Genomic DNA, 144,179 nt, shown 5'->3' on the forward strand with positions numbered 1-144,179 from the left:
TTCTCAAACTCTGCAATGAAATTGGAAGAGAACGTTCACTACCAGACACATTCTATGAAGCCAGTACAACCCTTATTCCAAAACCAGGCAGGGCCTCATCACGGAAAGAGAACTATAGACTAATTTCCCTGATGAACATTGATGCAAAAATTCTCAACAAAATTCTGGCCATTTGTCTTCAACAGGTCATCAAAAAAATAATACACCACTATCAAACTGGATTCATCCCAGGGATGCAAAGTTGGTTCAATATACGCAAGTCAATTAATGTAATCCACCACATCAAGCAGAGCAAGGTAAAGAACCACATGGTTATATCACTGAATACAAAAGAAGCATTCAATAAAATTCAGCACCCATTTATGCTAAAAGCCCTGGAAAAACTGGGATTCCAGGGAACATTCCTGAATATAATCAAGGCAGTTTATGACAAACAAACAGCAAGCATAACTTTAAATAGTGAAAAACTAAAGCCATTCCCTTTAAAATCAGGAGCAAGAAAGGGATGCCCACTCTCTCCCCTTCTCTTCAACACAGTACTAGTATTCCTAGCCTTAGCAATTAGGAGAGAAGAAAACATAAAGTGGATCCAAATAGGAAAAGATGAAGTTAAACTTTCACTCTTTGCAGATGACATGATCGTACACCTAAAGAACCCCATAGACTCTACCCCCAAGCTACTAGAGTGGATCCAAAACTTTGGCAAAGTTGCAGGATCTAAAATAAACCCTCAAAAATCAATGGCATTTCTATATGCTAATGACCCAAACGCTGAGGCTGAAATCAGGAAAGCAACTCCATTTGCAATAGCCTCAAAAACATAAAATACCTAGGAATAACCTTAACCAAAGAAATGAAAGACCTCTGTGATGAGAACTTTAAAACCATAAAAAATCAAATTAAGGCAGAACTAAGGAAATGGAAAAATCTCCCATGCTCCTAGATTGGGAGGATTAATATAATGAAATTGGCAATATTGCCAAGGGTTGTCTACAAATTCAATGCAATCCCCATTAACATCTCAACACCATTTTTTAATGAAATAGAGGAAGCAATCCAGAAATTCATATGGAACAATAAAAGACCTAGAATAGAAAACAAAACAAAACAAAACAAAAAAAATCATAAAAACATCCTAAGCAGAAAGAACAGTGCTGGAGGAATTATAATACCCAACTTCAAGCTGTATTATAAAGCTATAGTAATAAAAACAGCTTGGTATTGGCACCGGAACAGGCCTGAAGACCAATGGAACAGAATTGAAGACCCAGAAATGAACAAACAGAACGACGCCTACTTAATCTTTGATGAAGGAGCTAAAACAATAGTCTGGAAGAAAGATAGCCTCTTTAACAAATGGTGCTGGCAAAACTGGCTCAGCACATGCAACAAACTAAAACTAGATCCTTATATATCACCCTGCACCAAAATCAATTCCTAATGGATCAAAGACCTCGAAATCAAAACAGATACCCTGAAAACACTAAAGGAAGGAGTAGGAGAACCACTTGGGCTCCTTGGCACAGGACAGAACTTCCTTAACAAAGACCCTGAAAGGCTACAAATCAAAGAAAGGTTGGACAAATGGGACTGCATCAAACTGCGGAGCTTCTGCACTGCAAAGGACATAGCTCCCAAGATAAACAGAAAGCCCACAGATTGGGAGAAGATCTTTACTGGCCATAGAACGGACAAAGGCCTCATATCCAGAATATATGCAGAACTAAAAAAATTACCTTCCTCCAAAACAAAACCGCAAAGAACCAATAGCCCCCTCATCAAGTGGGCTAAAGACTTAAAAGAGACTTCTCTGAGGAGGAAATGAGAATGGCCAAGAGACATATGAAAAAGTGCTCTACATCACTGGCTATAAAACAAATGCAAATCAAAACAACATTGAGATTCCATCTCACCCCAGTAAGAATGTCATATATCAAGAAAAGCGGGCTGGGGATATGGCTTAGTGGCAAGAGTGCCTGCCTCATATACACGAGGCCCTGGGTTCAATTCCCCAGCACCACATATACAGAAAATGGCCAGAAGTGGCGCCGTGGCTCAAGTGGCCGAGTGCTAGCCTTGAGCAAAAAGAAGCCAGGGATGGTGCTCAGGCCCAGAGTCCAAGCCCCAGGACTGGCCAAAAAAAAAAAAAAAAAAAAAAAAGAAAAGCAATAATAACAACTATTGGAGGGGATGGGGCCAAAAGGGAACCCTACTTCATTGTTGGTGGGAATGTAAACTGGTTCAGCTACTCTGGCAAGCGGTTTGGAGATTCCTCAGAAGGCTAAACATAGAGCTCCCCTATGACCCAGCAGCCCCACTATTGGGTATCTATCCAAAAGACTGATAAGCCAGTTATTTCCATAACTTGAAAATCATTTTGCTTAGTATCATCTTTTGTGTTCATATGGACATAGCAATTGAAATACACCAGCACAATTTAGCATCACTAAAATATGGAACCAACTCAAATGCCCCTCAGTAAATGAATGGACAAGAAAATGTGGCATATATACACAATGTAATTCTGTGCTTCTATCAGAATGAATGGCATTGCCTCATTGCTAAGGAAATGGAAAACTTGGCAAGCAACATACTAAATGAAGGGAGACAGACTCCAATAAACAAAGACTCTATGGTTTCCCTCATTGGTAATAATTAGTATATGTCTAGGATATTCCTAGAAGAAGATCCCAATAACTCAAGAGACATTTCTTTTAATAATATAGTCAGTCGTTTATTATTTATTTCAATACAGCCTCCAATTTGTTGGGGGCAAGGAGAGGGAAAAACTGTGGGAAAATGATGAAAGGGTGACACTATTCAAAGAGAAACATGTTTATTCCAAGACATAACTGTAACCCTTCTGTATATCACCTTTACAATAACAATAAAATTAAATATGAAACACTAATTAAATAGCTAGCTACCTTCAAAACGTCCATATGATGTAAATTTATACCAACACTTGGCATTTCCAGAGCAATATAAGCCTGCGAGATTTAGGTTTCATGTGAAGTAATTATTACATGGTGGATTACTCACTAACACTACATTTATTTTAGGGCTTAAGCTTCCCAGTAATGGTATGAAATGGATGTCTCGATTACTGTCACTTTACTGCTTACAAGACTGCACACTCTGCTTCAATAATGGCAAGTATCACATTCTACATTAGAGAAGTATGTGTGCTGCATTGAATTTTACCTTGAAGAATTCTGTAGTCTGGCAACTGACCCCTACTCTTCACCATTGCTCTGACTGCCACCACACAATGCAGAGGAGAGCATCACTAAGTACCATAGGTGAGAAACTCTTGTTCTACACAAACATATGGAACCAGGAAATGTGTACCTGCATTAAAATGGAAGGAAACTCTTCTAAATGTGTATAGCAGTCATGGTGAGGGAATTTCAAGTTTTGCCCATATCTAGTCTAGTCAGCGGATTCATTTGTAGAAAAAACTTTTATTCATTTTAGTAGGAACATATGAGCATAAGATTATATATACATACATAAATGATATATCATATTATGTTTTCATCCATATTTAATATAAAAAATTTAACTGGGATTAAATATATTTATCTCAAATACTTATCAATTTGATATTATTTATTGTTCTCTGACATTACTGGGTTTTGAACACAGAGCATAGCATTTTAATTCAATTTCTTTGTAAATGTGAGGTACCAAGTGGTTACAGTTGCATAAATCAGATAATGAGTACATTTATATTTGAACAGAGTCACCCCTCCCTAATTTTCTCCCACTTTTCCCCTCCTAACACCCCTCCCCCCAAGTTGTAAAGTTCATTTCCATCACTGTGTCTAGTGAGTATCACTGCTGAATTGGTTCACCCTTTGTCTCACTATTTCTTTTTTTTTTTTTTTTTTTTTTTTTTTTTTTTTTTTGGCCAGTCCTGGGCCTTGGACTCAGGGCCTGAGCACTGTCCCTGGCTTCTTCCCGCTCAAGGCTAGCACTCTGCCACTTGAGCCACAGCGCCGCTTCTGGCCGTTTTCTGTATATGTGGTGCTGGGGAATCGAACCTAGGGCCTCGTGTATCCGAGGCAGGCACTCTTGCCACTAGGCTATATCCCCAGCCCCTCACTATTTCTTGATTCCCCTTCTCTTCCCTAAATCAGATAGACTTATATGCAAGACTAAGGGTACACAAAACAAAACACAACAAGACAAAAAACCCCAGTGACAATAAGGAATAAACCAAAGGAGAGAAAAGAAAGAAAAAGAAATACCTGCAAACAATACAATAGAAACACTTCTTATTTCCATTTCTTGGCATCAATTACAATAATCATAATTTTATATGCTCATATACACATAGCTATTGAGCCGTTGTGATCCTCTCCTAAGAATATCCTCTTTGTTCTCAGTGTGTATATACTTGAAAAACAATTATATTAAGTGAAGTAACCAGACCCAAAGAAACGTAAGTTGCATGTTCTCCTTCACTTGTAATAACAAGAATATGTATATGAATCTACAAGTTAACCCATGGAGAGTAAAACACAATTAATTACACTTGGATGTCATTAACTAATCAGGACTCTAAGCATTCACATACTGAAAACAATGGAACTTTCCACTTTCAATTCATTTGGTAACGCAACACTTGAGCTCTACCACTTGAACCACACCTCTACTTCCTCTCATTGCTTCATAGTACAAGTGTTCAAATCATTTCAATCTTCTTGTGAATACATTGCCCATTACTCCAATCTATAGTCACTCTACTCGAATAGCACACTCAACATTCTTGTTTCTATCTAACTCTATCTCCATACCCCTGATCAAGTGTTCTCTGTTTTCCCCCTACACCTACTTTACCAAGGCTCTATTAAACACTGTTGTATTTTCAACTTTTATAGCATTATGTAAGGAAAAATTCCTTTATTGTTATAAATAAAGAAATTATAGGTCTAATTTACTTGGAGGGAAATTAAAAACACCAGGAAAACATTGACCAATTTTCTAGAGAACAAGGTCTTCACAATAGCATAGCACATATAAGTTAGTCACAAAAATAATTTGTTTTCTTCTGCTGCTTTTCTCAAATATGTGCATTCATTTTTAAAATTGAAACTTTATTATTATAAATGTGATGTACAGAGGAGTTACAGTTACATAAGCCAGATAATGAAAACAGTCCTTTTTGTATAATGTCACCCCTTACCTCACTGACTTTTAGGTTTTCTCTTAAGTCATGTTGTGCCTCTTAAAATGTTTAAGGACAGGGCTGGGAATATGGCTTAGTGCAAAGTGTGCTTGCCTCACATACATGAAGCCCTGGCTCAATTCCCCAGCACCACATATATAGAAAACAGCCAGAAGTGGTGCTGTGGCTAAAGAAGCAGTGGGCTAGTCTTGAGCAAAAAGAAGCCAGGGACTGTGCTGAGGCCCTGAGTCCAACCCCAAGCTTTTCAAAAATAAATAAAAATAAAAATAATTATAAAAATAATACAATAAAATGTTCAAGGACCATAATCGCACCCAACTTGAATACCCTTTACAGCTATGGGGACCTAAGAATCTTAGGAAATCAGAAAAGCTCACTCTTGTTCTGTTTCTTCTGTTTTTATCAAGAGGAATGAAACACAGTTTACTTTGATTTCCAGTGAGACAAAAATATACTAAAAATTTTAGATGTCAACCATGACTCCCTCTTACAGAATCATATTCTTATATTTGCATTGTAAGCTCTATGAAACAATCTCATGTGAAATACAAAACACAAATACACAAATACAAGATCTAATGACACCTGTCAGAGCACACAGGAAAGCTGATGTTAGGAATGGATGAATATGATACAAATACCAGAAAATTACTGTAGTTAGTTATCAGACAAATCTATCTCCATCAATATGACCCTTTTAATAATTTGTGCCTCTCTGAGCCTTAATAGAGAATCATTATCAAACTATTGTCACTGGTTATCAAATTGATTCAAAATGTTCCACAAAGACCAATGGCCATGTCCAAGTTGGTGATAACATTTAATAACCTTCTAAGAGTACAGTTTCCTTACAGGAAAGAGACTAAGTTTGAAAGAGAACAGTAATCCTGCTGGCGACGGGTGGCTCATACCTGGAATCCTAGCAACTCAGGAAGCTGAGATCTCAGATCACCTTGCAATGTTATCGTGGGAAAGAAACTCCACAAGACTCTTATCTCTCCTTAACCATCATCAAACAGCCATGAGTAGAGCTTTGGCTCAAGTGGTAGAGCACCAGCTGAGAGATAGCAAGATAGCATCATGGCCCTGGGTTCCAATAACAGAATAGCAGTACCCTGTCTCTCTCTGTCTCCCTCTGTCTCTCTGTCTCTGTCTCTTTCTCTCTTTTTCTCTCTCCCTACCTCTCTGTCACTCTCTCTGTCTCTTTCTCTCTGTCTCTCTATCACTGTATCTCCTCTCTATCTCTCAACCACAGAGAGAAGGGGGAGGGTAAAGAGGGTAAGAGGGAGGAAGGGAGGGAGTAAGAGAGGTATGTGGATGTATGAGGAGAGTTGGGTACTAACACAGACATGAGACTCTATCTTAGAATGATGGACAGGGACCCATGCTACTGGGACACAGGTGGAAGCCATTTCTTTGGTCAGGGCATCCTTAGCCAGATCAGGAGGGACAAAACCACTCACCAAGTCAGACCTAATTTCATAGTGATGTTCGCTAAAATGAAGTCCAGGGCACCAGCCCGGGGAGACTCATTAAAATCCAGAATCAGGAGAAGTGTTTCATTGGGAGCCCATGTCACCAGGGAGGAGGAGACGGTGACAAGTCCCCCAGGACAAGGCCAGACTCCCTACTGCATCTGACAGTGTAAGGATAAACAATGAAATGTTCCTTCGAGTATCCTTGAGCATTCTCCTTCCCTAAAGTCCTACCAGGCACCTCTCTCTTTAGACTCCAGCTGGGAGGGTATATGAAGATCAGGGGACATGCACTCATCCTCATCAATAAACAGTGCAGAGCTGGGAACACAGATTGGATGAGGACATTCTGGGGGACTCAACTTCTGACTTCCCCAGCCACCTGCCTTGATCCTCAGATGACGATCTTCACCCATCCCTCAACTCAGAGAGGACTGGCCATGGTGGAGACCACAGGTGCCCTTGACCCCGGATCCCAGTGACAGCCATGCACACCCACACCCACACCCACACCCTCAGAAGAAGCACCTTCTCTTTCCTCAGCACCTGCAGCCTCTTCACCTCACAATGACTCCCAGAGCACAGGGTGTAATCTGAAGGCTGCATCTTTCCTCCTTAGAGGTAAGGTCACATCATTGTCTCTAGAAAGTGTGTGGAGCTGGTGAATCTTGGGTAACAAGACCAAGAGAAAAATAATAAAAAGTGTAGTTTCAAATTATAACTTCATTGTAAAGAGCAAGCATTTCCATGAAATATAACTATTGCTCTTCTAATAATCTCAACATCTGAGGACAGCTACCCATGGGAAGCTTACCCTTACTGAACTTCCTTACACCACCACTTTATAAGAACGAGCTTATCCTCTATATACACAATGTATGTTTACTGGCCTCTCTCAGATGATAGAAGCAGCAGATATGTGGGTATATGTATATACACATATGTGTATAACATGTATGTGTGTATGTGTATACATGTAGGTGTCTATATGCATGAACATATGAAAGAGTTAAACAATGTAGTGTATACTTGTCACTTTGCTTCCATAGTCCCTTTTAGGTACATTTACAAAGAGCAGGCTTAGTGGAAGATCTCATACACACAGGGCATGCACTATGTTGTTCCAATTCACACTCTTCAATCAGTATTATGGTTTGTACCCAGTGTTATCAGAACAGCATGCTTCCAGTATTACTAAGCTTTGTGAGAGAAAAGAATCTATAGTTTATGCTCAGGGTGTTGCTGTGAATCTTAGGTAGTGAGATGGCTTTTACTATTCCTACAACATTTGAATTGTGAACTTAACTACATACCCTTCACTATCAGAAACCACTACCAGGCCTTCAGAGAACCCATCATTTCTTGCATTTGCTTCCCCTGAGTAAATAGTTTACCACTATCATGAAAGTTTAAATAATTTTGTACTCCTTCTACCAATTTATTTCTTAAATGTATCTCACCCATACATTTTACTAGACCAGAATTACATTTGCTCCCTCAGACCAACAGTACTCCCATCAAGGAGAGGAGTGACTTTGAAGACTGCAAGAGACCAAGTGGCCAAGACCTAGAGATTCCTATGCGGACAAGCTAACAACAGAACAGGTATTGGATCAGGGGAGAACATGGCAAAGAGTTTTGCATGAACTAAATTTTATAAAATAAATTGTACTCTCAAGTAGATTATAACAATGGAAAACCCTAGATTTTATTCCAGTGCTAGGTTGTTTGCATGATTATGAATCCAGGGATGTTTTCTTTCTCTTTAGGTAGTGTGTCTGAGTATATTTCTATCTGAAGCATTATATATATTATATACTTCCTGGTTAGCAATAATCAATATGCCTATACTCTGTTTATGTGACTCATGATAGTTCACTAAAAACATTCACAAATCAGAAAGCAGGGGAAGAACATAGGAGATGAATACATATTCTGTGAGATTTCCGTAGGCTCCACTAGTGAGCCTGAGTCTATTCTCTATTGAAATATTGACTGAAATCCCTTAGAAAGACTTCTACTAGGTAGCTGATTCTAGGCAACACAGAATGGAGGTCTGGAACTCCACCTTGGGAAGTGGCTTCATCTTGGTGGGCATTTTGAAGGACAGCAAGTTTCCTGAGTTACTTTGTGTCACAATGATAGTCCTGTACACGCTGTCTCTGACCAGCAATGGGCTGCTGCTCCTGCTCATCACAATGGATGTGAAGCTCCACGTGCCCATGTATCTCCTGCTTAGGCAGCTCTCTCTCATTGACCTCCTCCTCACATCAGTTATAGCCCCTAAAGCCATCATGGACTTTCTGCGAGGAGACAACACCATCTCCTTTGGAGGCTGTGCCCTTCAGATGTTCCTTGAACTGGAGCTGGGTGGGGGCGAGGACATCCTTGTGGCTTTTATGGCCTATGACAGGTATGTGGCCATCTGTCACCCTCTAAACTACACAACCTTCATGACTCCAAGAGTCCTTTGTTTCATGGTGATGACAACCTGGATTGTGTCATCCCTGAACGCCCTCGTATACACCAGTTACACTATGCACTATCCCTTCTGCAAATCCCGGATGGTAAATCATCTGTTCTGTGAGATCCCAGCTCTGCTGAAGTTGGCCTGTGAAGACACCTCTACATATGAGCTCATGTTTTTTGTGATGGGTGTGATGTTACTTATTCCCCCACTGGCTGCTATTCTGGTCTCCTATGCAGTGATTCTCTTCACTGTGCTCCGCATGCCCTCTAAAGAGGGGAGGAAGAAAGCCCTTGTCACTTGCTCTTCCCACCTGACTGTGGTTGGGCTGTATTATGGCCCAGCCTCATTTATATACGTGCTTCCTATATCCTTCCATAGTCCCAAACAGGACAACATCCTCTCCTTTTTCTACACAATTTTCACCCCAGCCCTGAACCCCATCATCTACAGCCTCAGAAATAAGGAGGTCACGGGGGCCTTGAGGAGAGTCCTTGGGAAACACATCCTTTCCTTACACTCCAGCACTTAGAATCTCTGTTACTATTGCTTTTCCCATCAAATTGTCACATTTACCACTTCTGTAATAATAGACACTGTTAAAGATGTTGCATATACCTTTCAAATGGTTATTTCTTATTTTTTTCCTGTAGCTAATATATTCATAGTCATTACAATGTAGTGAACTGGAAGGGATGACTGTGGGTTTGGAATCCTCTCACTCAAAAAGAACTTGGGGAAGTCAAGGTGCGAAGCGAACTGTAAGGCTCACTCTGGTTGAATGGTTTGCATCATCTACACTACAAGGTAGCTAGAGAATCCATCATTCTATGATGAGTAGACAGTATGCCATAGAACTCAGAAGTCTGCAGAAGTCTTTTTACCCAATCTCTATGACTTACTGCAATTCATCTAGTAGCCTGTCAGACCTTACCAATATACGTAATGTACACCCAAATCTAAGCATGTTGCCATGCATCTTGTTTTATTTTCATTATAATTTATCTTGACAGAAAACTTTCCTTTTTATGACTTAATTACTTCATTCCTAACCAATTCTACTTCCAAAACCTCTCGCCAAGAATCAATGAATGTGCGTGTCTATTTGTACATGCATGTGCACATCAGTTTGTTCTTCATTAGCAAGCATATTTAGCTGATGTAAGCCTTGATTTTGATAATTCTTTTCAAAAGAACTTCCTAAGAAAAAGCATCAGTCATGTGCTCAATGGTTGCTACTTCTGTATAATATAAACAGATAAAGACACAAACACACAAAACATTAACTCCATAAATGACAAACTAGCTAGTCACATTCAAAATATACATATGATATAAATTTGTACTAACATTTAGCATATTCAGAACAATATAATATTTTTGGATGTAGGTTTCATATTAAGCAATTATGTGGCAGATGCCTAACATCACATTTATTTATTTATTTATTCATTCATTCATTCATGCCCGTCCTGGGGCCTGAACTTGGGGCCTGAGCACTGTCCCTGGCTTCTTTTTGCTGAAGGCTAGCACTCTACCACTTGACCCACAGCGTGCCACTTCTGGCTTTTTCTTTCATGGATGTGGTGCTGAGGAATTGAACTCAGGGCTTCATGTACTCATGGCAAGCCCTCTACAACTAAGCCATATTCCCAGCCCCACATCACATTGAAGGCCTTACACTTCCCAATTAGAATAGGAAATGGATCTCTATATTATTGTAACTTTATTGCTTACAAGACTAATTCCTCTGGTTTAATAAGGTTAAGTATCACAACCCACACTAGTGAAGTATGTGTGCTACATTACATTCTCTCTTGAGTTCTGTTTTCCAGCAACTGACCACAGACTTTTCACTATTACTCAATCTACCACCACATAATGCAGACGAAAGCATCACCGAGTACCCATAGTTGAGAAACACTTGTCCTACATGAATATATGGAAACAGTAAATATGTACCTGCATTAAAAATGAAAGGGTACTTGTCTCCATATATACAGTAGTTATCTCATGGAGAAGGGCTTTCACAAGTTTTGCCAATATCTAGTCTAGTCAGTGGATTCACTTGTAGAAAGAACCCTTATTCACTTTGGTAGCTGCATATAAGCATCAGATTATATATGCGATTTTAAATGGTACATTATATGTTTTCATGTATATACAATGTAAAGTATTTGACTGGGATTAAATATATGCATCTCAAATATTTACCAATGACCTTTCATTTTGATTATTGTTTTGCTACAGTACTAGGTTTTGAACACACAGTTGCCACTTGCAATTTGCCTGATAGTCCAACATTGGAGCTCTATTTCTTGAGCCACACCTCCACTTCCTATCATTGCATCATGGTACGAGTGTTCAGAATCCTTTCAATCTTCTTGTGAATTCTCTGCCCATTACTCCTATTTAAGATGGTTCTACTATGGAATAGCACACTGGATATTCTCATATCTATCTAACCCCATATCAATACTCCTGAACAAGAGTTCTCTATCCTCTACCCTCAATTTACCAAGACTCTGGAAACCATTGTTGTTTTTTCACCTTCAATAACATAACCTAAATAATAAACGTTTGTTATAAATGAAGTAGTTGTAGTACCAATTTACTTGGAAGAAAATTAAAAAGCACCAGGAAAACAATGACCAAAGTTCCCCAGAGAACAAGACCCTCTTCAGAACAGCACAGCATATTCAAGTATTAAATAAATTAAATGTTGTTTCACCCCTTTTCAAATTTAAAGTTATGCATAAATGATATATGAAATATACATTATAAGTGGTATCATGTTATATTTTGATAAATTTGTGCATTAAATTTTTTAACGTTTTTATTGTTATTATAAATGTGATGTACAGAGGGATTACAGTTACATAAGTCAGGTAATGACTATGTTTCTTTTTGGACAAAGTCACCCTTTCCTTACTCTCTCCCAGATTTTCCTATATGTTTGCATTTTATATGTTTAAATATAATCCCACACCAAGGAAGTACTCCCTTTGCAGTTGTAGCAACATAATAAATTCAGGGAAACAAAAAAGCAAATTTTTCTTCTGATTATTTGACTTATCAAGAAGAGTGAAACACTGATGTTTACTCCTATTTCCAGTGAGACAAAAATATGCTAATAACATGTTACTCACGGTTCCCTCTTATGGAATCATATTCTCATAGTATTTTAACTTTAAGCACTATGCAATTATCCCATGTGAAATATGAAACACAAATACACACAAAGCTAATGACATTTGTCAGGCACACCAGAAGGCTCAAGCTAGGCAAAGGGTGAACATGGCACAAATACCTGGAAACCATGACAGTAGCTTATTAAACAAAAGTATCTCAGTCAATATCACCCTTTTACAATTTGTTCAAATATCTGAGCCCTAGTAAGAGAATCTTTTTGAAACTATCATCATTGGTTCTTAAATTGATTCAATATGAACAGAAAGTTCAGCATCCAGGTCCAAGTGGGTGATAACATTTAAGAACCTGTCAAGCAACGAACTATCTGGCACGATAGGGACTACGTTTGAAAGAGAACAGAAATCCTACTCACACTGTTGGCTCACACCTATAATAATCCCAGCTGCTCAGGAAGCTGAGATGTGAGGTCATCATTCAATGCCAGCCCGTACAGGAAACTGTGAAACTCTTATCTACAGTTTACCACTAAACAGCCATTAGTGAAGCTGTGGCTCAAGGAGTATAGCACCAACTTTGAGCTGTAAAGCTGGTGAAGGACAGCATGCAGGGCCTGAGTTCCAACACCAGTATCATTATCATCATCACACACACACACACACACACACACACACACACACAGATAGATGATAGATACATAAAAATATTAAATGGTAAAATGTGTAGAGCCTAGAGGCTAGAGCACAAATGTGAGTGAGTAGCTATGAAGCCGGAGAAACTAGGCAGTCTGAGAGCAGAACAGGAAGTTTCGCCCTTGTTTCTCTAGATTCAAAACCTCCATATACTTTACAGGGATAAAAGACAAAGGCCTCACCTCCAAAGATAGTTAAAGCCTCCAGACCACACCACACCCAAAGTCCTGCGATTCATTTGGGCCTTGAAGTGGTTCAAGATGCTGAGAAAAGAGGAGGTAATTCTTCTAAGGATGGGGTGTAGATATGCGTGGCTGATTTTTGGGCCAAGAGTCAAAGGTTCCTCCTGTCACCACCATAGCAGTCTTCTGTGAGGAAAGAAAAGGATAAGTGTAGACAATCAGCTGAGAATGCAGGCAGCTGGCTGGGGTACTCAGGATGTGACTGCTCATAATGCCCCTATCCATTGCCTTTCACAGGTGAGCAGTGTGTATGCCTGGGTCTTCAGTTCCTGTACTCAGACCTGCCCTGCAAGGTGGAATCCATGATAAACATGAGCTTTGCAGGATTTGGGGCACGAAGAATGGGCAGGGTTGCTCAAAGGAGACCCACCATTTTTGCTCCTTGTTGTTTATCTGGGACAGTTGGGATTCTGGCCTTGTCCTGAGGAACTTATCATAATCATATCTTCCCTATTGACATGGATTCCCAAGTTAATACTTCTGGAAACTGGATTTTAACAAATTCTCTAGGGCTTGTCCCTGGCCTGCTAGTTCTGCATACATCACCCAACTAGGTTGACTCAGTCCTGAGGACTTTTTTGTCCCGTATATTCTTGGAACCTATCTCCCTGATTCACCAGATGGTGTGTATAACTGGATAGCTGACAATGCCCTTGCCCATCCTCTGTACAAAGGGACAAAGGGACTCGTGTCTGTGTCAGGGCTGCCGTTCTCCTCATACCTCCCTGGGTCTCCTGCTGGAGAGCTTAGCTGTGCTTTTGGTAACCTCAGTTCTTCCTTCACTGACTTAGAACAGGTAACAGGATGAAATGGATGGTGTTCAAGTTCTTTGTTTTTCACATCTACCCTCTGTGTGTGTACACATTGCCTATCCCTCTGTGTTCTGTGACCAGAGGATGGATCTGGACAGCGGAGATGAGGACATAGCTCTAGCTTTCAGCTGTCACTGCTTCATTTCATGCCTTTCTTTTCTCTCATCCAGCTCTTCCTTTCTCAGTCTCCAGTCTCTCTACAATCCTTCTCATCATCAGTCAGGGCTGGAAAATAGCTACTTGTGTTTTCTTATCCTTTTACCCTCGACACTCAAAAACTGAACAATACAGCTTTACATATTTATTATAAAATGTATGTACTCCCAAATATTACTGTGCAAACAGTACATGCTCTTAATTTTTTGTATTAAAGAAGTAAAGGCTAAATCTTTTGTGTTCTCTAATAATGGTGAGGGTCATGTTCTAACTTTTTCTCTAGCTTAGGTCACAAGGTCTCACTCACTGAGACCATCCTAATCTATACAGTAATTATCACCTCTGTAACAGAAGTGTCCTGAAATGAGGGGAGAAAGAAAACACTTATGACCTGTTGTCTCATCAGGCTATGGTTGGCATGTATTGTGGAGTTGCCACATTCATGTATATCCTTTTCCATTCATTCCACATTCCCCAAACAGACAATACTCTCCCCTTCTTCCCCTCTCAAATATTCCTCAGTACTGAATTCCTCACATACAACAAGAGGAATAAAGATGTTCTTGGTGGGTAGAGGACAGTCCTGGTAAAGCATGTTTCAGGCACATTCTACCCTTTAGGTAGATCCCAGCGGACTTTTAAAGTTAATTCCACTTCAAAGTCAAGGTCTGACTCAAATTTAATCATGGTACAAACACTACAGTGAAGAGTGAATCTTTTAATAGAGTAGTATGAGAATGTGACTGGATGTGTGAATTGCTCTCTTCAGTGGGTATGTTCTAGGCCAGAAATTTCACCATTTAATATTTCTACCTAGGTATCTATCATCTATCACTCTGTGTGTGTGTGTGTGTGTGTGAGTGTGTGTGTGTGTGTGTGTGTGTGTGATGATACTGGTTTTGGAACTCAAGCCCTGCATGTTGTCCTTCACCAGCTTTACAGCTCGAAGTTGGTGCTATACTCCTTGAGCCACAGCTCCACTAAAGGCGGTTTGGTGGTAAACTGGAGTCTCACAGAGTTTCTTGCACTGGCTGGCATTGAATGATGACCTCACATCTCAGCTTCCTAAACAGCTGGGATTATTATAGGTGTGAGCCAACAGTGTGAGTAGGATTTCTGTTCTCTTTCAAACGTAGTCCCTATCTTGCCAGATAGTTCGTTGCTTGACAGGTTCTTAAAGGTTATCACCCACTTGGACCTGGATGCTGAACTTTCTGTTCATATTGAATCAATTTAAGAACCAACGATGATAGTTTCATAAAGATTCTCTTATTAGGGCTCAGAGATTTGGACAAATTGTAAAAGGGTAATAATGAGTGAGATACTTTTGTTTAATAAGCTACTGTCATGGTTTCCAGGTATTTGTGCCATGTTCACCCTTTGCCTAGTTTGAGCCTTCTGGTGTGCCAGACAAATGTCATTAGCTTTGTGTGTATTTGTGTTTCATATTTCACATGGGATTATTGCATAGTGCTTAAAATTAAAATACTATGAGAATATGATTCCATAAGAGGGAGCCGTGGGTAACATGTTATTAGTATATTTTTGTCTCACTGGAAATAGAAGTAAACATCAGTGTTTCATTCTTCTTGATAAAAGTCATATAATCAGAATAAAAATTTCCTTTTTAGTTTCCTGAGCTTATTATGTTGCTACAACTGCAAAGGGAGTACTTCCTTGGTGTGGGATTGTATTTAAACATATAAAATGCAACCACATAGGAAAATCTGGGAGAGAGTAAGGAAAGGGTGACTTTGTCCAAAAAGAAACATAGTCATTACCTGACTTATGTAATGTAATCCCTCTGTATATCACATTTATAATAACAATGAAAATGTTAAAAATTTAATGCACAAATTTATCAAAATATAACATGATACCATGATACCATATACCATGTATATTTCATATATCATTTATATATAAATTTAAATTTGAAAAGGGGGGGTGAAACAACATTTAATTTATTTAATACTTCAATATGCTATGCTGTTCTGAAGAGGGTCTTGTTCTCTGGGGAACTTTGGACATTGTTTTCTTGGTGCTTTTTAATTTTCTTCCAAGTAAATTGGTACTACAACTACTTCATTTATAATAAATGTTTTTATTTAAGTAATGTTTTTGAAGTTGAAAAAACAACAGTGGTTTCCAGAGCCTTGGTAAATTGAGGGTAGAGGATAGAGAACTCTTGTTCAGGAGTATTGATATGGGGTTAGATAGAAACGAGAAGGTCTAATGTGCTATTCCATAGTAGAAACACCTTAGATAGGAGTAATGGGCAGAGAATTCACAAGAAGATTGAAAGGATTCTGAAGGCTTGTACCATGATGCAATGATAGGAAGTGGAGGTGTGGCTCAAGAAATAGAGCTCCAATGTTGGACTATCAGGTAAATTGCAAGTGGCAACTGTGTGTTCAAAACCTAGTACTGGAACAAGACAAGAATCATAATGAAAGGTCATTGGTAAATATTTGAGACGAACATATTTAATCCCAGTCAAATACTTTACATTGTATATACATGAAAACATATGATGTACCATTTAAAATCGCATATATAATCTGATGCTTATATGTAGCTACCAAAGTGAATAAGGGTTCTTTCTACAAGTGAATCCACTGACTAGACTAGATATTGGCAAAACTTGTGAAAGCCCCTTTCCATGAGATAACTTCTATATATATTTAGACTAGTACCCTTTCATTTTTAATGCAGTTACACATTTACTGTTTCCATATATTCATGTAGAACAAGTGTTTCTCAACTATGGGTACTCGGTGATGCTTTCCTCTGCATTATATGGTGGCAGACTGAGTAATAGTGAAAAGTCTGTGGTCAGTTGCTGGACCACAGAACTCAAGAGAGAATGTAATGTAGCACACATACTTCACTAGTGTGGGTTGTGATACTTAACCTTATTAAACCAGAGGCATTAGTCTTGTAAGCAATAAAGTTACAGTAATATAGAGATCCATTTCCTATCCTGATTGGGAAGTGTAAGGCCTTAAATGTGATGTGGGGCTGAGAATATGGCTTAGTTGTAGAGGGCTTGCCTTGTATACATGAAGCCCTGAGTTCAATTCCTCAGCACCACATCCATGAAAGAAAAAGCCAGAAGTGGCACGCTGTGGGTCAAGTGGTAGAGTGCTAGCTTTCAGCAAAAAGAAGCCAGGGACAGTGCTCAGGCCCCAAGTTCAGGCCCCAGGACGGGCATGCATGCATGCATAAATAAACAAACAAACAAACAAATAAATAAATAAATAAATGTGATGTTAGGCATCTGCCACATAATTGCTTAATATGAAACCTGAATCCTAAAATATTATATTGTTCTGATTATGCTAAATGTTAGTACAAATTTATGTCATATGAATAATTTGAATGTGACTAGGTAGTTTGTCAGTTATAGTTAATGTTTTATGTGTGTGTGTCTTTATCAGAAGCAGCAACCATTGAGCACATGATTGATGCTTTTTCTTAGGAAGTTCTTTTGAAAAGGATTTTCTAAATCAAGGCTTACATCAGTTGAATATGCTTGCTATTGAAGAACAGACTGATGTGCACATGCATGTACAAATAGACACACACATTCATTGATTCTTGGAGAGAGGTTTTGGAAGTAGAATTGGTTAGGAATGAAGTAATTAAGTCATAAAAAGGAAAGTTTTCTGTCAAGATAAATTATAATGAAAATAAAACAAGATGCATGGCAACATGCTTAGATTTGGGTGTATATTACATATATTGGTAAGGTCTGACAGGCTACTAGATGAATTGCAGTAAGTCATAGAGATTGGGTAAAAAGACTTCTGCAGACTTCTGAGTTCTATGCCATATTGTCTACTCATCATAGAATGATGGATTCTCTAGCTACCTTGTAGTGTAGATGATGCAAACCATTCAACCAGAGTGAGCCTTACAGATGGCTTCGCACCTTGACTTCCCCAAGTTCTTTTTGAGTGAGAGGATGCTAAACCCACAGTCATCCCTTCCAGTTCACTGCATTGTAGTGACTATGAATATATTAGCTACAGTAAAAAAAATAAGAAATAACCATTTGAAAGGTATATGTAACATCTTTAACAGTGTCTATTATTATAGAAGTGGTAAATGTGACAATCTGATGGAGAAAAGGAATAGTAACAGAGATTCTAAGTGCTGGAGTGTGAGGAAAGGATGTGTTTCCCGAGGACTCTCCTCAAGGCCCCCGTGACCTCCTTATTTCTGAGGCTGTAGATGATGGGGTTCAAGGCTGGGGTGAAAATTGTGTAGAAAAAGGAGAAGATGTTGTCCTGTTTGGGACTATGGAAGGACATAGGAAGCACATATATAAATGAGGCCGGGCCATAATACATCACAACCACAGTCAGGTGGGAAGAGCAGGTGACAAGGGCTTTCTTCCTCCCCTCTTTAGAGGGCATGCGGAGCACAGTGAAGAGAATCAGTGCATAGGAGACCAGAATAGCAACCAGTGTGGGAATAAGTAACATCACACCCATCAAGTAAACCATGAGCTCATATGTAGAGGTGTCTGCACAGACCAACTTCAGCAGGGGTGGGATCTCACAGAACAGATGATTTACCATACGGGATTTGCAGAAGGGATAGTGCATAGTGTAACTGGTATATACGAGGGCGCTCAGAGATGCCACAATCCAGGTTGTCATCACCATAAACAAAAGGACTTTTGGACTCATGAAGGTTGTGTAGTTTAGAGGGTGACAAATGGCCACATACCTGTCATAGGCCATAAAAGCCACAAGGATGTCCTCGCCCCCACCCAGCACCAGTTCAAGGAACATCTGAAGGGCACAGCCTCCAAAAGAGATGGTGTTGTCTCCTCGCAGAAAGTCCATGATGGCTTTGGGGGCTATAACTGATGTGAGGAGGAGGTCAATGAGAGAGAGCTGCCTAAGCAGGAGATACATGGGCACGTGGAGCTTCACATCCATTGTGATGAGCAGGAGCAGCAGCCCATTGCTGGTCAGGGCCAGCATATACAGGGCTATCATTGTAATACAGAGTAGCTCAGGAAACCTGCTGTCCTTCAAAATGCCCACCAAGATGAAGCCACTTCCCAAGGTGGAGTTCCAGAGCTCCATTCTGTGTTGCCTAGAATCAGCTATCCAGTGGAAGTCTTTCTAAGGGATTTCAGTTAATATTTGAATAGACTCAGGCTCACTAGTGGAGCCAACAGAAATCTCACAGGATATCTATTCATCCCCTATGTTCTTTACCTGCTTTCTGATTTCTGAATGTTTTCAGTGAATTATCATTCTTTAATAAAACAGAGTAGAGGCATATTGATTATTGCTAATCAGGAAGTATATAATATATATAATGCTTCAGATAGAAATATACTCAGACACACTACCTAAAGAGAAAGAAAACATCCCTGGATTCATAATTATGCAAACAATCTAGCACTGGATTAAAATTTAGGGGTTTCCATGGTTACAATCTACTTGGGACTATATTTGATTTTGAAAAATTTAATTCATGCAAAACTCTTTGCCATGTTCTCCCCTGATCCAATATCTGTTTTGTTGTTAGCTTGTCCGCATAGGAATCTCTAGGTCTTGGCCACTTGGTCTCTTGCCGTCTTCAAAGTCACTCCTCCCCTTGATGGGAATACTGTTGCTCTGATGAAGGAAATGTAATTCTGGGCTAGTAAAATGGATGGATGAGATACATTTAAGTAATAAATTGGTAGAAACAGTACAAAATTATTTAAAATTTCACAATAGTGGTAAAATATTTACTCAGTGGAAGCAAAGACAAGAAATGATGGGTTTTCTGGAGGTTTTGTAGTGGATTCTGGGAGTGAATGGTATGCAGTTAAGGTATCAGGTTCACAATTCAAATGTTGTAGAAATGGTAAAAGCCATCTCACTACCTAAGATTCACAGCAACACCCTGAGCATAAACTAGAGATTCTTTTCTCTCACAAATCTTACTACTACTGGAAGTATGCTGTTAAGATAACACTGGATACAAATCATAATACTGTTGGAAGAGTGTGAATTGGAACAACATAGTGCATGCCCTGTGTGTGTGAGATCTTCCACTAGGCCTGTTCTTTGTAAATGTACCTAAAATGGACTATGGAAGCAAAGTGACAAGTATACACTACATTGTTTATCTCTTTCATATGTTAATGCATATAGACACCTACATGTATACACATACACGTTATACACATATGTGTTTATACATATACACACATATCTGCTGCTTCTATCATCTGAGAGAGAGAGAGGCCAGTAAACATTCATTGTGTATACAGAGCATGAGCTCGTTCTTATAAAGTGGTGGTGTAAGGAAGTTCAGTAAGGGTGAGCTTCCCATGGGTAGCTGTCCTCAGATGTTGAGATTATTAGAAGAGCAATAGTTATATTTCATGGAAATGCTTGCTCTTTACAATAAAGTTATAATTTGAAACTATACTTTTTATTATTTTTCTGTTGGTCTTGTTACCCAAGATTCACCAGCTCCATACACTTTCTAGGGACAAAGATGTCACCTTACCTCTAAGGGGGAAAGATGCAGCCTTCAGATCACATCCTGTGCTCTGGGAGTCATTGTGAGGTGAGGCTGCAGGTGCTGAGGAAAGAGAAGGTGCTTCTTCTGAGGGTGTGGGTGTGGGTGTGGGTGTGCATGGCTGTCACTGGGATCCGGGGTCAAGGGCACCTGTGGTCTCCACCATGGCCAGTCCTCTCTGAGTTGAGGGATGGGTGAAGATCGTCATCTGAGGATCCAGGCAGGTGGCTGGGGAAGCCAGAAGTTGAGTCCCCCAGAATGTCCTCATCCAATCTGTGTTCCCAGCTCTGCACTGATTATGGATGAGTCCATGTCCCCTGATCTTCATATACCCTCCCAGCTGGAGTCTAAAGAGAGAAGTGCCTGGTAGGACTTTAGGGAAGGAGAATGCTCAGGGATACTGGAAGGAACATTTCTTTGTTTACCCTTACATTGTCAGAGGCAGTAGGGAGTCTGGCCTTGTCCTGGGGGACTTGTCACCGTCTCCACCTCCCTGGTGACATGGGCTCCCATTGAAACATTCTCCTGATTCTGGATTTTAATGAGTCTCCCTGGGCTGGTGCTGTGGACTTCATTTTAGCAAACATCACTATGAAATTAGGTCTGACTTGGTGAGTGGTTTTGTCCCTCCTGATCTGGGTAAGGATGCCCTGACCAAAGAAATGGCTTCCACTTGTGTCCCAGTAGCTTGGGTCCCTGTCCATCATTCTAAGATACATAGAGACTCATGTCTGTGTTAGTGTGCCACTCTTTGCTTACATCCATGTCTATTCTCTGTGATGTTACCTGCTTGAGGTGTTAATGGTGTGCTTTTGATAACTTCAGGTCTCCCTCTATTGACCTTTGGATAATGTAACTTGGATGTAAAGGGTGCTTCTCTATTTCTTGCCTTTTCCCTGTGAAACATGCAAAAATGTGCCTCTCCTTCTGTACCTGAGACAGGAGGATGGCGCTGTGCAGAGTTCAGGATGCAGACCCAGCTCCAGCCCTCAGGTGTCATCGCCCCACTCAGTTTGTCTCTTCTTACATCCAGCTCTTCACTTCTCCTCAGCCTGGCATTTCCATCAATGTCCTCACCAGTCAAGGATGACAAACCGAGTTTTTAGAAATGAGTTCTTTAAAAAAGAATCCCTTTCAGACATTGATTTCATCAGAGGATCTAATCTAGTGCTTCATGTAGAATATGAAAAGAGCCACAGACGATCTTTCCTTGCCCTCTTTGAATTTATCACACAAATGCATCTCTATTTCATCTTTTTTAAACCACTGTTGACCAGTACTAACATCCACTATTATATGGGTGCCCCAATCTCCCCGACCTTCCCAATTTTCTCCTCTTATAAAATATTTTCTCTCTGAAACACTATTTTTTCAATCCTGTACCATAAACCAAATAACCCATAATAAAGCTCTCTCCAAATGACACAAGTATATTTTCTTTGACCATTGTCACAGCTTTCTGCTTCTCTTTACAAGAAAAGAATTTTTAAAAAGTATTTTATGTCCACTTTCGGCTCTGTTAATCTTCTATTTAAATATAAAATTCAACCCAAACAGGTGCTCTTCTCTTTCTATAGATCATTGTTGATGTGCTAGATATATTGATTACTCTATCACCTCTTTTCTTAGCCCTTCATCAACATCAAAACAATCAACCATTCTCTGGAAACTTTTCTTGGCTTCTGAACACCACAGGCTCCTGGTTACTTCCCTTTTCCCTTCACCCCCTCTCACTGTTTTGGATCCCTTTCTCTTTATGGATCTGGAAGTTCTACAGGTAACTTGAATAGGCACCCTTTTCTTCTCAACTAAGACCCTCCTCCTGAGTAGTTTCATGGAGTTACTAGGTTAAATGCCATTTACATGTTATTAATGTCCAATAACCTGACCATTTGCATTTTTTCAGGGGGTTATATATTATTAGGGAAAATTATATATACTTTCCATGTACAATAGGAATTTCAAGCATAAGCAAAGCAATTTCTTTCCCATTTATTTCCTTGATATCTGTTCTCTTATTTTATTATTCTAAATCAGCCATAGCATATGTACAAGTGTGAAATGAAAACATAAATATAAATATTGTTTTCTCATCTTCATTGCTGCTTCAGGGTACAAACTTTGCTGTGAATATAATCCCATCTATGAAATAGATTCCCTATGAAGTACACTTTTCTTCTTCTCTGCATTTGTACTTCAGTCCCAGTCATCACAATCCCTTATCTGTTGCTTAGCAATACTTAAAAAAAAGGTCCTGGCTTTTCTGTCTTGTCCTGCTGTGTTCAGTTTGCTGGCCAGCATACACTTGACCTCCATAAAAATGAATCAGATCATGTCAATTAGCAACAAGGAGGCACATGATATAGTTTCAACCACACATTTGGCCCACATCTGAAACTTACCAGCTCCCAGTCTTGACCTCCTTGCTGTCAATCCTCAGCTCATAATCATCCTTGCTTAGTACCAGTTAGCTTTTCTTGTATATCTGCAGTGTTTCTTTGCCAAATCTTCATGGCTCACCACACCTCATCATTTAAACTTAGTTTAAATATTACCTTGCCAAAGAACTTGCTAGTCTCAGTAACATGCACCCAAACCCAAACAGGTTACCTTGTTTTATTTTCATCATATTAATCATGATAGAAAACTTTTCTTTCATGGCCTTAGTTTACTAAATTACTTTATTCTCTCATTCTACTGCAAAAAAAAAAATCCCTAAGAATCCTTTGAATGTAAATGTGAAAGTGTGTGTGTGTGTGTGTGTGTGTGTGTGTGTGTGTGTGTTTGTGTATACATATTGAGGAGCATGCCAATATCTTAGTTAAAAGAAGTTCAATATTTTCATGTAAAGACATTAAGGTTTTCCTTAATAACCTATTGTTTATAACTAGAGTCTCTAATATTGCTATGATATTTTCAAAACTCTATTATGAGCTGGCGGTTCATGCCTGTGTTCCTAACTACTCAGGAGGCTGAGATCTGAGGATCATAGTTCAAAACCAGACTAGGCAGGAGTGTCTGCAAGGTTATTATCTCCACTAAACCACCAAAAAAATCCCTCAAAGCTAGAAGTGGAGCTGTGGTTCAAGTGGTAGAGAGCTACCCTGAGCACACAAAAGCTCAGGGACAGAGCTCAGCTGAGTTCAAGCCTACAGTACCATCACAAAACAACAAAAACCCTGCAATAATGTAGTTTTCTACTAAAAACCAAATTACTACCCTAATTATGAATTCCCTTAGAGTATTTTCAAATTACTAAATAAATAATAATGACTAATACTTTCAAATGACTAAAAATAAAGCTGTGTGTCATGTTATCTACTCCAGATACATTATCTTCTTATATCTTATCCCCCTTAGCAAGTATGGGGACAAGGGACTGGGATTCAATGTGTTACTCCATGTGAGCCTGGGTAATTTGCACCCCTTCTAAATCACAAGACCTATCACTGAAGAACAATCTTGTCTTTACCTTTTGGTGAATGTTACCAAACTAGACATCTTTGAAATCCCCAAAAGAATAAATCTTTGCCAGTTTGGGTCCATACACCTGCCATTCCATCCCTCATCTAGCATTTCCATATGTGAAAAAATGTCTTTCACCTGTAAACTCAGAGATTAAGGATTCATTGCTTTGAATGGCAGGGATTGGAAAGCAGATACATCTAGAATGACAGAGGTGAGATTCACCACCTTACTGTTGTAGTGAAATTTTATTGAGGCATTCGTTTTTGTCCTAATAGTGATTGCTTTTATGCCATAACAGTGGAGTTGAGAAGTTTATCTTATGGACTTTAGCAGAAATATTTTGCTGAGATATACATATACATACACATATACATATGTCTGTATGTGTATACATATTTTTATATATACATGGGGAGAAAGAGGGAAGGAGAGAGAACAAGTAGTATTATCTTAATTCAAAGAAATGTAGAACATGGAAATAACATAAAACATCTTATTACATTAGATTACAGTCTAAACAAGATTCACATTTGAGCTAATTTTTACATACTTCATTTGTTACAATTTCTTCTTTGCCCCAAACAGCAGCAGATTTTTTTTTTATTGTGTTAGGAATCCTATGAGGCCTATTTTAAATAGAAATTCACAGATGATTTTCTATATTTCACACCATATTGAGAAATATTATTTTAAATTTGCAACTAAGGAGCCATTACAGTCTTGGTATGCAAACTCCTATATTATAAAGTTTAAATATCCTACCAAGGATATGACAGGTTCCCATGTTGCTCTCTTTTAACCTCATCCTTATTTTGTAGGGCTGTCACACAGTTATTCCCATCTTCAGTCTCTCTACCCTATTAACTGAAGCTTACATGCAGTACATAGTCATTATTAAATTAAAGGTATTTTTAAATCGAGATGCTTCACCCTTATTTTCAATATATTATTATACTATTTTCTGACTCACAAATGTATATGTCTCTTACTAGGGCACTGGCTAAGCATGTATAAGCTGTGGGTTTCTTGTCCAGCATGAACAAAATAATTCTATAAATATGCACATTTTCTACTTTCAGAAATGGTTAAACTTAGAACTGAAGGTCACGTTAAAATATACCACCATAATATCATGAAATGTTTCTGCTTTAGGTCTATATCCTTAGCTATCAAAAATGTGCCTGGGGGGGCTGGGGACATAGCCTAGTGGCAAGAGTGCCTGCCTCGGATACACGAGGCCCTAGGTTCGATTCCCCAGCACCACATATACAGAAAACGGCCAGAAGCGGTGCTGTGGCTCAAGTGGCAGAGTGCTAGCCTTGAGCGGGAAGAAGCCAGGGACAGTGCTCAGGCCCTGAGTCCAAGGCCCAGGACTGGCCAAAAAAAAAATGTGCCTGGGATATATTAACCATGCTCAAAGAACATTTACTAAAGTGAATTAATTTGCCCAAACACATTTTCCTAATTGTGATGTTTCTTTATATGGTAGTTGATTTTTCACTGGATGTCTGCAGTGTGTTTTGTGGTATATGTGTAAATGTATTCATTTCAATGTTAAAGTTTATGAAATTGAAAAAGAGTTACTGTTTAGGGCCTCATGCTGCCCTTACTTAGCTTTATTCATTCCTCTCTTGTTGCCTTTCCTTCCTATATCATGCTCTCTTAGTTATGTTTTTCTCTTCCTTCCTTCCTCCCTCTATTTCTCGTTTATTCTTTTATTGTCATTTAACTATTGACCCATGCTTTCCAAGATATATTGTTTTTGTTTTTCTAATATCGCTTTTAAAGCATATGTGGCATCTCCAACAGAGTCTTCTCTTAAAGAAGAATTAAATGTATCAGTTTGAGGAGGAGAAGAAATAGAGGCAGGCTCTAAACATTGGGATGTGAAGGCGCTACGTATTTCCCAAGGACTCTCTCTTCAAGGCCCCCATGACCTCCTTATTTCTCAGGCTGTAGATGAGAGGGTTTAAGGCTGGTGTGACAATTGTGTAGAAAAAGGAGAGTATGTTATCCTGTTTGGAAGTATGGAAAGAACTTGGCAGGACATACACAAATGTAGCAGGCCCATAATACATCCCAACTACAGCCAGATGAGAAGAGCAGGTAACAAGGGCTTTCTTCCTTCCCTCATTTGAGGGCATATGGAGTATAGTAAAAAGAATTAGTGTGTAGGAGACCAGAATGGCAGAAAGTGGGGGAATCAGAAATATCACGCCCATCACATAAACCATGAGCTCATATCTGGAGGTGTCTGCACAAGCCAACTTCAGCAGAGGTGGAATTTCACAGAACAGATGTTTAATCATTTGGCCTTTGCAGAAGGGATAATGCATAGTGTAACTGGTATATACGAGGGCACTCAGAGATGCCAGGATCCATGATGTCATCACCATGAACCAAAGGACTCTTGGTCTCATGAAGATCATATAATTTAGAGGATGACAAATGGCCACATACCTGTCATAGGCCATAAATGCTAGAAGCAGGTCTTCTGCCCCACCCAAAATCAGTTCCAGGAACATCTGAAGGGCACAGCCTCCGAAAGAGATGGTGTTATCTCCACGTAGAAAGTCCATGATGGCCTTGGGTGTGACAACTGATGTGAGAAGAAGGTCAATGAGAGAGAGCTGCCTAAGCAGGAGGTACATGGGCACGTGGAGCCTCGGGTCCATTGTGATGAGCAGGAGCAGCAGCCCATTGCTGGTCAGAGACAGCGTGTACAGAACTATCATTGTGGCACAGAGCAGTTCAGGAAATGTACTGTCATTGAGAATGCCCTCCAAGATGAAGCCGCTTCCCAAGGTGGAGTTCCAGAGCTCCATTCTGTGTGGTCTCTTTAGTTGCCTAGAATCAGATGTCTAGTAGAAACCTGTTTAAGGGATTTTAGTCAATAGTTGGGTATTTTCAGCCCAACTATGGGAGCCAACAGAAACCCTATGAAACACGTTTCAATTCCCTCTGTGCTTTCTGATTTGTCTCAATGTTTTTGGTGAGTTATAGTGATCTTTCAACTAATAAGTTACAGACATATTGATTGTTGCTAACCATCAAATATATCATAGATGTCTTTATAAATAGAATACACTCAGACATATCTTCAGAGAAATGAAAACATCTCTCACTTCATAATTGCATAGTAAATTTGGTGTTGGTTTAAACTTTAGCTGCTTTTATGTTTAACATCTACTTGGGTGTATGCTTTATGATTAAAGTTTATTCAAAGGGTCAATTGTCACCATTTTTTCCTTGATCTGATGTGTACCTTTTCTTTGTGGTCTCAAATTGTTGTTCACTTCTTCCACACAGGAATGACTGTGTCCTGACCAATTGGTCTCGAGTAGTCTTCAGATATCTCCTTCTCCTTGATAGTTATACTGTTGGTCTTTTGAAGAAAGAGTAATTCTGGGCTAAAATGAATGAATGCATGAAGTTGTTTTTATCTATAAGTTGGTAGAAATAGTTAAAAAATTAACTTTTTAAGATAGTGGTAAACATTTTTATTAAGTGGAAGCAAAGACAAGAAACTGGATGGGATCTCTGGAGGCCTGGTAGCAGGTTCTGTTAGAGAAGGGTATGTACTTAAGATGTTAGGTACATAATGCAGACATTTTAGGGAAGGCAAAAGCCCATCCCACTACTCGAGACTCACAGTAGCACCAAGCATGAAGTAGGTTTTCCCCCTCACAAATCACAGTAATGTGAGGAACAATGTGGTTCTGATGACACTGAATGTAAAAGTCCTGGTGGAAGGGATTGAAATGGAAAGAACATTGTGTATGTGGTGTATGTGAAAACATTCATTAACCATGAAACTTGCTTTTGATAAATGCGTTATCCTAGTGGTTTGGAAGACTTAAGAAGCACCATGGAAGAGAAATAAAAACATATTCACTAAACTATTTATCTCTGATATCTGTGGTACTATTCATTTGAAGTTCCCATCAGACTATTGGTATCCAGGAATGTCCAGTTGTACCAAAAGCAAGTATTGCAAGTTTTTAAAACCAGTACCCAGGCTTGAACTCAGGATATTTTATTGACTAATTTGCTTATGCTGGTTCTCAGCTTGTATCCACAGCTTCTATACTTTCTAGAGACAAAGATACAACTCTTACCTCCAAAAGAAAAGTCAACAGCTTTCAGATCATACCTATTATCCTTGGATTCACTTGGGACATGAAGAGGCTCAAGATTCTTAAGTATTTCTTCTGAGAGGGTGAGGTGTGGACAAGTACAGCGGTCACTAGGATCAGGAGTCAAATGCTCCTCTATTCACTCTCATAGCCAGCCCTACCTATGGAAGAGATGGGGTACAGATAATCACCTGAGAATCCAGGCAGGATGATGCGGAAGGAAGCCAGGCCCTGATTCCCTCAGAAAGTCTTCATTCAAACTCCTTGCCAGAAAGGCTCTCTTAGCTTCTGGCAGGATTCCTGACTGAGTCTTTCTTAAGTCCATGTAATCAACTTTCATCTCCTCTCCCAACAGGAGTCCATAAGAAAAGTTGAGCCTAGTAGAGACTCAAAGGCAGATGAGTGGGCAGTGCCACTCAAAGGAGACCCGCCACTGCTTATCCTCACTGTCTCTGGGGCAGTAGGGATCCTGGTCTTGTCTTTGGGGAATCTTCATAGTCTCACGCTCCCTGGTGAAATGGGCTCCTAAGAAAATGCTGCTCCTAGGAGCTGGGTTTTAATGAGTCCTTCCGGACTTGTCCCTGGGCCTACCATTTCTGCAAACATCACACACTAAATTAGCTCTGAGTCCCAAAGACTTGTTTCACCCCACATGTTCTGGCTACCAAAGTCCTTGACTAAATAGTTTCACCAATTCACCCAGAAGCAAAAGGCCTTGAAGCAGCCTCTAAGTTATCAAGGGACTCGTGTCTGGATGAGGGCCGCCACTTTCCTTCTACCTCCCCGTGTCTTCTGTCCAGGATGGTAACTGTGCTTTTGGTAACTTCAGGTCTTCCATCACTGACCTTTAGCACTGATGTAATAGATGCTTCAGGTTCTTTCTTTCTCTTTCATGAGTGTGCACACGTGTGCCTGTCCTTGTCCCGCTGTATTCTGGACCAGGGGATGAAGGTGGGCAGAGCTCAGGATGATACACAGCCCAGCCCCAGCTGTGGCTGCTCCAGCCTGGCCCTTCTCAGTCTCTCAGCCAGCTCTTCATTTCTCACTCTTCAGTCTCTCTTCAGTAAAGGCTGAAAAACAGCAGCTGGATTTTTTCCCACTTTTTTATGCCCTGAACTTTAGCAAATTAAAACTAAATGTTCATGAATTGATTGTAAAATGCACATATTTTCCAAAGATTTAAATTTTTTCATTGTTAAGTAGTTGTACACAGATGTTACAGCTCCATGTCAGGCTATGAGTACAATACATTTTGATCAATGCCATCGTATTTCTCCATTATTCTTCCCCCCATCCATCCCTTGCCCCAAGTTAGTTTACATGCACAATGCAAGTGATAGGTGTTTTTAAGTTATTTCCATTTTATTATGCATAACAGGATCAAAAGCAAACCTCGCACCCATAAACAGTAGAATGGATCTACTACAAGTAGTAAATATTTACTACTATATAGAAAGAAAAGGATCAAGATGGCTCTACATATTTTAATACATTTATTTCTGAAAATTGTTTTAAACTAAAATGATTTTGTGTTCCTATTACCTACTAAATGAAATGTTCACACACACTTCCATTGTAGAGTGGGAGACTGGTGCTACTTCATATTTGCACTATTTCACTTTTTTTGTGTGCAGTGAGAATGGTTACATCTACTCTGTAAGTGATTTTTATGAACAAAGCACGTGGTTATCAACTACAGCATGTCCTACAATAGTTTTTCTTGAACAGCTTCATAAATGAAATTTACCTTCTATGTCACACATGTCCTCTACTCTCTCTCCCCTCCTCCTGGCCTCTGGTAGCCACATGTGCTCTCTGCACATGTGAGCTCAATGTTTTATAGAAAATCTTGTCACTTTCTTATAAATCCAAATATTTTCTTAGTATACAACAGAGCAATTTATCTTTTATTAATTAATTAATTTATTGTCAAAGTGTCAGAGGGGTTACAATTTTATACATAAGACAGTAAATACATTCCTTATCTTGATACCTCCTCCCTCATTTCAGAGCAGTTTCTATAGAATCTTTACCTGCGCAAATAAACTACTTATGATCATGAATGCGTCTAATTCTTTTTTGCATAGTCAACAAAATTAGAACCAACACAAATGTCCACAGACTGGTGAATGGAGAGAGGAATAGGAATAGGTCCATACAACTGGACACTACTTGGCTACCAATGGGAAAGAACACCTAAAAGACACAAGAACACAAGTGAATTTCAAACATATTGTGCTAGGTGAATGAAACTAGACTTCATATGTATGGTATAATTTATATGACATTCTAGAAAGAGCAAAGTGATATTGGCAGTAAACAGATCAGGCACATAGATGGGGTTTGTTGAGGGGAAGGGATTATAATCAATGAGTACTAGAGAGTTTGGAGGGATGATAAAACGTTGACAACTAATACCTTGATTTTGGTGGTCATTATGTGACAGTTTATTTGATAACCTTGCAGAACTATTTGTTGTATGTTCCAAGTGCACCACAAAACAAAAACACATTGCAAAATAGAATACTAAAAATGACTAATATTGATGCATTTAAATTGTGTCTCATAAGAAATGTACTTGCTTTACATATGAAATTATATCCCCTCTGTACTTCACTTTGAAAATAAAGAAGAAAAAAACAAAAGATAAAAAAGAAAGAGTACGCAGAAACAAAAGGAAATAATGAAACGAGTATGAAGATTTCAATATTCTATTTCTATTGCCTTCATAGTATACATAGCAGTATCCCAACCCAGTGCTCTCAGTCTTGTGAATTAGAACTCCTTTAAGAGGGCTGGGAATATGGCCTAGTGGCAAGAGTGCTTGCCTCCTACACATGAAGCTCTCGGTTCAATTCACCAGCACCACATATATGGAAAACGGCCAGAAGGGGCACTGTGGCTCAGGTGGCAGAGTGCTAGCCTTGAGCGGGAAGAAGCCAGGGACGGTGCTCAGGCCCTGAGTCCAAGGCCCAGGACTGGCAAAAAAAGAACTCCTTTAAGAATATAAATGTGTATTTTTTTTCAAGAATTAAACCTCACAATTCACTCACTGATTCAGATTTTAATTTCAATATTCCTTCAGGAACTGCAAATATCCCCTGGCTTTCGATTTTCTTTCTGACTGAATTTTGAGTTTTGCCTTTGTTTTTTAATTTTGATTCCTTTATTAACTATAGTTTAGCTGTGTAAAGATAATTTAGGTGTGCAGTTACATTTAAGAGTCTCTGTAAGTATAATTGTTCCTTATCTTGTTATTTCCATTGAATGCCCATTGTTACATCCTCAGTACATTTACATAATGGGTAAGGTGTTGTTTTAATCTCTGCAAATATTGACAAAATTACAATTAATATTGATACTCTACAAATTTCAGTACTATGTGGATTTGTATTTTATAGTTGCTCAGTACTTGGAAAGGTGAACTCTTTCCTTAAGCATCACAGATGGCAGAACAGTAGCTCCAAGACATGTGCACACAAAAAGGCTCTACTGACTTCTGAAGGTCAGGAAAGGAAACAGTTCACATTTCTAGTCTGCACAACAGTAGCCATATGGAACTGGAAATAGTGCAGGCTATGAGGGCCACAAAGGAGGAAAACAGCATCTCACAGAAACTAGGAAACCCATCTTATGCCCTGGCTCTAAGTGCTGGCCACAAGTAGACTTGCTTTCTACTATCTGAAGTAGCAACTGAGAGATAGGTTTGTAAAGATCTTGTGTAGAGTTGACTGAGGCAGCCGTGTACACTGGCACATGCCTGAATGAAATCACTTGATGTCTGAGGTTAGATCACAGTACGAAGCTAGCCTGGGCTATAGAATGACTCTGTCCAAAAAAAAAAAAAAAAAAGAAAGAAAGAAAGAAAGAAATGAAAGAAGGACGTAAAGAAGAAAAGAAGGAGCAAATTAAGGAAGGGAAAGAGGGGAGGAAAAGGAATGGAGAAAAGAGGGAAGGAAGAAAGGAAAGAAAGCTAGGGCCTCCAGTTGCATTCAGTGAGAGAAGAAAGTCAGGTCAACAAACCAACCCAAGAGGATTCATTAACCTTCCATTTCCTGGGCCAGCATTTCCAGGGAGACCATTTCAGCGGAGAGCATAAAGCTCTTGTCACACTGGAGAGGTAAAGGACAAAGTAGAGAGAGGGGTCATGGCATCAGAAGATAGAGACACCTGTTCCAGTTCAAGGGCCTGGCTCTCTGCAAGTTCCAGAGAGGCTGATGTGGGGCATAGCAGAGACCTTTTTGCCTCGCTTCCATTATCTACTTCCTTCCAGAAGCTTTGAATGACTCCAGTGGCTTTCTGATGCCAGCAGGTATCAAGTAGCGTTTGCGCATCTGGACCCAAGAACTCAAAAACTGCCACAAAGCTAGAAAGGCTCTCAGGTCTTGGCAAACTGCATCACAGAAGCAGTTTCTGCAAATTCTTCTCAGCATTACAAAGGGGAAGTCCATCTTCTTGCTCTATAGGAAACAAGCCAAAGACTGTGATCACTGCCTGTCTGTGTCTACTGTACCTCCAGGGATCATCTGACTAACAGTGGAAGGAGCCTGACACCTGATATTGTGTGGAATCCTGAAACACAACCAACTTAGCATACTGAAGACTACTGAAGAAAACCACATCTTCCTCCCCCATTTCTCCTGGAACAGCTTCAGTCTTCAAATAACCCGAGAAAGTCGGAACAGTCAGGGCAGCGAGGTCTCCACCTGAGGTAAGACATTTTTCTGTCTTTGATGGGAATGTGTAGTCTCTCAACATTTTGGTCAAAAATTAGAGTTCAAAGTTAACCCTAATTAACATGAACTACTTTGCCCACCAACTTCCTTGTGCTTTGGTCTCCATTTGCTTAATCTCTCCATTATCGATTTCCTGATTATGAAGAGGGAACCCATCTGGACTGATAAAAGCCTGTAGTATGGGCGAAGCCAGAGTACCTGCTTCCTGGTAGCAATCTCAATATCTAATTTCAGATCCTGTCATCATGATTTTTTGTACTTATATGATGATGAACCCCACTCAAGGGCCACCTAAGAATTTCTGATATCACTGTTGCATGTTCTTATACCTTTTCACCACTAAGGTGAAGCCTTATTGGCTTCAAAAGAAGCCAATAAAAATCATGGAAACATTAGCATGTTTATGATATTGTATACCTAAATGAGTTTCAGGAAGTGGATTCAGCTTGAATCTTTTACTTCATGTCTGGGTTGGCTTCATCTGTCTGTTCATTGATGCACAGTACTATCTCCTATCAGTCTTAGGTCCCTACCTCTGTTGGCTTCTCCCAGGTATTGGTTGCCATGTAACACCAGGAGCTTTCTAGAAAGGGAGCACATCCCCAGTCCTGTGGACCATCTGTTACAAGTGCTCCGGATTGTGGCAGGGACAGAGGGAACATAGGAATCTTAGGCCTGATTACATATTAAAAAATGTTTTTTTTGCTTTCCATCATTGTCCCAACCCTAAATACCCTCATTTCCAATCTCACATTGCATAATAATAGCACATAAAAACTAAGAAGCAGACAAAACTGTTTGCATGGATTCTGCAAGTGTAGATAGAAAGGTGACATTATCTCAAATCCAACATCCTGTCGTTTGAAAGCTAATAGAGAATGTGATTGTGATTCTGGACAAAAGAAGTAACTAAAGGTGGATACATTTGTGCTGTTTTTAACCCAACTGGTATCTATAGCCTTTAATGCTACAGAAAATTGTGGCTTTAAGGAACACGGAAAAGGAGCTAGGCATAGTCGTTATTCTCAGGAGGTTAGACAAGATGGGATGATTGCAAGTTTTAAGGCAGCTTGCTTTAAAAAAGGATGTGTCCCCCCAAAAAAGTAGGGAGAGAAAAGGAGATCTTTTCTCAAATTGACATCCCTGAACCAGTTTAGAATTCAAACTAGCTATTTAAAGCATTGATCAAACATTACATTAAGCAAAACAAGAGCGAGGCACTGGTGGCTCACCCCTGTAAACCTAGCTACTCAGGAGTCTGAGATCTGAGAATCATATAATGAAGCTAGCCTGGGCACAAAAGTCCATGAGAATCTTATCTCCAATAAACTACTCAGAAACAGCTGGAAGCGGTGCTATGGCTCAAGTAATACAGTACTAGTGTTGAACACAAAGAGGCTCAGGGACAGCACCCAGGACCTGAGTGTAAGCCCCAGGACCAGCACATAAATAAGGAAGGAAGGAAAAAAGGTGCATCACATTTATAGTAACAGTAAAAATTAAATAAAACAAGAGTGTGTCAGAATATGTCTTAATCTAGAAGGAAAGATAATGTAATCTTTCATGATAGATACATGTTCAGCCTTAACATGCTGAATAATATTTTCATGCAGTGACCTCTCCATGTTTCTGTAATACTGCAGTTTGTACTCTCCATATGGACAGACATTCTATCAAGATATAATTAAAAATCAGTTGTTTTAAAATCAAGAGGCAAAATCATTCACAAGGGAGAAAGATAACATTTGTTGGAGTCATACTGTTTATCCAAATAGATAACAATGGTACTAAACTAAGATTTATATTAGCAAGACCTCACTAGGAATCCATCTGATTCTAGGCAACCAAAGAGACCACACAGAATGGAGCTCTGGAACTCCACCTTGGGAAGCAGCTTCATCTTGGAGGGCATTCTGAATGACAGTGGGTTTCCTGAGCTGCTCTGTGCCACAATCACAGTCTTGTACATGGTGGCCCTGACCAGCAATGGGCTGCTGCTCTTGCTTATCACAATGGATGTGAGGCTCCAGGTGCCCATGTACCTCCTGCTTAGGCAGCTCTCTCTCATGGACCTCCTTTTCACAACAGTTGTCACACCCAAGGCCATCATGGACTTTCTCCTTGGAGATAACTCCATCTCCTTTGGAGGCTGTGCCCTTCAGATGTTCCTGGCATTGACACTTGGTGGAGCAGAGGACCTGCTTCTAGCCTTCATGGCCTATGACAGGTACGTGGCCATTTGTCATCCTCTCAACTACACGATCTTTATGAGTCCAAGAGTCCTTTGGCTCATGGTGAGCACATCATGGATCCTGGCATCCTTGAGCGCCCTTGGATATACAATTTACACCATGCGGTATCCCTTCTGCAAAGCCCGGAACATTAGCCATCTTCTCTGTGAGATCCCCCCTCTGCTGAAGTTGGCCTGTGCAGACACCTCCACCTATGAACTCTTGGTGTATGTGATGGGTGTGACCTTCTTGATTCCCCCACTTGCTGCCATTCTGGTCTCCTACACGCTTATTCTCTTCACCGTGCTCCGCATGCCCTCCAATGAGGGCAGGAAGAAAGCCCTTCTCACCTGCTCTTCCCACCTGACTGTGGTTGGGATGTTTTACGGGGCTGCCACATTCATGTATGTCCTGCCCAGTTCCTTGCATAATCCCAGGCAAGACAACATCATTTCTGTGTTCTACACAATCGTCACACCGGCCCTGAACCCCCTCATCTACAGCCTCAGAAATAAGGAGGTCATGGGGGCCTTGAGGAGGGTTCTGGAAAAACACTTATTTCCAACACATCCCACTCGCTGAGTCTCATAGCTAGCTTCTAAATGTAATTCTCCTTAAATTCAGAAGATTCTGACTTGAATTGTGACAGTAAAATCCATATAGTGAAGATAACACCTGTTTTTTTGGTTTTGTTTTTTTGGTCCTAGTCCTGAGGCTTGACCTCAGGGCTTGGGCCCTCTCCTGAGCTCTTGTACTTCCAAGGCTAATGCTTTACCACTTGAGCCACAGCTCCACTTCTGGCTTTTTTTTTATGATTAAATGGAGATAAGAGCCTCACAGACTTTACCTGAATGGGCTGTCTTTGAACTGTGAACTTCAGATCTCAGCCTCCTGAGTAGCTAGGATTATAGGTATAAGCCACTAGTACCTAGCCTGATAGTATCCTTTATTTTCCATTCCTGGGATTGAACTCAGGGCCTGACAGCTGTTCCTGTCTTCTTTTTCCTCCAGGTTAGTGCTCTGCCATTTGAGCCACAGTGCCACTTAGGGCTTTAAAAATATATATATATATATATGGTACTGAGGAATTAAACACAGGGCTTCATGTATGTGAGGCAAGCACTCTACCACTAGGCCATATTCCCAGCCTGATAGTATCTTTTGATGAAGAAAAATAGCAAAGTAGTTGGGCTTGTCAAGTGCTCTTAACGTTTTCTCTTCATGAAGCATTTTATGTGGTAAGTCGTATTATATAGGCTTCCTTATATTTCACTCTCTCATAGTCTCTATTTTACCATGTGGCTAATTATTTAAAAGGGTCTAAAAGGTATGGCCAAATTGGATTTGGCCCCTGAGCCTTTTATTACCTACTAGACCCATTTAAGTATCAGGAACAGTAGTTTCAAGTCAGTGGCCTAAGAAAGGCACAGAAATCAATTGTAGAGAAGTCGAGATTTATAGCAATTATAGGCCAACTATCTTATTAAAAGCCTCATGACAGTCTTTGTCTAATGTCCTAATAAGTTTTCTTGTATTTGCATTATGTTCACCATTTTCCTCTTTCCAGCATCAGCCTAAACAGATATGAATGTTTTCATTCAATGTGTATGGTGTGTGTGTGTGTGTGTGTGTGTGTGTTTTATTTTATAATATTTAAATTCAAATATTAAATGAATAAAATAACATCATTTGCAAGAACCATCAAAAACATATCTTCCTTTTCTTCTTCCTTCTCTTCCTCATTTTATGGAGCTAAAGACTGAAGCAAGCATGTATGTTTCTGTCTTGTTAATAATAAAACCAAACAAGCAGGCCAAAGGAGAGATTTTCCATTTTTCTTAACTTATCTTTGATACGTTCCATAATTGCAAAGGGTCAGCATGAATGGTATTGGTGTTTGATTTAAGTATTACAAAATGTAAAAATGTATCAAAATATAACATACTATCCCATATAGACATGTAATTTTCTGCTTTTATGTGACACTAAAACCAATTTGTTTCAAGAAGAAAAGGAAGCAACAATATAATAGTCTTCTTGCTAACCTAATTATGATAAACTATTTTTCAGGATTATGTTCTATGTAAAAACAATAATTTTTTCCTATTTTTTTCTTCCTCAAATAAAATAGCACTGCAACAGCTCTTTTATAACATTAAGAGTTGCTCTTTTTAAGTTGATGTCATACAAGTTGAAAGTTTGGTTACTAGAAGCTGAGGATTGTTGGGGTATGGGAGTAACAGAGAAATATTGATCAAGGATATTGAAGCTGGGTGTTGGTGATTACACCTGTAATCCTAGCTATTCAGGAATCTGAGATCTGAGCCTTGTGGGTCAAAGCCAACCTGGGTAGGAAAGTTTGTGAGACTGTTAGCTCGAATTAATCACCAAAAACCTGGAAGTGGAGTTGTAATTCAAGTGGTAGAGTGCTAGCTTTTAGCACAAAAGCTCAGTGACAGTGACCTAGATGTAAATTCAAGCCCAAGAACTGGAACAAAAACAAACAAAAAAAAAAGAATACTGAGTTACAATTAGATAGAAGCAAGGAAATCCAGCTTGTTACTCCACAGTAGAGTGAATATAGGAAAGGGAAATGTACATTTAGAAGAGGTGGAATAAAGAACTATAAATATTTTTCATAAAAGGAAGTGATAGTTGAGGAGATATAATCTAAACATGATGCTCCACTAATTTGTACAGTTTTCATGCTCATATTATCTGTTAAGATAAAATCCTTTTAAAATTAATAGAATTTCCCATATTAGGTATAGAAAAACTCATCTGAAATCTTCTCACCCAGGGATAAAATCTACACACATTTTGATTCATCTCCCATTTTTTAATATAGGCATATGTTTATCTCTCACCTGTGGGTACTTACTGATGCTTTCCTTTGGACTGTATGGTGGCAAACTGAGCAATAGTGAAGATCTTTGGGTCCAGTGTCAGACTACAGAATTCTACAAAGTGGAATGCAATTCAGCCCACTTATCTGCATAACTTTGAATATGATACTTAGTCTTATTGAACTACAGGCAGCAACAAAGTGTTAGTAGTTTAAAAGACTTGTGTCGCAAAAAATTATACTAGGTGAGGTGATCCAGACCCAAAGAAACATGGACTCTATGGTTTCCCTCATAGGAATAATTAGCACAGGTTTAGGCTAGTCACAGCAGAGGATCACAAGAGCCCAATAGCTATGCCCTTATGAACACAGAAGATGTTGCTAAGTGAAATGAACTCCATGTTATGGAAACGAGTGTTATATCACTGTTGTAATTACTTTCAACATGCCATGTGAAACCGTAGCTTCTTTTCTTGATGATCCTCTTGTATCCCCTTCCTGTGGTTGTCCCCGAGCTATCACTGTATCTCATCTGAGTACCCTGGATACTGTATATACTGGTATTAGAACTAGGGAAGTGAAAGGGAATATCAAAATCGAGAGACAAAGGATAAAAAGACAAACGACTCCAAAAGCAATACTTGCAAAACCATTTGGTGTAAACCAACTGAACAACTCATAGGGGCAGAGGGAAAGGGGGAGGAGGGAACGAGGGAGGAGGTAACAAATAGCACAAGAAATGTACCCATGGCTTCACGTATGAAACTGTGACCCCTCTGTACATCACTTTGACAATAAATAATTATTATTTTAAAAAAGGCTTGTGTCATAGAATTATTGTGAGGGTTAAGTTTAAATATGTGGTATTTCATGAGGGATCTGGCATATGATTACTTCACATGAATCCTAACTCCTAGATGATTGAATTGCCCTGAAAATACTAAATGGTAGCATAAAATTAAACTGTATGGATGTTTTGTAATGAAACTATTTTACCACTTTTAAATAGTTAAATCATTTGTGTGTGTTTATGTGTTTTTTGTTATTAGGCAATAGTAATTCCTTGTGATTGATTGTGAGTGATTATTTTCCTTAAAAATGTTTTATGATTTGAGTTATGAAAAGGTTAAAAGCTGTTTAATATTCCAGATATTAAAAGACAAATTGATTTTTCTAAAAATGTCAACTTTTGCATTAAATTTTATGTATTGAAAATCCTTTACTAATTTATTAGGTATAACATTTAAATCTATTGTTTTTATTTGTGTGTTGTGTATTTTCCTTATGTAACTTCACAATTTCAAGATTGAGAACCTGGATAATTTCATTATTATGTATATGGTCATTTTATTTCTAATATGTAATTTGGCATTTTTGGTATCTCAATATGCATTTCAAACAATGATAGTAATATGTGTGTATGTATTATATATTTTAAAACTGATGACATGTATCAGTATTTATCCTCAACAATAAGTATGTGAAGTACATATTAGCCTGAATTAGCAGTTCAACAGTGTACATACCAACATATATTGTACACCATTGTACAATTTTATTGACTTTTTTCAACAAAAATAAATTAAAAAACATGTTAAAAATAAATTTAATTAATTAAATTATAAATAAATAAAAAATTAATTAATTAATAAAACATCTCTAGTATTTAAAAAAAACTCTATTATTCATCCATATGGGAGCCAATATATTTTAAGCACGGCTTCCCAGGTTTAGTCTAAATTCCCCACATATTGTAATGTATGCAATCTACTCAAAACCTCATGAGGCCAAGCTTCTCATTATTCCTTTATCAACTGAGCAATTTGGGGTACATAAAATGTAATTTAGTATTTGAAGATGCACAAATGACAGAGTAAAAGGATTCAAATTCAAGTGTTCTGGTAATTTTGAGTTCCATTAGTATTGTAAAATATTCCATCATAACAAAGAACAAGTATCTCCAAATTTTAAATGACAAAGGGGTTAAATTATTATTTACATGTGAAGTTAGTAATCTAACACATAAATATATAAAATATATATGTATGTACACACAATGAAAGGAAAATATTATAGATGATTTTTGTTGCTATTTTCTAAATCTCAGAATTTTCTCAACTATTGCTGTCAACAATAACAACATTGACATAAATCAAGGTGTTTTAAAGCTCCTTCATTCAGCAAATATGAGGTTTCAACTTTGGTTTTAAGTATGCCCACACCAAAATAATAATAATAATATAATAATAATATATTTAGAGCCAGAGCTAATGGCTCATGTTTGAAATCTTAGCTCTTCAGGAAGCTGAGATCCAAGGGTCTCAGTTCAAAGTGAGCCTGAGCAAACAATTCCATGACATTATTATTAAGCAACAAAAAATCAAGTGGAGCTATACTGATGTGGTAGAGCATGAGACTCGAAGTGAAAATAAAGTACAGTGTCCAAGCCATGAGTTCAAACCCCAGTACTAGCACACAAAAAGTATTTGGCCTAGTAGAAAATGCACACAGACATATACATACTCACCTCAAGAATATGCATCCTTGTAATTGCTTTGACGTTTAAAAGTATACTTGTATGCTACCATTTTTTAAAGTTTCAGAAATATGGGCAACATTGGTCTAGAAACATCATGTATAATATTTCATTTTTATTTTTATATGGATAAACACATATGTGTATGTATAATCAAATATAATACACACATGTATATAAAATTTTATGAATGAAAAACCCCTTCATGATTTATAATTTTCTTCCTTCTTATGATAAAATATTTTAGAATATTATTAGGATTGGATGTGAACAGAGACAGCACCCAGGCCCTAAGTTCAAGCCTCAGGACAGACAATGAAAAATATAGCTATTGATGATGTTGATGAGGAAGAATAATAGATATATGATCACATTTGTATTCTGTATCTGTGGAGAAATTCACATTTACATAAAAAGGACAAAAACCTGTAGTGAGTATAGCAAAGGGCTGAAAAAAAGAGACAGACATTTCACGTTGTGAACTTTCATAGTTTCTGAAAATGTACCATTTTACAATGTTTAAATATAAAATAAAAAATAAAAAATGAATGATTATTATTGAAATTACCTATACTTAAACAGAGGAGGAAAAACTTCTCATGGATTCTGGCCACTTGAGCCACAGCACCATATCCAGCTTTTTCTGTGATTTAATTGGAGATAAGAATCTTACAGACTTTCCTGCCTGGCTTTGAACCATGATCTTCAGATCTCAGCCTCCTGAGTAGTTAGGATTACAGGAGTGAGACACCAGTGCCCAGAACAACAGCTCTCTTTTAAATAAGTAAGAAGTCCAATACTATTTTTAAATTAAATTAAATTTATTGTAATGGTGATGTCAGAGGAGTTACAGTTAGGTAAATAAGGTTATGAGTACATTTTTTGTCATTGTTACCCCTCCCTTGTTATTTCTTACTTTCTCTTCAGATAAAATAAATCATTTGCCTTTTAACAGTACATCTTTGGTGGAACTTCCCCTTTATTAATATTTTGAGAATGCAATTGAAAGAATACAACTGAATACAATCTGAAGATCAATACTATTACTTTTATCTTAATCCAGAACAACTCCTATTTCTCCCTGATATATAACCTTGTGGGAATTTAATCCCCTGCCCTGTCTCCTTGATAATGTTTATGATCCATCGCGACATAGTGAACCTCAGACATCTATTCAAACATTTTCTTCTAGTCCTTTTTTTTAATGTGGGAATTCCAAAAACAGAGCAATATGCACCATGTAACTTCAGTGTCTTGTCTTTGTTCATACTAGCTACATAGTAGAAGATAAAGGGTTTAAATGTATATGTACCATCACAGAATCTATTACTAAAAAATGGATGAGCATAGCAATTTGATGAGTGAGAGACAGTTCCTAATCGCTGGAGTGTGAAGGAAGTATATATTTTCCAAGAACCCTCCTCAAGGCCCCCATGACCTCCTTATTTCTCAAACTGTAGATGAGGGGGTTCAGGGCTGGAGTGACGATTGTGTAGAACACAGAGATGATGTTGTCTTGTCTGGGATTATGTAAGGAACTGGGCAGGACATACATGAATGTGGCAGCCCCGTAAAACATCCCAACCACAGTCAGGTGGGAAAAGCAGGTGAGAAGGGCTTTCTTCTTTCCCTCATTGGAGGGCATACGGAGCACAGTGAAGAGAATGAGTGTGTAAGAGGTGACAATGGCAGAAAGGGGGAGCAAGAGGAAAGTCACCCCTGTCACATACACCAAGAGTTCATAGGTGGAGGTGTCTGCACAGGCCAACTTCAGCAGAGGGGGGATCTCACAGAGCAGGTGTCTGATTTCCAAGGCCATGCAGAAAGGAAAATGCATGGTGTATATGGTATGTCCTAGAGAACTCAGCGATGCCAAGATCCAAGATGTGGTCACCACGAGCCAGCAGATCTTTGGCCTCATGAAGATCATGTACTGGAGAGGATGACAAATGGCCACGTATCTGTCATAGGCCATGAAGGCTAGAAGCAGGTCCTCTGCACTACCCATTGTCAGTGCCAAGAACATCTGCAGAGCACAGCCTCCAAAGGAGATGCTGTTATCTCCAAGGAGAAAGTCCATGATGGCCTTGGGCGTGACAGCTGTTGTGAAAAGGAGGTCAATGAGAGAGAGCTGCCTAAGCAGGAGGTACATGGGCACCTGGAGCCTCACATCCATTGTGATGAGAAGGAGCAGCAGCCCATTGCTGGTCAAAGCCACCATGTACAGGACTGTGAGTGTGGCACAGAGAAGGTCAGGGGATCCACTATCTTTCAGAATGCCCTCCAAGACGAAGCTGCTTCCCAAGGTGGAGTTCCAGAGCTCCATTCTGTGTGATCTCTTTAGTTACCTAGAAACAGACAGTGTCTAGAACCTTTTCTAAAGAATCACAGCCTACTTTTGGATTGTCCTAGGACAAAATGGGATGGAGACTGGGATTGTAGATCTTAGGAAATATTCTTTTTCCTCCTCAGTTTCTTTTCTGTTTTTCTATTTTTTAATTTTTGAGGGTTTTCCTTGAATTTTAATGATCCATTAGCTATGTGGGTAACAAACACGTTAGGAATTACTATTAAGAATATCTTTTATATAAAGCATCAAAGACAGGAAAGATAGGCAGACAATTTCATTCATAAAGGAAAACATCTTATAATAAATAAATACATTGAGCACTGGTTTAAAATCTAGTTGTTATATGCTTAAAGCCAACTGGGGATTACACTTCATTTTAAATGTCTTACTCATTGAAAATTATTCTTTTCTATTTGTGTCTGAGGTGTTGGTTTACTTCCAGGTCTCAGTGTTGCTAGGTTTGACAACAGATGCTATTCTAGGGTCTTGAACTACTGGAACCCTAAAGTCTCCAAGTGTATTCCTCTCCTTGATTGCCACACTGCTTGTCTGCTGGGAAAGAAAAAGAATCCTGGGCTGAATTAAATGGATGAGTAAAATGCATGTTAAAGACACATTCATCACAACAATACAAATGTTATTTGCCTATTTGAAGCTAGTGGTAGCCTATTTACTGAGAATAAGACAAAAAGGATACAGGGGGGATTGAGAGAGGCTTGGTGTCTCTTTCTGTGAATATATATTACAAATATAAAGCAGACATTGTAGAAGTGGCTCAAAGCCACTATCTCAGATGCACTGTAATGTTCTGACTATGAGGGATGATTCATTTGCTACACAAATCTTAGCAATACAAGAAGAAAGCTGACTGACTTGCTGATTGTAGCACTGGGTGAAATTAGTTGAGGAGCAAAGAGCCTGGACCACAGATGTGTGACTGCATGCACTCAGACTATTCTCTATGATTGTCAATCATTCATAATTTGGTGGAAGACTTTAAAGAAACTGTGGAAGAGAAGAGGAAATATTGCCAGTAAATTATTCACCATTCATTTGTATATGTATACCTACTACTCTTTTCTTCTGTTGATGTCACCAGCCTGGTTATTCCAGAGTTGGGATCTTTAAGTAGTAAGTTCATAAAAACCTGACAGGAAAAGCCCATATATTAGCTCTGTCTCATTCACTTAATCAAAATTTTCTGGGCACCTACAATGTATCATACTATATTTAGCTTTAGAATAATTGCACATACATGAAAAATCCTCATACAAACCCCTTCATCAGTATTGAAGACTGATGTGTGAATAAAAAATAGACAGGGGTTGAGATCATATACATGTGATTTCCATAAAGGATTTACTCAGGAAGTGTCTACAAGATGAAAGTTGAAGGTTAATAGAGTTTGGCTTAAGTTAAAAGAGTTAAGGTATGAGAAAAATAGTAGATGGCATTGTGGAGTTCATGAAATATAGCACAAGGTTGTCTTGTATTTTTGCCCAAGGAGCTCTGTCCAAGAAGCCAGTCAAAGAAATATCTTTTAAAAGTCACATCTCTTTATTAGCTGGCATCTGAGATTTTCCCCACATTTCATGGAATCAAATCTGTAGGTCTAACCTGAGAAACATGGACTGGAAGCTGCTCTTTGCCTGTGACAAAAGACAAGTTCAAGACTAATCTGGCCATTGTTTCTAGTATATATGAAACTTGACATGCCCTTCTAGTGATGTAATAAGCTGGACAGATGAAAAGGGAAGGGAATTAGCTGAACACACACTCTATATTACATTTTTTTCTTTTTTGGTAGCAGTGGGTTTTATACTTGTTAGTCAGAAACTTTACTACTCAAGCCCCATTACTGCAGGTTTCTGTGCCATGATTTGAACAGTTTTCATGAGGAGAAAAGAAGATAGACGAGTGAAATGGTAGAGACAGATGCTAGGTCCTACTTACCTGCCGATTCCATCTCTAGATGCTTGCTTTCCCTTTGTCCCTATTACTGACATCCCCCTAATGTCCTTTAAGGTGAAGGGCAGAGTACCAACAGAGGAAGTACCCTCCCTAGATAACTGCAGGTTGTATGTGTGGGTGCTTGTGTGTGTGTTTTGTGGATTCCCCAACTTACAGATGTTAGCTGCAGTTAATGGGAGATAATTTTTATGTTGTTTTACTTCATGAAAATGATGAAGAACAACAAAATATTTGGGGAAAATGTTCTTTTTTTTTAGTTGTTTGCAGGTTTGGGGTTTGAACTCAGGGCCTAGGCACTGTCCCTGAGCTTCTACTCAAGTGTAGTGATCTCCCACTTGAGCCACCCCACCATTTCTGGCCTTTTCTGAGTAGCTTATTGAAGATGAGAGTCTCACAGTCTTTCCTGCCTGGGCTGGCTTCGAACCACAATCCTCACGAGCCTCCTGAGTAGCTAGGATTACAGATGTGAGCCACCAATTCCCAACTATAAATATATTCTTGTAAGTTTTATTCTCTGTATCATTGTCCCATATAGTAAAATACTTAATCAATTTCAATTAGCCTTTTTGAGGAAAGAAGAGTTGATAAAGTTCAAGGGTTAAGCACTTGAGGAACTTGATTAGATAGTCCACTTTTGAGGCACTATTTATTTATTTGGGGTTTCACATCAGATTATTAGAGTCCAGAACAAATATAATGCATTTTTCTTTTAAACTAGGAAACCAACATCAGGAATTGTAGGAACTTGTGTTTGGCCAGTGGCCCTGAATGCTTACTGGTGTCTCCACGTGCATGAGATGGGTATTTTCACCAGGTGTCTAGAGTGCAGATGGGCGTGAGTCAGATATGGAACTAAAGGAACTAGACACCTGAGCAGACCAGAAGTTCATGGTTCTGTTGCTCAAAACACTCAGTCTGGGAGAAACAGTCATTGTTGGGCAACAGAGAAAACAACATGGAAAACAAGACAAAACATGGCTTTCCTACCATTTGGGAATGGAGAAGTTCAAAATGCTGAGGAAAGGGAAGAGGATTCTTCTGGGGTGTAGGTATCACCCTGATCAGGGATCAAAGGTTCATCCAGTCACCGCGACGACCAGTCTTCATGAAGAAGGGAGGGATGAAGACAATCAGGTGAAAAACCAAGCAGGATGTTAGGGAAGCTGGAAGGCGACTGACTACCTCAAAAAATGTTCGCCCAAATCTCTTTGAAAGTCCTTTACGGCCCCCAAGTATTTCTGGCTGTCTGGAATCTCTATACTCAGACATGCGCTCTCTCAGCTGGAGTCCATGATAAAAGATGAGCCTGGTGGGGACTTGGGGAAAGAGGAACTGGCAGGGCTGCTCAAACAAGACCTATCATGGCCTAGACACACTGTCCCCGAGGACACAGGGAGCCCCAACATCATCCTGGGGGACTTTTAGCAGTCACATCCTCTCAGTCGACATGACTTCCCCTGAAATGGCTTCTTCTGGAAATAGCATTTTAATGAATCCTCCAGGGCTGGTCCCCTGGCCTGACATTTCTTCATTCATCACACACTAAATTGGCTCTTGGTCCTGAAGATTTGTTCTGATCCACATGATCTGGCTAAATCGGTGGTTTCATGGTTTCAGCAACTGAAGCAAGGAGAGGGGTGCCTTGTCCAGCCTCCTGTCTGAATTGCAAAAGGAATCATGATTTCTGTTTGGCCTGCCATTTCACAACTCCTTATTTTTTCTTCTTTCTAGACTATTGCTTGCTTGAGGTTTACCTTGAACTTCTGCGAATATCAGATCTTTCTTCTCACACCAGATCTTTCTTCTCTGCTTTTCAGTGAGCATCCAGCATTGATCTAATGGATCAGTGTTTTTGGTGTCCTGTCCCTAGCCTCCTTCATGCATGTTATTATAACTCTTTACCCTAACCTTTCAGAAAATGAAAAAAATAAGTGCTCATTTTTTGATTGTGAAAATGATACATTCCAGAAAATGTTATAAGCACAAGTGAAGAAATATAGCTCTTTATTTTTCATAACAAAAGCCACATATACAAAGTGGTATTCATTACCTTTCCATCACAGTAATGAAATACCTGAAAACAACTCTTGTAAACAGAACAGGTTTGTTTGGATGTTCCAGAGCAAGCCAGCTTTGGCCCTCAGGTGGAGATGCTGACTGAGAAAACAGCTCAAAACAAAACAAAATGCTCTTCAGGATCATGTGTCAAAGTGTCTTCCAGTCTAGCATCACTAGAAAGGAGAGAGAGAAAAAGAGAGAGGTACAGGGAGAGAGACAGAGAAGGGGGAAGGAGAAGGGAGGAAAGGGGAAAAAAAGGAGGGGAGAGAGAGGCAGACTAGAGTCCCACAGTCCTCTCATAGACACACATCCAAGGAATTGAGGACCTACCCCAAGACTCCAGCTGATGAAGGTTCTATTAGTTCTCTACAGTACCACATTAGGGAGCCAACCTTTAACACATGGTCCTTTTGGGGACGCTTAGCATAGAAACCATGACAGAAGGTGTTATATTTGTAAAATATAAGAGATTTATGATTCATTCATAAAATGAAAACTAGAAACAAACTTTTTGTCTAAGGGAAATATTAAGTCAAAGGGCTATTATGCAGAAATCAAACAAAAGACTTAGAAGTTCTAAATCCTTGCCGCATTTTGTCATTTCTTATTGCTTTAATTGAAACAAGAGGTTTGTTTTTTTTTTCATTTTTTTTTTTTACTGTTTGTCATTTTCTTTTTTCTCCTTTGGTTCATTACCTGCTGTCATTGATTTTTATTTCTGTATGCTTTGCCTTGTATATAAGTTGGTCTGACTTGGGGAAAGGAAGAGGAATCACAGAATCAGTGGGACAAAAGGTAAACCAACTCAACAGTGATACTCACTAGACACAATGTTGGAAATGAATTTTACAACTTGGGGGGTCGGGAGGTGGGGTGGAGTGGGAGAAAATGAGAGGGGGGTAACACTGTTCAAAAAGAAACGTACTCATTACCTTACTTATGTAACTGTAACCCCACTGTACATCACCATTACAATAAAATGTAAATTATTAAAAAGGAAAACAATGGGGTATACATTTATTGCGCACTGCCTACTGTGTTGATATGTATATATTCTTGAAGGCATACACAGGATTAACAGTCACATTGCCTCACATAGCATTTTGTGCAGTCAGATCATTCATCTCTACATTTCAGCAAGTTTTAACTCAGTTTCTCTCAGCATTCTGTGGTATAGATTTAGTCCTATGTAAATACTTCTCAATCTAGACCTTACTTTAATAGCCTAACAGCTGAAAATTTGTTTAACTTCACATACTCTTAGAAAAATTCTACCATTCACTATTTCTAAAATGTACTCTTTTCCATTTGCCGATGTTATAAAGTTTAAGATTAAACACCATGTTAGAAATAAAAAGCACTGTTTTTATATTACACAATATGAAAGTTGGGATATGCAATGTGTGGTAATAGGTATTTGTCGCTGGGAATATGGCCTAGTGGCAAGAGTGCTTGCCCTGGGTTCGATTCCTCAGCACCACATATATAGAAAATGGCCAGAAGTGGTGCTATGACTCAAGTGACAGAGTGCTAGCCTAGAGCAAAAAGAAGCCAGGGACAGTGCTCAGGCTCTGAGTCCAAGGCCCAGGACTGGCAAAAAAAAAAAAAAAGTTGGTCAAAAGGTATTTGTCAAAGAAATAAACCCACTATTATCGTGTATATGATATACAATAAATTCATGTGTCCACCATACTAAGATGGTTGTTTCTTATTGTTTATTGATTCTGTATTTTATCAGGTAGTTCTATGCCTCTTTAGTTACTATTAGGAGACAAGTGAGAAATGCTTGTTTTCCTTCTTTCCTTTCCTTCTTTCATGCCTCCCTCCCTCTCTTTCTTCTTTTTCCACTTCTTACTCCATTCGCTCTCTCTTTTCTCCTTGATTCTTGCTCCTTATTTCCTCACTATTTAACCTAATTTTTTGACTCTCCCAAGACACTCTTGTTTGGAAAACATATATACTAATCTGATATGAAAATTAGTACAGAAAAATAGAAGAAAGAAAAACGTGGATGAATGGAATGAACTGCAACACACTCTCTTCTTTCCATATTGTTAAAATGGACAAAAGAACCCAACATCACCCCACAATAAAAACTATTTTGCCATCACCCTCCTGAGAGCCCCCTTGACATCCTTGTTCCTCAGGCTATAAATGATGGGGTTCAGCATGGGGGTCACTGCTGAGTAGAAAACAGAGATCGTCTTATCCCTCTCACTCATTATTTTGGAGTTGGGCCTCATGTAGGCAAATATTGCTGAGCCATAGAAGAGAACAACAACAATGAGATGGGAACCACAGGTGGAGAAGACCTTGAGCCTCCCCTCCCCGGACTGCATGTGGATCACGGTGGAGATGATGTTCCAGTAGGAGACCAGGATGAGGGAGACAGGAGCTAGGAGGATCACCACCCCCATGGCAAAGATGGCCATTTCCGTGCTGTAAGTGTCTGCTGAGGCCAGCTTCAGGAGGGCAGGAGGCTCACAGAAGAAGTGGTTGATGATGTGATTTCCTCGGTAGGGAAGACGCAGGGTGAATGTAGTGTCCACCAGGGACACAAATGCTCCACTGGCCCAGGATCCTATGGCCAACTGCAGACACAGCTGCTGTGTCATGATGGTGGAGTAGTGCAGGGGCTTGCAGACAGCCACGTAGCGGTCATAGGACATCACCGCCAGCAGTGCGCACTCTGTGCAGCCGACCAGAAGTAAGACTACTATCTGTGTTGCACATCCAATGAAAGAAATGCTTTTCTTCTTTTCTAGGAAGTGTGCAAGCACCTGTGGGACTGTGGTAGTAGAAAAACAGAGGTCAGCAAAGGAAAGGTTTCTAAGGAAAAAGTACATGGGTGTGTGGAGTCTGGAGTCGATGTGAATGAGCACAATGATGAGCAGGTTTCCAAGCACGGTGAGCAGGTAGATGGTCAGGAAAAGGAAGAAGAGCAGGACTTGGGTCTGTGGATCCTGTGAGAGGCCCAGGAAGACAAACTCTGTCACAGAAGATTGATTCTCCTCTCCCATGAATGGTGGTTCCTGTTTTTACAACAGTGATTTAAAAAAAAAGATGTATCAGTTCTTTTAAAAACCCAGGATCTGAGATATTGTATTATCAGTATCCAGAAGGAAGTTATTGATTTTTATCCTTTAACAAAATGTTCAGTCTTTGCTCAGCAGTTCTAACAACTGAAGCTAAGTCTAGTTTTACCTCACTTGAATCTTATTTCATAGCTCCTGTGGGAAGGAGTCATTCTGAGTTTCACCATGTTGAGTTCAATATCTCATGCTTGTTAGTCATGACAGAAGTATAGTGCCACTAACAGTGCATCTATCTCACAGCGTTTTAGGAATCAAATAAATTGATGTAACATTCAGCCAGTTAAATAGCATGTAGCAAACTGCATGACAACATTTGTCAAAGCTAATTTTTCATTATATTTACAAAATAACCCGAAAGTTCATGAGAATGAAATAAAAGTAAGGTGAAAGATGAAGTAGAATACTGGGATCCTATCCCTCATGGATTATTTTCAGCACGCAAAGGGCTGGCTCTTGGTCATAGCAGTTCAAACAACTGTTTCTTTGGTAGTAACACTTAGTAACATCCTTCACACATCCTCTTTCTTCACACTTTTATCTCCTTGGACATTAATAACTCTTAATTACTTGGGCATCTCCTGGTAGCAGTCACTTTTGAGTTTCTTTGCATCCAGCTTTATTCTTTATTTAAGTCCATGTAAGATAGCTATTGTCATTCCTAGTGTACAGAAGATTAGGCAAAGACTCAGAAATATTCTCAAGACGGTCGCTATAAGCTTTTCTCACTCAACACATGCCATGTGATTTGTCTTCTTTCTTAAGGGTAGTTTGTAGAAAAGCTTGAAGTCTTGTGCATTTTCTTGCCTATCTCTCACATTTACATTTTGGAAACAAGCCCACATCCTTCTCCATTAGAATTACTCCACTGGCAGAATTGTCAGTAGACACAAATATCACTGTCAAGTACATTTTCCCACAGGTAATTTTCAACATTGTGAGAAGTAGTGATCAACAGGCAATAGAAAATATTAAGAGAACAAATATTGCGAAAGTATCAAACATTCTTTAGCTAAAACTTGATTGTGTGTCTTAAAAAATCAGAGCCCATTCTAACCTACAGTAACTGGTTATAAATATGAAGTAATACATGATGAGTTGATAAAACCTTTGTGCTATTACATATTAAAAATAATCAAGTAGACATTACAACTAAAATTCTTTTAATAAGGAACAATGGCTTGAGTTAACAAGGTGTACACTTAAGAAATTTTTGAGGCCCCTTTAAGAAAAATTATGAAGCATGTTTTCTGCATGAATGAATAGGAACATTGACTTTACAAATAGAACATAGAGGTCTCATGATTACAGAAATCCACTGGAATTCCCATCAAGATTACAGGGAATTTTTAAAGAGAATTTACCACATGCATTTCAAATTTTACATGATTAGGTTTAATGATACAAAATGGAGTGTGGAAAAGAAAAAGAAGGGAGTAGAAGAAACATAGCACACATTATTATTTCAGTTTTATTAATACAATAAATACTGAGCAGTCATTATCATTTTGAGTAGAATACCGAATTATGGAACATGTGGTAACATATTTATTAATACACATACATAAATAAATAAGCACCACATTTCATTTAACCATTCATCCACTGATCTACAAAAAGCACTTGTATGTACCAAGATGGAGGATAAAAGCCATGGCTATCAGGGATTAGAACAAGTGAGTGCTGGAAATGAGGAGATGTAGGTTGGAGGTGAGGTAGCAGATATGCAGGATGAGTTAGTCTAGAGAGGTAATGGGAAAGCACAATGGTCACAAGTAATTAAATTGTACTGTTTGGCATTCATGCTAAATCAGTAGAATTTATCTGCTCTTGTTACACACATAAACAAAGAAGGGTAACTGTAATGTGGTGTATAACCTACTTTGCTTCACTTTAGCCACCTTTATACTATTTATATGTATCTAATAACATTATTATTATTATTATTATTATTATTTTGGCCAGTCCTGGGCCTTGGACTCAGGGCCTGAGCACTGTCCCTGGCTTCTTTTTTGCTCAAGGCTAGCACTCTGCCACTTGAGCCACAGCGCCACTTCTGTATATGTGGTGCTGGGGAATCGAACCCAGGGCCTCATGTATACAAGGCAATCACTCTTGCCACTAGGCCATATCCCCAGCCCATAACATTATTTTTGTTGCTGTAAGTTTTCTTTTTCTTTTTGTTTTGAGTCAGTGTTTCACTATATAGGCCAAGCTTGTCTCAGACTTTTATTTTCTCACCTCAGACTTCCATGAGTTGAGATTATGGGTATGTGCTACCCAGCTCAGTAACATTGCTTTGTCTGCCTTGAATATATATCCAATAAGCATTATCATAAAAATTTAATTGTTGATAATACTTGCTAAAAAAGTTCTAAAAGAATTTTATACTATGGCTAACATATAAAGAGCTCATAAAATCAGTAATATAATCCATTAGAAAATTATGTAAGAAATATAAATCCCTGTCCTCAAAAACAGGTAAATTAAATAATAAAAATGAGACAAAGACATAACTGCTCAAACACAAAAATATTATATCTTGTGTTTGAAGTGAAATTTAGAGAACCTTCCTAGCAAACATAAGGCCCTGAGTTCAAACTCCAGTATGACCATTTAAAAAGAAAAGTTTGCCAGATACATCCACTAAAAAGATCAAGAGTTTGCATAGCTTTATTCTCTCCTTTTTTGTTTGTTTGTTGGTGCTGCTTCTGGAGCTTTAACTAAGGGCCCGGGCATTGTCTCTGAGTTTTTTATTCAAGGTTTTCACTTTACCTCTTGAGCCACAGTCCACTTCTGGCTTCCAGTACATAACTGGAGGTAAGAGTCTTATGGGCTTTCCTTCCTGCTTTGTTTGTTTTGTTTTTTTGGCCAGTCCTAGGCCATGAACTCAGGGCCTGAGCACTGTCCCTGGCTTCTTTTTTGCTCAAGGCTAGCACTTGAGCCACAGCGCCACTTCTGGCCATTTTCTGTATATGTGGTGCTGAGGAATCGAACCCAGGGCCTCATGTATATGACACAAGCACTCTTGCCACTAGGCCATATTCCCAGCCCCGGACTTTCCTTCCTGGTCTGGATTCAAACTGAGATCCTCAGTTCTCAGTCTCCTGAGTAGCTAAGGTTACAGGTGTGAGCCACATGCACCTGGCCCAGCTATTCTTCCTTTTTATTGAGGCAAAAATCATTTTTACATTGTGGTAAAGACAAATGATAGGGACAGGTATGCAATGGAAGGGCGAGAGATGGAAGAGAAATTGGTAACTTTGCTGTTAGCACCAAGGAAGAAGCAGAGTGTCTCCAGCACCAGCAGACATACTGTTACCTGATCGAGAGCTTAATCATCTTCAGAGCTGCCACAGAATGAGATGCATGGAGTGCCCCTCTAATCCCTACAAGCCACAGGTTGAGGAGAGGAGTGCAGAGAGTGAAAGGCAAAGCCCTCCTCTTCCATGAACAGAATCAAGATGCAGACTCCCCTCAGCAACCTTACCTGCTCTCACCTGGAGCACTGACAGGTGCAAACACAGAATGTTAGTGCAATGGTGGAGAGAAATAACAACTGAAGAGAGGCGTGGTCCCTGCGGCCTGTCAGCCCTTGTGCTAACAGCCCTCCTCCATCCCTGTTTCCCGAATATGCTGTGGCTAGGACTTCATCTCTGATGCATATTCTATCCAGACCCAAGGAGCCCTGCTTTATTAAAGGACACCATCCCAAATTCACTAAGGAACCAGAGTCTTCCTAAAGGAAATCCTCAAACCTGAGGTCCTAAGAGCTGGTATAATCAGAGCATTCCCTGGAGCAATTAGCATTGTTAACATTTGTAACCTCGCTACCATAAGATAGCATTTGGGAATTGAAAAAAAAAGAAATATTCATATATAGTCTGAAAAATAAATAACATGAATATAATCTGATGTCAGGTACAAACTATTCAGTCTCAAAGTACCCTGTGGGAGCTCTGGGACTTCATTTTTTTTTAAAATAGAAGTTTCAGTAATGATGATATTGTAAAATGAAGCTGATAGAAACATGGTCATTTCATTTGGTCTGTGAAGGAGTCATTCCAGAACCCCAAAGATACCAAATTTGTGGATGTGAAAGCCTCATATAAATGGAGACACACTTACACATGACTAATGCACATTCTCTCTTTCTTTCTTTTTTTTTCAGGTCCTGGGGCTTGAACTCAGGGCCTGGGCGCTGTCCCTGGCATCTTTGTGCTCAAGGCTAGCACTCTACTACTTGAATCATGATGACACTTTTAGCTTTTTCTAGTACTCTATCACTTGAATCACAGCAACACTTCAAACTTTTTCTAGCACTCTACAGCACTACTTCCAGCATTTTCTGAGTAGTGTATTGGAGATAAGTCTCACGGACATTGCTGCCCAGGCTGGCTTCAAACTGTGATCCTCAGATCTCAGCCTCCTGAGTAGCTGGCATTACAGGTGTGAGCCACCAGTGCCTGGCTACTGACTCATTTTCTAATCTTTGCATGCAGAACCTGGCAACAGAAAGAGCTGACTATCTTTTATTCTCTCCATTGTACCTCCTGATTAATAGCTCTTAGAAATTTCCAGACCCTTGTCTGAATTTGTACTCAAAGTGTTGTAATTGCCTTCTGCTATTAGCAAAAACACCTACTAGAGGTGCATGATACAGAACAAGATATTCCAAGTGTTTTCATAGCCTTACTATAGCTATAGAAACACAGAAGAGTACTGAATACACTGCCACACTCAACACAAGCCCTGTTAACAACTACAAAAAAACAACTCTTGGTTTCTCCACCCAAACTTTATAAGTTTCCCCATAGACAGGTCAAGCTAATGATACAGAAAGCATATTTTAGTCCTCTGTCATTTCATCAGGCATATCCTCCTTTTTCTCATCGTTTCCCTCTTCTCCTCTGTTACTATACCCCTATCTCAGACCTTTATCACCTAGGCTAGAGCTCCTTGGTTCCATGCTTGTGCTCTAATTTATTCTCCATGAAAGCATGAAAGGGGTTGTGAAAACAAACAAACAAAAAAACCAGGCTAGATGTGGTGGTACATGCCATAATCCCAGCATCTCATAAGGCAGAAAATGGGGGGAATATGCTTTGATGTCCATCGGGGCAAAAAAGGAAATCAGTGAGAACTTCTTTCAACAAATATGGATGTATTCTTGTCATCTCTGCTTTATAGGAGGCAAGGATAGGCAGGAGGAACATAGTTCCAGACTGACCCCAGGAATTGGGTAATGAGATATAAGACATAATCTGAAAAATAAAACCACTCATTGAGGCCATGTGTCAAAGCATCTTCAACTCTAGCGTCATCAGTACAAAGAGAGGAAGAGACAGGGTCCCATAATCCTCCATGGGCATGCCCTTAAACACCTGAGAACCTTCCCTGAGAAACTGCTGAAGGTTCTGTTATTTCTCAGTAGTACCACCCTGGAGATTCAACTTTAACACAAGATTCTTGGCGGGGGAAACTTAGCATCTAAACCATGGCAGGAATAAATTCATGTAAAATAAGGAACAATAAAAAAAATAAGGAACAATAAACAATAGGAGGGAATTATTAACTCAAAAGGATCTTCTACAGAAATCAAAGGACCCATAGGTCTAATTCTCTTGTATATTTTCTAAGAAATCCCTTTACATTGTATTTGAAAGATAGAATTGTTGAATATATTCATTACGTACTGTACGATATACACATGTTGATATATACATAAAATGGAAAGCATAAATGGAGAGAATTAAAATTCACATGACCTCATATGACATTTTGTATGGTGAGCACATCAGCACCTCCCTTTAAGCAAACTTTAAATCAATTTTTTCAATATTACCTAGATTTAGTGTTTTACAGTCACTTATCAATCTGGACACATTGTTTTAGCTTACACTTTTAGCTTTATAGGTGACTATATGCTTAAATGTACACACACCCTCTAAAAACATTCTACCATTCATTATATACTCTTTTCAGTTTCAAACATGATTAAATTTAAAATAAAAAGTCACATTAGAAATATAGCACCAATTTTATATCTTACTTAGCATAAAATATGAGGTGTATGCAATATGAGTTCACAAGATACTTGTCAAATGTTTTTAAGAATGAAAAGAAATAAATCCGTCACTTGAGACATTTGCTCATTTCTGATGGCGGCTTTTAGGATTTCGTGTTGTGGTTTATTGGTTATTTGTTTCTGACATATAACCCCAGAGTCACTTAGCTGAGATGTGCTGGATTTTCTTCCTTTTCTTCTCTTCCTTTCTTTTCTTCCTTTCTTTCCTCCTTTCCCTGCCTCTTCCTTCCTCCATTCTTTTCTCCATACTTTCCCCTCTATCCTTATATGAGCTTCTTTCTCTTCATCAAATATTTCTTTTATATATTTAACATCATGAGTCCTCTCATTGGCTAGGAAATCTGTTCATCTGACATGAGAATTAATATAGGAAACTAGAAGAAAGAAATATGTGGATGAATGGAATGACAATGGAATGAACTGCAACACACTCTCTTCTTTCCATATTGTTAAAATGGACAAAAGAACCCAACATCACCCCACAATAAAAACTATTTTGCCATCACCCTCCTGAGAGCCCCCTTGACATCCTTGTTCCTCAGGCTATAAATGATGGGGTTCAGCATGGGGGTCACTGCTGAGTAGAAAACAGAGATCGTCTTATCCCTCTCACTCATTATTTTGGAGTTGGGCCTCATGTAGGCAAATATTGCTGAGCCATAGAAGAGAACAACAACAATGAGATGGGAACCACAGGTGGAGAAGACCTTGAGCCTCCCCTCCCCGGACTGCATGTGGATCACGGTGGAGATGATGTTCCAGTAGGAGACCAGGATGAGGGAGACAGGAGCTAGGAGGATCACCACCCCCATGGCAAAGATGGCCATTTCCGTGCTGTAAGTGTCTGCTGAGGCCAGCTTCAGGAGGGCAGGAGGCTCACAGAAGAAGTGGTTGATGATGTGATTTCCTCGGTAGGGAAGACGCAGGGTGAATGTAGTGTCCACCACGGACACAAATGCTCCACTGGCCCAGGACCCTATGGCCAGCTGGACACATAGCCCCTGTGTCATGATGGTGGAGTAGTGCAGGGGCTTGCAGACAGCCACGTAGCGGTCATAGGACATCACCGCCAGCAGTGCGCACTCTGTACAGCCAAACAGAAGTAAGACTACTATCTGTGTTGCACATCCAACAAAGGAAATGGTTTTCTTCTTTTCTAGGAAGTCAACCAGCATCTGGGGAACTATGGTAGTAGAAAAACAGAGATCAACGAAGGAGAGGTTTCTAAGGAAAAAGTACATGGGTGTGTGGAGTCTGGAGTCGATGTGAATGAGCACAATGATGAGCAGGTTTCCAAGCACGGTGAGCAGGTAGATGGTCAGGAAAAGGAAGAAGAGCAGGACTTGGGTCTGTGGATCCTGTGAGAGGCCCAGGAAGACAAACTCTGTCACAGAGGATTGGTTCTCCTGTCCCATGAATGGTGGTCCCTGTTTTAACAACAGTGATAAAACTATAAAACTCAGTCTAAAAAGCTAGCATCACGGTCGTACCCCAAACATACAGGGACTCAACAGAAAAAGAGAACTACAGGCCAATTTCTTTGATGAACATAGATGTAAAACTCTAACAAAAGTTCTAACCATTGAACAACTAAGGAAAAAATCATTAGCCAGAGCAATAAAGCTAAAGAAGATAAAGAGGATTCAAATAGGGAAGAAAGAAATAAAACTATATCTATTAACAGTTAATATGATTCTATATCAAAATGACCCTAAAGAGTCAAGAGCCAAGTTCTGAGAACTGATAAATTTGGAGGTTATTGAGCTATAAACTCAACCCACAATAATCATAAGCTTTCTGTATACCAAATCAGGAGAACAACTCTGTTTGCAATAGTCAAAAAACAAAAATAATTAGGAATCAACATAACCAAGTCAGTGACAGACCTTTACAGCAAAAACTCTAAAACTTTGGTGAAAGAAATCAAAGTAGACACCAGGCGTAGAAAGACCTCCGTGTTTCTAAATTAGCAGAATTAATATCATGAAAATGATCACAATCCCTAATCTACAAATTTAATACAATACCTATCAAAATTTCAGTCATTCTTCACTGAGAAAGAGAAAACAGCCCAAAAAATCATAGAGAACCAAAAAATGCCTGTATCTGTTCTTTCTAAAACTTGAGGATCCTTGGGTATTTTATTAATCAGTATCTGAAACAGACATTGATTTTTATCCTTTAACAAAAGCCTCAGTTCTCTTTGTTTATCAAAAGCTAAGTTTCCTTTTGCCCATTTTATTTTTTTCATAGCTCCAATGGGAAAGATTTATTGTGAATTACCCCATGATGAACCTTTGCTTTGACCACATAACTAGTAACTGTCAGTCATGACACTAGTGTAGTGTCGTTTACAGTACAACTATCCTTTTATGTGGTTTTAGAAATCAAACAGATTGATGTGACATTTATCCAGTGAAATCACAGAAGCTGTATGAAAACATTTATTAAAAAGCAAACTTTTCCTTATACTTACAAAATAAGTCTAAAGATCATGGTGAATAAAGAATGAAAAGTTAAGATAAAAAAAATTGACTGGAATACTGGGATCCTTTGCCTTGTGTAAATTCATTTATTTCCAGTATAAAGAAGGTTCTTGGGCTGGGGATATGGCCTAGTGGCAAGAGTGCTTGCCTCGTATACATGAGGCCCTGGGTTCGATTCCCCAGCACCACATATACAGATAACGGCCAGAAGTGGCGCTGTGGCTCAAGTGGCAGAGTGCTAGCCTTGAGCAAAAAGAAGCCAGGGACAGTGCTCAAGCCCTGAGTTCAAGGCCCAGGACTGGCCAAAAAAAAAACAAAAAAAAAAAACAAAGAAGGTTCTTTGTCAGGGCCTCGTCTCTTTGGTAATAGCACTCAGTAGTGTTCTTCACATATCTCATATGATGTCTTGCTGTTTCTTTGTTTTTCCAGAGCTGAGGACTAAACTCAGGGCTTGCACTTGCCAGACAAACGCTCTTCCACTAAGCTAAATCCTAAACCCCTGTCTTGCTTTTTTTTATACATGTTTATCTCATTTGGCAGTACTATCACAAGTTACTATTGCTTGGGTCTACCATGAGAGCAGTCATTTTTTAATTTCACTGCCTTCAATTTTTAATTGTCTTTAAGTCTATGTGATATAGTTATTATTACTATTATACAGAAAAAAACAGAGTTTGTAGAGGCTCTCAAAGAATTAGTTAATGCTAATATAAGCATTTCAGTTAGAAAAACACACACTCTTAAGTCAAGTCATACTATGGAAAATGACTACTAGGTAGTTAAAAAAACACATAGAAGTAATTCCTAGGCCTTTATTAAAGAAAAATATGTGAGTGATTCTAATGTATGTCTATGCACTGCCTACCTAGATGCACACATGTAATTAACCATAACCACAAAAATAAAATAAGCATTTGCCAGCCTTTTGAGTTAAAGGATTTATGAGTCTGACAATATAAGTACAGAATACAAAAGGACACAATGGTAACTTTCACTCAAAATATTTGAAGTGTATGCTTTTAAATTTCACAAAATAAAACTTGAACAATAAAATGGATGCATAACTATACAAGACATAGAATGTTAAGAATTAAAATATGTGTTAGTTAAAATGTAATAGTCAATAAGTAAATGACAAATATTATAGGAGAATTAATAATGGTTCACTTCAGTTATAGTAGAGGCCACAACAGGATCACAGTCTGAGGTCAGTCCTTGCAAAAACATAAAACCTTTACTAGAAGTTAAAAAAAATAATCACTGGGCACCAGTGGCTCATGACTATAGTCCTAACTACTCAGGGGGCAGAGATCTGAGGGTCGTGGTTGGAAGCCAGCCTGGCAGGAAAGTCCATGAGACTCTTATCTCCAGTAAACTACTCAAAATAGCCAGAAGTCGCACTGTGGCTCAAGTGGTAGAGCATCAGCCTTGAGCAAAAAAGAAGCTCAAGGACAGAACCTAGATTATGGCTCAGGCTGCAGAGCACCTGCCTGGCAAGCACAAGGCTTCCAGTTCAAACCCCAGTACCTCCCCACCCCCTAAATACAGCTTTATTATGTTTCTCAAACAAAAAAAAACCCTATTTTTCTTAAATTAGGGTAAAGGTAAATAAAAGACAAACCATTGCAAAAGCGATATTTACAAAACCAATTAGTGTAAACCAACTGAACAACTCATGGTGGGGAGGGGAGAGATGGGGGAAAATGAGGGAGGAGGTAACAAGTTGGATAAGTAATGTACTTGCCTTACATATGAAACTGTAACCCCTCTGTACTTCACTTTGACAATATAAATAAATAAATAAATAAATAAATAAATAAATAAATAAATAAATAAATAAATAAATAAATGAAGGATGTGTGCTGGGACAAGGACATAGAGATTTGGTTAACTTAGCTTTTAGTGCCAAAGGTTAGGCAATGAGTGTCTCTGCCCTGGCAGTCTCTCTGTTATACATTCAAGAGCTTAGCCATATTCAGAGGAGCTGCAGAACAGGGTTCATGAACAATCTCTAGAGTCTCTAGAAGCCAGATGGAAAAGAGAAATGCAGAGCATGAAAGGCAAAGCTAGCTCTCCTCCTCCATGAACAGGATCAAGACCAGGGCTCCCTGAAAGAGTTTATCCCCATCATCATCTTAACTGCTCTCACCTGAAGTTCTTGCAGGAGCACACACAGGAAGTAACTGTAGTGATGGAGAGAAAGTAATAAAGGAAGAAAGGTGTGGCACCTGTGACCTGCCAACCATTATCCTAACAGGCCACCTCTGTGGCCTTTCCCCAAGGGTTCTGAGGCTGGGACCTCATCTCTGAGACTTCATACCAACCCAGGGAGTACTGCTTTATTAAAGAATACCATCCCCAATGCACTAAGAACACTGTCTGGAGAATTTTTCTACAGGAAGTTTTCAAGCCTGAGGTCCTAAGACTTGTTATAATCATACTATTCCCTGGAGCAAACTGAGCTATTAACATTTTTTAAAACCTTTCTACCCTAAGAGATCCCTGGGGTATATAAAAATAATAATCTGAAACAGAAATAACCCGAATCTCATCTGATGTCACATAGCACTCTGATGGATCTCAAACAACCCCCTGGATCTCTGGGATCTCCAGAACTCGGACATTTTCAAATAGAAATTTCAATAATGGTGACAGTGCAAAATGAAGCTGATGTCTGTAGAGGAGTCGTTTTAGAACCCCAAAGATACCAAAATCGTGAATGCTAAAGCCCTTTACATAGACGATGTTCTAAATCATTTAGAAATTACTTTTAATACCTAAAATGGTACTGAATCAGTTGTGTGTTTTTTTTAATGTATTTCTATGATTTGAAACTGAATCCTTGGATATAGAATCTGAAAATACAAAGAGCTGACTGTTTATCTTTTATCCTCTGCATTATAACTCAAGACTAGTAGCTCACAGAATATTTTGGACTTGTCTGCATTTTCATTTATAGTGCTGCAACTGCCTTTGGCTATTGGAAAACTACACACAGTTACTTGATGTAAAACAAGGTGGTAGAATGCCTGCCTAGTGAGCACAAGGCCTCCAGTTCAAACCCGAGTATACTGCCAAAGATAGATGATAGATAGATAGATAGATAGATAGATAGATAGATAGATACAGTTTTTATTGAAGACAAAGTAAAAATCTATCTTTTCAGGACTCTCAAAGCTGATTACAGTTGAATTGTGTCACCCACAAAGGTTTGTCCACCTGGAGGTTCTGAAGAGATCCATCTTGGAAGAAAGGTCTGTCAATGTGATTAAGGGACTTTCTGAGATGAAGTCATCCTGATTTGAGGTGGGCCCTAAGCCCAATTATAAACATCTGATGAAAACAGAGGAAGACACAGGGACAGAGTAAAGGTTGTAAGAGTGTGTAATGAACCTTGCTAATCACCAGAAGCTAGATGAGAAGGAGGCTTTTCCTCTAGAGCCTGGAGAGGAAACTAGGTCTTCTAACTCCCTGCTGGGGGAACTCTGACCTCCAACACTATGAGAGATTACATTTCTGTTGCTTCAAGTCCAAGTATTTGTGATCATTTGCTATGGAAGCCCTAGGAAACTGCTACAGATGCTCCACTTGTCTATTCTCCTCCAGCTCTGATACTCTTCTTTACCAGCCTTTCTCACTTTATCAGACACCAGACCTCCCCACCACCTTCTTTTTCCATCTTCATCTCAAACATTAGCTATTAGTCTTCCCCTTCTTCCCCAAATCTCACCTGTTCCTATCTTCTCGGTATTCTGGTCATGGTTCAAATGTTGATTTCTGGAAGATACAGTGAGTCCTTTGACTGTAAGATCACTTTCCTGACTTCCCACAGAAATTTGCATCTCATCCTTCCTTTTATTTACTGATAGCACTTATTAACATCAGACATGTTATGTGTGTGCTTTTTTTTTTTAATCATCCGTTTCAAAGAAATAAGTTCAGTGGGATCGGGACTCGCTCAACTTTTCCAAATAGGTGTTAAAAGCCAGAATGCCACCACCATCTGCCATTCCCTTCTTAAGTATTCCTCAGAAAGATCCAGAATTCGGAATGGAACCATTATTTTCTCCACAAGAAACATACATTTTGAATTTTCCCAACTTAACATTCATTATTGCCAATTGAATTTTCCCAACTTAATAAACATTGTTGCCAATTTGGGTGGGGGGTACTCCTGGCTCCTTTTGATAGAGTCGATGCTGGAGTCTGGTGAGACGCTGCAAGTGTGTCCCCAATGGTACTTTTACACTAAAAGAGAGTTTCAGCAGTACAGGAGACCCTTCCTGGAGACCACCATTGAGGAAAAACTGTGCTCATGGTACCTAGGGCTCAGTACTGAACTGTGGATGCTTGATTCACTTTCTCATAACACCTCCCAACTTCCACTATAGACATGCCACCTGCAATAAATCTCAAACTTTCACCTTATCATTTAAGCATATTCTGTATCCATTTTGGCTTGGAAGGATTACTATTTGAGCCCAGGCACATGGTCATGCAGTTAAGAACAATGACCTAAGTCACCCAGTGACTTAAACACATTGGATGACAAATATCTGGAGTATCTTAGCGTTTCTCCATATCAGCTGAGCTAGCTGCATGATACATGCATGAGCATTTAAAATTGTTCATTTTAACATTTCTTTTGATTTTTGCTTCATTCTTTTTCTTTAATCACAATTGGTGTAAAACATTGTCAAAGAAGGCTGGCTTTCTGTATTTTGAAAAGACTAAGGGGCCCAAGTCATCTCACAAAGCCTGTTCATTCTCCCCAGAGGAAGACTTAATGGAGCAAGGCCAATCAGACCCATAGAGGCAAGGGGAGCTGGCTGGGCGGAGGGGCATGCTGGGGGAAGCTGCCATCAGAAGCATTTCTCACAGACAGTTCTGGTATAGGAAGCTGCTTCTCACTTCTACTTCCCTCATGACAGCAATTACTCTTGGAGGGAAGCAGTGTGTGAGATATCAAAGATACTTTTTCAGCAATATATGATTCGCAAACCTTGTTGACTATGATGAAAAACCCCCCGTTTTGTTTTGTTTTCACGCTGAATTGGCTATAGCAGAAGTTTGTACTTTAGAGATTATAAACGTATTCCCAGTGTAAAGGCAGCAGGGAATATAAGTATTGACCTTTTCTCACAGGAAATGGAGGAGCCTAGCTTACTGACCTCTGCTAGGATCTTAAGGGCTGTAGATGATACTGGCATGAGACTGATGTGTTTGGCACATAGCTGTGGAATATGGAGACAAAAGAAAAGAGCCCCTAGGTGATAAGGGATTGGGTAACCAAGAAGGCCAATGGAAATCTTGTTCATTAACATTTTTAGTATAGTTGTTAATTATCTGCCATGTGACAAGTGAGTTATAGCCACAGAGAATAAGCTTGAGCAAGAATGCAGAAGACTAACTTTACTAGAGACAAAGGGTTTAACTTGCTGACATTTACTTTCAGATTGCACATGGTTCCAAATAAAAACCTTCAGAGATGTTGAACTTCGGGATGTATCCACAACCCTGATTATCTACCAGTCTGCCAGTAAGGGACTCTATTGTCTCAGAACTTTTCCCAATGCCTCCTTCACATCCTTGTTCCTTAGGCTGTAAATGAATGGATTCATCATGGACGTTATGATGGAGTAGAACACTGAGATCACTTTGTCACCTTGATTCATTTTCTTTGCATTGGGCTGCATGTAGGTAAATATTGTTGAGCCATAGAAGAAGATAACAACAACGAAATGGGAACTGCAGGTAGAGAAGACCTTGAGCCTCCCCTCCCCCGACTTCATTCGCATCACAGTGGAGATGATGTTCCAGTAGGAGAACAAGATGAGAGACACAGGACCCAGGAGGATTATCACACCCATTGCAAAGATGACCATCTCAGCCTTGTAGGTTTCTTCTGAAGCCAGCTGCAAGAGTGCTGGAGGCTCACAAAAATAATGATTAATTACATTTGGTCCTCGGTATGGGAGACTCAAAGTGAATGTGGTATCCACTAGAGATACAGATACCCCACTAGCCCAGGCCCCTGTGGCTAGCAGACCACAAACCCCCTGAGTCATGATGGTGGAGTAGTGCAGGGGCTTGCAGACAGCCACATAGCGGTCGTAGGACATCACTGCTAGAAGTGAACTTTCTGTACATCCCATTATAAGGAAAAAAAACATTTGAATTGAGCACCCAGTAAATGAAATGCTCTTTCTCGTCACCAGAAAGTGAAATAACATGTTGGGAACAATGGTTGTAGAGAAGCAGAGGTCACTAAATGACAGGTTTTTAAGGAAGAAATACATTGGCGTGTGAAGTCGAGAGTCAACATGAATTAGGAATATGATAAGCAGATTTCCAAACAGAGTCAGCAAGTAGATGATGAGAAATATCACAAACAGTAGAATCTGAGTTTGGTGATCTGAAGAAAGGCCCAGCAAGATAAATTCAGTCAGATAGGTTTGGTTTTCCTTGCCCATAATTTTTTTTTTTTTTTTTTTTTTTGCCAGTCCTGGGCCTTGGACTCAGGGACTGAGCACTGTCCCTGGCTTCTTTTTGCTCAAGGCTAACACTCTGCACTTGAGCCACAGCACCACTTCTGGCCGTTTTCTATATATGTGGTGCTGGGGAATGGAACCCAGGGCTTCATGTAAGGGAGGCAAGCACTCTTTCCCCTAGGCCATATCCCCAGCCCCTCCCATAAATGCTTATTCTTTTCTACTGATGGGCATTCAGAAAGCACTCAAACAAAAATGGGGCAGCAAACCCAGAAAATGAAGGTTTCCTTTGGAAGAATTTTTTCAAATATTTATGACATTGATTTTCTTAATTTTTTTCTATCCCTGTATTGCGTCTGAAGTCATGCATTGAAACCTGGACTATACCTGCTTAGTGATCCTTGCTGGCAGTGCTATCATCTGTACAGCTTTTGTTCAACAATTGTTAGCTAATGTCCAGAAATAACTTCTCAGGAAATTATATGTTTGGAAGTTAACAGGTAAAATTACATTTTCCAATGAGTATCTGAAACAAAAGAAGATGGCACAGATATGTGAATGTGGAAAACATAAATAATTCTCACTTTAGTAGACAAGCCCTAGTGCATGTGTTTGCATTTTGTTTTCTTATTTAGTGATCATAGAGATTATTTTAGCACGTGCAAATAATCACTGTACCCACTTTGTTTTCTAATTTTTTCTTTGCTAGTCCTGGCCCTTGAACTCTGGGGCTGGGTGCTGCCCCTAAGCTCCTTTTGCTCCCTGCATGTACTCTACCACTTGAGCTACAACACCACTTCTGGCTTTTTCTGTGGTTAATTGGAGACAGGAGTCTCATGGAATTTCTTGCCCAGGCTGGCTTTGAACAGTGATCTTCAGTTCTCAGCCTCCTGAGTAGCTAGGATTGCACCCACTGCGCCCAACCTAGACCCACTTTCTTTCCAGTGGATCATCTCTCATCTTTCCATGCAGGAAAAGGCATAGGAGGATAAGGAAAAATTAGGGAAAGTAGCAGTTGGCTGGGCCTGACAGCTGGTGTGTTAACCCTGAGAAGGACTGAGGCACTAGTATTAGAACTGTTCTTTAAATTAAAGGTGGTATCAGAAGTGAAAATAAGTCCTCCTGAAGGACCACCTTTAGGGGAAAATTGCAAGACTGCCAACATAAAAGCTTGTTTACACGCAAGGCCCTTTGCCTAGCTGGCAATTTAAGAGAAATAGGAACAGAACCTGTTTGTCTCATGAGCTGTCAAGGATGTTTTCAAACCACCATGTGGATACTTCTCTTAAAGAAATTCCATCTAGAGCCAGGCACCAGGGGCCCATGCCTATAATCCTAGTTACTCAGGAAGCTGAGATCTGAGGATCATGGTTCAAAGCCAGAGCAAGCAGGAAAGAGTTCTAAGTAGAGCTATGGCTCAAATGGTAGAGTGCTAGCCTTGAGTAAAAAAAGCTCAGAAACAGCACCCAGACCCAGGATCAGCGCAAGAAAAATAAATCCACCTAGATTGGATCTTCATTGAATCTAGTGTATTTTGCTGGAATGGGCATTGCCTTTGAATGACCAGGAAGACAGAGCCAGAGACTACTTTGAAGGACTGGCAAAATCAAGGGGAAAGCCTTCGCTTCCACTTGAGTTTGTGATGACACAAAAGGTTCAATGATGGTCTAGACAGTCTCATCCTTAAGTGCTTTAAAATTGTGATTTATAATGTGTCATGGATAATTGAACAGACTTAATGGTTTACCACCAATATTTCTTAAAGCTGAAGGAGAAAAGAAAATACTATGCAGAAATGTAAGTATAGGTTTAAGAAAATCGTTGTTTCATTTTATGTGTTCATGTCTGTTTCTAAGTGTGGTCTTGGCTACAATGAAAATTGTGTTCCTTATAAGGGTCATTATCAAAAGCCTAAAGCTTCAGTAAGAATATTTCTATCAGTAAATCCTCCTTGCTGACCACATTCTCTGGAGTTTTTGATAATTATATTTTTCACTACTTTATTATGTCACGTTTCTATGAAATGAATTATATATATTTCGATGTGCAATGTGGTGAGTGTTGGCATATGTATATAACAATAAGCTTTTTAAAGGTACTTGCTAAGTATTTGTAACTAAATGTTTAAAAGCCTTCCTTTCTGAAATGACGAAATTTCATTAGGTTGATAACTACTACTGCATGTTTCTGTATCTCTTGGCATGTGGTAAAGTTTTAGGAAATGTTCTCTGGCTGAATAGATAAATGAACCACAGAATGCATGCAGGAATAAATGGAGACTTCCTTGCATACAGGACCTGCCATACCCATATGTTCAAATACTCCTAAGTGCTACTCTTTCTATTTAACACAGCATGACATTTAGAAGGTAGTGCTAATGCTAGTCCAGCTAGGTGATCTCCTGAGAATGTAGTGGTGCTGTGACAAAGAAAAGCACAAGGCAAGGCCACCTGAGTTCCTTGTGTAGGCAAGAGAACATCATTCACAGTTCTTTCAATAAGAAGAGAAACACATATTCCATTTTCAATCCTTTTCTTTTTCTCATTCTAACCCCAGACAGAGGGTACCAGCACCACTAAGGACTGGGTTGCTGTGCTCCAGGTGCCCACGTAGCCAACAGGAAGACTCACCATGCTCCAGGCAGTAAGTGGCCAGTTGTAAGAAGCTCTAACTCACATTTTAGACAGGGCCCTATAGGTCCTGGAGCTATCTCTGAGAAGAGCTCATGAAATAAAGAAAAGAAGAAAGAATACCAGTGATGAAAGCATTAAATAGAATGGTCAGAGGAGAAGGAGATTTTGATAGCTGGATTACCAGACTAAGTAAAACGATCCTTTTTGTTTATTGGGACTCCTGGCCCCCAAATTGATGTCCCATGAAAAAGTCCAGTAACAAAACTTCTAGGGCTGAAGATTCTAGTGAAAATGGGAAAATGAAAATTACCTTCTCCCAATGAGACTGAGGGCTGTAAAAAGAATTTGTCCTTCTCTCAAGATAGATTCAAGGTTTCTGGGTTTTGAGGGTCTTGTTTCCTTGTTTCTTTCAGGAAGCCGCTGGTCCCTTCAGTATCTACCTCCTTACCTGAATCCCTGGGAAGAGTCTGTTCCACCAGAAAGGATTTACAGGTGAATGGCCCTCACATAAAGGACAGTAGAGATTCAGTGATCTAAGCTACAGCTGTAGATAGAGTTAGGGCCCTAGTAATTCTCAGCCTTCTCTCCTGACAGCTAAGCCATAATTGGACTTTGCAGTAAACTTCATTCCAAATTCTTGATGTATTTTTAGCTGAATACTTTCTTTTCAAGCACTGGCATGGATCTGAACATTTTACAATGAGGACTTTTTAAAAGATGAGTGTCCTGAGAGGTGATGCAAACAAGATATTCCCCAGGGCTCTCCTCTGGAGTAGCTCACTTTATTATTTATTTACACAATGAGATGCCTTGGGACATTTACGTCTTGTGATTTCTAATCATAGATTGAATACTGAAAATTTCTAGTCCTTCCATAAACAACCAAAAGTGTTGTGTGTTTTAAGCTTTATAAGGACCCTACAAAGCTAATCACCATACCTAATCTTCTCTCTGCTCCTGTAAAGTGCTTGCAGACAGGCATCTTTGTATAAGAAACCTTGAGTTGTTATAAAAATGTAAGCATGCATCCTTTTTCAGTAGCTTTCTCGTGAAATAGATGTAACTTTTTTATTTTTTTGAACGTGTCACAGTCCTTGTTGAATAATTTAGCTGATATTTAAAAATCGGCCTGAGGAAAATGTAAAAATAGAGTATTTGAATTATATGTTATATGTAAGAACATTTCTGGATAGTGAAATTGAACAGTTGAGTATAATTGTAACTTTTAACCTATATTCCCTTCTCTTACAAAATGACTTTTTCGTGGCCTAAGCAATCTGAATTTTCATTGCAGAATAATTAAACAGATCTAATTAACATTTCTATCTTATGTATCAGTCTTTTGTGTGGTGAGAACATGATAAAATGACTTTTTTTTTCTCTTGAACACAAGGCCTGGGTACTGTCCCCGAGATTTTTTTTTTTTTTGCTCAGAACTACTCCTCTACCACTAGAGCTACAACTGTACTTCTAGCTATTAGGTTGTTGATTAGAGAAAAGTCTCACAGACTTTCCTGCCTTGGCTGTCTTTGAATCATGATCCTCACAGTTCAGCCTTCAGATTAGCTAGGATTATAGGTATGAGCCACTGGTTCCTGGCAAAATAAAATGATTTTTGCAATTTCAAAATAGCAGTAATGGTTTACATAACTCCTTTTGAAAAATGGGTCAGGATACAAAATCAACATCCCTCCAAACAGTAGCTTTTTTCTATACCACTGATGAACAGGCTGAAAAAAAATAATCCCATTTACAATCACCAGAAAAAGAGTAACACCTATGAATAAACTTAAGTAAGGAGGAGACAGACCTCTACAAGGAAATTACAAAACATGAAAGAAAAAAGAGAACACTTCAGAAGAAAGCCCTTCCTCCCCTCCCCATGTTCACAGATTGAATCAATATTGTGAAAATAGCTATAGTCCAAATCAATATACCAATTTAATGTAATTCCCATAAAAATCCTAATGTCATTATTCATAAAAACAGAAAAATCAGATTTACCTCACCATGGAGGTTGGCTTCTGAAATGATGGCTTCTGAAGATATTCATATCCTAATTCCTAGAACCTATGAATGTAACCTTATATAGTAGACAAAAGTTATGATTGCAAGTGGAACTTAGTTTGATAATTAATAGCTGGCCTAATATAATCATAGAAGTCCTTGAAAGTGGAAGGGAAAGCATGGCAGTCTGAGACCTCATTGTTAGTGGCTGTAAGGATTGAGAAAATAAACCTCTACCCAGGGAATGTAGCTGACTTCTAAGAGCTAGAAAAGTCAAGAAGACAGATTATTTCCTAGATCCTCCAGACTAATGCCTTGAGTTCAGCTCAGTGAGACTCATTTCATTCAGACTTCTGCTTCCCAGAATTGTAGGATAATAAATTTGAATTTCTTAAGATGGTAAATTTGTGTAATTTAAGTAGAAGTAAGACAAAAATACAGATGTGAAAGCTTGGTATCTCACATACAAAGCCTATTGTCTCTCAGAAGCACAGAATAGAGTCAAAAAGAATCGAAGCAGCCAGACTCTGATGGTTCAGGTCTGTAATCCTAGCTAGAATGGGCAGAAAATTCTGGGAGATGTCATCTCCAATTAACCAGTAAAATACTGGACTAGAGATGTGAACCAAGTGGTAGAGCACCAGCCATGACCCAAAACACCAAGATTGCATTAATTTGAACTTCTGTAAATCACCTAAATTTTTACTACCTTATGTATCAAGCTCCTATTTTAATAATTCTACTGTATAGAAGAGATCTGGATTTAGAATACCATGGAGGGTTTAATAACAGTAGAAGTAACAACTGGCTTAAGTAAAAAGATAGATAAAAGGAGATTGAAAGTTTTGATTAGGTGAATTCCTTCCTTGCCCTTACCAGTGATTCTGTGGGTCTCAGCAAACTACCTAACCATAGGAAGGAGGCTTATTTTGCTGCTGTCTGACACAGTAGCTAAATGATTACCAGCTTCAAGGAATCGTGGCTAAAACTCTACTTACTAGTCTCACATCGTAATATTTGATGAAAAGAGAACCTTCAGCAAAACTTCCATAAACACAAGATTATGAGAACTTTTTTTTCTTTTCAATAAATATTATTTTATATGCTCAGAGCACAGAGACATTGCACCTTGGGTTCCTCCCTGAAGCGTATCCTCCTTTGATCTCACTGTATGTGAATGCCTACAGTCTGGTATCATTCATCATGTCCCTGTGCATTTTAGATCTAGCTTCTGTACATGAGAGAAAACGTGCAACATTTGTGTCTTTGAGCTTGCCTTACCTCACTTAACATGACTTGTCCTAGTCCATCCATGTCTCTGCACATGGCATTGGACTGTTCTTTCTAATGGCTCTGTAAAATTCCATTGTGTGTAAGTACCACAGTTCTTTTTTTTTTTTTTTTTTTTTTTGGCCAGTCCTGGGGCTTGGACTCAGGGCCTGAGCACTGTCCCTGGCTTCTTTTTGCTCAAGGCTAACACTCTGCCACTTGAGTCACAGCGCCACTTCTGGCCATTTTCTGTATATGTGGTGCTGGGGAATTGAACCCAGGGCCTCATGAATATGAGGCAGGCACTCTAGCCACTAGGCCATATCCCCAGCCAGTACCACAGTTCTTGATCCACTCGTGTATTGTTGGATATCTAGGCTGTTTCCCTAACTTGGCTACTGTGAACAGGGTAGCCAATTCTCTCATGGTTGCTTTGATGGTTCTTTTGTTCTCCCTCTCTTCTTCTTCTTCTCTCTCCCTTGAGTTGTTGGTTTTGGAGAGTAGCATGGTGTTTTGATTGCTCATGAATTTTGTGATCTTTTGATGTGATTTATGCATCTAGGTTCAAGGTTTTTGGAGGCCGTTAGGATTAGGTATTAGATGCAGTGGCTATGGGCTGTGGTTTTCTTGAGGGCGCTGTGCCGTTGATATACCCCGGAGAAACGTGGGCAGAGTTTGGGATCCAGCAGAGTGTTGCATCTGGCACTATGTTTAATGATGTCATGTGCGGGGTGTCCAGTTAGGTGTGAACCACAGAGCTGTGGAATGTCATCCGCTTCCCTGGCAAGGATGTTCAGGTAGGCTTTTGGAGATCCCTGGAGGCGTGGGGAGGGCGTCTCACGTGGGAAATCACATATGAGCTTTGGGGGGAGGGCTAGGTACAGACCCCAGGTGATACAAGTGGGGTGTTCCACGTAGGCATGCCCCAGTGGGCTCTTGGGGCTATCTGGGTGCAACCCTCGACCTGGCTTCTTGCACAGGACTGCACTGGTGGGCGTTTGTGCCCAACGGGGCCCCGATCTGCTCCTGTCCCCAGGCACTGTAGGCAGCCATGGGATCCTGCCAGGGATCACCTTGGTGCGCCTTTGCGCCCCATTGGACACAGACCCCTGGCACTGTGGTCAGCCAGCTGCATCCCTTTTGGGGATGTGCAGGCGGCTAGGCTGGGCGCAGATGGTCAGTGAGGCACAGCGGGCCCCCGCGCCCTGCTTCGGGCGTGGGGCAGCACCTGTGAGCATTCACAGGCCCCGCCGTGTGTTCTCACCTGCATCAGAACCACTGAGACCCGCGACGTTCCTTGGGGTTAGAGTGCCCGCCATGTCCATTCCCGGGGTTAGAGGCCCCACATTATCTGCTTGCCAGTGGTGGAGACCTTTTGAGTCCCTTCCCAGCGTTACAGTCCCCCTCCCCCCCGTGTCCACCCCAGAGTTAGACACCCAGCCACCGTCACCTCGTGGAGTCGTTTTGTCTCTGAAAATGGCGTTTGTGGTGCGTGCTGCCTTTCCCGGTTCCAAGACTCAGCTCCTGGCTCACAGGTATGCTGTTGCTGTTGGCTGGTGAGGTTGAGTCGTCCTAGCAGAGCCAGGGAAACAAGGAGGGGGTACGGAAGGAAAGGGGCAGAGGGGTTAATCCTGATGGCCCTCCAGATGGAGCCGAGGCTGCAGGCTCTGCTGAGCACCTGCGTCAGTTTCTCCGTGTTGTTTTTCACCTCTTGTCGATGCTTACAGTTGACTCCTCTTCCTGATTAGTGCCAAACTCTGATTATTTCTAGCTTGTTGGATGTGGGGTTCCGTGTTAGAGGCCTGGTTCCTCTGTTTGAGCACAGGGAGTGCAGGTTAATCCTACCAGTACTCCGCTATCTTGATTTCTCTCTAGAAGAACAAATTTGAGGCTACAGTTTTGCCATGAAATTAGGATTTGAGGTGCAACCTCTATTATCAGGGCAAAGATAAAAAAAAAACCTAGCTTCATTCAGATTGTACATTAATCTTCATAAAATAGCTTATCATGTACAGTCTGAGGTTCTTTATTTATTGCCATGTAACATACCATTCTAGCACTTATTCCTGTGAGAACCCCATTTTTATTTGCTACAATTCCATGGGTGAATAAATAAGGCAAACTTGGCTAGGTGTTTTTTAAGACTGTAGGCCTGAGAGCCATAAAGTTTTAAATCTTTCTGCCACTGTCTATGATGGGATTCTAAAGCTCCATAAACAATGGATTTGGAGCCCTGGGATTTTGGCTCCCTGGGATTCTGGCCTATAAATAAGCAAATTGATGCATTCAGGACCCCTGATATGAAACTTTTGTGCTGGGGCTGGCTTTAAACCATGATCCTCAGATCTCAGCCTCCTGAGTTGCTAGGATTACAAGTGTGAGCCACCAGTACCCAGCTTGCCATAAACTCTATTTGTTAGAAACTTAACAGAGTCGAGTTCTAGACCTATTTAATTATGAACAAGTTTTTCATCTACTTTAATGAGGCACTCAAAAGTCATCTGAGTATAAGAATGTACAAACCTTTCCACATACCAAAGAGTATTTAGCATTCCTGTATATTGCTCATTACAGTCAGTCAACAGTGGCCTTATTCTCAAATCATTATAGCAACCAAAACTGCATCCATGTATTACCACAACCTCACTGGAGGTTATGTATTATTTGAGATTATCCAAGGAATTAGAACCAATAAAATATATAGTGATATGCAAGAGGGGGTTTATTCTAGGCAAATTTCTTAAATTTCTAATTTTCTAAAATGCATCATGTAATTATGGAGGCCAAGAAGTTCCACCACAAGCCATCTGAGAGTGAAAAATGAAACAAGAAATCCACTGAGATAATTCAGTCTAAGTCTAAAGGCTTGAGAACCAGAGGAGCTGATAACTACCAGAGAGAAGTCAAAACTCTAAGAATCAGTGATTGTGGGTATAGGTCTCTGGTCAACAGTTCTTAGAACCAGATGTCCAAGGGCAGGAAAAGATGGACATATCAGCTCAAAAAGAATAAGTACATGTACCCTGAGGGTAAACCAAGTAAAACTAAAATATGAAATGTGGTTTCTAAAGTTTTAAAATACGTGGGATTTTCATCATAAACTCTTAGCAGGCCATTTCATTAATCCACTGATTTATTGAACCAAAAAGAATTTAACCCATTGAACCAAAGAGAATTTATCTCTTTACTATTTTTGTAATGATGAAATGAAAGCATATACTGTTTGGTATGATCTTTCTTTTGTTTTAAGTTATTATCATTAAGTGGTTGCACAAAGAAGTTTCGATCCAATATGTTAGTTTGTGAGTACAGTGCATGTCAATCAGTGTCACTTGTTTCACATCATTCTCCTCCACCTCTCTCAATCCCATCCATTCTCTCTGTTTACCTAGTTTTATTTTCACATGTATATACTAACTGTTTTTTGTTTTTTGGTTTTTTTGTTGCCAGTCCTGGGCCTTGGACTCAGGGCCTGAGCACTGTCCCTGGCTTCTTTTTTTTTTTTTTTTTTTTTTTTTTTTTGCTCAAGGCTAGCACTCTGCCACTTGAGCCACAGCGCCACTTCTGGCCATTTTCTATATATGTGGTGCTGGGGAATTGAACTCAGGGCTTCATGTATACTAGGCAAGCACTCTTGCCACTAGGCCACATTCCCAGCCCACAATGACTGTTATAACTGGATTCATCCACCCTTCTTCTCTCCCTTACTTCCTTCTACCCTGACAACATATGTTTCAGCTTCCTGTAGGGCCATATGCACATATACACAAACATGTTAACTAGAGTAGGGTATAGACAGGGAGGATTACAATGGTGTAGCTACTTTGAACAACTAATCGTTTAACAAAATGGTAAGATCTTTCTTCTACTTCTTTTTTAAAAAGCAAAGCTAAAGCAAATGACCAAAAAAGTCTGAGGAACCTGGGAAAATTCCTTACATCAAAGGTGAAAATGAGAATCAGCAGTAGAGATTTAGGACCTCTTAACACATGGCCTATTGCCAATGGGAATGCTTCCTTTATCTGAAAAAGAAAAATCTTTAAAGAACAGCCACTTGTTCATCAAAAATGTATGTGCAGAAGTTCCATCCAAGGAATAGAATTAAAGCAGGAAATCATAGTGATTTTCATTTTCTCTATGTCATAATGAGTAATGAATTTGGGTTTATAGTGTATCTATTGCCACCTGAAGGAAGTTTATCTTTCATCTTTTCAAATTTCAAAATTTCCAAAGTCTTTAAAGCAATTAATAGGCCTATAATTTAAGTGTGTGTATGTATGTTGTATGTTGTGTGTGTGTGTGTGTGTGTGTATTGCCACTCCTGGAGCTTGAACTCAGGGCCTAATCACTGGCCCTTAGCCTTTTCACTCTACCACTTGAGCCACAGCTTCACTTCCAGCTTCTTGATGATTAATTGGAGTGAAGAGTCTCATGGACTTTTCTAGTCTTGACTGGTTTTGAATTGCAGTCTTCAGATCTCAGCTTCTGGTATAGCTAGAGTGACAGACAGGAGCCATCAGAGCCCAGCTAAATCTATGATATATTGCAAAGCAAAACCTTTCTTTGTGTACTCTAATAAAGAGAAATAGGACTTTGAAAAACAACAGTCAAAATGGAATAATCAACAGAACTCTGAGAAGAATTAGCTAATTTCTATTATTTCCTAATGTAGTCTTCTTAAATGATAAAACTATTTTATACTATTTTTGAAATTTGACTAATTAATCTACTGACTTATAAAAGAAAATGTTTAAATTAGACCTAACAGAAAGGGAAATTTCTCTGCTCTCTATTTCCATGTTCCCAAACCATTTTTCTAAGTCCATATGTTTACAATGTAGAATTTCCATTAACAGCAATGGGTTCATTCTTAAGTTTTTTGTTGTTGGTAGTGGTGGTTTTGGGGGTTTTCTTTTTGGTGATTAAGACAAATGCTAAAGAAGGATTGTCAATGCCTCTTCAGCAACGGGAATCTCTCAAGAAAAGGGCTTGGCCACTTGCTATGGTTTTCCTGATTCCATCCTTGACTTCCTTGTTCCTCAGACAGTAGATGATAGGGTTGAGCATGGGAGTGAAGACTGCATATATTGCTGAGATCAGTTTGTTAGAATTAAATGAAGCAATGGCTCGAGGTCGGACATACATGAAGATCACAGCTGTGTAGAAGATGATGACCACTGTAAGATGAGATGCACAGGTGGAGAAGGCCTTTCGCTGTCCAGTGGCTGAGGGTATGTGCAGGATGGTAGAGACGATGAAAGCATAGGAAAGGATGGTGGCGGAGAGAGGAAACACAAGGATGACAATTGCTAGCACAAAGTCTACTGTCTCTGCCATGGATAAGTTCACGCAGGCCAGTTTGAGAATGGGTGACACGTCACAGAAAAAGTGATTTAAGATATTATTGCCACAGAAAGCAACCCGGGAGATAAAATAAACCTTTGCCATAGAGATGGTGAAGCCACTCACCCAGGAACTAATAGTCAGCTGTATACAAAAGCCTGTGGTCATCATGATGGGGTAGCGAAGAGGCCAACATATGGCCACATAACGGTCGTAAGCCATGGCAGCCAAAAGCACACATTCAGTGCAGGCAAGTGAGATGAAGAAATAGAGTTGGGTCATGCATCCCAGGAAGGAAATGGTATTGGGTTGAAGAAGGAATCCAGTTAGCATCTTAGGGACTGTGACAGATATATACCAGGCTTCCAGAAAGGACATTGTACCCAGAAAATAGTACATGGGCTTGTGCAGGGACCCAGTGACCCATACAGTGAGGATAATGACCACATTCTCTAACAGCACTAATAAGTAAGTGATGAGGAAGATGAAGAAGAGCAGAATCTGCAGCCAGGGGGCAGTAGGGAAGCCTACAAGGATGAACTCACTAATGTTGGTGACGTTTTCTTTCCACATGTTAGGACCATCCAAAGACAATTTTTAATGATAATAACACCAAATTAAAGAGGAAGATCCACATTAGCAGCACAGAACTCTCAGGCTGCAGGTGCTTTGTTACAAAACTTTAGTGCCTAGTTACAATTGTTAACTGTAGGCTACAAATCCTCTCCAGAAAACCAAGGGACAGCACAAGTCCTGAGAACCAAAAAAAAAGAGTCAAGCTAATCAAAGCAGAATCATGAAGTTGGATTCATGGTTTAGGTATTTGGATCTGGGTCAAGAAGATGTCTTCAAATGGTGCCAGTCTATTTCTTGATTTCAGAATCAGCTTCTAAGGCAGGAGACTAGGATGGCTGAAATAAGTTCCAATGATGGTTTAGCAGTAAGGTAAGGCACCAGGGAAGTTCAAAACCTGGAGAAAACAAAAGCATTCATCCAATAGGGGAATAAAAAGAATAGAAAAACCTGCTCAGGAGAACCATTAATTATGGACTATTCTTCAGCTATGTTGGGTGTCTTTTGAAGACTCTGGCAATGATTCTCTGCTTATATGTAGGCTTGTGGCTTAAAGAATTTATGAAAAAAAAAGGGCTATACGTTTAGAAAGATTTAACATTATTTATATGGCTCCTATTAATACAAATAATAGCCTCTCCATCCCTCCCTCCTTCCCTTCCAACCCATCAATGCATGTTTTTGTGTGTAATACTTATAGTGGTTGCCTCTTTATCTATAGGGCCTATATTCCAAGGTCCCTAGTGGAATTCTGAACCTGTGAGTAATATCAAACGATATACACACATATATGTATATATACATATACATATATACACATACATACACATATGCTGTTTTACCTATATATAATATACCCATGGTAAAGTTGAATTTATAATTTAGACACAGAATGATTTCAACAACCATAGCTAATAAAATAAATTATAAATAGTAATATCCTAGAATGAAAGTCATCTTTTGAAATTGCTTGTTGTACTTACTATAGCTCTTAGCATCCTTGGCATATATTTTCTTCCCTTATTAAGTCAGTGACTTAATTTTCCACTTACATAAGTAGTTCATAGCTTTTTAGCATAGTCCAATTGTCAGTATTATTGGTGTTACACTAATGGTGTAATTATTTTGTAAAATGGGGGTGTTGGAACAAAAATTCTGTGGCAGTTTATCTGATAACCAAAGCACAGTTAAATGATGAAGAGAACAATGTATACAGTATGTATATTTTAAACACCAATGATTCATGGAAAAGTAGGAAAATTGACTCTATCATGTTAGTCAGAATGGTATGCAATTAACAACTTACGTACAGTTTATTTCTGGAATTTTCCATTTGGTAATTTGGGCTGTAGTTAATTATGGGTAACTGAAACCATGGAAATGAAAAACACAACTAGGAGGTAGATATTCATATATATGTATATGTCTAACATATATATATATAATATGTATACACATATAAGGAAAGCATAAGCACATACTTGGGACAAATATTTGCAAAGTCCAAATTCAAGTCCATGATTTATTTGTGCCTAACTTGTTATTTGTGCCATAACCGTGTTCCAGGCTCTCCAGGGAAAAACGTATACTCTCAGATGGGTATTTACTAAACTTTCCACTGTCACATCATGAATGTCCACCCTCTGATATCTCTGCTTATTCTGTCCTTACTTCTCATCTTCTCTAGATCTCATGTTTCAATAAACTAAGTAATAGTTATTTAATTAATACATATCCATCTTTTTCTGTGAAATTCATTCATACATAGTTATTGGAATCTACAGTGTAATAAGCATTATTCTGGATACCTGAAATTAGTCAAGTAACAAGACACACAAAGACAAGTAAAGTCTATGAATTTGTATCCTAGAAGGATAAAACAGACAGTAAACAAGAAGTGCATTCAGAATATAAATTGGGACTACTGGGTGCATTGTTCTATAATCTCATTTCCTAAAACGGTGGAGTCTGGAAAGATTGTGGTTTGAGGCCAAGTATAATGTTAGTGAGCTTCGTGTCTCAATGAACAAAATGTATGACCCTACTTGAAAAACAACAACTAGCAAACAAAACAAGGCTGGGGCATGGCTCAAGTGGTAAAGCATCTGCCTAAGAAACATGTGGCCTTGAGTTCAAATCTCACTATTGCTTTAAAAATACTTTGATGGGCATAGATGATACTTTCTACTACTGCTACCTGTCAGACAAATTCAAGCCCTTCCCATTTTAAAAATGTTCATTTTTAAAAAATTTTATTTATTGTTATCGTAAAGGCAATATACAGAGGGTTACAGTTACATAAGTCAGATAGAGTACACTTCTTTTTGAGCACTGTCACTGCCTCCCTCGCTCTCTCCCAGGTTTGGGACATGATAAGTTATACAGGTCTCTCAGCATTCACACAGAATGAGACCAAAGGAAGATATGCTTAGGAGAGGATCACAAAGGAGCAATAGCTACTACGTTCACCTGATCATATAAAATACTATTTGTCTAAATGAACTCCAGGAGGTGGAAACAACAGGTTGTTTTTTGTTGCTGTTTTTGTTCTCTTTCCCTTTTGTCCAGTTTGATCCTTTATCCGTCTTTGGAAGGATAAGGGGGAGCACAGAAATGGTAGGATCAAGAGTGACCAAATGCAGCTGTGTTACTCACTAGACATTATGCTGAAAATAAACTGTACAAAATGTTCATTTTAAATTGGTAGCATGTAATCCTAGCACTGAGGAGACTGAGGCAGGATGTTTGTGAATTTGAGGTCAGACTTGGCTACACAACAGCAACAAAAAACAATAAGAAATTAATTTCCCACTCTATGGAATGACTCCTCACCCACTTCCCTGCATCTGTTAACTCTACCATGACCGAGTTGCTCCAAACACTGAGCTCAGAAAGCTTTCACTGAGAGGATAAAATTTAGACTGTTTTGAAGGGAAAACAAAAACCAGAAAACAAAAAGGCATAGATAGAGTAAAGAGATGAAAAGTACAGGATGGAATGATTGAGAATTTGATTAGAAAGGACTGGTAGCATGCCAAAGAGAAAAGGAGAGACTGAAGGGTGGGGTTTCATCTGATTAGCTCTTAGACTTGTATCATATAACCTTCTAATTATTCTCCACATTTCCATCTAGTCATACTGAGGAAAGGAGATGAGTCTCACTTACTTGTTCTCTAATAATAGCCTGAGCTCCCAACGTTTGTAAGATTTCAATTTTATTTTTCAACGTTGAGTAGGATGATAGGACAGTATTGCTCTATTGCTCTGGGCACGCTAGTGAAGCCCACATGGGATTACTGTCCTACCGTCCCTCTTGGTCAAATACTCGCTCACTTTTTCTATTTGGCCTTCATCATCTTCACTACTCACCTCTGCCTTGGCTATCTCCAACCTTATGTAACCAATAATAATAATAACGATGATAATAATATCTGACACTTGCTGGGTATATATCTTACAACAAAATATATATCAACCCCATTTGAAGACTAGCTCTTTAATCTCACAACAACCTAGGAAAACAGATTTTACTAGTCTTGCATATTTTTAAATAGATTGACTAAATTCATATAAGTAAAAAGTAGCAGAGGAGTTATAATTTAAGACTGTCATTATGCAAAATACATATACTTTTTCCACTATGCAATAATCTAACTATTTTTTTTTTTGACCAGTCCTGGGGCTTAGACTCAGGGCCTGAGCACTGTCCCTGGCTTCTTTTTGCTCAAGGCTAGCACTCTGCCACTTGAGCCACAGCGCCACTTCTGGCCATATTCTATATATGTGGTGCTGGGGAATTGAACCCAGGGCCTCATGTATACGGGGCAAGTACTCTTGCCACTAGGCCATATCCCCAGCCCAATAATCTAACTTTCATTATTGCTTTCCACCACTGTTTATCTGACATCACATTCCTAATTCATACCTCAGATATTATGCATGCATAATCTGTTCTTTTCTATTCTGCTCTCTCTCTCTCTCTCTCTCTCTCTCTCTCTCTCTCTCTCTCTCTCTCTCGCCCGCTTGCTCGCTCTCTGATCTTTCCTTTTGATCTTTGACAGAAGTTTTATTTTGGTCAAGTCTTTTTTTTCCTATCCAAATTCCACAGCAATAAATTTAGCTTTACCCTCAAACTGAACTGTTATAATGCATCTACAATTTTCAAAACCTAGTGAATGTCATTGTTTTTCATGACACATAATTTATGTAGCAATTTATGTAATACATTTCTGTAACGATTTAGACTTCCTAATATTTGGGACGTTCTGCACACAACCCTACTGTATCAATACTCTGAATCACCACCATACACTGACCACGGATCCAATCATTTACCAGCTGTGCCCCACCCATGGCCTAACTCAGAGCATATGTATCAGAGTAGAAGGTTGACTCCGAGGAGGAAGAGGGCTCACCTGTCCTGTCAAAGTTAAGAGAATTTGTGTACTTAACACAGAAAATGCTCTCAGTAGATTTTCTCAGGAAGGAAGAAGAAGCTAAATGAACTAAACAGTGAAAACAAAAGGTGGAAGTTTTGGGGTGGAAGTTAGAGTTAAAAAAGAAAATAAAAATCCAAGTGCCAGCATTGAATAGTGGGCATGCACAGGAGGAGGCGGTGACCCACAAAAATGTTGGCAAAAATTCCACTGCCTCAGTGAAAACAACACTCACATAGCACTCCTATCTCTAGACTCAGTGACTTGCTGAAATATAAACATGAACTTGTGACTCACCAGTTTAAACCCACCCGTTTCAAGGCTGAATTCCTTCTACCGCAGAGTTTGACTCTCTCTATCTGACATCCACATTCCCTTACTTTCTAGCACTTATCCTTTCTTAGAAAATTGACCCAAGATGAATAATTTGTGTCTCTTCAGTGCAGCATTCTTTTTTAAAAAAATACGTAGCTGCACATATCATCTTTTATCCTAAATACTTTCCAACTCTCACCACCTGTCATGTGCCTATTCAGATTTTGTCTCTGTCAAACCTAGTCTACTCAGAACCTTCAGCTGAAACCACTCTGGATTTATAACATTTGGGATCTTACAGCATCATTTCATAATAGTATGCATAATGTTGCTTATCTATCACTACCCTCAGATTATGAACACCTTGATAATAACAGTTTTACTCTTTTAATTTTGCTTGTCTTTTTTATCTCTGCTATTAATGACAGGTCTCAATTCAAATTTAACACTTGCTAAGCAAATGATTTGTAATATTTAACTAAAAGGTATCTCACCAAACTGCCTTCTGCTTATTTTTCTTCAGGGACTTGGGAGAGCAGGACATCTTGGTTGAATCTGGCTTGGAGACTTCAATTCAGTTGTTCAGTGGTCAAGTCTGTGAGCAGGTGTCCTCAAGAACCTAGCCTACACTTACCATGCGTCGTTGTCATATTCCTTGAAAGGAATTGCAGGAAATGGACAGAAAGGCAAAGGGGCAAGAAATAAAGCAAAGATTTTGGAGCAGTCGAACTTGAATGATGGAAAACTGCTTCTCTGTGAAGTTCAGGGACTCCACGCCTTTGGTGCTGGAACCATGCAAGATTCTAGGGTCCAGATAAATTACAAAGAAATAACAACTTATTACGTTATTGAATCAAGAACTAACGCAATACCACATCAATTTATATAGGTGAGATTTCCAAACTTATATTTCACAGGTTACTTCACAGCCTAGTGGATGCTCTTGCCGAATAAGAGCTTAAGATGAGAGCGATTCTGATATCTTTCTGTGCTTTTCCTCTGTCTTTTGTCTGTTCACCACTTGCCTCTCTCCTTTCTCAGGCTCACCCTGGCTGTCACTCCTGCTCTTGAGCTGTTTCACTGCAGCAACCTCTGCCAGCTTTGTCTGTTGACTCCTCCCCCAGACTTGAGCAGACAGAAAGTAGAGTTGGATACATCCCAACCTTGGTTTCCTTCCTTTCTCTAGTGAAACAACCATTGGCTTAGGACTTGCTCATTAAGATACTACTATGAGGGGATGCTGGTAAAAGCAGCAAAGCACACAGAAACAGTGACTTCACAGTAGTGATTGTGCATAGTGAGCTCTAGAGATAAGTAAAACATTGTCTCCACCTGCACATCAGATTCATAATTACTCTTACAAGCAGTTGTTCGTAAAGACAAAAGTTTTGTCTTCTATGCAGCCTAAGTTTGGCTCTTTCACCCTTTTAGATTTGATTCTTTCCTTTGAATTGTTTCAAACTGGTCTTCCCACTCCCATATTTTATAAATGAGCATTGAAAGTAACCTGGATTTAGCAGGAAGAATAGCCATCCTTAAAGATCAATAACAAAACAAATCAGAATCTGCAGCCCAAGGCAGCAGGAGATAAGACAAAGTCTATGTGGAACAAGCAATCGATAGTATTTCTGCTGCAAATTAGAATGCAAACTTCTATATCCTCTGCCTCAATCTTCCCTTGTCTCTAATTACCATCAGATTAAAAAAACTTTAACAGCTGTGATTCGACTGTGGGTCTGAGGAAAAGAACAAGGAGATTGCTTGGGCTTTTCCAGGTCTACATATAAGGCTAATGGAATAAGAAATGACCTTGTATCCCAGGCCTAGACTAGGGTGAGTGACCAATAGAGGTTTTGAAGGCACAGATTTAAGGTGTGCAAAATGGGTCTTGGCCTCATACATCTTGGCCTTCCCTCTCCATACAACTCTATGAAACTAGTAAGTAAAATCCCAGTTACTTGACTGGTGGATCATGGTTCAAGGCCAGCCTAGGCATAAAGTTAATGAACTCACGTTTCAATCAGTAAGTCCGCTGTGGTAATTAGCACACATGATCTCAGCTACATAAGATGACATAGATAGTAGGATTGTGGTCTGAGGCTAGCCCAAGAAAAACAAGAGATACTATCTAAAAAGTAACTAAAGTAGAAGAGAGTTTGGGGCATGGCTCAAATGGTAGACTACCTGCCTAGGAAGTGTGAGGACCTGAGTTCACACCTCAGTTCTGCCAATAAAAAAAACAAGACTGTAAAGGGGGGGGGGAAGGCTAGCATGTGAAGTGATCATAGTTGAAGTTACCAGACAATATTTGGAGGTGGGTTTTTTTTTTCCATTTTTCTGTTAGATACTCATATTTAAAAATAAGATGAATAAAGATTAATAAGGAAAAGTTGGTCTGCCTTGGACAACATCCACGTAAATACATATTCAGTAATGAAATTCATGAGCAAGAGTAAAACTTATCATAATTTATAAAATTATTTTTACAGAGATAGTCTTATTAAGTTAAGAGTTACTTTCAAATATAGGTGAAATAATTTAAAATGTTAACTAAGATCATGGTTATAGATATAACTGGTCATTTTATGGGGTTGATATAATACTGTACCATGAATAATTAAGAAGAAATATGTTTTTACATTTATAAGGTTTACAAATTTTTTAAACTTACTTGCTAATAGTTGAAACCATGTAACTCTGGGATGTTTCAGAACATTTACAGGATTATCAGTTAATCCACTTAATTTTTCAACAAGAAACTTCAGAATTCTTATAACATATAATTTATTTACCACACATCCTTCAGTCAGCAAGATAACTAAGGTTACCTCTATCTTTAAAATGTAAGAATGCTATGGTTAAGGCCACAGAACCATCTGAGAATAAGTGAAAGAAGCCATTTGCAGAAAACCAAGTCCATGGTGAACTGGGACTAATCCACAATAAACTCTCCACAAGAATGCTACCTAACTTAACCTTTCTAACAACTCTATATCATTGCTATTTCCTGTTTTATAGCAAGAAAAGCAAATAATAATTATCCTGGGGTGACTCTGTTACTGGCATTCTGTTACAAACAATGCTATCCACTCTAGTCCCCTGGAACAGAAAAGGATTTGGTTCTTGTAAATTATTTGAGGGGACCTAGAGAATTCTTTAGACATATTAGCTGCAAAGCTTCCTTGTCTTAGCCACAGTAGAAAAAGTTGTTGCTGTTGCTGCTTGCTTCAGAACTTTTTTTTTTTTTTTTTTTTTTTTTGGCCAGTCCTGGGCCTTGGACTCAGGGCCTGAGCACTGTCCCTGGCTTCTTCCCGCTCAAGGCTAGCACTCTGCCACTTGAGCCACAGCGCCGCTTCTGGCCGTTTTCTGTATATGTGGTGCTGGGGAATCGAACCTAGGGCCTCATGTATCCGAGGCAGGCACTCTTGCCACTAGGCTATATCCCCAGCCCCGCTTCAGAACTTTTGATGACAAAAATCCCAATGGATGCCTAACACCCTGACTTCCGCATCGGACTTGTGTGTGATCCAACATCTCATGCAGAATCTATATGTGAGTGATTTCATACAGTATTTGTCTTCCCTGGCTTATTCCACATAGCACAATTTCCCCCAATTTTATCCATTTTAGCCCCAATCACTGGGACTACCCCTTTCTAGTGGCAGAATTTTCAAGAGAATAACTTTTAATGATGGATTGGAAAGAAAGAGGACTACTACAAAAAATAATTATGCACTGGTATATTTCAAATTTGCTCAAAGATTAAATTTTAAGTGCTTTTAGCATAAAATAAGTGGGGTATCAGATTTCTTAATTGTCATGTTTTAATCTACATTGTAAATCTATGTCAAAATATCATATTGTACTTTATTGATATAGTCAATTATCATTCTTACTAATTGTATGGAAAGTATCAGCACTATGGCTATAAGTTAAAAGATTCACAGCACACATATATGTACCTACATATATACATATATAATATTTATATGTGTAATATTATACATGTTTGCCATTAATTTTCTGATTTGCGATATTAGCAAGTTAACTGTAATGGACTCAAGAAAGATTATGAGAAGAAGAGTTATTTTTTATTACAAATACTAAGAACAATAACCCATACATTATATGTTTACTGATGTTAACCTATTTCAAGGTACTCATAAATATTCACAGTTGTTAATAATAGTGTACACTTAAACTGACAAATAAGTGCTATTTTTTTCCTTTTCCTGTACTGTGGTTCTTTAGCAATTCAGGTCTGTGAAGTAGTGCTGAGAATAAACAGCACCATAATAAATGTCACAAAATGAAGCATGATGCCTAGGATGAGCCCAGAAGGAGGCACTAACCGCCCCCCAAAGTCTTCTTGATAGCATTCTTGACTTCCTGGTTCCTTAGGCAGTAGATAAAGGGATTCAGCATAGGTGTGAGGACTGCATATACAGCTGAGATGAGTTTGTTGGAATTAAATGATGCAATCGCTCTGGGTCGAACATACATGAAAATCATGGCTGTGTAATAGATTATGACCACAGTGAGGTGGGATGCACAGGTGGAGAAGGCCTTCCTCCTTCCCTGGGTAGAGGGTATGCGCAGAATGGTGGACACAATGTAGACATAGGAGAGGACAGTGGTGATGAGAGGAAAAACAAGAATGACGATGGCCAAAGCAAAATCCACTAGCTCAGCTGTGGACATGTCTTTGCATGCCAGTTTGAGGATTGGTGAGATATCACAGAAAAAGTGGTTCATGACATTGGAGCCACAGAAAGCAACATGTGAGATAAAGTAGACTTTGATAACAGAGACTGTGAAGCCACTCATATAGGAGAGGGCCACCAGCTGCATACAATAACCTGTCGTCATGATGACTGGATATCTGAGAGGATGGCAGATGGCCACATAGCGATCATAGGCCATGGCTGCCAGGAGCACACATTCTGTGCAGGCCAGTGAGATAAAGAAGTAGAGCTGGGTCATGCATCCAGTGAAGGAGATGTGTCGTCTCTGTAGGAGGAATCCATCCAGCATCTTGGGGACTGTCACTGAGACATACCAGACTTCCAGAAAGGACATGCTACTCAGGAAATAGTACATGGGCTTATGGAGGGAGCCAGTGACCCAGACAGTGAGCATGATGACAAGATTCTCTGCTATGACTAGCAGGTAGACCAGAAGGAAGAGGAAGAAGAGCAGGACCTGCAGCCATGGGGCGGTAGGGAAGCCCACCAGGATGAACTCACTGACCACTGTGATGTTCAGCTCCAGCATGACTACCAATAGTGCAAATAATGCCCAATATTATCATTAGACATAATAATTATTTCTAATGCATATGTCATCAGACAAAAACCCCACAATATTTTAGTAATTCAGTCTCTACTGAAATGAAATCTGTTCATTAGAATCTCTTCTTTAATGTAATGCAAGTATTTTCCATCCAAGTATTTTTGTAAATGAAACTCTCATTGAAGCTAAAATTCACTTTCACCTTGTCACAGTGATTGGTATGTCAAGATTCCCATCACTCCTAGCTCCTTTGTTAATGATGAAACATCTATTTGTCACTTCCATGTTGATGCTATTCTGTCTTTAACTTGGAAATTACTGAGCAAATCATTTATTCCTTCCTGAAATGAAACATAGAGCATAGGATTAGAAAATCCTTCACGTGTTTAATATTTGAGTGATTCTTTAGCTGAATTTTTTGACCTGGCACAATTTCTATAAATTAAATTCTGAGGATACTTTTAAATTTCAGTATTAGAAATAGTCTTTCGGGAGATATTTGCAAAAATGGGGTAAAGCAGCAGTTCATAAGCAGTTGCTTTTCAGTACACACTCTTAATGCATGACCATTACTCTCTCTGTACAATAGTCCTCCAGAAGTCAAAAATCTTGTTCATCATGTCTATGATTCAAATGCCTAGTCCAATGATTAGAAAATACATGGATATTAGATATGGAAAAAAGTAAATCAATATATTAATGGAGAGTTGAGAAATGAGAGGTAGAAAAATTATCCTTGGTTTTCCATTTGCAGGGGGGCACATTATCTATTTCTCTATCATCTCTAAAGCTATCAGGGTGCATATCTTTGACAGCTTCAGGTCTTGCACTCTCAAGATACTTCCGTAACAAGCACACTCATTCATAAAGTCTGATCCGTAGAGCTGAGCTATAATCTCCATTCACTGGTGGGCTAGCCATTGTCTCAGACTCTGGTTCAGTGGGATGAAGAAAGGCAGAAGGACTCAGGTATGCAATAAAAGCACAGGTGTATCTTTTCATGCCGGAAGGCAGTGATTTGTGTGTGGATGTGTGGATGTAAGCTAGTCTACCTAACTAATCACTTATTCTTAGAGCTTGCTGCTGCCATAGACCTTTGCTCCTCTTTCTGCCAAACTCTCATCCATCATATTGTTCTCTGTGGCACACAGAAAATGGTAGATGGGTCAGAGTTCACTCTGCTAGGCCCTAGAGTTCTAACCCTGAGTTCTGTAGTCCTAGTTCATTACAATGTATTGAAGGCTGAAATGCTAAAGTACGTGTTATTAGCACCACTATCTTTTCAGAGCAGCAAACATAGACTTAGCTCAGCACGGATGGCTAGGTTCCAATTTACACTTTCCTCTCTGAGCAAGTTTCTTAGTGAGGGTTCTTACACTAATTTGTCAATGCTTTTAGGAAAATGCTTTACATAGAAAAAAGGAACTTGTTTGAGGCCTGACAATAACCAGTTTTATCCAGTAGGAAGCAGCACCAATAGGAAGCAGCACCAACCAAGAAGTTTCCACTCATAAAGTCATGCATAGCAATCTATAATCCCTTCATCAGTCGCACCATTTACCACACACTTGCTTCTGCATAGAATGGAAGACTTCTGGTTTTAGAGTCAGAGAAAGTTTTCAGTTTTGTTTACATCACCTAACTAGCTATGTCATACAGAATGAACAAGTAGGCATTCCCATACCTTTTCCTGTGGAAAGATTTTGTTTCCATTAAGAAACTCCTGTAGCAGGGTGCCTGTTGCTCATACTCAGAAGAGGCCAGAAGTGGTGCTGCGGTTCAAGTAGTAGAGCACTAGCCTTGAGCAAAAGAAGCTCGGGGACAGCGCTCAGATCCAGAGTTCAAGCCCCAGGACCAGCAAAAGAAAAGAAGAAAAGGAGTGAAAAAAGAAACACTTACATTACTGGAATGTATTGTGAGAATTGAATGTGACAATGCACCACAGGATTTGACCCATTGTTGTCCTCTATAGGCTACTATCATGTCACATACTGGACCAACACATGTTCACTTAACTGCAAGTATCCATGTTTCACTCACATATACTCATAAACATGCACCTTTTTCCTCCTTATTCACTTTCCTGTTGACTTCTGGGGAACAAAACAGTGCAAACTTGTTAGAGAATAGGATTATAGAATCTATCAAAAAATCTCTGAGTTACAGATCTGAAGCCTCATTCCTAACTTAATTTTTAAAGAGATTTTTACTACTAATGTATACTCTTGTTTCCCTCATATTTTCTCCATTTTTGCAGCAATTGTACCGTTAGTACATTTGAGGTTTAAAGAACATAAAAATGCAGAATCCTCATTTTATTGTCTTTGATGTAGAAGGAGAAGCACCAAGTGTTGTTATCTCTTTGGTATTCTAGATTTTTAAAAGAAGAAAAACATTTTTGTCATGCGCTAGAACTACCTTTTCTAGTTACAAATGTCCTTGATCTAAGGACAACATCATACTTACTGACATCCCCTGAAACAAGAAAGGTATCTTTTGTGACTAAAAGATACTTTAGAGTACCTAAAATATCTATTTATGCCAATTTCTACAACCCAACTGCACTGCATCTTTATCATTCAGATATCCTTTCTCTGTACAAGAATAGTACCTGTGGTCAGTTTTCCTAAATCTATCTTCATCTTCCTTTGAGAATCAGTCTTTCTTCATATCACTAATTACTCACATGGTCCATCTTGCTTTATTCTGAGAATGAAAAAATTCTTACACATTTACATTGATATGGAAAAGCTAACTGGTCTGTCGATTCTTATACCCCTTAGAGAACTATGTGTGATTCTTATGTTTTCTTCATGATAGCTACCACAGCTCAGAGGCAAGAAGGCAGAAGCAGAGCAATATACTCAGCACTTGGTCACATTTTTTCTGTCTTCTCCCTTGAGGCCAACTTGTATTCATTTTGTCCTGGCCCCAGAGAAACTTGGTGGTGTGCCAAACTTGGGGACCTGGGAAGCTGAATGTACATCTGCTTATCACTTTCTAGTTAATACTGGACCATATTATTTATACTTAGGTACAGTATGGTTCTTTTACTGTATATGAAAGGTTATCACCTTTACTATAATACCAGCTTTACTCAAAAATCAAAATGTAGGGGCTGGGGATATGGCCTAGTGGAGAGAGAGCTTGTCTCATATACAGGAGGCCCTGGGTTTGATTCCCCAGCACCACATATACAGAAAATGGCCAGAAGTGGCGCTGTGGCTCAAGTGGCAGAGTGCTAGCCTTGAGCAAAAAGGAAGCCAGAGGCAGTGCTCAGGCCCTGAGTCCAAGGCCCAGGACTGGCCAAAAAAAAAAAAAATAAATAAAAATGTAAAAAAAGAAATGAAAACAGAAACTTAAGTAGTTTAAAAGTAGCACTGATATTTACTATTATTTGAATTCTTTATATTAAATATATTTTCTGCTTTTATGAGTCTCACTTTTTAAATTTATTATTATTATTATTATAAAAGTGATGTACCGAGGAGTTACAGTTACATTAGTTAGATAATAAGTGCATTTCTTTTTGGACAAGGTCAGCTCTTTCCTGGTTCTCTCCCAGTTTTTCCCTTCCATCCCTACCCACAAGTTGAATAGCTCTTTTTCTTTTCTTTCTTTCTTTTTTTTTTTTTCCAGCCCTGGGCCTTGAACTCAGGGCCTGAGCACTGTCCCTGGCTTCTTTTTTTTTTTTTGCTCAAGGCTAGCACTTGGCCACTTGAGCCACAGCGCCACTTCTGGCCATTTTTTATATATGTGATGCTGGGGAATTAAACCTAGGGCTTCATGTATATGAGTCAAGCACTCTTGCCACTAGGCCATATTCCCAGAGAATAGCTCATTTTCGACATAATGTCTAGTGAGTACCACTGCTGCATTTGTTTGTCCTTTGTGAGTCTCACTATTATAGGAATTATGATATATACACTATAAAAAATGTAGGTCATGAGCTCTGACCTCTAGAAACATAAGGTGCAACAAATAAAGAGGGTCCATTTAAGACATGTGCCATAATAGAGGTGTGAAGAATACCTTGAGAACTCTAAGGAGGGAGAAATATTTCCTGATTTATCTGACAACTGTCAATGCAGACTCATGGAAAGATAGTTTGAAAGTAATACCATGGTAAACAATTTTGCTTCACAGCTCTGATCCTTGTGCCAGTCCCCAGTTCCTTTCAGGCATCTGAAGCTGACTCCATATCTCTGTACATGCACACTATTTGTTCTAGTAGCTGCATGCATGAATACTTAGCATCCATGCATGCCTTGGCCCCGATCTTAATACCAGACCTTGCTACTGGACGAAGTAATCGTGCTACAGATTCTAATAGCCTTCAGAGAAACTGGGCCTCCTGCAGCTCTGCCATCAGGGACCTTGTTGAAATTCATATGACAGACCCCAGCCTCCTCTGTCAAGAAAATATGACATGCTCTTGGACTCAAAGTCACCACACATACCGACACTCAAGCCTTATACTACTAGATTCAGACCCATAGCAGGCTTCATTGTTCTTCCTCCAGAAGAATGGAGTATTTTTTAACTATAGCTGGTTTATAAAGTCGATAAGAGCAGCTACTTCTTTACGTGTGTAGGCATCGATGCAAGTCTACAAAGATCATGAAGAATGAGGAGCTAATGTGCTACTAAAGAATGTAACAGCCAGGCACCAGTGGTTTGTGTCTCTAATTCTAGCTTCTCAGGAAGCTGAGATCAGAAAATTGTGGTTAGAAGCCAGCTTTGGCAAATACATATGAAAGACTTTGATCTCCAAATTGACCACCAAAAGGCCAGAAGTGGAACTGTGGCTCAAGTGGTTGAGCTCTAGCCTTGAGCAAACAAAAGTATCAGGAATGGTACCAAAAAAAAAAAAAGAAAGGAATATAGCAAATGCCTCATATCCAGCCTCCAAAACGAAGAGGCATGAATTGTTAAACACAGGCTTTACAATAATTGTACTAAAATATTCAGCAAGCTAATATGAACTCAGATAAACAGTTTAACAAAAAGAGGAAAATAATGAGAAAAAGTGTGAGGTTGAAAAAAACAGATACAACATAAACAACCAAACAAATTTTGAGGGTGAATAGAATAACAACTAAAAAATTAAATAGAGAAATCTAACAGTACAATTGATAATGTAGACAAAAATAGTCAAATTTGAAGACAGGTGAGTCGAAAGTATTCAGTTGAAGGATAAAAATTTAAAAATATAAAAATATATGCAAGATTTATGGAGTACCATCAGAGAGAAAAGTTTATAATAGGAGAATCTAAGAAGGAAAAGTGAGAGGGGGATGGGCATAAAGCTTATTTAAAGAAATAATGATGAAAACTTTCCAAATCCAGGAGATGTATGAATATTCGGGTTCAATCTAATCAGGTCCAACACAGAAACGTCCTCAGTCAACCTATGATAATCTGTCCTAGTAAAAACACTGTGCTCCGTCTTTCCAATTTAAATGCTGAAAACCACATGTAAAGGTATTAAGAGATGAGGAGAGCCTTAGGTGATTAGATGATTAGGTTAAAAGTACCTATATCTTTACCAGGGAGGTCACAGAGAACTATGTCACTCTTTATACCATCTAAGGACACTGCAAATAGGCCCCATCTCTTAGGAAGGAAGCAAGCCATCTTCACACAGTAAATCTGTAGCACCTTGATCACAGACTTCTTCATAACTATGAAAACAATTCATTTGCTCCATCACCAAGTCTATGACATTGTGTTATAGTAACCTAATCAAGTGGTCAAAAATTAAAGATGAAAGAAGGCGAGGGGGAACGCATGCATGCCAGTACTAAAGGCCTGAATGCTGTCCCTTTTTGCTCAAAGCTGGTGCACTACTCCTTGAGCCATTGTTCCACTTCCAGGTTTTTGCTGGTTAACTAGAGTTATAATACTCAAGGACTTTTCTGCCTAGGCTGGCTTCAGACCATGATCCTCCTATCTCAGCCTCCCAAGTAGCTAAGGTTACAGGTGTGAGCCACCTGCATCTGTCTAGATAAAAGAAATTTGAAAGCAGCCACAAGAAAAAGACACCCAACACATGAAAGGAACCTTCATTGGATAACTAGTAGATTTCTTACCAGAAATTCTTCAAGCCAAGGGAGAGGAATAATGTATTCAAAATGATGGAAGAAAATTTTCAACTATCAACACTGTATATCACAAAGTGGTCCTTCAAAACTGGGAGTTAAAGTTTTACCAGAAAAACACAGGCTAGACAGTTTATCACTACTAAACCCATTATACAAAATAGGTATAGAATTTGCCAAGCTGAAATGAAGAATGATAATTAATAACACGAGACTATAGAAGAAACTGATAAATATGCAGTCTGTGAAAACTTTATTTCCATAATAATGATGTTTAAAACACTCATAACTGTACTATTCAAGTTAATATCAAAACTATTATAATGTCTATAGCTACCAAAATTTATGAATGGATATACAATATAAATTGTGGCATTAAAAACAGAAAAAGTAATGTTTAACAGAAGTAAAAAGCACAGAGCTTTTTATGTGATCAAGGTTAAATAAATAAATTCATTTTAAGAACTAATTTTATTATTATTAAGATGCTATACAGAGGGGTTACCATTTTTAAGTCAGGTAATGAGTACATTTTTTGACAATGTCACCCTTTCCACTGGTTTCTCCCAGTTTCCCCTTCCTTTACTTTCTCCAAGTTCCCCCTCCCATCCAAGCCCACTAAATTCATTTTTATAATTATGTATTTTATTGGAAGTCTCATGATAACCATAAAGCAAAAAAGTCTATAGTGATATACATAGGGAAAAAAAGAATCAAAAGAGGAATAGAGGACAATAGTTGTACAAAAACTGCTGGAAAACAATGACCACCACAACAGTGACTCTACATGTTACTTATATGAAACATAAGTAGATCAAATTCTCCAATTCAAAGACAAAGGCCAAAATAAATAAATGAATATAAAAATAAACTATATGCTTCCTACAAGAGATACTATACCTGAAACATAACTATTAATATATATTTATTCAATATCAGACATCTAAATACATGGAATTTTAAATGAAAGAAAAAAGGTCTAACAATATAATAATATCTGGGAACTTCAATATCACTCTTAGAAGAATGAATAGGTCTTGAAGACAAAATTCATTATGAAAAAAAGTATTTGATCTGAACTATGCAGGACTTATTAAACATATACATAGTATTCCATCTAATAGTTGAAAATGCCCATTTTGAAGTTCCTTGTAAATTGAATCATTATTGTGGTATAATGTATGGGGTAAAATGATCTTATGATTATAATACAGCGTGGATTAAATAAATCATATACATATCCTTAAATTATTACCATTTTTATAATGAAACATATGACTCTTACCCTCTTAGTGATTTCGAAGTAAAGACACTATTTATTGTTCATTGTTTGGTTCCCAATATTTCTCACTAACCAGCCCCAAGGGTCTTCTTGATAGCATTCTTGACTTCCTGGTTCCTTAGGCAGTAGATAAAGGGATTCAGCATAGGCGTGACGACTGCATACACAGCTGAGATGAGTTTGTTGGAATTAAATGATGCAATCGCTCTGGGCCTGGCATACATGAAAATCATGGCTGTGTAATAGATTATGACCACAGTGAGGTGGGATGCACAGGTGGAAAAGGCCTTCGTCCTTCCCTGGGTAGAGGGTATGCGCAGAATAGCAGACACAATGTAGACATAGGAGAGGATGGTGGTTGTGAGTGGGAAGATAAGGATGACAATGGCCAGAGCAAAATCCACTAGCTCAGCTGTGGACATGTCTTTGCATGCCAGTTTGAGGATTGGTGAGATATCACAGAAAAAGTGGTTCATGACATTGGAGCCACAGAAGGTGACCTGTGAGATGAAATAGACCTTGATCACCGTGATCATGAAGCCAGTCACATAGGAGAGGGCCACCAGCTGCATACAATAACCTGTTGTCATGATGACTGGATATCTGAGAGGATGGCAGATGGCCACATAGCGATCATAGGCCATGGCTGCCAGGAGCACACATTCTGTGCAGGCCAGTGAGATAAAGAAGTAGAGCTGGGTCATGCAACCATTGAAGGAGATACGCCGTCTCTGTAGGAGGAATCCATCCAGCATTTTGGGGACTGTCACTGAGACATACCAGACTTCCAGAAAGGACAGGCTACACAGGAAATAGTACATAGGCTTGTGGAGGGAGCCAGTGACCCAGACAGTGAGCATAATGACAAGATTCTCTGCTATGACTAGCAGGTAGACCAGAAGGAAGAGGAAGAAGAGCAGGACCTGCAGCCATGGGGCGGTAGGGAAGCCCACCAGGATGAACTCACTGACCACCGTGATGTTCAGCTCCAGCATGACTAATCCACTGTGAATAAACACTAGGCCTATGGCATCAGACAAAAGACCAAACTAAGTTAATAATGCAGCCTTTCTATAGACAAGACATAGCACAGTTTCTGTTAGACTCTTCTTTAAATGTAAAATAAAACCATCAGATTTAAAAATTTCACTTTCACACCAACTGCCAATCACCTGGGAACAATGACTTGAATACTGCTATCTATTTCATCTCATCTTCTTTTGTAAGAAGGTAGACCCTCGGCCGCTGTCTCTCTCTGTGTCTCTCTGTCTCTATCTGTCTTTGTCTCTGTCTGTCTCTTTTTTTCCTCTCTTGTTCATTGGCCTATTTAACTGGGAACTCTCTTCTCCAACCTGTGTTCCTGCTAAAAGCAAATAGGAAGAATAACATCAGATCAGACAATAGCTGTAATATTTCAAACATCGTTTCTTCAGTATAGAGTTCATTAAAAGTTAAAATGGCAATAATTATTGGAAATGTCCTTGATTCCTGCATTCACTTTACATAAAAATACAAATGTTAATCACACATTGGAAATACTTAATATCCCCCCCTCCACCAATTTCTCCAGCTCCATGTCTTGTGACCCTGTATATGACATCCTGTACCCCAGTTACACGCAACATTTTGATCATCTCCATAATATCCTATACACTCACCTGTTCACAGAACTTAAGACCACTGGCCTTAGAGCCACACTAAAACTATAAATATTGTTATCCGGAACCGATCACTGAAGCAAAATGTACTTGAACATGCTCTTTTATATACAGAGGGTATTGATAGCAATGCTAACCTACCTGGTTTGTCATGATGATTAAATGTGATTAATGAAAACCCACTTAACAAGATTTTAGCCTATGGTTATGCTCTATACTAGCTACTATTATATTTGTGCCACAGGCCTGTCTATACATGCATTCATAGGACTATATGATTATAAACCTTTGTGTGTATATATACATATATATATATAGCCACTTGTTTTCATTTACTCACTTTTTCTGTTACTGTTTTGATATTATGGCAAAACATTTCCTGGAGAACAGAATTACAGCATCTTTGAAGGGCTCTGAGTTCAGATTATTTATGCCTTCATCCTTGTCTTCATTCTAATGATTCTTTTTCTCATAAACTCAAGTGGATCTCTGTCACTTCATATTCTCTTCCACGCTCTTTGTCACAAATGTGCCTCTTAGCAAGCTCTACTTTGAAACCTGGAGGAATGAAGAGTGTATCTTATGATTTCTCCTATTTCCAGAATCCAGAGCACCAAACCTGGGTATCTTTATGCTGTCCAAGGTAACGACAGGAGTACAATAATTTTGTTACAGGATTATTTTCAGCCCACCATGGGCTTGTTCCCAAGACAGCACATCATGACAGATTTCTTTTTTTTTCCAGGCAACTTAAATATTCTTTATTGTAATTTTACAAGCTCAGTAGTTAAAAAATCTAAAGCCCAGATACCAATTCTGAGTCCGATCTGAAAGCCCCCACCCCCTACAGTTTCTGGCTTCATATACGTGCATTCATCAATAAAGCTTTCTTCCTCATTTCCTGCATGACAGATTTCTTAAGAAGAATATCAGTTACATCCTTGTCTAAAGATAGAAGACCCTGTGCTTGCCCAAATTCCCTAAACTTGGCTGTATCATACTCTACTCTGAATATTCACTGTCTTCTTAATTAGGCCTTCTCGTGCCCAGGAAAGGTGTCTGATAATATCTTACCAAGATTCTCTTCATTTCCCTTGAAGCTTTCTTTGGAAATCTGTCACTTCCTCTAAGTACCTCCAACCATTCACCACAGTCCATCTGGCCTCTCTGGGCATGCAAATTTTACAGTCATTTTTAGCTGACAATGAGAAGGAAGATAGCTCTGGAGTGTTTATATTATGTGAAAAATCAAAGTCTAGCCTTTGCTTAGACTGTATGGTATGTACTGCAGCAGCAAAATAAGACAGAAGCAAAGATGGGAGAATATATTTAGCATTTACATACCTTTTTGCCCCTGTCTCTCCTCAGGGATCTCACACGTAGTCTGTCCTGGCCCTGGGGAAACTCTGTGTGTGCTGCCAAAGGCTATGTCCAGGGACCTGGACAAGCAAAGGGTATCTCTCCAACTGGAGATTCCTAAAACAGGAACTTACAAGTTTCTTTTTTGTGGCCCTGTGGTTATGGTATGGTCCTTTTATCTAACTCCTATGAATAAGAGGACAAAGCACAAAGTTGTTCAAAAGCCATTACAAGAGCCCAAACTGGATAAATAAAATAACATATATATATATATATATATACACACACACACATATATGAACAAACAAGGATATATATCCTTGTTGGGCACTGGTGGCTTATGTTTGTAATCCTAGCTAGGATTAGATTCTAACCCCAGAGGCTGATATCTGAGGATCCTCACAGTTCAAAGTCAGCCTGAACAGGAAAGTCCCTGAGACCTTTATGTCCAATTAACTACCAAAGAGCCACAAGTGAAGGTGTGACTCAAATGGTAAAATACTAGCCATGAGGACAGTGCCCAGGCTCTGAGTTCAAGCCCCAGGGTTGGAACCTTACAAAATTTCTAGTTTTATTAAGCTAAATTTTTCAAAACAAATATACACAATTTATATGCCTCTGAGAATTTATAGTATTGAAAATAAAATAAGAAATATATACCATAATGAACATATAATGTTATCTGTGCTTTAACGTAAAAATTCATGTGTTTTCTGTTAGTAACCTAGAAACAACAAAGAGGCATTATCCAAGATGTATCATCTAAGAGGTGTCATTCCTTTTGAAAGAAAGGTAGTACTGAAGTGGCATAATGAGAACTAATTTTTTTGTTTAAGCTGACCTACTTCAGAAGATCAACTTCCTAATCTGGGAAGCTACACATACTTTAGACATTTCACCTTTCTCAATTTATTCATCACAGAATAAAAATAATTACCTTCTTAGTATCATGTCACTGGTGTTAGAATCAAAGGTAATATGGATATGTGCATTGTGATATCTATACAATGCAGAATATTATTTGTGCTGGAATTTGAACTATAGCGTGGATTTGGTCAGTAGAGTAAGTTAACAGGGCTTGATGTTCAGAGTGATTTGAATAGTAAACAATTTGAGGAGGGCGCTGGTGGTTCACACCTGTAATCCTGCTCAGGAGGCTGAGATAGTGGTTCAAAGCCAGCCCAAGTGGGAAAGTCTGTCAGTCTCTTATCTCTAATTAACCATAGAAAAATCTGGAAGTGGCTCTGTGGCTCAAGTGGTAGAGAGCTAGTCTTGAGCAAATGGAGCTCAAAGACAGCCACCAGGCCCAGAATTCATGGCCCAAGACTGGCAAAAACAAAAAAGAAATTATATAATATAGAGTAATGATAGCAAAAGGTAAGGTAACAAAGTCAGGAATCTCTGCATTGACAAGAAGTCACACCCACTGCGTTGGACACCAGCAGTTGTTGAGTGAACGCTTGAGAAGTGTGCACTGTATGATAAGAACAGAGTGAAGCAGATGCTCCCAGTGTCTGTCAAGTTATCCACAGCCCACTGAGCTCTTGGGATCTCTGCTACAAACTGTGCTCCTAGGAACTATAACATTGAGAACTGACAGCTAACGTTTTGCAAGAACACAATCCCACACATGCTCTCCTGTTTAGGTAGTAGCCAAAGGTAGCTGAAAGGAACTGAAGCAAGGGACTGAAGTAAAGAGGAATCCTGGAGAAACTTTGCCAGGTCCTGGAGAGCCTGAATTATTTTATGTGTGACTAATTGGAATATGATGGAGGAGAGTTGACCTAGCTTTTACTTTCACCTCTTTTTCCTCCTCTTTCTCCTCCTCCATTTCTTCTTCTCCTCCTTCCCCCTTCTTCCTTCTCCTCTTCTTAGAGATATGTGTTGACTGACAAGAATTCTGGTGAGATTGGGACTACTGGTTATCATGAAACAAGAAAGTCAGGGCAAGCAATTTTGCCCCAAGGAATAATTCTAAGAGAAGATGAGGAGCTCTGCCTTGCAGGCCTTCCTTCCATCTCTGTGCCACATGACATTGTCTCCTCATGCCTGCTGGCACCTAGCAGTGATTTCTGGAAGAATTGCTGTACTTTATTAATGATAAATGCATAAATCCATAACTTTACTACATGCCATTTATTCCTTATCTTATGTTACTCTCATGAATTAACAATATCAATAAATGAATGTCATGAGAAATTCAGGTGATGACTCATGCATCACTGTAAGTAGAAGACTGGGAGAGAGAGGAAAGGAGTGACATTGTTCAAGAAGAAATGTACTCTTTATGTGACTTATATAACAATAACAATAAAAATGCATTAAATAAAAAAGAAAGGAAAGACAGAATACAATCATTTTGTAGAAGTTGCTGAAACCGATCTCCTTTAAAAACCAATCATTTAAAATGGTTCTTTTATGTTGGGATAATACTAGATTTTATTTTATAATACTATTAGATTTTGCTTTGTAATACTATTAGATTTTTCAGATTCTCAAGTATTTCTTACTCAGTTTTGCTTTCCCATAAAATAATCATCATTCATCCCACTTATTCTGTTCATAAGTAAGAATTTAAAATTTGTTACAATTAGCTATTTACATGTTATCATTTTTAATCTCTTTCAACTTTCTCCACAATATGTTCAGATTTTATTTTTTAATCAATATTTGTATATTCTAAGATTCAGTCCAAAATACCATAATCTGCACAGGAAATTTTTCTCTTTTGATTTGATATTGCTGTCTTCACACTCAAATAGAATATTACAGATATATATATATATATATACTACCATTGATTTTTAACATCAAATATATATAGATATGTAAAGTAGTTTTATAAAGAGTATGAGTACAATTCATCTTCATGTTACCTCCTCGATCATTCTCCACCTCCTCCATCTGTTTCAGCTCCACCCATCCCCTCGTTACCTGCTTCCATTTTCACATATGCACATTGAGTATTATATCTGTATTTATCCACTCTTCATCTCTCCCTTTGCCTTCAGTCTTGTGTGTCATAATTGTCAGGGATTACTGATTTGTGGAAATTGTTTTCAGAGTTGCAGACCAACTCTTACTCTTCCTTTTTTGTTTTAGAAAGTTCTTTATTCAGGAAGGTTTAGGGAATATTTGCTGACACTGTTCAATGTTAAATGTAGCAAATAATAAAATAAATGGAACTATTAACTTGAAGTACATAAGCCCTGATAATTACAATGAACATTCATCCATACAAGGTTTGTTGTGCACAAGAGATAAAAATAAAGGCTAAAAGGAAAATTTAGATTAAGTTGTGAGAAAATTTGAAAGGCAGACTAAAATCCTTGCAGTTCATTCCACATTGGTGGGAACTACTGGGCATTGTGAGCACAGAAATCATCTATATTAATTCTCTGTAGCCTATAGATGTAGCTGCCTCTGGTCATGCTGAATAAATCCCTGTATAAATGGCTCAAGTAGATCCAGTTCTCCTCCATCCTGTATGTATGCAAGAGACTGTTGGCCCTCAGAATTATAATAGTCACATCATCTATGAAAAACTTTGAAAGACTGAAAAATTATGAATATGAAATGAAACAAGCAGCATCCAAAGGAACGGGGAAAATTAAAGTCCTATATTCTTGCCGAAATCACATAAACCCAAATGTGTGTACATCAATAGAAGACAACACAAACTTAACCAAGTAACTAATACTTCTCTTAAAAAAATGTCCTGTACGTAGTTTCTTCTTCTTTTTTTCATTTCTCATAGTTTTCTGTACCTTGTGTCTTGTATATAGTTTATTTGATCTGTCAAAGGGAAAGGGAATCATAGAAACAGCAGGACAAAGGATGCAACTAAGGCAATATGGATATTCACTTGAGACTACATTGGAAATGAACTCTACAACTTGTGGGGAGAGGGGACTGGAAAGGGGTAATCAGCAGGAAATGACAGATGGGGTAACAGTGTTTAAAAACAAATATACTCATTACTTTACTTATGTAACTGTCACCCCTTGCTTATGACCTTTTCAATAAATATTTTTTTTAAGAATTGAATGTTATCAATTTTCAAACAAATAGCAAAAAATAAAATCCTAGAAGGTTTTCACTTCAAATTCAGTGTGGCCCATAAAGGTCGCTATCAAAATTCAATCCACATCAATAAAGGACTCATCCCCATCATAGCTCAGGTCAATCAACCAGCCTGTCATTCTTTATTTATTAAAAAAGGATAGATGGAGAATATTGTGCTAAACACTGAAGTTGGTTTAAAAATTGGAAGTCAGAAAGTTAGAGAGAGTTAGCATAAAGAGCACCTTGAAAAGGTAATGCATTTCATTATATAATATTGGAAAGGAAAGGCAAGCACAGTAGAGAAAATCAGAAGCTCATTGTTACTTCCTACTAACTGGAATTAACCTTTAAGAGAAGTTCATATAATAGCTATAATAGCCTCCTTCCCAGATCCCTGCCCCATTCAAAAACTTACTCCACAGGGAAAATTGTGAGGTAGAGTTTTGGCAAACTTCATTTCTAGTCACTTTAAATGCACTGCAATGAGATGTGTTGAAGGTAATATAATTATTTGGGCTCACATAAAATGTCTATTACATTGAAATGTTATTAAGTGTAGCTTAACAAATATGGTTATGTATGGTATAGCCAGGCTTCTCAGAAGGCTGAGGCAGGAGGATCACTTGAGCCCAGGAGTCTGAGGCCAGCCTGTGCATCACAGCACAGGTTATGAAGCCTTCTACCGAATATATGAGGCAACTGACAACTCTAAAAGTCAGCAATCGGTGATGGAGCCTGAGATGGAAGCTTCATTGTTGTCAGGGTTCTGGGGCTTAAATGAAATAGTTGGGAGCTAAATTTCTGAATATTGTTCTCAAAAACTCTTTCACTTTCTTTCTAGATGAGTAAAGTTGCATATCTTAGTGATTAGGAAAATATTTTATTTAAATACATATCTTTGTCACCATGCTTTGCTGTAGAATGCACTTTATAAGAAAAATGTCCATTGATGGCTACACATAATATTTTAGTCCTTTGCCTTTTTATAAGGTTTATACAAACAGATAAATAAAGCTGGTTCCTGTGATGCTGTTACACAACCTAATTGATCTCATTTGTTGTACTAGGATAATTTTTCTGTCATTGACTTTTTTAGATCATGCTATTTCAGTGACTGTATAGTATGTATCCGTTGAAGGTCTAAGCTATCATTGCCTTTAACAATGCCATATTTTTTGTCTTTATAAATATATACATATGTCCAAATCTGTTCAGTGTTTTTAGAGTCGATCATACATACTGCTCAGTTCCCTCCCAGAAAGGCTGACCAGTTTGTCCCTCATCAATGCCTGCCATACCCACCTCCAGGTGTCACATACATATCTCATCCAGCTGGCATCAAACTATATTCATTTATTATATCTATTCATAGCCACCATGTGCTAGGTAGTGTTCTGGATCATGTAGATAAAACAATATTAAGGAAATGTGATCCTGTCACTATGATGCTTCTAGTCAACTAGGAAGACAGAGACTAAAGAAACATTGCACTCAGACATTAGTTTAATGTGGCGATGAGCTCGATACATCAGGAAACAATGCCCGAAGCCCCTGGGGTCCCGAAGGTGACATGCTGCCAACTCAATATTCATAGTTTCTTAACATATTTGCTTTGTCACTCACACCATAATAAAGCCTCGCTGTGGCTCTTTGCTTAGAAGATCTATGTAAATAACAATAGGGCAGATGACACAGGACCAGTGTCCAGCTTGGACTTTATAGCTGCTACTTGCAGAAATCTAGCTTCTAACCTCCTCCTGGACTAATTAGTAAGTATTCCCAGTTTGTTGGCAATGCCTTTGAAACTTGCCCCTAGTCTAGACACCAAGAACCCCATCAGACATCATAGCAGACATTTGCCCTTGTTTAACAACAGTTTGCCAGACTCCACAGCTCCCCTCTAACCATCTCTGTGAGATTTCTTGGGATTGCCATCCTGGCCCTGGTACAGATGCAGAGTTCGGCGTAAGGCTCTCTTGACTTCTTGGTTACGCAAGCAGTAAATGATGGGATTGAGTAACGGTACGATGACAGCGTAGAGTACCGAGACCAGCTTATTGGTGTCAAAAGCGGAGAGTGCCTTAGGCCGGGCATAGATAAAGATACTGGCTGCGTAGAAGATGATCACCACAGTGAGGTGAGAAGCACAGGTAGAAAAAGCTTTATGGCGACCAGCAGCTGAAGGGATCCGCATCACAGCACCAGTAATGGCCATGTAGGAGGCTCCAGTGACAGAGAGTGGCCCCAGAAGGATAAAGATGGCCAGGACAAAGTCCGTAAGCTCTGCCGTGGACATGTCTGTGCATGAAAGGTTGAGCAATGGGGAGACGTCACAGAAAAAGTGGTTGATGATGTTGGGACCACAGTAAGAGAGGCGAGAAATGAGAAAAACTTTGACCATGGAGATGCCAAATCCTCCAGCCCATGAACCAGTTGCCATCTGCACACACAGCCGGCTACTGACAATGACAGGGTAGCGGAGAGGATGGCAGATGGCCACATAGCGATCGTAGGCCATCACAGCAAGGAGGACACACTCAGTGCAGCCCAGTCCCAGGAAAAAGTAGAGCTGTGTCATGCATCCCTCAAAGGAGATGAGCTGTCCATGGCTCTGTGTGGACCCAATGAAGCCAGCAAGCATCTTGGGAATGGTGACAGTGACATACCAGATCTCCAGGAAAGACATATTAGCTAGAAAGAAATACATGGGTTTGTGTAGGGTAGGATGGTTCTTAATTGCCACAATGATGAGTGCATTTTCTGTCAGTACCAACACATAGGCCAGCAGAGAAAGGGAAAACAGTAATGCCCGCAAGGGCACTGGGGCAGGGAAACCCAGCAACACAAACTCATTCACTCGCCCACTGTGGTTCTTCTGCTCCATGGCATTGGCTATGTCCTCTGATCTCTTCAGAAGACGAGATTGAGGTGTCCCGAGAAGACAACAGCAAGAGCCTAGATTTTATCTTGATGGGTTCATTTGGACATCGGATGTGGAACATAAAGTAATCACTGAGCTGAGAAATGATCTCGGACAACCACGGACTAAAATAAGTGGCTTTGTGTTGAAGATAGGCTAACAGTCTTGTTGCAACCTTGCACAAACATTTATTATTTATGTATTTCCCACCAGGCAAAATAACATTGGCCCCAGTGACTCTTTCTTATTCCTATACAAACACAAGAAGGAAAGACCAAGATGATTGATTTTGATGATGAAAATGCTGCAGCAATAACTTTTCATATGCAAATAAATAAACAAATCCCCAAACTTGGAAAAGTTCCCTAAAGCCATTATCAGATAGACTGTAACTCCATTTCAGAGAAGTAAATTATGCAATGGAGTTGTAATACTTAATAAGAGTGTGTGTCATGCATTATTGTTCCAGACACTGCTTTAAGTTAGTAAAAGTATCACTGGCTCCTCACAATAAGCCTGTGGATTAATATTAATAACTCCCCTTCATGCCTCAGGGAGCTGAGCAATGGCGAGCTTAAGTAGCTTGTTCTAGATTTGTAGACATTATAAGAGCTAAAAAAATAATAATAATCCAGGATCTCAGAGCCTAACAATTCAGGTACCATGAAAGATGGGCTACATGATACCATCTGGATTTGCACCCAGGCAAGGGTATCATTGGAACTAAGCTAGGGGTACAATGAAAGGAAGGAAGACCAAAGCAAAACAGCAAAGGCTACAACAGCTGGTGGTTGAAAGTTCCACATAATTCAGTATATAAAAGGGAGACTTTGGACCTACCTGGAAACTATGAAATGGAAGCTGGATTACAGAAAGACTAACAATCCCATTCATTCTGAAAGTTGTACTAATTCTCTTATAATGAGAGTAAAGCCCTTTACTTTAGCATCAAGGACAATAAAAAAACACATATATTTAGTGACACATTCTCTTGGTTTGACTTTATATCAAAGAGAAAATTTCCCTTCCAAAATGTCAAGCCTTTTCTATGTTCCATGCAGGAACTGATAGAAGTAAAAATTCACCCCACGCCCTGAATGGTCCTACCATTTAAACAGGAGATAGAGATTAGAAAGGGAAATAGAGAAGAGCCCTTGAACTATCTAAGAGCTCGCTCTTCCCAGAAAATTCTTTACTTCTTACTCTTACACCTATTGGGAGGGGTGTGTAGAATGTGCCCACAAAGCAAACTTTACACTGCTCATAATTTTACACTTGTGTTTCCAGTATTTTTATGCTCTTTTGTCTACTTTTGAGCCCTAACATCTCTCTCAATAACAGAGTATGGTAACAAAACTACAGAATGCCAATATGGCTTGCTTTATCCATCACTTCTATTCTCAGTATCCACACCCACAATGTATAATTTGATCCAAAATGTAGGTAAAATGAACTCAGTAGGAGGATTACAGATCCAATAAGAGAACATTATTAGGTGAGGGTAACTAGAATACATGACTGATGAGTGAGAAGGGCAGATCATGAAAACTGTAGAGTGGGCAGACACATATGAATGAATAAGAACTATCTATGAATGAAATGATAAAGAAAGCAATATTGGTCTGAGCATTAGCATGGATTATGTTAATCAGGGTTTAGAGTTTTATTAGGTGTGGAGAGAAATAGGATGTTGACTGTTGAACAAAAGCAGTGAAGACATGGGAGGTGGCTACATGAAGAAGAATCGGTAGACAATAGAATCTACTTACTGCTGTCAGATGTGATTAATTTGCCAGGGCTTTCCTGAGATGTCGAGGTCCGTTAGGAGAGGACTTAGGGGATGTTTGTAAATGATAGTCAAAGCATCAGGTCAGAATGAAGCTGTGGAGACCTCTTCCTCCCATAGTCAGGGGACTCTGCCAAAGGAGGAAAAGATTCCTTTATCTTACACTTGCCTTATTCAGTCCTCATGCCCCTACCCCGCCTCCTTTGATGCTTTGGGATAGCACCGAGGCAGGAGCCCAAGAGACCAAAAGAGTTACAAGAGGAAAAAATAAAAAAGAATAAGATAGAGGACAGAAAAGAGAACTGTTGGGAAACTCAGAAAATGGAGGTTTATGGAGAGAGTGTCACAGTACAAATACCTAGATGCAGACAGGCATACTACTGAGACACATACTACATTGTGAGTTGAAAAATTATCAGCAGCAACAATTGTTTGCACTGTCTAAGTGAGGAATGCATGCAAAAAGAGATCCCAACCTCACTTTTGTCCTTATTGGCAGTCAGCAGTTGAGTTCATTCATGAAGACAGAGGGGATACACTGTCAAATAAAAAAATCTATCAAGTCAAACAAGGCATTTGGATTTTTTAGATCATAGAAAGGATATTCTGCAGGGGCCAAAAGTTTCCTAACATTCTGAAATAGCATGCTATCAGCTAATACATGAATGAGTACAACTTATAGGAAAAACATACACAATATGGAACAAAGACTAAACAATTTCCTATCACTTTACCACAGAGTTAAGCATCTAAAGTGTGCTTGCCTCAAACTTAAAATTTTCAGGTTTCAAAGGGGATTGAATTTTAGAATTTAAGGTAAAGGCAAGTGTGTGTGTGTGTGTGTGTGTGTGTGTGTGTGTGTGTCCAAATGTATAAATTTGTTAAAGGTGGGAATACTAAATATATTCTTATTAAAAATAGAAGATGATGGGGCTGGGGATATGGCCTAGTGGCAAGAGTGCTTGTCTCGTATACATGAGGCCCTGGGTTCAATTCCCCAGCACCATGTATACAGAAAACGGCCAGAAGTGGCGCTGTGGCTCAAGTGGCAGAGTGCTAGCCTGAGCAAAAACAAGCCAGGGACAGTGCTCAGGCCCTGAGTCCAAGCCCCAGGACTGGCCAAAAAAAAAAAAAAAAAAAAAAAAGAAGATGACAAAATTATTCTTTGGTCCCATTATTTTATATTGCCTTAGAAATTTTTGGCAATGTAATACAGCATGAAATAAATAATAAATATTGAATATATAGATGTAATGAACACTTGCCTAGGGTTGAAGTGTGTAAAGGTAATGATCATTTCTCAGGGTTAAGTACATTAAGTCCATTTGCAATCATAATAGTTTTTAGGGAACTCTCAAACTGTATTATAGTGGCTATGCCATTTGACACAGAGACTATAGATGAATTTGTGATACTGACTTTAGTACCCTCATTGACACTTTGTGCCATCATTGATTTTTTTTTTTTTTTTTTTTTTGGCCAGTCCTGGGGCTTGGACTCAGGGCCTGAGCACTGTCCCTGGCTTCTTCCCGCTCAAGGCTAGCACTCTGCCACTTGAGCCACAGCGCCCCCTCTGGCCATTTTCTGTATATGTGGTGCTGGGGAATTGAACCCAGGGCCTCATGTAGAGGAGGCAAGCACTCTTGCCACTAGGCCATATCCCCAGCCCCGATTTTTTTTAATCTTAGTGTTTTGATAGGTTTCTATTGATATCATGGTGTCCTTTGCATTTCTCTAAAGGACAAAGACAATAGCTTTGAATGAACTTATACATCACCTCCATACCTCCATATCTAAAATATCATTCTGTCTTTTGCCTACTTTCTACTTGGGGGTTATTATTATTATTATTATTATTATTATTAGTGCTGGTCCTGAGCTTTTTATTTCCTCAAGGCTAATGTTCTACCACTTAAAGCCACTGCTTCACATTCAGCTTTTTTTTTTTTGGTAGTTTATTGCAGGCAAAGTGTCACAGACTTTCTTGCCTGGGCAGGCTTTGAACTGCAATCCTCAGATCTCAGCCTTGAGAGTAGCAAGGATTATAGGCATGAGCCACTGATTCCTAGGTTGGGTTATTGTTTGTTTGTTTGTTTTTTTGGCCAGTCCTGGGCCTTGGACTCAGGGCCTGAGCACTGTCCCTGGCTTCTTCCCGCTCAAGGCTAGCACTCTGCCACTTGAGCCACAGCGCCGCTTCTGGCCGTTTTCTGTATATGTGGTGCTGGGGAATCGAACCTAGGGCCTCGTGTATCCGAGGCAGGCACTCTTGCCACTAGGCTATATCCCCAGCCCCTGGGTTATTGTTTTTAAAACTGATTTTTATGAGCTCCTTGTTCTATGTGGTTATTTTATTCTAAGTGAGCTAATAATTATGAAGAGAATTAATGTGCTCAAAATGGATTGTAGAAATTTATGAGAATAGAACAATGAAACCTGTTGAAATTGTATTAGGGAGGGTGGTCAAGATTGGAATACATGTAAACTTGCATAGAATTGTCAATGAAATCCTCTTTGTATAGCTAATACATGCTAACAACATAAGCAAGAGTTTTTTTATTCTACACCTTGATTCTGTATGGCTTCTCCATTCAACTTTCCATTTTGATTTTGTAACAATGTATTTTAAAAAGCAAAACATTTTCTTGAGTTCTATCAAAGTCCGGACTATCATATTATTTTTTTAATGGAATTTGGTGTGAGTTCTAAGAATCCATTGACTATGTTTAGATTCCAAAGTATGTATATTTTTCTCTCAAGTTTTTGCACATTTTGCTCTTTACAATTGAGCTCACAATCTGTTATATATTCTCTTTTTTCCCCTTTTTTCAGCTGTAGGGCTTGTACTCAGGGCCTGGGTGCTGTTCCTGAGTTCATTTTCCTCAAGGCTAATGCTCTACCACTTTGAGCCATAGTACCACTTCCAGTTTCTGGTGGCTAATTAGAGACAAGAGTGCCACAGACCTTCCTGCTTGGACTGGCTTTGAACTGTGATCCTCAGATCTCAGCCTCCTGAGTAGCTAGGATTAGAGGTATGAGTTACCAGTGCCTGACTTAATTTATATACAAGGTGGAAACTCAGGTCCATGTTTGTCCTGGAGTGCCCAATCCCAAACCTACCAAGAATCTCCAGCATCATTTGGAAAGGTTTTTCTTTTTTCTACTCAATTACTTTTGCATATTTTTCATAATTGAGTATATGTTTACCTTTAGTTCTCTATTCTTTTTCATTGATTTACATGCCCCATGTCACCACAAATAACACTTGGTTTTGTAACTATATAACACATGGAATTGTGTATGGTGACTCTCCTTACTTTATTATTTTCAAATTTAGCTATTTCTGATTCATTTGGATGTGAACTTTTGGATAATCTTACCAATTATGACCAAAAAATAATAATCTCTTGCTCTAATTTTAAAAGGCTTTGCACAAAACTTGCAACTGGAGGAAAGCTGACATCATTACTATCTAAAGCATTGCAGTCCATGAACATAATGTGTTTCTCCATTTATTTCCATTTTTCTTTGGTTTCCTTGGTCAGGACTGTGTAGTAAGTCTTATTAGTGAGTTGTTAGGTTTATATCACCAAATTATTACTCCATTTTTTGTTGAATGATCATAAGTACTGTATTGCCACTATTTAGTGTGTAAGTGTTCCTTGGTGATATACAGAAATTTTGTTCTCTATTCAATTAATTTCAGTTGTAAGTTTTAATTATTTTATGGAAATATACTGGCATTCTAGCTACACAGGAAGCATAAATTGGAGGACTGCAGTAATGTAATCAAAAGTAGGTTATTAGAAGATGATGAAAGATTGGTATTATAGTTCTGTAGGAAGTTCTGATGTGCTAATATAGATAATGATGTAATGTATATTTCTTAAAAGCTATAATAAGGGAATTTGAATGTTTTCACCATAGATAAATAGGAAAGAGGATCTTTGCTTACAAAGTTTACCATGTGTCAAGAGCCCTAATGCTTCCCTTCCTGTAATAATTTTGTGGTTTCTGGTTTTACATTGAGATCTTTCTTACATTTTGAATTGATGATGGTGGGAGGTGTTATTTGAGGATGTAGTTTCAGTTTTCTGCATGTAAATATCCAGTTTTCCAGCACCATTTGTTGAAGAGGCTGTCTTTCTTCTAGCCTGTGTTTTTGGCTCTCTTATTGAATTGGTATAGGCTTGTAGGTTCATTTCTGAGTCTTCTATTCTGTTCCATTAGTCCTCAGGCCTGTTTTTGTGCCAGTACCAAGATGTTCTCATTACTTTGGCTTTGTAAGTTTGGTATTGTTATTCCCCCAACACTATTCTGCCTGCTAATTGTGGTAGATAGAATGTATTTATAAATCTATAAATAAACACCTGGGTGGTGTGCATGTGTTTACAAATGAATTAACGGAGTATAATGGACTCTATGGAGAGGTCAAACAGTATACTTTTTCAAAGAAAGACTAAGTTAAAGCCCAACAAAATCAGCACTAGGAAATGGCTACAAACAAAAAGTGGGTGGGGCCAAGGGGAAAGTAGTAAATAGATGAAAGGGAAGGGAGGGGAAGAATGAAGTCAAGAACTCATTGTATATAACACAAAATTAAGAAAAATTAAGCAACAGGGTGGGTTGAAGGGGGAAGGAAATATTGAAGGGGTAACACTGATCAAGATGTGTTGTATTCAAGAACTGCTTTGTTAAATGGAACCTCCATTTGTACAATTACTTTGTACAATTATTTAGGGATCACAATTTAAAGAAAAAGAAGATAGGATGACCAAAAAGAGAGAGAAATATAAAAGAGGAGATAAACATGTTTACCTTCTTTTAAACATTGTCCAAAGTGTCAGTGCACTAAAATAACACACAGCATTCCATAAGCAGTATAATTTTTATGCTGCTATGTATCCAGTTCAAATATATTAACTAATTATAAAAAAGCTAGCTCTTGGGGGAAAACCCACAAAATACACAGATATTTACCAAGTTTGGTGACAAATGACAAAAAAATGAAAAAAATTCAAATTATGAAAATCAAACTCAACAGAGGCATAATAACCCATTCTACTTAAGGAGATAGGAATAGCTGCACATCTACAAACTACATAATTTAGAAGATAAAATTGTTAAAAGGTACAAAACCAAATTGTCTACAGTGAAGTAAAAAAAAAAACTCTTAACACATATTTCTTGAATTATTCCAAAGAGTAGAGGAAAAGGGATTGATTTCACCTCACTCTGGAAGGGTGTTATTTCTTGACATCAAAGCCAGAAAGAAAAAGTCTTTTTAACTGAATTTTAACTGATTTCATTAGCATGAAGAGAACATATTGTTCAGAACTTCTTCTTGCCCATCTTAGTGATGACAGAGGGGACACTTCAAAAAGCATGTAAGGAAAGACAGTAGCCAGGTAAGAGCATGAGCATGGGTGGCGGATGCCTAGGTCATAATCTAATCCTGTTACATAGCTCTCTTGCTCCAGGGTTCTCTATAAAATGGCTATTTCCTGAACTCTACAACTTGTGCGGGAGGAGAGGGGGTTGGGGAGAGTTGGGGGTCAGAGCAAGTGGGAGAAAAATGAGGGAGGGGGTGACAATGTTTGACAAGGAATGTACTCATTACCTCATTTATGTAACTGTAAACCCTCTGTACATCACCTTTACAACAAAATAAAAGTAATTTTTTAATGGGGATTTCCATGTCACCCTGTTCAGCACATTGGTATGAAGCTTAAATATATTATGAGGCATTTTAGCATTACAGAAAATTTAATTATAATGGTATCATTTATGATGATTGTGACAATAGCAGAGCTAATAAACACTAAAGTGATAATACAGACAATTCTAAAGGGCAATAGTGGCAGAAGGGTAGACAGGACTAAAATATCACATGCTCAAGAGTTTGAAAATTATTTCATTACATATATTTTCATTAAAAATTTTATGCATTTGGTAGCTGTTGTAGTGACTCACACCTGTAGTCCTAGCTATTCAAGAGTCTGACATCAGTAGGTTCCCAGTTTGAGGTCAGCCACAAAGTTTACAAGACTCATTATTAACCAATAAAGGCATGGTGGGTTGCACCTGTGATTCCAGCTATGTGGGAGGGGATTCCAAGTCAGCCCAAGCAGAAAAGTTCACCAGACTCCATCTTAATGGAGAAAATGGAGGTGGTGGCCTATCCTTGCCATCCTAGCTGAAACAGAAAGCTTAAAGGTATAGGATCCTAGTTAAGGCCCAGCCCTGGGGAAAAAAAGTAAGACACTAGCCAGGAGCTGGTGGCTCACATCTGTAATCTAGCTACTCAGGAAACTGAGATTTGAGGATGGTGGTTCAAAACCAGCCCGGGCAGGTAAATTCAGGAAACTTTTATCTCCAATAAACTACCCCACCCCCAACAAAAAAGGCAGAAGAAGTGGCTAGATTGGTAGGTCAGCAACAGCACCCAGGCCCTGAATTAAAACCTAGGACCAGCAAAAATAAAATAATAATGATTAATAATAGTGAGACACTATCTCAAAATAACCAGTACAAATAAGAGCTGGTGGTATGTATCAAGTAGGAGAGCACCTGCCCAGAAAGCATAAGGCCCTGAATTCCAACCTGAACACTTCTGGGAGGAAAGAAGATTTAAAGCATGAGGTGGCAATAAAATATATGTTGTAAGCCTTAGCTTGGCTGCGGTGGGAAAAATGGGTGGCAAGAGGCCAGCATCAGCAGGATAGCTTTGGTTTACACAAGCCTTAGATCCCTAGAGTAATAGCCTTTCTTTATAAACTGTTGGGTTTTTTTTCCCATCGGAAATTCCTTAGGGCCCCAAAAGATAGTAGATTCAATAAAGGTCAGGTCCCCATGAGGAAGAGAGGAAAGAGTTGCACAAGTGAGCTCAGAACACTTGGGGGAAGATGTAGATTTCAGCCCTTCAAGTTGGCCCTAAGGATAAAAGATGCACAGCTGGGCATAAGGTCAGGAGTGGGAACATGGTCAAGCCACAGCATGAGATCTCCCATGTCTGACACAGAAAGCATTGGCAGCCTAGTTCCAGCCATAGGCAGCCACTAATGGATCAACCAAGACAAGAAAAGCCATTTTCCTGGTTTCTCCTCTGGCACTTCTGAAACAAAGGACAGGCATGAACAAGAATGGCCGGCAGAGCTGATCAAGGACAATGTCCCTACTGGACACAGGTAAGGCTCACTTCCCGTGACCAGATCAACCATGGGCCATCTATAGGTTCAGTGGCTCAACTGGACAAGGTTAGGGTAAGGTTTTATTGATACACCTAATCCAAATCTTATTCCCGTGTCCACACTGAGAATCTCTCCTTTGGGTTCTCTCTTCTCTGGTCCTGTTTTCTTTGCATATATTATATCCTGTAAAACTCTCTCATTCAGGAAGATTTCAGTCCCTAGAGCTTCCATAACAATGTGTGCTTCCTCCAGGTCTCGATTGTCCTCTGGCTAATTCAGGAATGACTTGCCCAAGCAAAGTATTCATGAGACTGAGGACAATCAGGCTACTGTGCTTCCTTATGGAAATCCTATGGATATAGCAAATTTTCTACTCCTAGGGCAGTCAAAGGAATCTCAGAGGGAAACTCCAGGGGAAGGAAGTTCTGGAGGAACTGGCCTGGGGCCTACGAGCTGACTGCAGAGGATCAATTTCTACAGTGTCTCCCACACTAGGGATAGGATTGATAGGATAACAGATCTCCTTCCCCAGTAGTTCTCAGACGATTTGTGGGAAACCTAGTCCACAGTACAATCTCCTCTGCTCCTTCCTTCTTCCCAGTCTCCTCACCAAGTAGATAGGGAATGGAATAGCTATACAGAGTCCAATGGAAACTTTAGTAGTAATGCTACTATAGTTTAGTAGTCAAACTTTAGAAGTTCATGTACTCATAATTAGGTTCATTCATCAAAATGTGTATACAATCTGACAGGCTTTGGGCTTATTTCTGCACACAGAATACCAGTTTGAAGACTTGAGTTTTCAGATTGAGCCGAAAATTTCAGATGCCAATAGATAATCAACTTACAGCTGACTAAAGTATGTTTAACCTTATAGGGAAGCATCACAGGGGAGGGACATTTTTAATTTGAAGATGAGACGTGGGACAGGGGAGGGGCTACACAGGCAGAGGTGACATGCATGCAAGTGGATAAGCAAAAATCAGAAAGTCACACCTCATTGGCCAGATGTGGCTATCTCCTGCTTTTCTATGGCCCATAGGCTAAAAATAAAAAAGTGCCCATATTTTGAATGATTTAAAAAAAAAGAATGAAGGTTCATGGTGCCTGGAAATTATATGATTCAAAGAACATTTGGATATCTGTGAAGGCTTATTGAGAATCAGCCCTGCTCATTTGTGTAGGTATTGTTTATGTTATATCTGTATCATATACATTAGTTACTACATAGATAGAATCTTCTAACCATTGATAATTGATTAAAGCAATAATTTACTCAATAAATGGTTTTATAAAAAACACTCCGTATACTTGGAGAATAAATTGCTTAGATAACAAGGAAAAATATGAAAATTACTAGATAGTATATATTCATATTATATGCTTTGTGGAAAAGCCAACGACTACTACTTACTTTATTATTTTTTCATGTTTCTTTATTTAAATTACATTTAAGTAGTTGTACAAAGGAATTGCCCTTTTTTCTGATTATGGTTTTGAGCACTAGATCATCCTTTTATTATCCACAGAAACAAATTGCCAAATTCCTAACATTTCTAAATTTCAGTGCCTTCATTGGTAAGAGCTGCAAGATAACAGTGTCAGAACCAGATGTCACAGGAGAAGAAAATGGAAAAGAAATAATTAAATGCCTAGCAAAATTATATTGAATAGTCAGTAAGCAGTACCAAAATGACTCTAATTTTCATTTCTGTCTTCATTACTTTTATTGTTATATAACAAATGTAGCTTGCTGTAGAATGTTCGGAAAACCAAAAGATAAGAAACAGTCCTATCCTTCTTCCCACCCCATGAAGGTGATGGTAGTTACAATTTTGTCTATTCCCTCATCTTCTAAGAATATTTCTAAAAATGGAATATTAGTACTCATATGTGTTTTCATGAGTTTTCAAGGTTAACATTGTAAGATGTGTATAAAGTCAATATGTTCTTCAAAAATAATATGTGATTATATATTTCCTTAAATGCCTGAGTCATGGATTAATGTTTATGTGAAGTTTACACAGTAGTGACAAACCACTGAATGTGTTTATGTGAAATCATTGCCGTTGGCTCTAATTATTACCTCAGAGACCCTGAAGAGGTTCTCAAAACACTGTAGATGTTTTAGGGGAAAATATACAGATTTTATAAATTGCTCTTCAGAAAAAGTATGCAGATTCACAAAGCCATAAAGCCAAACATTAAATCTTTCTTTACTAAGTTTTATGAGCAAAATTTTGTTTCTATGTTGTTTCTCAAATTGCTTTTTTAAACTTATTTTAGCATTTTTATACCTGTACCTATATCTGTCTAGCTCGCTAGATTTTTACGTTTTACATTTGATCCATTTGTCCATTAAGAAGCATCTAGGTTTGTTTCCAAATTTGGCTATGGTGAATAGTGTTTGCTGTTACATTGCTATATACAGAAATGAGACAATACTGGGAATCAAAATTGTACCCGCACTTAGTCCAAAACTCTAGCTAGTCCAAACGTTGCCTTTCTTTCTGTAAAAATTTGTTTCTGCAGCTGTAATTTTCATAATTGTATATAGGGCACTATTTTTCTGCCTTTGGTCAACTTAATTTTCATCTCTGTTATTTGGAATTATTGAGATATTATGTTAAGTGTCTTTATTCTCATACCTTCTCCAAAGTATTAAGATTTTTTTATTCTTATTTTATTACTGATTATTTAAGACTACTTAGATGTCTCCTTCGAGGTCTACACAGCAGTGAGGAATCAATGATTATCTCACCAGTGACTGCAGCAATTGGATAAATATTAAATTTTAGAGCATTTAAGATTTTATCTTTTCTACAGTACAGATTAACGATTGGAAGTTTCCCTTTGACAGTTCACTCTAACTTTCCTCATAATTTTCATGAGAAATGTGTGGCTCTCCTTGAAATAATTTTTTCTATTATGGAAACAATCGAACTCTGAATGCATTCACTTCCTAGGTGTTTTTGGTAAATACCTTTCAGAAGTTAATTAAGAACCAATGTATTATAGAGCACTGGCAATCAATTATCTATTTGACATTTGCAAGACTATGTTGTATCTCATAGCCTAAGTAGACCAGAAAAATAATTATGGTAGGTTGACATGGCATACAGCTCTTGCCAAGGTGGTGAATGTCTTAAATGGTCATGTTTTATACATGTCATTTCTGCTCCACCTTTTACCATATATTCCTACTGGGAATCTCTTCAAAATTAAGATATGCATTTTTATATTGGATACTGTGTCACACTGTTTTGAAAGGGCAGTCCCTAAATGTGTTCATAAAGGAAATCATTAACTTGTGAAGATAAAAAGAAGGAACCTTGTATATATATATACACACACACACACACGTGTGTGTGTATCTTTTTCTACTCTTTTTCTTACTTGATTCCATTCCTTTGCCTCTGGAGTCCATTTATTTCACCATTACTAATATATTTTAAGTGGGAAGCAGAAAGTGGGTATACATGAAAATGCTCAAATTTGTTTGGGAACAAAGGCTTACGAAGTAGAAGCCAAATCACACAAGAATAAATTTAAAGAAAGATATCTCATAAATCACAGCTTACTGAGTGAATATCCTTTCTTTGTGTGCATTCATTTTTAGACACCACAAAAACCCTTCCTCTTACAATGGAGATTTGTGACTTTTTCCCTTACATTAATGAGAAACAGGAGGGGGAGAAAACACATATTTAAAATAAGATTCTTCCAATCAAGAACTTCTCCCATGACCCCACTGTGGCGTCTTGCCTGTCTCCATGGCTGCGGGAAACTGGACAAGAGTAGATGAGTTTATCCTCATGAGCTTCTCTTCCCTCCCCAAGGACCTGCAGCTGCTGCTCTTCCTGGCCTTCCTGGCCGTCTACCTGCTCACCCTGCTGGGAAACAGCCTCATCATCGTGGTCACCCTGGCTGACCCCAGGCTGCACAGCCCCATGTACTTCTTCCTGCGCAACCTGTCCTTCCTGGAGATCGGCTTCAACCTCGTCATTGTGCCCAAGATGCTGGGCACCCTGCTCACCCCACACACCACCATCTCCTTCCTCGGCTGTGCCGCGCAGATGTACTTCTTCTTCTTCTTCGGGGTGGCTGAATGCTGCCTGCTGGCCACCATGGCCTATGACCGCTACGTGGCCATCTGCAGTCCCTTGCACTATCCGCTCATCATGAGCCCCAGGACTCGAGCCCAGCTGGCGGTGGCCTCCTGGTTCCCCGGCTTCCCCGTGGCGACCGTGCAGACCGCGTGGCTCTTCAGCTTCCCGTTCTGTGCCACCAACAAGGTGAACCACTTCTTCTGCGACAGCCCGCCCGTGCTGAGGCTGGTGTGCGGGGACACGGCTCGCTTTGAGGTCTACGCCCTCGTGGGGACCGTGCTGGTGGTCATGCTCCCCTGCCTGCTGATCCTGGGCTCCTACACCCGCATTGCCCTCGCCATCCTCCGGATGCCCTCGGCCGCGGGCAAGCGCAAGGCCTTCTCCACCTGCTGCTCCCACCTCCTCGTGGTCTCCCTCTTCTATGTGTCTTCGAGCCTCACGTATTTTCAACCTAAATCCAACAATTCTCCTGAAAGCAAGAAGCTGTTATCCCTGACCTACACTGTGGTCACTCCCATGTTGAACCCCATCATCTACAGCCTGAGAAATAATGAGGTGAAGAACGCCCTGGGGCGCACTCTGCACAAGGCCCTCGCCCTCCGAAATCGCCTGCCATAGACATCCTGTCTCCCTCTCCTCACACACCCCTGAGTGGAAATCCAGGCGTGGAGATGGCTATTGGAAAGCAGACAGCTCCGCCCAGGCAATCCTACCCGCCTTGGAGGCTGAAACCTGGAGGGTCACAGTTCAAAACCAGCGCAGCCAAGTTTTTCAGACTCTGCCTCCAAAAAACAGACACAGCGAACCTCCAGCCTGTAGGCATGGCTTAAACCGTAGAGCGCTAGCCAAGCTAGCCACACAAGCCAAGAAATGCAAGTCAACATGAGACCTAGAGTTCAAAATTCAGTATTGAAAAAAAAAAGGTACTGTGGAAAACAATGCATAGATTGTAAAATAGTAAGGGGCCCTGCTAGACCTGAGAAGTCCTGGTAGAATAAGGCAAGGTGGAGAAGTGGAAGGTGTGTGGGATTGGGTGGCAGGAGGCACAGTGTACAGTATGTCTTCATCATTTCAAGGAAAGTTGTCTCTTTAACCCATCCCATGTCTTACTCACCATGTTGGAATTACCAGTGAAATGTTTTCTAAAACCATTCAACTCCATTAACTTGTAATAAAGTATGTTTTTGTTTAATCACTCCTGCACAGTGTGCTTTATGGTTCCTTATAATCTTAAAGTAGCAAATTCCTTCATGTGTTTTTTCTGTTGAAATTTTCCCTTGGAAACTTCACACGACTTGTTGCTTATAATTTTTTTTCCCTTTACATTTAGAACCTGGAGGAAGAGTAAATTTATGTATAGACAAAATAAAGTTATAGACAGTATTTCTATGGTTGCTGTTTTCAAATACATGGCTAATTTTTAATAGAGAATGGAATATAGACCATTCAGTGTTGTCTTCAAAGGTAAGTATAGAAGGGATGGATAGAATTAATAGAGAATGGTTTTAAATAAATTGTTGTTTTTTGAGCACTCTTCCATGATTATCATGGTGAAAAAAATAGATTCATTAACTATCATAGATCTTTAGGAGCTGAACTGTGAATCTGAGTAGTTTAAATATGTGATGGGAATACATGAAAATTAGAATTCTCCTTCCAAAGAGATGAGAAACCAAAGTAAACTACTTTGTTCTACAAGGACTAGATCTCACACAAAGTTGCATAATCTAAACTAGACTCATGCTGAAACACAAAATTATAACTCAGTTGATTCTCTCCTTTAAATAAATACTGGGTTTCTAAAGTACAACAGTACATCGTTTCAGTGTATTATCTTTCTCCAGATATAAATTCATGGTGCATATTCATAATTTTCTCTCTAACCTCACTTCCCCTTGTTTTACTTCCCACATTGATCAACTACATTGTATTTAATTTAATGCTGCCACAATCCCTTTATTATACTTATTTATTGCTCTCATTTAAGTGTCAAAACAAGTTTACTTAACTTCAAGTTGATATAGTAGAGATAAACAGTAACAAAATAACAGTAAACCACAGGTAGGATTTAAGCTGATATTCTGATGTCAGTTACAATTTTCTTCCATTAGAAGTTAGATGGCATATATGAACAGTACAATAAGTAATTTTTTAAATTAAATGTTCTAGAAGTGGAAGTCTGACTCAGGTGATAGCATGACATCCTTGATTGAAAAAAGAATTAAATGTGGAATTCTAGCACAAAATAATTAAGGGAAGAGATTTCCTTATTATCTGTCAAGAGTTATTATACAGGGTATACTTATAAAGTTATTCTGAATGATGAATCTGATATAAGTAAATAATGAGACTGTTTCTATCAGCATATGATGTAGCCAAATACTCACATTATCATTTGTAAAAAACTAAAAAGTGGAAAAACCACCAAGATCTTATTATTTATTACTGTTTTCCCAATAATCTCTGACAGTTGTTGCTATACTGTATATATATGTTTCTACTTGTTTTTATTACTTAATATCAGAAGTAGGGTTGCAAGATTAGATTCCAAATAAGACACAAGTAGTTTTCTCATCTACAAATGGAGACTACTACCAATAACTTCCACACAGAATCGTAACAGTTAAGTTGGGTAGTGAACATAAAGGTCTACACCCTAATCATAATTATTTTGATCCCTCCATATTTGTTTGTATGATAGGAAGCATGTTATGTAAATAATATGTATATCAACCCTATGTCCTGATTTAGTTTACTTTCCTATTTTCTGTAACTTACTTTTTAAAGCAGATAATCAAGTAGAGGCAATAATGTAGTCAACATTTTTATAGTTATGGTTTTGTATGTACATATGGTAGTTATATTGAGATAGAATTTCAGATTTCCCCTAAATGCTTACATTTTATTAAGAATTACAATATGTCATAATTATGTAATTATAATACTATTTATTAAGAATCATAGGGGCTGGGAATATGGCCTAGTGGCAAGAGTGCTTGCCTCCTACACATGAAGCTCTAGGTTCGATTCCCCAGCACCACATATATGGAAAACAGCCAGAAGGGGTGCTGTGGCTCAGGTGGCAGAGTGCTAGCCTTGAGCAGGAAGAAGCCAGGGATGGTGCTCAGGCCCTGAGTCCAAGGCCCAGGACTGGCCAAAAAAAAAAAAAAAAATCATAAACTACAATCTTTAAAAGATGTTCAAGTAGTTATAATTTATACAATGTTTACATTAAACTTTATTAATATTAAGGAATAGCTTCATAAGTAATATCAGTAATAACCTTATGTCAGTCAGTGAGTTCAGATTCTAAAATACAATTTGCATATAAAAATGACAAAGAGTTAAGCAGAAAATTTGTCTTTGGCAAATTCTAGAGACATGTGAATAATGCCTTGGGCACTGTGTAAGAATGGTGGTCACACATCTACAATTAACAATTGATTCCATGGGTGTGTATGTGTATGTGTGTGTGTATGTATGTGTAAGTGTGTGTGAAAGAATGCCAAGTCAAAGAATGTCAAAGAAATACTTAGGAAACTGTGATGGTATCTTGCAAGACTAAGAGGTATGTTAAGATTACACACAAGGGCTGGGGATATGGCCTAGTGCTAGAGTGCTTGCCTCCCATGAAGCCCTGGGTTCGATTCCCCAGCACCACATATATAGAAAAAGCCAGAAGTGGCGCTATGGCTCAAGTGGTAGAGTGCTAGTCTTGAGCAAAAAGAACCCAGGGACAATGCTCAGGCCACGAGTTCAAGCCCCAGGATTGACAAAAAACAAAACAAAACAAAAAAACCCACAAAAAACAGATTCACACAAAAGTTCCAAGTGAGAAATAACTTGGTATCTTATGGAAGTATAAGAAAATCTGTTTTTACTGAAGTGTGAATTCAGAAAGACAGGTAAAAATGATTTGATGGGGCTGGGGATATAGCCTAGTGGCAAGAGTGCCTGCCTCGGATACACGAGGCCCTAGGTTCGATTCCCCAGCACCACATATACAGAAAAGGGCCAGAAGCGGCGCTGTGGCTCAAGTGGCAGAGTGCTAGCCTTGAGTGGGAAGAAGCCAGGGACAGTGCTCAGGCCCTGAGTCCAAGGCCCAGGACTGACCAAAAAAAAAAAAAAATGATTTGATGCATGTGCAGATATAGACAGAGTTCAGTTTATCTAAGAATTCTGCTTGATCATGTGAAAGCCTTTGAAATTTAACTTATGTGCACTGGGTAGCCATTAAAACATTCTGATCAATGTTTGTTTAATACAATAACTGCTGGATTCAGAATGTGCTGCAAAATAGAAGACTAGAATGAGAGAGACCAGTGATTTAGTATCACAGCAATAGCAATTAGAGTTTAGAGTAAGCATCTTTTAGAATGTGTAAGCTAGGTGCTGGTGACTCATGCCTGTAATCCTAGCCATTTAAGAGGCTGAGATCTGAGGTCTATGTTTGAAGCCAACATGGAAAGGATAGTCTGTGAGATTCTTACGTTCGAAGAAACTACTCAGAAAAGCTGGTGTTGTGGCTCAAGTGGTAGAGCATGAGCCCTGAGTAAAAAGAGTCTCAAGGACAGCACCCAGGCCCTGATTTCAAGCCCCAGGACTTGCAAAGACAAACAAACAAATAAATAAGCATAAATAAAATGAAGTGATTGACAAGGCATGGTGAGATAGATTTTATTTAACTCTTGAGAAAAAAGGGTCTCAAGGACTCTACCCACATTCTCGGCATAAACAACCAAGTTTCCATCTAGATGGAAAATGAAGAACTAGGTCCTGACAGGCATGGTCAGAAAAGAAACAGAGAATTCCATTTCTGTTCATGTGCAGACATGAATGCACTCTTTAATCCACTAAAATAGATACCAAACACAAGGTTAAGCCACTAAAATAGGCAGCATGCTTGACACAGTGTTTGCAGTTCAATGATGAGACAGAAATAGAAATATACAGTTCAAATCTTGAGTATTAACACAGACATAAGGACTAGGGGCAAGAGAAGAGCATGAGTGTCAAGTGGGACTGGGGAAAAGTTTGGAGTTGAGGGCTAAAAGAAATTTTACCACAAGCAGAATCACAGAAAGTGAAAATGGACAAACCGGCATGGTACAATATACCATCCCAGGTAGGTATCAGAGGTTTGCAATCTGCAAAGGGCCAGATATTAAATCTGTAAGCTCTGTTTATAAAGGGCTAAGAAGAAAAACATCAATTAAAGGTTTATAGACACTTGTATAATAAAAAATAAAATTTCAAGCTGGGAATTGATGGCTCATCTTTAATTTTACCTACTTTAATTCTAGCTACTCAGGAGGCTGAAATATGAGGATCATGTTTCAAAGCCAGCCCAGGCAGAATAGTACATGAGACTTATCTCCAATAAACTACTCAAAAGAAGCCAGAAGTGGAGTTGTGGCTCAAGTAGTAGAGCACTAACTTTGTGTGAAAGAAGCTTGGGGATAACACCCAGATTCTGAGTTCAAGCCTCAGGACCAGAAAATGATTTTTTCATCATTTTTGTTGAGGAAACGTAATAAACTATTACTAATTAGATTACATTTTTAATAGAGAGTTACTAACTGAGCAATGACATTCACTTTTGGAGGGACAACATTTCAGTTAATTGAATTTCAGAGTTAGTGTTCTCTTTCATGAAAATCAGTTACAAGTATTTATCTGCTAGAACTGATCTATGATAAAATTTAACATATTCCATTGCTGAAAATATCTTTCACAATGACACACATGCACAAATCTCTCTTGTACTGGTTGCATATTCAATGCCATTTAATAGGGCACATTCACTGTATAAGACATTTATTTAAATCTATTAGATTAGGTTCCTATTGTTTTTAGCATAGCAGCACCCTGGAGATGATTGGTTTTTCCATAGAAAATTCTGTGTATACTCATCAATTTCTTGGTTCAGTGGGTTTTTTTCTGGAATATACTCGTATTTTATTTTCTATCTTGTTTTGGGAATCATGCTATGAGTTATTAACTCTTCAGCCCTATCTCACTATAACAATGGGGAGATATGGAAACCTCCTTTACTAATAATTTTGGATTTAGGCAGTAAGGCTATATAACTTCCCAATGCCAGGGAAAGAGAATGAACTCTGAAACTGACCCTGTGACCTAACAGCTCTTTGATATTGGGAAAAGCTAGTTGGAGTCTCTTGTGTCTCAGTTTCCTCTGTAGAATAAATGCAATGGTAGTAATCACCTCATAACTCAGGTGAGAAGATTAGACAAGCTATGTAGGTGTTCATCACTGAGGAATTATGCTATGCACATTGTACTTCATTATTCACCATTGTGATGATATTGATGACAGTGGCACTGATAGCTTTTGTAATACAGCCCAATTATGTGTAAGAAACGCCACTTCTTAATCTACTTTGACTTGTCAAAAATAGGTCTGCAATATAGGCCTTTAAGCAGAACTGACTGCTCAGAGGAAAATCACTGCTGCTCAGGCCAGCAAATCGAAATGCCACTAGAGATTTGTGCCTCAAAGGTGGCTTCTTGGCAAAAGTTACGGTTCTGGTGCGTGGGTCATTAGCCCCCTCCTTAGATCCATCCTGTCTCCTCACCTAAGTTCTCCCTCCAGGTCTCAGCATAGGCCACTGGGAGCCTCAGTTGCTGTGCACCCTTGAGCAGCAGAGGATCTCATTAACAACTTTTTAATGAGGTCACAGTCAGTAACTGTTCATTAAGAAATTGGTTTGTCTGAAACCCCAGGGGTGGGGGAGCCTGAGGACAGAAGCCAGTGACAATAGAACCTCGCCCACATGGAGCAGCATGAGAGGAGAAGTATAACCTGCTCTTAGCTGACTCCTAGGCTTTCCCTGTTAGATCTCCAGGGCCCCTGGCAGCTTCCAGACTTTGGAGCTGCAGACAGAGATCTGAAGGGACTAAGGCCTTTGTGAGAAAAGGTGACAACAGAGCCAAGGGATCCCAGTTTGCTCCAGCTTTTCGTCTGCAGAGAGTTTTGAGAAAATCAGATGTTCTCCAGGTTTATTTTTAGATGCTGTTGTGGGTGGAATGTTATTCTGGGGAATTAAAAAAAAAACTCATTTGCTTTCCATAGTGAATGTCATTGCTATTCTTCGCACACATGCAAGTACATATTCTTGGCATTATTTTCCGAATCTTTTAACCTCTTGGAGGTTCCGTTAATGTTGTTCCCTCTTAGAAATCCAGTCTGTTTAGTGTTTGAACACATAGCCTCTGTATAGATGAAATATGACCAATGACTTACATGCCATAATTAGAGCTAGTTCCTCCTAATTGGCCTCCTTGCCTCTAGTCGCACTGTGGTTACACACACTACTTTCCCACCCATCCTCCCAATCTCTCACGGAGTCCTTTCCAAATACACGCATAACGCTTATCATGCAATTCTTCATCACTAGAATAAAGCCCAAGTTCTTAGCATGTCATGGAGCCCTTACAGTTTAGCTCTAGCTCCTCCTTCCATCTTTAGGATTGAAAATAAATTTCCTTCTCCATACTGATGACCTTGTTCCTATTTCCTTTTCCCAAAGTTTCTTGTATTTGTTGCCAGAAATTTTCTAATAATAAATTTTATTTCTGTCATTATTTTCTTCTTTCAAAAATATGCAGTTTACATTGTGTGGTATGTATATGGTATTTTCTGCTTGACTTTTTAAAATGAGCCTTAAAAAATTTAGGACAATTTTACATAAAAGTTGCAATGTACATAGAAAAGTTCGCATAGAACTTACATGCCCACATCCAGCTCCACTTGTAACTAACACCTTTCACTAACATGGCACGTTTGTCCCAATTAAGGAGCCAATAATGAAATGTTATTACTACCTAACATCTGCACTTTATTTGCATTTTCTCAATTCTCACCTAATGTCCTTCTTAAGGTGTAGAATCATGAGCAGGTTAATACATTGCATAAAGCCGTCTCATCAGGACTAGACTTCTCTTGGTTGTACCTTTCTCTGTGTTTGATGACTTTAACATTTTGAGGAATATTGATCAGACATTTGTAGAATGTACTCTATTTGGTAGTGTGAGACTTTTTGTGGTTGTTGTTCGGTACTGCAGCTTGAACTCAGGGTCTTGAATAAAAAAGCCTTGGCTTTTTCACTCAAGGTAGGCAATATACTACTTGATATATTTTTTTTTTGCTGGATAATTAAAGATAGAGTCTTATGAATTTGTTTACCTCATCTGGCTTTGAACCTCAGTCCTCAGATCTCAACCTTCTAAGTTGCCAGGATTATAGGTGTGAGCTACAGGTACCCAGCTGCTTGAAACTTTCTTAAGATTAGACTGTATGGGCTGGGAATATGGCTTAGCGGTAGAATGCTTGCCTTGCATGCATGAAGCCCTAGGTTTGATTCCCCAGCACCACATAAACAGAAAAAGCTGGAAGTGGCACTGTGTCTCAAATGGTAGAATGCTAGCCTGGAGCAAAAAGAAGCCAGGGACAGGCTAGAATATGGCCTAGTGGCAAGAGTGCTAGCCTCCTACACATGAAGCTCTTGGTTCCATTCCCCAGCACCACATATATAGAAAACAGCCAGAAGTGGCGCTGTGGCTCAAGTGGTAGAGTGCTAGCCTTGAGCAAAAAGCAGCCAGGGACAGTGCTCAGGCCCTGAGTTCAAGGCCCATGACTGGCCAAAAAAAAAAAAAGAAAGAAAGAAAAAAGCCGGGGACAGTGCCCAGGCCCTGAGTCCAATCCCCAGAACTGGCAAAAAAAAAAAAAATTAGAGATTAGACTGTAATTAGACTGTTAGACTGTAGTTATGGTTTTGGAGAGGTAGATTGTTATTTCACTATAATATAATACCAGAAAGTTTTTTCTTTTCTATTTTAAAATTTTTATTATCAATGTGATGTACAGAGGGGTTACAATTACATACATAAAGTGGTAAGTACATTTCTTTTCAAACTTATTACTTCCACCCTCATTTTTCTCCTACCTTCCCTCCTCCCTAATTCCTACCCCCCTCGAGTTGTACAGTTAGTTTACAACATATTGTCTTGTAAGATCGTAGTTGCATTGGTTTGCCTTTAACCTTTTGTCTTACCATTTTGATGTTCTCCTTCCCTTCCCTAATTCAGACAAACATAATTCATACAAACAATACCCAGGGCACCAAAGTCAAATACAGTGACAACAATGGCTAAATAATAGGAAAGATAAATGAAAGGAAAAAGAAATAATTTCACATAGTATGTTAAAAATAACAATGGCAAACCACTTGTTTCCATATCTTGGAGTGTATTTCCCTTAGCATTTGGCTATTGAGCTATTGTGATCATCTGCTAGGACTATCCTAGACATATACAAATTATTACCAATAAGAGGAAACCATAGAGTCTATGTTTCTTTGGGTCTGGTTCATTTCACTTAGTATGATTTTTTTCCAAGTCTTTCCATTTCCATACAAATAAAAACAGCTTGGTATTGGCACAAGAACAGGCCTGAGGACCACCGGAATAGAACTGAAGACCCAGAAATGAACCCACAGACCTATGGCCACCTAATCTTTGATAAGGGAGCCAAAAATATATGATGCAAGAAAGACCGCCTCTTCAACAAATGGTGCTGGCAAAATTGGTGAAACACCTACAAAAAACTAAACCTAGATCCTTATATATCACCCTACACCAGAATCAATTCCAAACGGATCTCAAGGGAAAAGCAGATACCGGGAAAACATTGTCAGAAGTTGTTTTTCTTTATATTGTCATTAGTTGCTTGGCTGATGCGCTATTTGTCAGGTTTCTCAAGTGTAAAGCTACTCATTTCATCTCCTATAGCTGTACTGTTCGATAGGAGATAGGAGCCGCTACGCTGAACCTACCCTCAAAAGATGGGAAGGCACGTTCCAGATGCTGGTGGAGAGCATATATAGAGAAATGACTTGATGTCCTTCTGCTCATGTATTCGTTGATTCCCTCCATATAATTTTTAATTTATTCATTTGTGTATATTAGTATATACATATGTTGGAGCTAGTTTAGAGTTTGCATTCGAATCCAGTAGTACTTCATTTGTTGCTCAAATTGTACAGCTTCTGGCCATGGAAAACTCTTTCATTGGGCTTCTGTGTTTCTTTGTCATAACCCAGTAATGTGTTGTCTCTCCTTTCTTTTTCCTTGAGCATTTACATTCTATACTATCATATGCTACAGGTTTGTTTTAGATATTTCCTGTCCCAGTCTTAGTATCAGGCTTTTCCCTAAAAAGTACTAATTTTTTATTTAAAACGGTATTTGGGAGATAAATCTGTGATGGCGCAGGACTATAATCCCAACTACACAGGTGGTGGAGATTGTGAGGATCATGGTTCAAGGTTAGCCTGATCAAAAAGTTAAACACCATGTTAAACCAATAAGGTAGGTGTGGTGGCAAATATCTGTCACCCCAACTAAGCAGGAGATATGAATAGGAGAGTTGTGGCCCACACAAAAATGTAACAGTTTAATAGAAAAATAACCAAATCAAAAAGAGCCAGGAGCATGGTTCAAAGCACAAAGTACTGAATTCAAACCCCAGTACCACAAAAAATAATAGTAAAAGATGAAAGACAGGTCTGGTTGGTAGAGGTGTACCTGCTCATCTTAATTTTAACATGAATATGATACATATTAAGTCATATAGAATCTCATATCTCATGAAAAACTTGTAGTTCAGTTGTCTCCTATTGTTGAAATAAGGACATTCTTCATATTGTTTTGTAATTTATTTGGGGCTGCAATTTTTAAGTGATTATGATTTTTCTGTTTTCTAAAATACAACTTTAGAAAATCTGGGTTGAATAAGTTAATACTGCTTTATTTTTGCCCATAGAGTTCATTAGCTACTTTGGAGACCATTAGCCCTATGTTACCTGAAGAGCAAGAGAGGAGCTATGGTTATGAATTTTCCTTAATGAGGAGAAGCATAAAACCAAACAACTAAAAAGAATAATCCTAATATTAACGTATATATTTCAGACTTTACCCCTACAGTTTTGTACTTCAAAGACAAAAAGAAGTTCACCTGGGAATCACTCTCTTCAAATCAGGACAGGAGTATGGCCAATGCACACAGTGCAGTCACTCCCATGTGACACTGAAGGCAGCAGTGACCGGGCTTAAACCCACACACTCATGGCTCAGACACGGCAGTGGGTAAGATTTCCCTGGCTCTTCTTCTGACTCTTGTGAAACAGAACTAGAGCTCTTCAGTTACTAAAAGGCATACATGAAACATGAACGTCAGATGCAACTGATCATGGAAGATGCCCCTACTGGTCACAGGCAAGGTGCAATTGCTTAACTGGATAAGATTTCTACTTCCTTTATACTTTGTTGGAAGATCTTATTTGTACTTCTCTTCTCAGGTCTCAGTTTATCATTTGCACAATGTAAGTTGTGTTTGAGTCTACTAGAAAATTTATATCCAGGGTGGGGTTTTTGTTGTTGTTGCTGTCTCCTGCAAAGATTTTTGAGCCAAAAAGCTTTTGGGCCTGGTAGCTTTGAGAGAACAAACATTTCTTTCTGATCTTGGTTTTCCTATGGATAACTGAAGGACGGCTTCCCTCAGAGAAGCATCCACAAGGCAAAGGATATCCATCTTTCTTCCTCACTAGTAGCACATACTAAACATCTGTCAGGAACTGAGGCTCCTCATTTTACTAAAGTAAAAGAAAAGTTCTAACAAAGGAAAGGCAGTCACTAAGAAAAGTAACAACTTGAGAGAAAGAACTCAAGCATGAGTATTGTTGAATTCATGTACTCAATCATCTAATCAGTTATTCCAAAACACATATAACTAGCTTATTCTAGAAAGATACTGGTATGCTTAATGTAGGGAAGATGGCACAGACTGTTACACCCAGAAGGAATATACAAATGGAAATATTTATTGGTAACCATAATATCTGAATAATTAAAAGACTTGAAAAGATACATGAAAACAAAGATGACTAATCCTATCTGAAAGTATCAGAGAACAAATAGTTAAGTTTTAAGAATAAGAAGGACATCACTTTGACAATAAATAAGAAAAAAAAGAATAAGAAGGAGTCAGCAAGGTAGAAGAGGTGTTGTGTATAGTCAGAAGTGATGGCAGCCATTGAGACAAGCTGAACTGATGTGTTCTGCAAATAGCAAGAAGACCAGCGTCACAATAGAGGAAAGAGAGATAATGTGGAGGATCAATGATGACACAAGTTTGTTTGTTTATGTCAGTAGTTGTACTCTGGGCCTGGGCACTGTTCCTGAGCTCTTCAGCTCAAGGCTAGCACTCTACCACTTGAGCCAGAGCCAAACTTCTGGTTCTTAGGGGTTACTTGGAGATAAGAGTCTCACAGACTTTTCTTCCTGGGCTGGCTTTGAACCTTGGTCCTCAGATCTCAGCCTCCTGAGTAGCTCAGATTACAGGCATGAGCCACTGGTGCCCCACAATGTCACAAGTGTATGACCAACATGATATAGCTTATAATGGTTTCACATGCCTTCTTGAAAACACAGTTTTTAATATTACCACTGAAAACTTTCTCAACTTTAAAGTCGATATCAACTCTAATTTCAGTTTTCCATGTCTAATGGAGATATGATAATGCTATTTAAGTCACAGTGTTCGGCTTGGAGAAAAACGAGAAATAAAGCACAAAGCATCCATCGTTACAAACTCAGGAAATACCATCGCTATTGTGATCATCATCAGTTTTATTTCAATGGGTTTATTACAAATATATAATAAATATGGTTCATCATAGCAAATGTGGAAATCTAGACACATGTAAGAAAATAAATTTCCTTCTATTACTATTTGAATTTAAAAGACCTAGATTTTTCTTATGCTCTTTCAGTCTTCTTACACAGCATAGATTTCAAGATGAAAATTGTCTTAGTAAGTAGAGATGTGTCCTTATGTTTCTTTACATATTATATGGAATTATCACACAACCATATGTAATGGCCTTCAAATATTGCTTTGGTGCTTATAGGATATTTTCTTAAATACTTTCTTAAATACGTTCTTCATAGTTGAGCCATTCCTTCATGTGTGTTTATAATCACTTGAAGTTTATCACTACAATGGTCATCCCTAGACACACTAAAGCACAGTTATTGCTTACATCTCTTTATTAGAAAGCCGTTTTAGAGAAAATGTGAGAACACTGAATGTTCTTCAGACAGTTGTGAAAATTTGACTTTCAAAGAAAGTTAATATATGTGATCTTAAACAAAATAAGATATGCCTACTACATTATCCTACATGCTCTTGTATATATACCCCACATACGTTCTCAATACATGCTAGCCCCTCCCTCATCTCTCAAATTCTAGCCAGGTAAGAAAGACTCATTGGGACTAGAAAGATCTATCAGGCTCACTATGGCTCACAACTGTTATAGAAACTACTAATAGATAGAAACAAGAAAATGTTGGGTTCAAGACTCCATCGAAACCAATAAAAGCTAGACATGGCACCATATGCCTAACATCTAAGCCACATGGGAAGCATATGTAGATTGTTCATGGGTCAGGCATAAACACAATGCTCATTTTTTTAAATTTTTATTTTAAGGTTGATGTACAGAGGGGTCACAGCTACATAAGTCGGATAGTGAGTACATTTCCTTTTGAAGTGTCTGCTCTTCCCTTATTTTGTCCCAGTTTTTTCCCCTCCCGACCTTCCTTCCCAACAAGTTGTATAGTGCGTTTTCAACAGTGTCTAGTGAGTGTCACTGCTGCATTGCTTCACCCCTTTCCCACCATTTCTGTGCATCTCCACTGGATTGAATCTCAGCAGCTGAAATGGCTTTTGGAGGGACAAGGTAACAAACAGTACAAGAAATGTATCCAATGCCTAACGTATGAAACTGTAACCTCTCTGTACATCAGTTTGATAAAAAAAAAATTTGAAAAAAAAATAAAATAAAATGCTGTTTATTAAAATGAACACCAAAAAAAAAAAAAAAAAAAGAAGAGAGCACAGAAGTAGTTCAGACCTAACAAAACTACCTGTTATAAACAAAACAAAATCCTCCCACCGGCCCAGTGGAGATATATTCTTTTTTTTATGATAAATTTAATTATTTATTTAGGTGTTTAAGGTCTTGCACTAAATTTTTACAAGCTGGTGAACACTGACAAATTGTTTCTCCCACAGAACTATGACCACACATTCCAAGACAGTAAAATATAGTTGAACTAAAAATACACATCACCATTTTATCAATTATATAAGACAAATTATCAAGTATCCAAATATTAAGTTACACAGCTCAAAAGGCTTATAAAATATTAGATATCTGCTCAATTTCATTAGCAGAAATCCACTTTTCTTTTTTTTGCAAGAGAGGCTTGGAAGTGAAAGGGGGAAAAAATCACAATTCAAACCAAAAATAAGGTGGTAAACAACTTCTAAGTATGGAAAATAATACAGTATCAGAAATCTTATGATTAAGAATCTTAGCTAAAAACAAAGCATTATACTTTAAAAAATATTTACTAAATTAACGAGCATATTCTACATGTTCTGCACAAGACAAAGGCAACATTTTACTAAAAGTATTCAATAGCTCCCTCTCATCTTTTTTTCAGGCCCTCCCTATTAAACTGCACCTCAGAGTGCAAACATTAAATTAACTGTAAGGCTTTTTTGTCTGGAGATATTATTAAAGACATGTGCTTCTGTAACAATGAAGACTTTCAAAATGGATGTTTCCCATAACAGCATAAAGACATATAGAAAGACATTAAATAATCACCTTAAGACTTGGTTAAAAAAAAAAAGCATCAATGGTTACACAAACCTGATGTATGAATGTGGGAGATGTAAACACAAAATGAGTAGGCAAAAAGCCACAGAGGCCCTACAATGTTTGAAATGACTGAAGCAATGAATAAACCATACAGGTCTAGAGTCTGAAATTTTGGTTCTGAATGGTATTAAAAATATACAAGTATTGTGCTGGATATTTTGGCACCTAATCCTTCTAAATTTCTTTTTTTTTTTTAGTTTTTATTATAAAACTGATGTACAGAGAGGTTACAGTTTCATACATTAGGCATTGGATACATTTCTTGTACTGTTTGTTACCTTGTCCCTCATACCCCCCTCCCCTCTCCCCCTTCCCCCCCTGCGGTGTTCAGTTCACTTACACCAAACAGTTTTGCAAGTATTGCTTTTGTTGTTGTTTCTCTTATTTTACCCTTTGTCTCTCAATTTTGGTATTCCCTTTGAATTTCCTAATTCTAATACCAGTACACACTGTTACCCATACACTCAGATAAGATTACAGAGATAGTGTAGATACAATCACAAGAAGGTGATACACGAACATCATCCATAGCAGAAACTACAGATACACATGGGATGTTGAAAGTAGTTACAACTGTGATCTAAATTTCTTATATACTGATAAATATTCTGGCATGGGAATAAATTTAAAAATGTAACTCAATGATTTTTAGGAAAGGTCAATTGATACGATGCTGAACAGCAAGAATTTTTTTTCTAAGTGTCCAAATAGGTCGATAAAAACCCAAACAGCAATTGTGTCAAGCTTCTAGCCTGATAAACTGCTTTGCAATATTCCTATTCACTAAACTTATTCACCAAACCAATATTGTTGGCTAATATGTATGACAAATTAGGTTCCATCTCAAGTTCCATTTCTGAGACAATGGCACCAGGCACCCAGTTTTATTGAATGCAACAGTTGTTTCTGTGACCGTTGGCGTCTTCAAAGGGTAGCCGCATTTTAGGTCGGTACTTTTCCAAATACAGAAGCTGCTTGCTGTTAAATGCTCCACGCCGCTTTTATCTTATGAACTGTACTGCATCTTCATATTTCATTCCACCTTCACTTAGTGCCAGGGCAACAAGCACTGGAGCTCTCCCAAGGCCTGCAACACAATGCACTGCAATACAGCAACCAGGTTCTTCACGAAATTTTATTTTTACAAGACTTAACCAGTCACCAACAATCTGGTTAGAAGGTGGTGCGCCATCATCAAAAGGCCAATCGAGAACATGGATGCCTTCTTTCTCCACCAGAGTAGTGTCATAAGTTGCTTCACATACTCTTACAACTGTGGTAACTCCATACTTCTTAAGTTCCTCAATAAACTTGTTTAAGGTCGCATTGGTTGGATTGTGTGTAATAAGGAATCTCATGTTCTTGTACGTGACTTCCACAGGAGCAGGGCGGTTCATTCGAGCCATGTTAACTTACTTAAACACTCAATAGGGTTATGAAAGAATTTAAAAAATCGAATACAGGAATGATGCAAAGAAACTGAAGTCTACTTCAATATACTCCACTTCAAATTCTCAGTGCTTTATGAAACTGGGAGTAATGATAAATGAAATGAACCTCCTATTGGGAAGTAGCAACTCTTCAATCCAGGAATACTGAGGCAATAGAAAGCAAGTGCACTGAGGTTTACCCCATGCAGGTCAGAACTCTTGGAAAATTGCTCTGCAGATTGCAATTCAACACGTCTGTGTCCAGGTTAACCGCTCTTGCAGGGGCTTCTTGGTGGAGTAGTAATGGATTTCTACAGTTCACTTGTCTGCATAGAGGTCGTGCTGTGCCTGGCAGTAATCTCCACTGCCCTTCAGAAACTCCATAAATGTGTGACCAAGAACACCACAGAACTGAGGAATATGTCTACTCATTGGAGATTGTGGCCTAATCATACAGCCGGTCCCGATGCAGCGGCGACACAGGCGGCGGCGGCTGCAGGGCAGGGGGCGGCGATGGTCATCGCGGGGCGGCGGGGAGGCACCAGACTACCATGCGGTGAGCCGCTCCGCGGAGAGCGCGACGCCGAGCCGGCCGCAGCCCCAGGAGCCAATGCGCGCGCTGCGGCCTGGAGATACATTCTTTTCCTTAGTAATTGTGCTTTTTTTTTTTTTTTCAACTGTTCTATGGCCAACTGTTTCTGTGTATTTATATCCCTGGCACATAGTGTGCGCAGAATATTCTGATACTTTTTACATGAGGAAATGCACAGAAAAATGGATATGAAACCATCCCCAAAACATCCTTTTAGTTTCTCCTCCTTTGGACAAAGCTGACTCTCCATTTGTCAAATCGAAAATCCTGTGCTCCCTTGAAGGTCTGAGTTCTCCTGTCCTTAAGAATAATAGTTCCTCAGAATTGAAGACCCAGAATTAAACCCACAGAACTACGCCTACTTAATCTTTGATAAAGGAGCTAAAACAATAGTATGGAAGAAAGATAGCCTCTTTAACAAGTGGTGCTGGCAAAACTGGCTCAACACATGCAACAAACTAAAACTAGATCCTTATATATCACCCTGCACCAAAATAAACTCCAAATGGATTAAAGACCTTGAAATCAAAACAGGCACCCTGAAAACACTAAAGGAAGGAGTAGGAGAAACACTCGGGCTCCTTGGCACAGGACAGAACTTCCTTAACAAAGACCCTGAAAGGCTACAAATCAAAGAAAAGTTGGACAAATGGGACCGCATTAAACTGCAGAGCTTCTGCATGGCAAAGGACATAGCTCTCAAGATAAACAGAAAGCCCACAGACTGGGAGAAGATCTTTACCGGACATTCAACAGACAAAGGCCTCATCTCTAAAATATATGCAGAACTAAAAAAATTACCTTCTTCCAAAACAAAACCGCAAAGAACCAATAGCCCCCTCAACAAGTGGGCTAAAGACTTACAAAGAAACTTCTCTGATGAGGAAATGAGAATGGCCAATAGACATATGAAAAAATGCTCTACATCACTGGCCATAAAGGAAATGCAAATCAAAACAACATTGAGATTCCATCTCACCCCAGCAAGAATGTCATATATCAAGAAAACTAATAATAACAATTGTTGGAGGGGATGTGGCCAAAAGGGAACCCTACTTCATTGTTGGTGGGAATGTAAACTGGTTCAGCCACTCTGGCAAGCAGTATGGAGATTCCTCAGAAGGCTCAATATAGAACTCCCCTATGACCCAGCAGCCCCACTGTTGGGTATCTATCCAAAAGACCACAAACAAAATCACAGTAATGCCACCAGCACAACAATGTTCATCGCAGCACAATTTGTCATAGCGAGAATCTGGAACCAACCCAGATGCCCCTCCATAGATGAATGGATCAGGAAAATGTGGTACATATACACAATGGAATTTTATGCCTCTATCAGAAAGAATGACATTGTTCCATTTGTAAGGAAATGGAAGGACTTGGAAAAAGTTATACTAAGTGAAGTGAGCCAGACCCAAAGAAACATGGACTCTATGGCCTCCCTTATTGGGAATAATTAGTACAGGTTTAGGCAAGCCATAGCAGAGGTTCACAAGGCCCAATAGCTATACCCTTAGGAACACATAAGATGATGCTAAGTGAAATGAACTCCATGTTATGGAAACAATTGATATATCACAGTTGTAACTACTTTCAACGTCCTAGGTGTATGTGTAGTTTCTATTATTGATGATGCTCTTGTATCACCTTCCTATGGTTGTACCTACACTATCTCTGTAATCTTATCTGAGTATATTGGAAACCGTGTTTACTGGTATTGGAAGTAGGAAATTGAAAGGGAATACCAAATTTGAGAGACACAGGGTAAAAAAAGAGAAATAACGACAAAAGCAATACTTGCAAAACTGTCTGGTGTAAATGAACTGAACACTGGGGGGGGGGGGAGGGAAAGGGGGGAGGGAGGGGGGCATGAGGGACAAGGTAACAAACAGTACAAGAAATGTATCCAATGCCCAACGTATGATACTGTAACCTCTCTGTACATCAGTTTGACAATAAAAATTTGAGAAAAAAAAAAAAAAAGAATAATAGTTCCTTTAAGCTTGTTATGGTATGTAATAGAGATATAGAAAGGTGGGTCACTAACTTTCATACACCATCATAATATCGATAATCTGTTTTCTCTCACTAGATTCTTTCCAGGAAGGATGAAATGAGATCCCATAAACTCTACATCACATATTTATGTTGAAAAAAAAAATCACAAATGTCAGTCATGGTTCACTCTCATCAAAACTTCAGATTAATCCAGCTGACTTCAGCATAGGTCTTCTTTAGCCACCAAAAAAAAAAAAAATCCATTCTTTTAATTTTTTTGAATCTCAGAAGCTTCCTTTATTTTAATAATTTCTCCAATTTTGATTCAAATTTTAAAAGCTTAATTTATCCAATTATGTATTATCAAGTATTTAAATGTGCTCTAGAGTATACTGAATAGTTTCAACGTTGGCTCAAGTAGCCTATCCATGTACAACCAGACCAAAATGTTGAGCAGAATATGCCAGATTGAATACACTTTTTTTTCCTTTATTGTCAAAGTGAATTACAGAGGGGTTACAGTTTCATATGTAAGGTAGTGAATACATTTCTTGTTCAACTTGTTACCTCCTCCCTCATTTTTCCCCTGCCTCCCCATCCCCTTTCCCTCTCACCCCCATGAGTTAGTTCTACAGTTGGTTTACACCAAATGGTTTTGTAAGTACTGATTTTGAAATCGTTTGTCTTTTTATCCTTTTTCTCTCAATTTTGGTAATCCCTTTACCTTCCCTAGTTCTAATACACGTATATTATAACCTAGTAAGACTCTATTTTTTTAGGCTTGCCATAATTGATTTAATCATTCTTTTACTATAAATGTTACTTCAAATATTATCCTTAGAAATATGCTTATAAATATTTTTCTTACTATATTTGAAAGATGTATAAACCTTGGGACTGGACTTCTTGAGGATATATACATACATAACATTGTATATTACCAAGTTACTCCTGCTTCCACATGATTGTACCATTTTACACAAACAGAAAGTTGTGACTGTGCTTCTTTCCTCATAGCTTGATTGATAATAAACATTTGTCATGACACATTTGTACTTATTTGATATGTAAAAACTCAAAATTTGGATGAAACAATTTTGAAGAATAAGGAAAAACTAAGTGAGCCAATCAGAGAAAAGTCATTTGTTACATTCAAACTTCTGAGCTCAGGGCTTGGAATGTGGCTTAGTGGTAGAGTGCTTGCCTTGCATGCATGAAGCCCTGGGTTCGATTCCTCAGCACCACATAAACAGAAAAAGTCGGGAGTGGTGCAGTGGCTCAAGTGGTAGAGCATGCTAGCCTTGAGCAAAAAGAAGCCAGGGACAGTGCTCAGGCCCTGAGTCCAAGCCCCAAGACTGGCAAAAAAAAAAAAAAAAAAGTTCTGAGCTCCTAGTTCAGATAATTAGCATCAGTGACGTCTTAGTGTTCTATTTTTTCCTCCTTAAAGGAATTTTTTTCGCATAGCTAAGGACATAACTAGCAAAATAAATAGAAAGCTCACAGAATGGAAGAAGATCTTTACTACCTATGCATCAGACAAGGGCCTCATATCTAAAACATACTTAAGAGCTCAAGAAATTAAATCCCTCACAAAGGCCTCATATCTAAAATATATGCAGAACTCAAAAAATTAAGTTCCTGGGCTGGGGATATAGCCTAGTGGCAAGAGTGCCTGTCTCGGATACATGAGGCCCTAGGTTCGATTCCCCAGCACCACATATACAGAAAACGGCCAGAAGCGGCGCTGTGGCTCAAGTGGCAGAGTGCTAGCCTTGAGCGGGAAGAAGCCAGGGACAGTGCTCAAGCCCTGAGTCCAAGGCCCAGGACTGGCCAAAAAAAAAAAAAAAAAAAAAAATTAAGTTCCTCCAAAACAAATCCTCAAAGAACCAACTGCCCCCTCAAGTGGGCTAAAGACCTAGAAAGAGACTTCTCTGAAGAGGAAATGAGAATGGTCAAGAGACAAATCAAGAAGTGCTCTACATCACTGGCCATAAAAGAAATGCAAATAAAAACAACTCTGAGATTCCGCCTCATCCCAGTAAGAATGTCCACTATCAGGAGAACTAATAAATGCTGGAGGGGATGTGGCCAAAACGGAACCCTACTACATTGTTGCTAGAAATGTAAACTTGTTCAACCACTCTGGAAAGAAGTATGGAGGTTCCTCAGAAGGCTAAACATAGAGCTCCCCTACGACCCAGCTGTCCCACTTTTGGGCATCTACCCAAAAGACAAGCAAGACCACATTAAAGCCACCAGCACAACTATGTTCACCACAGCACAATTTGTCATTGCTAAAATATGGAACCAACCCAGATGCCCCTCAGTAGACAAGTGAATCAGGAAAATGCGGTACATATACAGAATGGAATTCTATGCCTCTGCCAGAAAGAATGACATTGCCCCTTTCGTAAGGAAATGGAAGGACTTGGGAAAAGAATCATGTTAAGTGAAGTAAGCCAGACCCAAAGAAACATGGACTCTATGGTTTCCCTAGGGAATAATTAATACATGTTTAGGATAGTCGTAGCAGAAGATCACAATAGCCCAATAGCTGTGCCCATATAAACACATAAGATGATGCTAAGTGAAATGAACTCCAAGTTATGGAAATAAGTGTTATATCATTGTTGTAATTATTTTCAACATGACATGTGAAACTGTACCCTTTTTTTTCCCCTTGCATATTCCCTTCCCAAGGTTTTACCCCTGCTATCACTGTATCTGATCTTAGTACCCTGGATACTGTATATACATGTATTGGAACTAGGGAAGGGAAAGGGAATACCAAAATCGAAAGACAGGGGATAAAAAGACAAACCATTCCAAAAGCAATACTTACAAAAACATTTGGTGTAAACCAACTGTACAACTCATGGGGGTAAAGGGAAATGGGGAGGGGGGAGGTGGGGAAAAATAAAGGCGGAGGTAACAAATTGGATAAGAAATTTACTCACTGCCTTACATATGAAATTGCAACCCTCCTGTACTTCATTTTGACAATAAAGAAGAAAAGAAAAAATTAACCCCCCAAAAAACAAATCCTCAAAGAAACAACAACTCCATTAATAAATGGGCTAAAGACTAAAAGAGAGACTTCCAGAAGAAGTAAGAAAAAATCAATAGTCACATGAAGAGATGTTAACATCTCTGACCATAAAAGAAATGCAAATCAATACAACATTAAGATTCTACCTAAGTCCAGTTAAAATGGCCATTATCAATAAAACTAACAATAACAGATGCAGATGGGAATGTGGCCAAAGGGAACATTACTACACTACTGGTGGGAATGTAAACTTGTTCAACCACTCTGGAAAGCAGTATGGAGGTCCCTCAACAGACTAAATATGGAGCTTCCCTATAATCCAGCAATTCTACTCATGAGCATTTATCCAACTGACCACAAACCAAGCCACACTAAAGCTACCAGAACAAGTATGTTCATTGCAGTGTTTTGTTGTTTTTTTTTTTTAAAGCAGAGCTCAACCCAAATGCTCTTCAGTGGATAATGGATCAATAAAATGTGAGACATGTATACATACACACACACAAACACACACACAATGGAATTCTATGCTTCTATCAGAAAGAATGACATTGTCCCATTCATAAAGACATGGAAAGACTTGAAAAAAATTATATGAAGTGAAGTAAGCCAGGTCCTAAGAAACATAGGTTGCGTGGTTTCTTCATTTGGAATAATTAGAATGTGTCAAATGTAAACCCAATGGGTGGTAAAAGACAAAAAACGACATTTAGACATGATAAATTAAACAGGACTCTATAAACATTCACACAGTGAGACCAGTGGAGAATATTCTTAGGAGAGGATCACAGGAACTCAATAGCTAAGTGCATATGATCATATAAAATGGTGTTTATCGAGATGGATGCCAAGAAATGGAAACAAGAGGCTTTTTGTTACTTTAATTCTTTTATTTTTCCTTTGTTACTGTTTTTTTTCTGTGCCTTTTGTCTTATATGTAAGTTTATTTGTTTGGGGGAGGATAAAGAGGAGCACAGAAATAGTGGAGCAAATGGTGAACTAAGTCAGCAGTGATACTCACTAGAAACTATATTGAAAATGAGCTTACAACTTGTGGGAGGGTTTGGGAGAAAAAATTGGGAGAAAATGAGTGAAGAAGTGACACTGTTAAAAAGAAATGTAACCATTACCTGAATTATGTAACTGTAACCCCTCTGTATGTTATCTTTACAATAACATTTTTTAAAAGAGGCTTTCTGCCTTTATTTTAGCCAAAATTATCTGAACCTTTAAGACCCCGCTGTAATTTCTCAGGATCATCTATTAGTCTTATGTGCTTCCAAATTTATCAATAGATAGTTTAAATCCACATTTTTGTGTGTTTATTTTTAGTTATGTATCTTTTATCAAAATACCCATAACCTGGGGGAGGATTGGGGGAGGGAAGGTGGGGGAAAATGAGGGAGGGGGTAACAAGTATGACAGGAAATGTACTCACTACCTTACATATGTAAATGTAACCCCACTGTATATAATCTTGACAAAATATTTTTCAAAAAACTACTCATAACCCTCTGAAAATAAATACTACACAGCATTTCTTTTTTTTAATATGACATAGATACTCATGAATAGTCAGAAGGACTGCTAATGCCAGAGTTTTAGGACATTTGACTCATTGTTAAATATTATCTCTATTTATTTTAGTTTATTCTGTCCAAGAAAAGCTTTCACATCACAATGAAATCATCCTCTGATTTTTGGTAGTTTATAAAAATGAATAAGGTTAGAAATAGAGCCTGTAAGTAAAGCATGAGCCAAGTGTTCTTAAACTCACACACACACACACACACACACATATCTTCTTTCTGGATAATCTCAAGGGTAATTTAAATAAAATATAAATATCCAAGTTCATATCTTAAGGATATCCATTTATTATAAACAATACAGTTGAATACATAATGACAAATAAAAATGTTCTTGTTGAAGTCATCCTTAAGTGATAGTTCTTTTTCTTCATCTCTCACTTAAATAGCAGCCCTGTTAGGGATGAATGGTTATTGTCAGTTCCATCAATTTTTCTGAGTATGATATAATTGAATTCTTTTCCATTGCTGAATAATATCCCGTTGTGTATATATACCACATTTTCTTTACTGATATATTAGTTGTTGTATACTTAGTTCAACCTAAATGTTTGGTGTACGTATGTGTGTGTAATACTCAATTCAAACTGAGTCTCCTACTATACCTGTAGCCCTTAACTTTTTTTTTTTTTTTTTTTTTTTGGCCAGTCCTGGGGCTTGGACTCTGGGCCTGAGCACTGTCCCTGGCTTCTTTTTGCTCAAGGCTAGCACTCTGCCACTTGAGCCACAGCGCCACTTCTGGCCATTTTCTGTATATGTGGTGCTGGGGAATCGAACCCAGGGCCTCATGTATATGAGGGAGGCACTCTTTGCCACTAGGCCATATCCCCAGCCCCGCCCTTAACTTTTTGGCTAAGTCCCTCAAGCTTATACTTTGTCTAGTTGAAAGGAAAACTATATTGCTGTTTTTGCAGTTTCATTGTTCTAGGACACACTCATCACATTTGTAGGATTATATTGAACATGATTCTTTAGTTTTTCTTTTCTAAACTCTATGTTTCATAAATTAGGTCATTTACTTCTATATCCCTAATTCCTGGTACATGTTAGGCATCATTTGTTGGCATCATTTGTTGGATGAATGACAAACGTTCAATTTGGGTTTTATTCATTTGTTCTTTGGTCATTTGAACCTGTGTTGCAGTTGCTCTTCCTACCAATACTATAGTGAGATGAGGGAAGAAACAGAAAGAACAAGTAGACCTGCCTATTAGCACATTTCCTTCACTTGCAATTCCAATTTAGCATGGGTGCAAGCAAGGATCCAGTCTCTACTAGAAAAGACCAGCAGGAAGAGTAATAGCTACTCTTTAAAATTTCATTTTTACTTATTTTTTAAATTTTATTTTTTTAATTTATTATTTTGAAAATATTTTTATTATCTTTAAGTTGTTATACAGGCGGAAAATAGCCACCCTTAATCTTCTAAGAGCTGTCTCTCTATTAAAACTAGTGTTGAGAATATGGAGTATTTCTGTAGAACAAAGTAAAAGGTGAGGGGCTATCTTTTTTTTTTTTTTGGCCAGTCCTGGGGCTTGGACTCAGGGCCTGAGCACTGTCCCTGGCTTCTTTTTTTTTTTTTTTGCTCAAGGCTAGCACTCTGCCACATGAGCCACAGAGCCACTTCTGGTCATCTTCTGTATATGTGGTACTGGGGAAATGAACCCAGGTCTTCGTGTATACGAGGCAAGCACTCTTGCCACTAGACCATATCCCCAGCCCATGAGGGGCTATCTTAATTGAAACAGAATTATCTCAAGTTAATAGGCAAGAGTGAGAAAAAAATTACTATGTTAAAATATGCTTGTAAAAGATGTGAAGTATACAAACACAAACCCCGTAGAAGTTATCAAGCAAACAATAAGGAACAAATGAACTGCTACAGTAAGAGACATACAACAAAAGATCTGTTCCAAATTATTGTGAGAAATGTTCAGAAAGCCAACTCTTTGTCATTGGGGGGAGATTTTTATTCCCAAGTACTTCCTTCAGTTTCCTCTTTCAACTTCACTTCCTGTTTCACCAAAGTTAGAATTTTGAGACTGTTAATCGTAATTTCCTTTCCTTTTTAACCTAGAGTTAATAACATCCCCCAACTCATTATGATTTTTTAATATTGTATACTTGGTCTATACAATGTTTAATGGATAGATTCTCTTTCCATACCTGAAAATCACTGCGAGTCCAAGTCATAAACACTCCTGACAATCAAACCATTTACCTTGAGGGAAATGCAAGAGTGTACTGGACCACCCCCCTAATCTCTCAAGGGCACAAACCTTGAAGAGTTGATAGACCAACTGAATTTTGTCCCTTTGTTTTGTGAACCTCTAAGCTTTACAGCTTCAGGGAACATTGGAACGAAAGATCTTCCTCCAATTATGATTACAGAATCTTCATGAATTTTTGTACTCTTGGGAGTGTTCCAAATTTTCTACCTGTCAGAAAATGATCCTATGATTTCACCATAAGAAGAGGAAGCATTGGGGAAAATCACTTGCTTACCATAACAGCAGGGAATGAAATAGTCCTGAGACCCAGGCTGGAATCCTCTAGAGTCGATGACAAAGGCTCAGCCCAGATCATCTCTGGAGTGACAAATGATGCACAGGTTAGAGCTTCCTTACAAGAACTGACCCAGCCCAAGCATTTCCCAGGGTAACTGACACGGCACTGGGACACAAAGCTTCATAGAGAATGTGACACAGACACAGCTCAGAGTCCACCAGCAATGTGGGCTGACAGAAGCACCATCTCCAATGGCTTTCACCGGACAAATTACAATGTAGCACTCTCCTACATTCAGCCATTCAGAACTTGCCTGAGGCTGCTCTAGAGTGACTAACAGACCAACCTTTCTCTGAAATTTCACAGCATATGTCCCTCACAGCTGGTGAGTAAAGAGTACAGAGTGGTGCCCAGACACATTTCTAAGCTGAGACAGGAAGAGACTTCCAGGGTCTCCTACAAAGGGACAAGTTATTTTGCAGGATTTGACAAATGGGGGAACCGGGCAAAGGAAACAAACAATGGTATATTTGTTGCTCTTTAGAAAACTCTGTGTTTGCATGTATTATATGTTGTCTCATTTCACATTCAACAAGCACCATGTCAAGTAAGTAAAGCATTTATTATCATTTTCACAGTTGGGAGA

At 38.9% G+C, this 144,179-nt stretch overlaps 12 protein-coding genes and 2 pseudogenes across 12 annotated transcripts; 3 read left to right on the forward strand and 11 right to left on the reverse strand.

The window, feature by feature from the left end:
* The first annotated feature begins 8,717 nt into the window (after positions 1 to 8,717).
* Positions 8,718 to 9,668, forward strand: LOC125362411 (olfactory receptor 2AG1-like). The gene has a single exon (XM_048361260.1). The coding sequence runs from the start codon at positions 8,718 to 8,720 to the stop codon at positions 9,666 to 9,668; it is 951 nt and encodes a 316-aa protein (XP_048217217.1).
* Positions 9,669 to 18,339: 8,671 nt separating this feature from the next.
* On the reverse strand, positions 18,340 to 19,290 carry LOC125362412 (olfactory receptor 2AG1-like). Its single transcript, XM_048361261.1, has one exon. The coding sequence runs from the start codon at positions 19,288 to 19,290 to the stop codon at positions 18,340 to 18,342; it is 951 nt and encodes a 316-aa protein (XP_048217218.1).
* Positions 19,291 to 26,068: 6,778 nt separating this feature from the next.
* Positions 26,069 to 27,021, reverse strand: LOC125361764 (annotated as a pseudogene).
* A 5,931-nt stretch (positions 27,022 to 32,952) lies between these two features.
* LOC125362413 (olfactory receptor 2AG1-like) lies at positions 32,953 to 35,881 on the forward strand. The gene is made up of 2 exons (XM_048361262.1): positions 32,953 to 33,043; positions 34,909 to 35,881. The coding sequence occupies exon 2, from the start codon at positions 34,931 to 34,933 to the stop codon at positions 35,879 to 35,881; it is 951 nt and encodes a 316-aa protein (XP_048217219.1). The 5' UTR covers positions 32,953 to 33,043; positions 34,909 to 34,930.
* Positions 35,882 to 42,055: 6,174 nt separating this feature from the next.
* Positions 42,056 to 43,006, reverse strand: LOC125362414 (olfactory receptor 2AG2-like). The gene has a single exon (XM_048361263.1). It carries the CDS (start codon positions 43,004 to 43,006, stop codon positions 42,056 to 42,058), a length of 951 nt encoding a protein of 316 aa, XP_048217220.1.
* Positions 43,007 to 49,155: 6,149 nt separating this feature from the next.
* On the reverse strand, positions 49,156 to 50,079 carry LOC125361936 (olfactory receptor 2D3-like). The gene has a single exon (XM_048360559.1). It carries the CDS (start codon positions 50,077 to 50,079, stop codon positions 49,156 to 49,158), a length of 924 nt encoding a protein of 307 aa, XP_048216516.1.
* A 6,651-nt stretch (positions 50,080 to 56,730) lies between these two features.
* On the reverse strand, positions 56,731 to 57,654 carry LOC125361969 (olfactory receptor 2D3-like). The gene has a single exon (XM_048360617.1). It carries the CDS (start codon positions 57,652 to 57,654, stop codon positions 56,731 to 56,733), a length of 924 nt encoding a protein of 307 aa, XP_048216574.1.
* Positions 57,655 to 64,274: 6,620 nt separating this feature from the next.
* On the reverse strand, positions 64,275 to 65,198 carry LOC125361963 (olfactory receptor 2D3-like). The gene has a single exon (XM_048360610.1). It carries the CDS (start codon positions 65,196 to 65,198, stop codon positions 64,275 to 64,277), a length of 924 nt encoding a protein of 307 aa, XP_048216567.1.
* A 10,886-nt stretch (positions 65,199 to 76,084) lies between these two features.
* Positions 76,085 to 77,141, reverse strand: LOC125362416 (olfactory receptor 6). The gene has a single exon (XM_048361264.1). The coding sequence runs from the start codon at positions 77,039 to 77,041 to the stop codon at positions 76,085 to 76,087; it is 957 nt and encodes a 318-aa protein (XP_048217221.1). The 5' UTR covers positions 77,042 to 77,141.
* An 8,998-nt stretch (positions 77,142 to 86,139) lies between these two features.
* Positions 86,140 to 87,066, reverse strand: LOC125361970 (olfactory receptor 6-like). The gene has a single exon (XM_048360618.1). The coding sequence runs from the start codon at positions 87,064 to 87,066 to the stop codon at positions 86,140 to 86,142; it is 927 nt and encodes a 308-aa protein (XP_048216575.1).
* Positions 87,067 to 94,535: 7,469 nt separating this feature from the next.
* On the reverse strand, positions 94,536 to 95,462 carry LOC125361924 (olfactory receptor 6-like). The gene has a single exon (XM_048360547.1). It carries the CDS (start codon positions 95,460 to 95,462, stop codon positions 94,536 to 94,538), a length of 927 nt encoding a protein of 308 aa, XP_048216504.1.
* Positions 95,463 to 103,449: 7,987 nt separating this feature from the next.
* On the reverse strand, positions 103,450 to 104,434 carry LOC125361785 (olfactory receptor 226). Its single transcript, XM_048360388.1, has one exon. The coding sequence runs from the start codon at positions 104,431 to 104,433 to the stop codon at positions 103,450 to 103,452; it is 984 nt and encodes a 327-aa protein (XP_048216345.1). The 5' UTR covers position 104,434.
* Positions 104,435 to 117,215: 12,781 nt separating this feature from the next.
* Positions 117,216 to 118,169, forward strand: LOC125362037 (olfactory receptor 10A5). The gene has a single exon (XM_048360692.1). It carries the CDS (start codon positions 117,216 to 117,218, stop codon positions 118,167 to 118,169), a length of 954 nt encoding a protein of 317 aa, XP_048216649.1.
* Positions 118,170 to 132,950: 14,781 nt separating this feature from the next.
* Positions 132,951 to 133,948, reverse strand: LOC125361440 (annotated as a pseudogene).
* Between the last annotated feature and the right edge of the window lie 10,231 nt (positions 133,949 to 144,179).

The sequence above is a fragment of the Perognathus longimembris genome, chromosome 13, assembly GCF_023159225.1.
Source record: "Perognathus longimembris pacificus isolate PPM17 chromosome 13, ASM2315922v1, whole genome shotgun sequence".
NCBI classification, from domain to species: Eukaryota; Metazoa; Chordata; class Mammalia; order Rodentia; family Heteromyidae; genus Perognathus; species Perognathus longimembris.

What these genes read in the sequence shown, in the direction of transcription:
- LOC125362411 (XM_048361260.1), top strand. Translation starts at nt 8,718, where the DNA reads ATGGAGGTCTGGAACTCCACCTTGGGAAGTGGCTTCATCTTGGTGGGC.
- LOC125362412 (XM_048361261.1), bottom strand. Translation starts at nt 19,290, where the DNA reads ATGGAGCTCTGGAACTCCACCTTGGGAAGTGGCTTCATCTTGGTGGGC.
- LOC125362413 (XM_048361262.1), top strand. Translation starts at nt 34,931, where the DNA reads ATGGAGCTCTGGAACTCCACCTTGGGAAGCAGCTTCATCTTGGAGGGC.
- LOC125362414 (XM_048361263.1), bottom strand. Translation starts at nt 43,006, where the DNA reads ATGGAGCTCTGGAACTCCACCTTGGGAAGCAGCTTCGTCTTGGAGGGC.
- LOC125361936 (XM_048360559.1), bottom strand. Translation starts at nt 50,079, where the DNA reads ATGGGAGAGGAGAATCAATCTTCTGTGACAGAGTTTGTCTTCCTGGGC.
- LOC125361969 (XM_048360617.1), bottom strand. Translation starts at nt 57,654, where the DNA reads ATGGGACAGGAGAACCAATCCTCTGTGACAGAGTTTGTCTTCCTGGGC.
- LOC125361963 (XM_048360610.1), bottom strand. Translation starts at nt 65,198, where the DNA reads ATGGGCAAGGAAAACCAAACCTATCTGACTGAATTTATCTTGCTGGGC.
- LOC125362416 (XM_048361264.1), bottom strand. Translation starts at nt 77,041, where the DNA reads ATGTGGAAAGAAAACGTCACCAACATTAGTGAGTTCATCCTTGTAGGC.
- LOC125361970 (XM_048360618.1), bottom strand. Translation starts at nt 87,066, where the DNA reads ATGCTGGAGCTGAACATCACAGTGGTCAGTGAGTTCATCCTGGTGGGC.
- LOC125361924 (XM_048360547.1), bottom strand. Translation starts at nt 95,462, where the DNA reads ATGCTGGAGCTGAACATCACGGTGGTCAGTGAGTTCATCCTGGTGGGC.
- LOC125361785 (XM_048360388.1), bottom strand. Translation starts at nt 104,433, where the DNA reads ATGGAGCAGAAGAACCACAGTGGGCGAGTGAATGAGTTTGTGTTGCTG.
- LOC125362037 (XM_048360692.1), top strand. Translation starts at nt 117,216, where the DNA reads ATGGCTGCGGGAAACTGGACAAGAGTAGATGAGTTTATCCTCATGAGC.